The sequence below is a fragment of the Mustela putorius genome, unplaced genomic scaffold, assembly GCF_011764305.1.
Source record: "Mustela putorius furo isolate JIRA1106 unplaced genomic scaffold, ASM1176430v1.1 tig00000253_pilon_pilon_pilon, whole genome shotgun sequence".
NCBI lineage: Eukaryota > Metazoa > Chordata > Mammalia > Carnivora > Mustelidae > Mustela > Mustela putorius.
Genome location: NW_025421329.1, coordinates 8155513 through 8299691, shown reverse-complemented (window position 1 = coordinate 8299691; position 144179 = coordinate 8155513). Strand labels below are relative to the sequence as shown.

General features: G+C 38.0%; 2 protein-coding genes across 4 annotated transcripts; one reads left to right on the top strand and one right to left on the bottom strand.

Moving 5' to 3' along the window:
- The first annotated feature begins 39058 nt into the window (after positions 1-39058).
- On the top strand, positions 39059-41787 carry NKX2-4 (NK2 homeobox 4). 2 transcript variants are annotated; one of them, XM_045078466.1, is made up of 2 exons: positions 39059-39639; positions 40060-41787. In XM_045078466.1, the coding sequence occupies exons 1-2, from the start codon at positions 39189-39191 to the stop codon at positions 40674-40676; spliced, it is 1068 nt and encodes a 355-aa protein (XP_044934401.1). In that variant the 5' UTR covers positions 39059-39188; the 3' UTR covers positions 40677-41787. The 2 variants fall into 2 exon arrangements, with proteins under 2 accessions (XP_044934401.1, XP_044934402.1); XM_045078467.1 differs by having other exon boundaries at positions 39059-39604; positions 40060-40688.
- A 5164-nt stretch (positions 41788-46951) lies between these two features.
- XRN2 (5'-3' exoribonuclease 2) lies at positions 46952-138126 on the bottom strand. 2 transcript variants are annotated; one of them, XM_004754123.3, is made up of 30 exons: positions 137937-138126; positions 106998-107125; positions 106804-106915; positions 104765-104876; positions 102980-103038; positions 102814-102903; positions 101560-101632; positions 101368-101418; positions 100769-100926; positions 99669-99743; positions 99448-99581; positions 99291-99348; positions 99100-99207; positions 94960-95004; positions 93435-93566; positions 89782-89900; positions 87360-87495; positions 85973-86080; positions 85790-85879; positions 85053-85125; positions 79288-79371; positions 77651-77748; positions 76333-76412; positions 75076-75132; positions 66237-66305; positions 66008-66139; positions 64564-64691; positions 55477-55540; positions 49721-49859; positions 46952-47504 (listed from the first exon to the last, which is right to left on the bottom strand). In XM_004754123.3, the coding sequence occupies exons 1-30, from the start codon at positions 138009-138011 to the stop codon at positions 47439-47441; spliced, it is 2853 nt and encodes a 950-aa protein (XP_004754180.2). In that variant the 5' UTR covers positions 138012-138126; the 3' UTR covers positions 46952-47438. The 2 variants fall into 2 exon arrangements, with proteins under 2 accessions (XP_004754180.2, XP_012912501.2); XM_013057047.2 differs by lacking the exon at positions 99100-99207.
- Positions 138127-144179: the final 6053 nt, after the last annotated feature.

The window sequence follows — 144179 nt, the reverse complement described above, 5'->3', positions numbered from 1 at the left end:
TTCTGTTGAATAATGATGATGGGGAAGGCTATGAATATGTGGGGGCAGGAGGTATATGGTAAATCTCTGCAGGTATATGGTAAATCTATCTCTTTCTCAATATTATTATAAATCTAATAAAACTGGTCTTAAAGTTTAAAAAAAAATTTCAAATCACAAAGCTTACCTTCTCATCCACATCCAGAGATCATCTATAAAATTGATTAAATATTAGGTTACAGAAAACACAGAAGTATATTAAAAACATATTCTTTGATGATGTTACACTAAAAGAAATAATCACAAAAGTTATAAAATAAGATAATAATCAGTAAAAAAAAAAAAATTTAGGGACACCTGGGTGGCTCAGTCAGTTGAGCTGCTGCCTTCAGCTTGGGTCATGATCCCAGGGTCCTGGGATTGAGTCCTGTATCAGGCTCCTTGCTCAGTAGGGAGCCTGCTTCTCTCTCCCTCTGCCTGCCACTCTGCTTGTTGTGCTCCCTCTCTCTCTCTGACAAATAAATAAATAAATAAAATCATTTAAAAAATAACTAAAATTTTAAAGCAAAATCCAAAGTAATAAAACTAAAATCAAATGACAAAAAAAATTGACTATTCTGAAAAAAAGTTACTATTAATAACAAACAAAAGTCACTTAAAGATCAAAAATGGAAAAAAAAATAGACAAATACCTTAACAGAAAAGTGGAAAAAGACATGAACATGAACAGATAACTCAGGGAAAAAAAGACTCTTTATGACAAATAAATTTGTAAAAGATGTTTGGCTTCGTGTAAAATTTTATTTATTTATTTATTTTAAGATTTATTTATTTATTTAATAGAGATCACAAGTAGGCCGAGAGGCAGGCAGAGAGAGATGGAGGAAGCAGGGCTTGCGGGGTTTGATCCAAGGACCCTGGGATCATGACCTGAGCAGAAGGCAGAGGCTTTAACCCACTGAGCCACCCATGTGCCCCTTCATTTAAAATTTTAAATATGTAAATTAAAAAATCAAGATGTCATTTTTTATTTAGCAGTTTGACAAATATTAAAAACTCATTATTGCCCAAGAGTGATAATCAATCTCCTGCAGGGAGACTGGGGAACAAAGCACCTAAACTGGACCATCTAACTGGCAGGCAGTCTAGTATTGAATAAAAAATATGCATGCCGCATGACTCAGCAATTTTACTTTTATGAATTTATCCCATTGTAGAAGTTTATTTTTTCCTTAAGTATAATTTACTTGTAAAATTCACTTTTTTTCTTTTCTTTTCTTTTTTTATTTTATTTTATTTTATTTATTTGACAGATCACAAATAGGCAGAGAGAGAGGAAGAAGCAGGCTCCCTGCTGAGCAGAGAGCCCGATGTGGGGCCTGATCCCACAACCCCGGAATCATGACCTGAGTGAAGGCAGAGGCTTTAGCCCACTGAGCCAACCAGGTGCCCTAAAATTCACTCTTTTTAGTGTAGTTTTGACAAGTGCATGCAGTCATACAGAAGAGGTCCATTACTCCCCATCAAAAAATTCCCTTATTCTTCCTCTTTGTATTGAAACCATTTCCCCAATATCACTACCGATCTATTCTCTGTCACTTTAGGTTGCCTTTTCCAGAACATCGTATAATGGAATTATACAGGAGGTAGCCTTTTGAGTCCAGCTTCTTCCACCTAGTACAGTATACCTGAAATTCCTCCATAGTGCTGGCATGTGGTATGACGGTACTTGCCTTTTTCCATTGAATCACCCTTGTTCTTTCATTGAAAATTAATTGACAATATACATATGGGTTTATGTCTGGACTCTATTCTGTTCCATTGATCTACATGTTTGTGTTTTCACTAATGTCACACTATCATGATTACTTGTAGCTTTATAATAAGTCTTGAAAACAAGTAGTATCAGTTCTAAATTTATTCTTTTTCTTTTTTTCACAATCATCTTGACAATTCTAGGCCTTTTGCCTTTTCTTATAAAATTTTAGAATCAGCTTCAATTTCTATAAAAATTTCTGCTGGGATTTTGCTTGAAATTGTGTTGAATCAATTTGAGGATAAGTGACATCTCATTAGTAGAATCTTCCACTGCTACATGATTCAACTCTCTCTTTATTTAGATATTTGACTTCTTACATCAATGTTTTATAGTTTTAGGCATACAGATTCCGAACACATTTTGCTAGGTTTATATTTAATTATTTCTTTTCCAATACTATTGTAAATGGTACCTTTTAGAAACTTAAATTTCTGGGGCACCTGGGTGGCTCAGTGGGTTAAGCCTCTGCCTTCCACTCAGGTCCTGGGATCAAGTCCCGTACCAGGCTCTCTGCTCAGCCTGCCTCTCTGCCTACTTGTGATCTCTCTATCAAATACATAAATAAAATCTTTTTTAAAAACTTAAATTTCTAATTATTCATTGCTAATATATAGAAATATATTTAATATTTATATATTGGCCTATATCTTATGACCTTGTTACACTCTTATTCTTATAGCTTTTCTTAAATTGAGATATAATTAACATATCCGATTGTATTAGTTTTACGTGCACAACATAATATGTATAAATTGTAAAGTGGTTACCATAATAAAGTTAGCGAACATTCACGGTGACAATTTTTTTCCTTGTGATAAGAACTTTTACGATCTACTCTCAGCATCCTTCTAGTATGCAATATAGTATAAATTAATTATAGTCATTATGTTGTATGTTATATATCCAGTACTTATTTATTGTATAATTGGAAGTTTGTACTTTTAGGCCACCTTCACCATTTCACCCACTCCCACACTCTGCTTCTGGCACCACCAATATGTTCTCTATGAGTTCTTTTTTTAGATTCCACATATAAGTGAGATTATACAGTATTTGTCTTTGTCTGACTTATTTCACTTAGCATAATGCCTTCCATCTATATTGTCTTAAATGGCAAGATTTCCTATTTATATAACTAAATTACACACACACACTCACACACATCCTACATATTACATTTTCTTTATCCATTCATCCAAATGATGGACACTTTGGTTTCTTCCATGTCTTAGCTATTATAAATAGTGTTGCAGTGAACATGGGGGCCCAGATGTTTTTTTCAAGATAATGATTTTATTTCATTTAGATGAATATCCAGAAGAATTGCCAGATCATATAATAATTCTATTTTTAATTTTTTGAAGACTATTTTCCATAATGACTACACCAATGTACTTTCCCACCACTAGTGCATAAATGTTCTCTTTTCTCCATGTTCTTGCCAACATTTGTTGTTTTTTTTAATTTTTTATAAAAATAACATTTTTATTTATTTTGTATTAACATATAATATATTATTATCCCCAGGGGTAAAGGTCTAAGAATTGTCAAGCTTACACACTTCACAGCACTCACCATAGCATATACCCTCCCCAATGTCCATAACCCAACACCCTCTCCCTACCACCACCCCCGACCCCTGAAGCCTTCAGTTTGTTTTGTGAGATTAAGAGTCTCTTATGGGTTCTCTCCCTTTCAATCCCATCTTGTTTCATTTTTTCCTTCCCTACCCCTCAAGCCCCCCATGGTGCTTCTCAAATTCTTCATATCAGGGAGATCATATGATAATTGTCTTTCTCTGATTGACTTATTTTGCTCAGCATAGTACTCTCTAGTTCCATCCATGTCATTGCAAATAGCAAGAGTTTATTTTTTGATGGTTGCATAATATTCCATTATGTATATATACCACATCTTCTTATCCATTCATCTGTTGATGGACATCTAGGTTCTTTCCATAGTTTGGTTATTGTGGACATTGCTGCTATAAACATTCGGGTGCATGTGCCCCTGCGATTCACTACATTTGTATCTTTAGAGTAAAGACCCAGTAGAGTGATTGCTGGGTCATAGGGTAGAGTTGTCTTGTCTTTTTGATAATAGCCATTCTGACAGGTGTGAGGTAACATCTCGTGGTTTGGATTTGCATTTCTCTGATGATTCATGATGTTGAGCACCTTGTCATGCACCAGTAGGCTATCTGTATGTCTTCTTTGGAAAAATGTTTACTCTGCTCATTTAAAAAATCAGATTATTTGGGATTCTTTTTCTATTGAGTTGTATGAGTTCTATTCTTAATTTTCTGAGAATTTTCATCTTTCATTTGTCACTGTGGTGCATTAATTACACTGAAGATTTTTACATTTTGAACTAGACTGCACTGTCATGAGGTAATTTAAGTATGGAAAAAAGAAGATTTAAAACCATCTTTATTCATAGACAATAGGATTGTGTGTGCAGAGAGTTCAAAATGATCTACAAATACATTATTAGAAGTGGTGCATTTAGCAAATATGCTGGAATTAAAGTATTTATAGGGCACCTGGGTGGCTCAGTCTGTTAAGGATCCATCATCATCCTGGAGGTCTGGAATGGAGCCACACACTGGGCTCTCTGTTCAGCAGGGAGTCTACTTCTGCCCCTCCCCCTGCTCCTTCTCTCTCTCACTCATTTTCTCTCTTTCAAATAAAACTTTTTAAAAAAATAAAAATAAAGTATTTCTATACAACTCTACTTCTATATACAAGCAATAATCAGAAAATGAAAAATTTTATTCAGTATACAATATATTTAAAATCATTTTACTAGAAATAAATTTTGTTAAAATATGCATAAGATCTTTACACAGTAAGCTATAAAACATTGAGAAACCAAAACAAATGGAGAGACATAGCATATTTATGGATGGAAAACCAACATGATAAATAAGTCCATTCTTCCAAATTGATCCATTCCAAACATCCTAAAACTTTTTTTAATAAGAGGTGATAAAGTGATTCTAATGTAACTATGTATGGTGAGGGACGGTAACTAGACTTACTGTGATTATCATTTCACAATGTATACAAATATCACACCATTATGTGATAACAAATATAATGTTATATGTCAATTGTACCTTAAAAAAAGGACCTCAACACCAATATGTAGCAATACCTTTACATTGGCTTTCCTCTAAACTCTGCTCAGCCTTTTATTTTAATCTAAAGAATATTTTTGAATTGTTTTTACCTTTAATTCTGTTTCTTCCTGAACAATTATTTCTGTGTTCTGGGACCTATCAGGTATTGTGTTCACACTGAAGTTGATAGATGGCTTATGGGTGTGTGGTGATAAACCATAGAGAGAATGATGGTATTAATTTCCTGCCTGAAAAGATAGACTTGACTCCAGTGTAGGCCTTCCCAAATACTTTGCAACACCTTGTTTCATATGTCTCTTGATAAACTATAAAATGAATGTTTCCATTAGGCTAGGGCTGAGATGCAGAGCAAATAACACTCTTTATGCCCTCTTTCCTTGTACTTCCACTCCAACATTTCTTTCTGAAGGTGGAATCAGATTAACCTAGAAGGGGAAAGAAGTGACAGAAGGTTTGTGTCATCTGAAGTTTGTGTGTGGAAGTGAGAAGAGGCAGCTGTATTCTCCTTGGTGGTAAAAGTGGTGGTGGTGTCACAGGTCAAATAGGGTCAGAAAGCACCAGCCGGGAGAGGAGTCAAGATGGCGGAGAAGTAGCAGGTTGAGACTACTTCAGCTAGCAGGAGATCAGCTAAATAGCTTATCTAAAGACTGCAAACACCTGCAAATCCATCGGCAGATCGAAGAGAAGAAGAACAGCAATTCTAGAAACAGAAAAACACCACTTTCTGAAATGTAGGACTGGCGGAGAAGTGAATCCAAAGCGACTAGAAGATAGACCCCGGAGGGAGGGGCCGGCTCCCGGCAAGCGGCGGAGCAACAGAGCACAAAATCAGGACTTTTAAAAGTCTGTTCCGCTGAGGGACATCGCTCCAGAGGCTAAACCGGGGCGAAGCCCACGCAGGGTCAGCGTGGCCTCAGGTCCCACAGGGTCACAGAAGGATTGGGGGTGTCTGAGTGTCACAGAGTTTGCGGGTATTGGAATGGGGAAGCAGGCTACAGAGACAGAGTCGACAGTAAGATCACAGCTCAGGGCTACCTTGAACTGGTCGCAGGCTCGGTGAGCTCGGAGCGCAGCCAGAGATCAAGCAGACGGGAGTCACTGGATGCTGTTCTCTGAGGGCGCACTGAGGAGTGGGGCCCCGGGCTCTCGGCTCCTCTGGGCCGGAGATGAGGAGGCCACCATTTGTATTCCTGTCCTCCGGAACTCTACGGAAAGAGCTCAGGGAACAAAAGCTCCTGAAAGCAAACCCTAGCAGATTACTCAGCCCGGCCCCTGGTAAGGGCGGTGCAATTGCGCCTGGGGAAAAGACACTTGAGAATCAATACAACAGCCCCCTCCCCCAGAAGATCAACAAGAAATCCAGCCACGACCAAGTTCACCTACCAAGGAGTGAGTTTCATTACCAAGGAGAGCAGCAGAATTCCAGAGGAGGAGAAAGCAACGCACGGAACCCATGGCTTTCTCCCTATGATTCTTTAGTCTTGTAGTTAATTTAATTTTTTTTCTTTTTCATTTCTTTCTCTTCTTCTGCTAAAATTTTTTTTAACTTTTACCCTTTTCTTTTTTAACGTTTTTAACTAGTTTATCTAATATATATATTTCTCTTTTTTTATACTTTTCTTAATTCGTTTTCTTTTTTTAATTCTTTTCTTTCTTTCCTTTTTTTTTCTTTCTTTCTCTCTGAACCTCTTTTTATCCCCTTTCTCCCCCCTCACGATTTGGGATCTCTTTTAATTTGGTTAAAGCATATTTTCTGGGGTTGTTGCCACCCTTTTAGTATTTTACTTGCTCCTTCATATACTCTTATCTGGAAAAAATGATAAGGCAGGAAAATTCACCACAAAAAAAAGAACAAGAGGCAGTACTGAAGGATAGGGACCTAATCAATACAGACATTGGTAATATGTCAGATCTAGAGTTCAGAATGACAATTCTCAAGGTTCTAGCCGGGCTCGAAAAGGCATGGAAGATATTAGAGAAACCCTCTCGAGAGATATAAAAGCCTTTTCTGGAAAAATAAAAGAACTAAAATCTAACCAAGTTGAAATAAAAAAAGCTATTAATGAGGTGCAATAAAAAATGGAGGCTCTCACTGCTAGGATAAATGAGGCAGAAGAAAGAATTAGTGATATAGAAGACCAAATGACAGAGAATAAAGAAGCTGAGCAAAAGAGGGACAAACAGCTACTGGACCACGAGGGGAGAATTCGAGAGATAAGGGACACCATAAGACGAAACAACATTAACATAATTGGGATTCCAGAAGAAGAAGAAAGAGAGAGGGGAGCAGAAGGTATACTGGAGAGAATTATTGGGGAGAATTTCCCCAATATGACAAAGGGAACGAGCATCTAAATTCAGGAGGTTCAGAGAACGCCCCTCAAAATCAATAAGAATAGGCCCACACCCCGTCACCTAATAGTAAAATTTACAAGTCTCAGTGACAAAGAGAAAATCCTGAAAGCAGCCCAGGAAAAGAAGTCTATAACATACAATGGTAAAAATATTAGATTGGCAGCCGACTTATCCACAGAGACCTGGCAGGCCAGAAAGAGCTGGCATGATATTTTCAGAGCACTAAACGAGAAAAACATGCAGCCAAGAATACTATATCCAGCTAGGCTATCATTGAAAATAGAAGGAGAGATTAAAAGCTTCCAGGACAAACAAAAACGGAAAGAATTTGCAAACACCACTCTACAGGAAATCTTGAAAGGGGTCCTCTAAGCATATGAGAGAGCCTAAAGTGGTAGATCAGAAAGGAACAGAGACCATATACAGTAACAGTCACCTTACAGGCAATACAATGGCACTAAATACCTCTCAATAGTTACCCTGAATGTTAATGGACTAAATGCCCCAATCAAAGGACACAGGGTATCAGAATGGATTAAAAAAAAAAAACCATCTATATGTTGCCTCCAAGAAACTCATTTTAAGCCCGAAGACACCTTCAGATTTAAAGTGAGGGGGTGGAAAAGAATTTACCATGCTAATGGACATCAGAAGAAAGCAGGAGTGGCAATCCTTATATCAGATCAATTAGATTTTAAGCCAAAGACTATAATAAGAGATGAGGAAGGACACTATATCATACTCAAAGGGTCTGTCCAACAAGAAGATCTAACAATTTTATTTATCTATGCCCCCAACATGGGAGCAGCCAACTATATAAACCAATTAATAACAAAGAAACACATCAACAATAATACAATAATAGTAGGGGACTTTAACACTCCCCTCACTGAAATGGAAGGATCATCCAAGCAAAAGAACAACAAGGAAATAAAGGCCTTAAACAACACACTGGACCAGATGGACATCACAGATATATTCAGAACATTTCATCCCAAAGCAACAGAATACACGATCTTCTCTAGTGCACATGGAATATTCTCCAGAACAGATCACATCCTCAGTCCTAAATCAGGACTCAACCAGTATCAAAAGATTGGGATCATTCCCTGCATATTTTCAGACCACAATGCTCTGAAGCTAGAACTCAACCACAAGAGGAAATTTGGAAAGAACCCAAATACATGGAGACTAAACAGCATCCTTCTAAAGAATGAATGGGTCGGGGACGCCTGGGTGGCTCAGTGGGTTAAGCCGCTGCCTTCGGCTCAGGTCATGATCTCAGGGTCCTGGGATCGAGTCCCGCATCGGGCTCTCTGCTCAGCAGGGAGCCTGCTTCCTCCTCTCTCTCTGCCTGCCTCTCTGCCTACTTGTGATCTCTCTCTGTCAAATAAATAAATAAATCTTTAAAAAAAAAAAAAAAAAGAATGAATGGGTCAACTGGGAAATTAAAGAAGAATGAAAAAAAATCATGGAAACAAATGATAATGAAAATACAATGGTTCAAAATCTGTGGGACACAACAAAGGCAGTCCTAAGATGAAAATATATAGCGGTACAAGCCTTTCTCAAGAAACAAGAAAGGTCTCAGGTACACAACCTAACCCTAAACCTAAAGGAGCTAGAGAAAGAACAAGAAAGAAACCCTAAGCCCAGCAGGAGAAGAGAAATCATAGAGATCAGAGCAGAAATCAGTGAAATAGAAAACAAAAAAACAATAGAACAAATCAACGAAACTAGGAGCTGGTTCTTTGAAAGAATTAATAAAATTGATAAACCCCTGGCCTGACTTATCAAAAAGAAAAGAGAAAGGACCCAAATAAATAAAGTCATGAATGAAAGAGGAGAGATCACAACTAACACCAAAGAAATACAAACTATTATAAGAACATACTATGAACAACTCTATGCCAACAAATTTGACAATCTGGAAGAAATGGATGCATTCCTAGAAACATATAAACTACCACAACTGAACCAGGAAGAAATAGAAAGCCTGAACAGACCCATAACCAGTAAGGAGATTGAAACAGTCATTAAAATCTCCAAACAAACAAAAGCCCAGGGCCAGACGGCTTCCCAGGGGAATTCTACCAAACATTTAAAGAAGAACTAAGTCCTATTTTCCTGAAACTGTTCCAAAAATACAAATGGAAGGAAAACTTCCAAACTCTTTTTATGAGGCCAGCATCACCTTGATCCCCAAACCAGACAAGGATCCCATCAAAAAAGAGAGCTATAGACCAATATCCTTGATGAACACAGATGCGAAAATTCTCACCAAAATACTAGCCAATAGGATTCAACAGTACATTAAAAAGATTATTGACCACAACCAAGTGGGATTTATTCCAGGGCTGCGAGTTTGGTTCAACATCCGCAAATCAGTGACTGTGATACAACACATCAATAAAAGAAAGAACAAGAACCATATGATACTCTCAATAGATGCTTAAAAAGCATTTGACAAAGTACAGCATCCCTTCCTGATCAAAACTCTTCAAAGTGTAGGGATAGAGGGCACACACCACAATATTATCAAAGCCATTTATGAAAAACCCACCGCAAATATCATTCTCAATGGAGAAAAACTGAAAGCTTTTCCACTAAGGTCAGGAACATGGCAGGGATGTCCATTATCACCACTGCTATTCAACACAGTACTAGAAGTCCTAGCCTCAGCAATCAAACAACAAAAGGAAATTAAAGGCATCCAAATTGGCAAAGAAGAAGTCAAACTATCACTCTTCGCAGATGATATGATACTATATATGGAAAACCTAAAAGACTCCACTCCAAAACTGCTAGAACTTGTACAGGAATTCAGTAAAGTGTCAGGATATAATATCAATGCACAGAAATCAGTTGCATTTCTCTACACCAACAACAAGATAGAAGAAAGAGTAAATTAAGGAGTCAATCCCATTTACAATTGCACCCAAAACCATAAGATACCTAGGAATAAACATAACCAAAGAGGCACAGAATCTATACTCAGAAAACTATAAAGTACTCATGAAAGAAATTGAGGAAGACACAAAGAAATGGAAAAATGTTCCATGCTCCTGGATTGGAAGAATAAATATTATGAAAATGTCCAAGCTACCTAAAGCAATCTTTAATGCAATTCCTATCAAAGTACCATCCATCTTTTTCAAAGAAATGGAACAAATAATGCTAAAATTTATATGGAACCAGAAAAGACCTCGAATAGCCAAAGGAATATTGAAAAAGAAAGCCAACGTTGGTGGCATCACAATTCCGGACTTCAAGCTCTATTACAAAGCTGTCATCATCAAGACAGCATGGTACTGGCACAAAAACAGACACATAGATCAATGGAACAGAATAGAGAGCCCAGAAATAGACCCTCAACTCTACAGTCAACTAATCTTCGACAAAGCAGGAAAGAATGTCCAATAGAAAAAAGACAGCCTCTTCAATAAATGGTGTTGGGAAAATTGGACAGCCACATGGAGAAAAATGAAATTGGACCATTTCCTTACACCACAGACGAAAATAGACTCAAAATGGATGAAGGACCTCAACATGAGAAAGGACTCCATCAAAATCCTTGAGGAGAACACAGGCAGCAACCTCTTCGACCTCAACCACAGCAACATCTTCCTAGGAACATCGCCAAAGGCAAGGGAAGCAAGGGCAAAAATGAACAATTGGGATTTTATCAAGATCAAAAGCTTTTGCACAGCAAAGGAAACAGTTAACAAAATCAAAAGACAACTGACAGAATGGGAGAAGATATTTGCAAACAACATATCAGATAAAGGGCTAGTGTCCAAAATCCATAAAGAACTTAGCAAACTCAACACCCAAAGAACAAATAATCCAATCAAGAAATGGGCAGAGGACATGAACAGACATTTCTGCAAAGAAGACATCCAGATGGCCAACAGACACATGAGAAAGTGTTCCATTTCACTCGGCATTAGGGAAATACAAATCAAAACCACAATGAGATATCACCTCACACCAGTCTGAATGGCTAAAATTAGCAAGTCAGGAAATGACAGATGCTGGCGAGAATGCGGAGAAAGGGGAACCCTCCTACACTGTTGGTGGGAATGCAAGCTGGTGCAACCTCTCTGGAAAAGAACTTGGAGGTTCCTCAAAATGTTGAAAATTGAACTACCCTATGACCCAGCAATAGCACTACTGGGTATTAAAGCTTAACCTTTTCTTGGAAGCAATGCTGATAACATCATGATTATACTATATAACATTATTTCATCATCATATTAGTAGTATGTTTATTTTCATAGGGAACAATTTACAGTCATCTTTCAATAATTAATGTGTAGGCATGTTGAATGTAATTTGTTAGATTATAATGATTACGTTGGTCATATTATAGTATAGGTTATATCAAGATTGTACAGTACTTGCTGAAATTTTTCTGAGTTCAGAGCTTAGTGATTTAATTCCATTTGATTTAAGAAACAAATCTAATCCATGTTAATGCTGATAGCACAATCCCTTTGCATTTTACTAATGAGGTTCTGATTTGAAGAACAGGGAACCAAATTACTCTTTTGATTGGAAAACTATTGTCCCTATTTTAAGTAAAATGTGTTCATTATTTTCCAAGAAAGTTGGATCAAAGACTATTAGTTTCTTATTTTTAATTTTTGAGATTTCTATTTTAACAGTTTTTATATTTGCCAAATATGTCTAGTAAAGGAATCCCTCAACTCCATGACTTTGATCTCGTGAAATTCCTGTTGATCTCAGAAATCTCTGGTTTGTAATTCCAACAAGTAGGATAATAGAAAAAAAAGGATTCATGCAGTGAAAGTTGCTTGAGTAATACTTTGAAAAAGAGAGCAAATTTTTGTACCTACAATAAAAATCTACATAGGAAGCATGGAACAAAGAATTCAAAAATAGTAGTATAAACATAAAAAGATAGAATACTAACTCTTTGAAAACAACTAACTACAAATGGAATTTTTGACTCAAGAGCCTGGTGTATGACAAGCTTTTACACTAGGCAAAACTTAATTATATAGCTTAGCATTAAGTGGTGAAAAAATAAGTAATATTTGATTCCTCAGTTTTCCCAACCAATCATTCAGGCCCTGAAAATTAGTATTGAACATGAAACCAAACTTATCTCAGAACTAAAGAGATTCACAAAGATACATGCAAGTAATCTAAGTCAAAGAACCCACTGAAATCAAATAGCCACTTACACTCTCAACAAAAGCAGGAATATCTAAGAAGTAAATGCTCTGCTATATATATTTGTACTTTTGAAAGTGGTTTCCAAGAAAGAAAGAAAATCTGAAAAGCAAGCAGTCAAGGGCAGTAACTGCTGCCTAAAGAGAGAGAATAAAATTACTGATAATGATGGAATGATTTCAGGAGGAAATGAGAAAATCATATATCAATGAATAGAATTTTTACAAAGAAAAATAGCCATAGTGTCTCGATACTCAGTATTGTAGGAATAATATATTGCTGACATCTGATTCATAGGACATTAGTAACTAACTCACCAAATAATGGAAAAACCTAGGACTGAGGCATTATCGTTAGAGGAGTATAATACCATGTATATCCATGTGGCTGAGGAAATCATTTAAAATTTGTTTCAACATAAATGTCAGGGCTATCAAGAAGTGTTAGGTTAGGTGAGATGAACATCCACATCACACTTATCTGCAGTTCCTGACACAAATACTCTTTTTTTAAAGGTGTTTGTTTGGCTAGTTTGTAGTTTCTGGTTATTAGCAAGTACATAAATACCTTTCCACATAAACCAGCATTTTAGGGGGAGCGTAAATTCTTCAATATACTGGTGCTCCCACCTTTCAGAATATGCACTGCTTGGTGCTTAGTGGTTATAATAAGGAATCTGACCACTATAAGCCTGTAAGTCACACCCCTGCCTGTAACCTGCCCCTCTGCCCCACATTAGGGAAAGCTGATAAGAAATCCTGGGTGCTCCCTCCTTTGACCCCAAAAGATTCAAACCAAGCAAGTTCCTGCCCACACACAGGAACCCTTTCCCCATCTCCTTCCCCAACCACAAAAGTCATGCCAGTCTCCTTTCCTTATGCTCTCAAGCCATTTTGGATCTCTTCAGATGCCTGCCCTGCTCTGCTCTCCCTAAAGACCTGTATCTTCATACCCTCTTGATGTGTGTGTGTGTGTGTGTGTGTGTGTGTGTGTGGTGTGGTGTCATCAGTCTCAACATCTGAAACTAATTTCAGAGTGTCCATTCTGTTTCTCAGAGTGGTTACAACAGAAATTAATAATATATTGCTTACCCAAGTCTCTTTCCCCTTATACAGAAAAATCTAAGCCAATTGGTTTGTTGGTCTAAAAACTATAAAGCTGGTCAAGGCTGGAAACAAAAGATTTGTTCAACTTAATAAAAGAGAAACATAAGTTCTATTTTTCATTTAAATTATGAAACATTTGGGGCAATTGTTTAAACAACTGTTGACATACCCAATGTCATCGAACTAGGTTCTTGACTGCACTCAATTTCTGTGGTGCTGATAAGTTTCTATTTCACCATACCTGTGAAGAAGTGACTTCATATTACCCTTCATTCACCATGGGAAGTCATCCTAATAACCCTTCCCTTAACAAAACAAATTTCTCATGCTAAGAATATTTTAAAAAATCATTAGGAGCAATAAATACATTAAGATATTTTAAAAATCTTTAAGTGGGAAAAGAGTGAAAAACCAGAAGTCACAAAGGAAAATACCAACACATTTGACTGCATAAAAATTCTAAGTGTCATCCAGCAAAAGACACTAGAATCAAAATTAATAGATAAACTGCAATATACACAAGACAAAGTTAATATATTTACTACATAATGAACTCTTACAAATCAATACAGAAAAGATTATCACTGTAGTAGAAAAAATTATGAACCGACAATTCACAGAAAAAAGTCCAAATGACTATGCTGTATACGAAATGATTCTCAACCCCCCCCTGAAAATCAAAGAGATGCAAATGAAAATATTAAAATATTGTTTCCCATGGCATGGGTATAATGTGAGACAGATGAAGAAAATAATAAAGTCCAAAGCTGGTGAAAGTGTAGGGAAAAGGTGACAACATAAATGGTGTTGCTTTCCCAAAGGGCAATGTGTATCAAAATATAAACTCAGTTTTACTTCTAAGTATGCATCCTAAAAAAATTATTGTTCAGGTACACAAACATGTACATACATGGATGTTCAGGAACTGCTACTTGCCGTATCTGATAATTAGAGCAACATGAATATTTGTCAGTAAAGATCTGGTGAAGTAATTAATGTCGTAACTATACAATACCTTTTCATGAACATGGAAAATGCCATAGGAGTAAAGATTACTGTGTAGTATCACCCCATGTATGTTTTTCAAAAATGCATAAAGGAATGTAGAAGATGAAATATCAAGTCTTTAAATGGTTCACCCTGAAATAGAGGGCAGGGGAAGGCATGACTAAAAGCCCTGGGATCATTTGCACAGGTGCCTCCCTAGAAGACTGACATTTGGAAAGCAAAACAGAGTAATGAAGCCTACAAGTAAAATCAGCTTCTCCTCTGGCCCCAGCTGGTTGCTGTCCCAGCTGTTTGCTGTCCCAGCTGGTTGCTGCTCCAAGTGTCCTTAAGGGTACAGGGAGATGTCTTCCAATTATAGCAGTCCCTTCAAATAAGGTACCATGAACACAATGAGTTTGGGTTTCTGAATCAGGAGGCTTAGAATGTTTCTCATTTAGCACCACTGAACTAGCTATTCCTGGCTGTAATGCCCTCAAAAAAGGGAGGTGAAAAGGCCGGTTGTAACACTGGAGTGGGGTGGAAGTGTGTGTTGGTGGGGGGTGTTGCAAAGTGCTGAGGAACTCTGCAAACCCCCAAGACTGACTTAATGAGTTGTACTCTGGCCTATGCAGAAGGGATGGTAAAAACAACTCACTTTATCAGGGAGGGAGGGGAATAGCATTAAGTAAATGACAATGGCTTGCCTTTGGGGAATAGTCAAAATGTGTTAGGCAGAGTCCCTTCAGAGGCACACTCTGAAAGGTGTCAAATAAAAGAGAGAGAGCCAAGGTCTGGTAAGCAGGAAACACCATAGTATATTGGAGGCAACCTAGCGTGACCCTAAGTAGGTGCAGTAAAGAATTGTCCTATCTGTAAGCCGAGCTGTGGCTTTCCGGAATTTTGTCCTCAGCCATGTGCATGGTACAGACTTGGAGATAACTATGGTCTGGGAGTACCGTGCTCAACCAGTGTCATGGCAGAGGCGAACATTTTAAAGACTATAGAAAGCTGACCCAATCAATGGTAGATAATAGGAGTCACTGGGGAAGAGAACTGGACATATCAGGGTTGTCTGGGTCAAGGTAACAAACAAGAACAATTACAAAAACTCTTCTCATTCCTCTCACTTCCACAGCCACACCCTGGAATGAGGGACTGATTTAGAGCCCCAGATCTGGAGGTGTAGGGAGAGAGATTCTAGCAGTTGGTACTCCGTCCCTTGCTTCCCGTACCCCATCACCTCCAACAATAGAGACAAAATCTACCTACAGCTAAATATGGGCTTGAAGAAGAACCTGGAATACCTGAGAAACAAAATATCTGGTGGAACAACTCTCATCAGAAGAACCAAAGAAGTCTTGCTTTGAATGTAGGCAAGGGAGAATCTGGGAGTCCCACCAATTTTGATACACACTCTGCAACTCAAACTCAGGTCAGACAAGATGAAGTTAGACATAACAGAGAGACCTATTACTAAGGGTTCAAAGAAAGAAATATCTCTAATTTCTTAGTAATGTTTTGCTCTTGAATACATTTAATATTGAAACAGATTTTTCTTGAAACTAAAAAGTAATTATGGAACCACAGACAACCAGGATGGCAAAATGGTTTTACTATGATATCTGAAATAGTTTCACATGACAGATTTAAACATGTTAACTTTTTCATTTCATTATACTGGCAACATAATTAGTTTCAGGGTATAAGTACCAAAGGTGCTGATCCAAACATAATCTCAGTATTTTAGATTGGAAATATAAATGTCAATGAGTTACAGTAAGACATTTTTAAAAGTCAAATGTATATGTGTGTGTGTGTATATATATATATATATATATATATATATATATATATATATATATCTTTGCTTTCTACTTTTTTGGCATGTCACAACTCAATTAGTGGGATAACGATGGCCATGTTAGGTTTTACCCACACTAATAAATTTAAAATCCATGAGACGTATCCACATATAGATTAATGAAATAAAATTGAGAGCTCAGAAATTTTATACATGCACCTATAAGATGAATTGATCTTCGACAAAAACAAAAAAGTAATTCAACAAATGGTCCTCGAATAATTGGATTTCCACTTTCGAAAGTGAAAAAGAAAAAAGAGAGAGATGGAAGGACAGACAGAGATAGAAGAAATGACGGAAGGAAGAAAAAAGTAAATAACTACATCCATACTTCCTCACGTCCTCACAAAAATGGATTAAAACTGGATTATAGACCTGAAAGTAAAATCTAAAACTTTGAAAGGACACAACTGAATGTTTTTGGCTAATGGAAATATTCTATATTTTAATGGTGGCGGTGGTTACATGACTCTACACCTTTGTCAAAGCTCACAGAACTAAACACTAAAAAGAGTGAACTTTAATGTTTATAAATTATAATTTAATTTGAATTTTTAAAAGATTATGAGTGTTAGGAAAGAATTGCTTTATATAAACTTATCAACTCTGCTACAATGTCAAACGTGACTTGGGCAAAACCTAAATTTTCTGTGCTCAGTTTTTTAATGAGTATATTGAAGTCAACATAAGTGGTTCCTGGAAAATAAAATGAGAAAATGTATTCATAAATATACCTTAGGTTCATTAATGGGCGAAAAACCAATGAATTGTATAGAGTTCAGAAACCATGAATTATATATAATTCAAAAACATTATTATTTCAAAATGATATTTCTTAGCCCTTGAAAACAACTTTTTAAAGACCTGGTTTATTTTTTAACCTTTGGAAACATGAATGTTTCTTCAAAATAAAACACTAAGATGTAAAACAACCAACCAAGGTCTTTCCTTCTTTTTCATTAACAATAAAGCTTTTAGTGCAAAAGCAATACAAAATCGCCTTGCTACACATAAGCTTTGTATTTGCAGCCAGCATGCCACATATAGCAGCTTCCCAGCAATGGAGATAAATCTCTAAGACATGTTGAGCCTATCTCTTCCCTGAACCTAAGTTCCTAAATAAGGGAAAGTCACTTCACAGGAGCTTGTGCGAAGGCATTTTCTTTCTCTTCTGCTTCACAGGCACTCTTGTGAGCAATGTCAAGACAGCTAAGCATTACACATACATGCAAGTTTGCCCACTGGGGTCTCCTTTGAAGGCATTGCTACTGCTGGGCATCCTGCTGCAACATCCTGCTGCAGAGGGGTTTCAAGCCTAGCCCTTAGCTGCAAGCCTGGAATGGCCTTCCTCAAAGGCCATTGCCATTACAAGTGTGTAAATGGATTTAAACCGTATTTAGACAAAAATTTGAAAAAGGAGTAGACTTTTTCTCCTTTGGGAGGCTTAAAAGATACACTGAGAATCAAAAAATCTCCTCATCAGAAGCTATGTAGGGTCACCTCTCATCAAAGACAGTTTTTCTTTTACTGCAAGTGCCTGAGGATTTGTTACTTAGCATCTGTTTCCACATACTCACTGATAGGAGTAGGAAAAACTTACTGGCATTCCCAAATCAATTCACAATTAGAAATGGATGTTCAAATCATAAACCTATATGTCCAACATTGTTGAATAATTTTCCTAAAAGTTCCTTATATTAAGTTCTGTCTATATACAGGGTGCCTGGGTGACTCAGTTGGTTAAGCGACAGCCTTCAGCTCAGGTCATGATCCTGGAGTACCAGGATCAAGTCCTGCATTGGGCTCCCTATTCAGTGGGGAGTTTGTTTCTCCCTCTGACCCTCCCCTGTCTCGTGCTCTCTCTCTCTCTCATTCTCTCTCAAATAAATAAATAAAATCTTTAAAAAAAAATCTTTCATATAACTCTCTAAATATTTGAAGATGGCTTTAGTTTTACATTTAAAAACTTTTATATAGGGGCACCTGGGTGGCTCCTTCATTAGGCATCTACCTTGGATTCAGGTATTGATCTTGAGATCGAGCTCCACATCAGGCTCCCTGCTCAGTGGGAAGCCAGCTTCTCCCTTTCCCACTTCCCCTGCCTGTGCTCCCTCTCTTGCTGTGTCTCTCTCTGTCAAATGAAATAAAATCTCAACAAAGTAAAAAAATTAAAAAATAAAAATAAAAACTTTTATGTAACCTAGCAATTTGCAAAACAAAAAATAAGCTATTAAATATTCTACAAAATTCTACAGTCCAATATAGTTTATTTTGTGGCTTCTAAGTGTTTAGTTCATTTCACCTCAAACATGCAAAAAATTTGGAAGTCATCACTCTCCATCCTATGACAAGCAAAAAACTGAACAAATCGAAAAGTAATGGTTTGTACCCATTAGAAAACTGAGGGTGCAAGGCTGTCTGCCACCTTGAAATCTATCAAGACGGAAAACCTAGAGTGTCACAGCTATCAGCTTACCTGGAGCAGAAATGCTAGAGTCATAAACTGGTAGGGACCCTTAAATGGTAAATTTGATTAACTTCTGGAGGCTGAGGGTAGACTAACATTACAGTGATAATCTCTTGGGGGCTTAGGCTTAGTGGGGTCTACACTTCTTGTGGTGGGGAGGGGGGTCCCCACCAACTTCTTATGATAAAAAGCCAAAAAGATTCCCTCAAGACTGTGGCAGGGAAGGGGAAAAATGACATTGTAAAATACACACAGGGAATTCCCCTACAAATGCCCACTCTCCAGGGGAAGGACTTTACCAGGGATCTAGCCAATCTGAAGGAAGAAAATTTCTCCAACTCCAGCCCTCTCTAGGTTTCCCGCCTCACCAAAAATTGTGGGGAGCTAAGAGACACTTCTGAAGTTCACACTGAGGGACATGGGCCCACTAGAAGACTGAGATTTATTTATTTTTTTAAAAAGATTTTATTTATTTATTTGACAGAGAGAGATTACAAGTAGGCAGAGAGGCAGGCAGAGAGAGAGGAGGAAGCAGGCTCCCTGCCGGGCAGAGAGCCCGATGCAGGACTCGATCCCAGGACCCTGAGATCATGACCTGAGCCAAAGGCAGCAGCTTAACCCACTGAGCCACCCAGGCGCCCAAGACTGAGATTTATTAATAAGACTATAGAACACTTCCCTCCCCCTACACTTTATCACCACACCATCAGGGCTTCATTATAAGAACAGTGGGATAGCTAAAAGAGATTCAAGACACAGATTCTATTCAAGAAAGAGTCCTTAGGTAAACCCTCTAACAACAGGAGAGCCAAAAGAAAGAACACTAGAGGGACGCCTGGGTGGCTCAGTTGGTTGGACAACTGCCTTCGGCTCAGGTCATGATCCCGGAGTCCCGGGATCCAGTCCTGCATCGGGCTCCCAGCTCCACGGGGAGTCTGCTTCTCTCTCTGACCTTCTCCTCGCTCATGTTCTCTCTCACTGTCTCTCTCTCAAATAAATAAATAAAATCTTTAAAAAAAAAAAAAAGAACACTAGAGAAATTTGAAGCCTCCAGCACCTACAGTTACAAATTAAACACAGCCCAAATCCTAGCCAGATTAACATTACAATCTTACACTAAAAGCCTATATAATAATTATTACCTGGCACATAGTGTTTGGCTATTAAAAAAATAAATAAAAGCCATGTAAAAGACAAGAAAAAGTACAGTCTGAAGAGATGAAGAAAGCATCAGAACTACAACTCGGGCATGGCACAGATTTTTTTTTTTTAATCAGACAGGGATTTTAAAATAATTGTGATTAATATGTTATGAGATCTAATGGGGAAAAATAAGCAAATATACAGAGGTAAGATAATAAGCAAATATACAGAGGTAAGATAAGATAGAGATGGAAACTCTAAGAATTAAAAGGAAAAACTAGAAATCAAAATGACTCAGTGGGGGCACCTGTGTGGCTCAGTCAGTTAAGTGTCTGCCTTCAACTAAAGTCATGATGCTAAAGTCCTGGGATTGAGCCCTGCATAGGGCTCCCTTCTCAGCGGGTAGTCTGCTTCTCTCTCTCCTTCTGCCCCTCTCCTCCTGCTTGTGCATGCTCTCTTGCTCTCACTCTATCTCAAATAAATTAAATCTTCCAAAAAAAAAAACCCCACAAAACTACTCAATGGGCTTCAAGAGATGTCAACAGAAACTTCCCAAACTGAAAGGCAAAAAGAAAAAAAAAAAAGAATGAAAAACACAAGACCACAAGACAATCTAAGAACTGTGGGACAATTTCAAAATATATAACATACACATAATTGGAATACAAGAGGCAGAAGAAATAGAGAATGGAGCAGAAAAAACATTTGAAATAATGATGGTCAAGAATGTTCCCAAATTAATGGCTGACAGCAAACTAAAAATTCAGGAAGCTGAAAGAACACCAAGTAAGAAAAATACTTAAAAATTTACACCGAGGCATGTAAAATTCAAACTGTAGAAAACCAAAGATAAAAAGCCAGAAGAAGATAGAGGCTAACATTATATTATAGAGGAATAAGGATAAAAATTACAGCAGATTTACTAATCAAAAAACATGTAACCAAGTAGAAAGTGGAGTCAAGTATTTAAATGAACAGCACTATAGTAAGTGCTACCAGGAGGAGATGACGTTATCTGGAGCCTGGGTTAAATAACTGGAGAGACAAGATTAACATATTAAAAACAGATAATCCTAAGAATTGCAGCCATATCTAAAAGGTGAAAATTCCTCACTTTATTTCTCTTAATTCTGCTCCCTGGGTAATTCTTTGAAACTGGTGTGATTCCTTCCAAATAATTTTCCAGGCATATAAACAGATTGATGAAGTTTTAACTATATGTATAAATACATACTTCTCTTTTCCTTCCTTCTTTCTTTCACAAAATGGGATTATTTTGTACGATTTTGCAACCTGCAAAATCTATTCATGGCTGTGAATGCAGCTGAATTTTGCCCTCCCCCACTCTTTTCAGCAACTACCTGGCATTTTCCTATTGATGGGAATTCATATTATTTACAATACTACAAATTACGCTACCATCAGGACAATGTGTTTGTGTGTGAGTGTGTGTGTATCCTTGTACAACATTTTCAGACCAAAAAAGCTGTATCACTTTATACCATCATCAACAATGTGCCTTTGTAGTCCTTTATTTTCCAATTCTAGATAGAATGTAAATCTTTCTGGGAGAGAGGAATGGCTCCTAAGGGCTGTTTTCATTAGCAAATCCCTAATACTTCTGGGGAATGAACACTTTTTCAGGTGGTTATTACCTACTTGCATTATTTCTTTTGTAAACAGTCCATTCTCTATTGGCTTATTTGTTAGAAGGCACTTTTTTAAAATTTTTTATTTTTTATAAACATATATTTTTATCCCCAGGGGTACAGGTCTGTGAATCACCAGGTTTACACACTTCACAGCACTCACCAAAGCACATACCCTCCCCAATGTCCATAATCCCACCCCCTTCTCCTAAACCCCCTCCCCCCAGCAACCCTCAGTTTGTTTTGTGAGATTAAGAGTCACTTATGGTTTGTCTCCCTCCCAATCCCATCTTGTTTCATTTATTCTTCTCCTACCCACTTAAGCCCCCATGTTGCATCACCACTTCCTCATATCAGGGAGATCATATGATAGTTGTCTTTCTCCGCTTGACTTATTTCGCTAAGCATGATACGCTCTAGTTCCATCCACGTTGTCGCAAATGGCAAGATTTCATTTCTTTTGATGGCTGCATAGTATTCCATTGTGTATATATACCACATCTTCTTGATCCATTCATCTGTTGATGGACATCTAGGTTCTTTCCATAGTTTGGCTATTGTGGACATTGCTTCTATAAACATTCGGGTGCACGTGCCCCTTTGGATCACTACATTTGTATCTTTAGGGTAAATACCCAATAGTGCAATTGCTGGGTCATAGGGCAGTTCTATTTTCAACATTTTGAGGAACCTCCATGCTGTTTTCCAGAGAGGTTGCACCAGCTTGCATTCCCACCAACAGTGTAGGAGGGTTCCCCTTTCTCCGCAACCTCGCCAGCATTAGAAGGCACTTTTATAGTAGCAATATTAATCTTTTGCACATGTTACATAAAAAGGGCTCAACATCACTAAGGAAATACAAATCAAAACCACACTGAGATATCATACTTGTTAGAATGGCTATTATCAAAAGACAAGAAATAACAAGTATTGGCAAGGATGTGGAGAACAGGGAACTCTTGTGCACTGTTGGTGGAAATGTAAATTGGTGCAGTCACTATGGAAAACAGTATGGGGTTCTTCAGAAAATTAAAAATAGAACTATTATATGATCTAGCAATTCTACTTTTGAGCATTTATCCAAAGGAATCAAAATCACTATCTTAAAAAGATACCTATACTCCCATGTTCACTGCCACATTATTTACAATAGTCAACACAAGCAAACAATCTAAGTGTCCATTAGCTGATGAATGGATAAAGAAAATTACACACACACACACACACTCAAGAAAATTTTATTCAGCCCTAACAAGAAGAAAATCCTGCCATTTGCAACCACATGGATGGACTCTGAAGGCACTATGCTAAGTGAAATAAGTTAGAAAGACCAATACCGAATGACCTCACTTATAAAATGAAATCTTAAACAAACAAACAAAGCCCCAATTCACAGATACAGAGAACAGATTGATGGTTGCCAAGGATTGGGAGCAAAGGGGAATAAACACAGTTGGCCAAAAGCTACAAACTTGCAGTTATAAGATATGTAAGTCCTGGGGATGTAATTTATAGCACAGTGACTATAGTTAACAATACATGTGAAAGATGTAAAGAGATTAGATCTTAAAAGTTCTTATCAAAAGAAAAAATGCAGTGGTGAAAGTTAACTAAATTTATTGTAACCATTTCACAAGATACACGTCTATTAAATCGCTATGTGGTACACCTAAAACTAATACAACGTATGTCAAACGTATCTAATTTTTTAAAAAAGATTTTATTTATTTATTTGACAGACAGAGATCACAAGTGGGCAGAGAGGCAGGCAGAGAGAGAGGAGGATGCAGGCTTCCCGCTGAGCAGAGAGCCCGATGCAGGGCTCGATCCTAGGACTCAGGGATCATGACCTGAGCTGAAGGCAGAGGCTTTAACCCACTGAGCCACCCATGCGCCCAAACATATCTAATTTTTTTAAAAAAAGAATCCAGCTCTCTCCACATCATGTCTCCAACAATGACAAAATAACAACAAATGATAAATCTAATTGATAAATCTAATTGTGTACTAGAAACTTTAAGTTGAAGTAGGCCATCAGTAAAAAAGAGAGATCAAGAGGGCTGGGGTAGCCATGAAGTCTTTATGGAAGAGAGAGTTTAAACTGGGCCTTGCCTTGATGTGTGAATGATATGTGTATTGTTGGGAGGAAAAGAACAAAGACAGGGAGGTAGGACCATGCCTGGAATATCCACTTGATAGTAAGACTGACTAGATCACAAGTATCCTGGAAGTAGGATGGGTCATTCACAGAGAGATGTTGCTAATGCTATAAGAACAATGGATTTTCTAAATGTAAAGCAGAGGAGTCCAGTCCTTCTTTAAAAGATTTGCTCTCATTTTAAATGAAAATGACTCAGGGTGGGGTACCTGGGTGGCTCAGTCATTAGCTGCCTTTGGCTCAAGTCATGATCCCAGGGTCCTGGGCTGGAACCCTGCATAGGACTCCCTGCTCGCAGAGGAATCTGCTTCTCCCTTTCCCTCTGCCTGTTGCTTCCCCTACTTGTGTTCTCTCTGTCAAATAAATAAAATCTAAAAAAAAAAAAAAATTTGCTCTTTACTTCCTTTAACCCATGAGATCAAGAGATAGGAGCTGGTGGTCTCTGGTAAATTGGAAGAGAAGTGGCACAGCCAGCTATGCTCTTCCTCTTCCTGATGGATATTCAGAAAAAGTGAAGATAAGGTTATCAGGTGGCAGCTTGAGATCCACCAATCAAAAGTTTGAGATCTGCTGATCAGAATATCAAGGACTGAGTTTTGAACACAATTTTTTAACTGTGAGGGGCATGAAGCAGAATGACCATGAAGTCAAAGGGGGAAGAGTAACAGAAACTAAGGAAGTTTTCCAGAAAGTGATGATCAATACCATCAGTTGTAGCACAGATGTCAAAGAAAAGGTACTAGATAAAAATCTATTGGATTTGACAAAGTTCTGGTAGCTCTGTTCTGTTTTGCTTATAATGTCCCTCCCTCCAGTTGGGAGCTGTTCTCTATCCTCCTCTCAAACATACACATATCTTGAACCCAATTGTTCTATTGGTAGCTGCCTGTCATAGAATTGCAGCCAAAGTGGACATGCTAAGCCAATGATAGGATTAAAGTAGAAATGACTCTGAGAAGGGACCCACAGAATAGGAGGACCAGAACTATTACTGGTGGTTTCTTTCCACATTTAGAAAACTGATCTGTATAGGAGAAACACCACTAACATACAGAAAGCTATCAGGAAATGAGCATGCTGGTGACATTAAAATTTCTGGTTCCATTTGTTTCTGACATCCAGCTGCATGCCTATCCTTCTCTGGTCTATAAAACCAACGCCAGTATCATTGAAAACCCCCTCTTCATATAAGCTACTTCAAGGCAGGTTCCTGTAATCTGCAGCCCAAAATAGTTACGAATAATATGAGTTTAAATGGAAATTAATGGGGGCACCTGGGTGGCTGGCTCAGTGGGTTGGGGCCTCTGCTTTCAGCTCTGGTCATGATCCCAGGGTCCTGGGATCGAGCTCCACATCGGGCTTTCTGCTCAGTGGGGAGCCTGCTTCCTCCTCTCTCTGACTGCCTCTCTGCCTGCTTATAATCTCTGTCAGGTAAATAAATAAAATCTTAAAAAAAAAAAACAAAAACGTTTCTGCTTGGTTGATTCTAGGATTATTTGGATAATTTTCTTCCAAAAGGAAAGAAAAAGGTATTTCCTTTGTGCCTGGTAGTTCGTGTTTCCCCAAAAGGGAAGAATAACATGATTCAACACTTTGGCTGTATAATGTCATGAGGCAAGAGGAGATAAGTGAAGGGGAGGTGCCAGAGGACGGTGAGAAAGACTCAGTACTCAAAGGAAAGTACTCCTTTCCACAAGTCCAGATCAATTACTATACTAACATTACTTCTCAGTAACCTCCTTTGACATATTGTGGGTTTCCAACCATTGTAATAAAACATAGTATTTTAGAAAATACGTCCTTTTGTTGCTCTCAGAAAGAAAGCAGTGAGAGCAAAACAAAGCAATAAAATAAAGCAAACATTTTATGGAACTGATATGTGATTTCATTTTTAAAACATATTTAAGTTAACCTTCACATTTTTACAGATGAGAACTTTGAGTTCAGAATGGTTAAATAAAATTTACAGCCAAATTTTACAGTTTCGTAGAGTAGGATTCAACTGAAGCCTAATTCTAAAGCATAATCACTTTGTTTTATGCCATATTCCTCTCAAAGAAAAGTAACAAGAAGAGAAATGCAAATATATTAGAGTTTAAGCTAAAATTTGTAGCCTGAATACTTATTTAAGAGTGGTTATCTCTCGGGGTTTCTGGGTAGCTCAGTAGGTTAAGTGTCTGACTCTTGGTATTGGCTCAGGTCATGATCTCAGTTTTGAGATGGCCTAGGCATGGAGCCTGCTTAGGATTTTCTCTCTCCCTCTCCCCCTGGCCTTCTTCCTGCAGTCTCTAATAAATAAATTAAATAAATTTTTAAAATAGTGGTTATCTCTGGATGTATTTTGCAGATGTATTTTGCGGATTTTTTCCCCCTCGTGCTTTACATATTTCTTGGCTAATTTTCCTTTTGTTTCCTTTTTGTTATTTAAATGAATGTACTTCAGCAAAAAGAACATTAAAGAGATACTAAATTATGTATGTAAAACTGAACTAGACTAGTAAAAAGGAACTTAATGATTATCTAGTGTTGGTGAGAGATGCAGGGAGAAGAGAGTGTACCATACACTGTTGATGTGTAAACTGAGATGAACTTTTTGGATGGTAATTTCTTTCTTTTTTTTTTTTTAAGATTTTATTTATCTATTTGACAGAGAGAGAGATCACAAGTAGGCAGAGAGGTGGCAGGTGGGTGGGCAGCAGGCTCAGTGCCAAGCAGAGAGCCCGATGCGGGGCTTGATTCCAGGACCTTGGGATCATGACCTGAACTGAAGGCAGAGGCTTAACCCACTGAGCCACTCAGGTGCTGTGGAGGCTAATTTCTACCAAAATGCATAATGAACTTACTTCTGACCCAATTTTACTTCTAGAAATCTTGCACAAATATTTGTACCAGTGCACAAGGATCCACATGTATGTTCACTACACCACTGTTTATAACCCAAGGAAGTGGGGGGGGGGAGAGAAGGGGAAGGTTGGGGATGGGAGGAGAGGAAAGGAGAAAAGCCTAAACTCATTAACAAGGGACTGATAAAATAACATATAGTAAAACCATATCATAGACTATAACATGATCATTAGAAAGAATAATGAACATCTATGTGCAATGCCATAAGGGTATGTATTTGTACTGACTAGGAATATATATATACACACTGATGTGGAAATTAATATAAAATATAAGTGAAGAAAGGAGGTCAGACTATGTATGTGATACCATTATCTTTTTAATGTATAAATATAAGGTTTAGATACATAAAGATATATATATATATATATATGAGCAGTAATGTAAAATTACAAGGATTATAGTGACCAAAAAGACTTCTTAATAATTTTAATGTTTGTTGTATTTTGAAATAATATTTGCATATAATGGGTTCAGTGAGATAGATTTTTGTTGAATCTCACCTGTTTCTTTTCATTTGTTTAATACGGCAGTTAGAAAATTTAAAATCAGAGATGTCTAGGTGGCTGGGTCGGTTGGGCATCTGACTCTTGGTTTTGGCTCAGGTCCTGATCTCAGGGTTGGGAGATCAGCACTGTGGCAGGGTCCATGCTCAATATGGAGTCAGCTTAAGACGCTCTCCCCCACAGTGTGGAGATTCCTTAAGAAATTAAAAACAGAGCTTCTCTACGACCCTGCAATTGCACTCCTGGGTATTTACCCCAAAGATACAGATGTAGTGAAAAGAAGGGCCATCTGTAACCCAATGTTTATAGCAGCAATGGCCATGGTCGCCAAACTGTGGAAAGACCAAGATGCCCTTCAACGGATGAATGGATAAGAAAGATGTGGTCCATATATACTATGGAGTATTATGCCTCCATCAGAAAGGATGAATACGCAACTTTTGTATCAACATGGACGGGACTGGAAGAGATTATGCTGAGTGAAATAAGTCAAGCAGAGAAAATAAATTATCATATGGTTTCACTTATTTGTGGAGCATAACAAATAGCATGGTGGACATGGGGAGATGGAGAGGAGAAGGGAGTTGTGGGAAATTGGAAGGGGAGATGAACCATGAGAGACTATGGACTCTGAAAAACAACCTGAGTGTTTGAAGGGGTGGGGGGTGGGAGGCTGGGGGAGCCAGGTGGTGGGTATTATGGAGGGCACGCATTGCATGGAGTACTGGGTGTGGTGCAAAAAACAATGAATTCTGTTATGCTGAAAAGAAATTAAAAAAAAAAAAGACTCACTCTCTCTAGTAAATAAATAAGTAAATCTTTTAAAAAAAGAAAATTTAAAATCATACATATGGCTCACATTGTATCACTCTTGGACAGAATTGCTCTATATACTTAGATATTATTTTTAGCTTGTTTTGCAGTAAGTTTCTATTACTTTGATAATTTTAGTAATACTAAGCTGACATCAATAATTATTGCCTGTAATCTACAAATCAAGTATTTATAATTCACTATAACTTGAGAAATTATATTGTTACTTTTTCTAAGGAAATAATTTTAGCAAGTATAGGAAAGAAACACCTTTATCACTGCTCTCTTAACTCTACTTACAGTCACGTAAAACTTCCAAACTCTCTGCTGTCCTTATAAAGAAAATGTATACAAAACAAACATCAAGTTGAATAGTAAGTTTATAAACTTTCTCTAGATAGCCATCAAAATAGTGTGACTGTGTAATAATAGTCTCATTAACAATAGCTACTCAAACACTGCATAAATTCTGATCCATGATCAACCTTGCAAAGAGGCAGGAAAGCATTATAAAGAATTTTTTTGAGATCTCTTTCCCCACTCCTTTTCAAAATATTTTTCACTTGAATTCACTGCAATGTCAATCATACTTTAAGTTCTCTTCTATTATAACTATTAAATGAAATAAACACTGAAAGTTCATGAACTTGCCTCACACATTAGCAACATTAATAAATGTTCATAATTTAGGATATTAGCCTTATTCTTCACCTTACAAATGGGCTATACACTAAAAAGCTCATTAGTAAATCAACTGTTTAGAACTTGGCCTGTATTCTCATACATACATATATACATACATATATTCATACACATACACAAACATAAAAACATAAACATAATTTAAAATAATAAAGTGATGCATATATACATATAAAAGTAACTGTTTCAAGATCAAGAAATGTACGCCAAGTTTCTGCTCTGGTATAAGGGAGGTTCTCTTGAGAGGCAGGGCGGGGAGTCATGGGGAGAAGGAAGGGGAAAAATGAAACAAGATGAGATCTGGGAGGGAGACAAACCATAAGAGACTCTTAATCTCAGAAAATAAACTGAGGATTGCTGGAGCGGAGGAGGGTGGGAGGGATGGGGTGGAGGGGTGATGGACACTGGGGAGGGCGTGTGCTGTGAATTAAGACTGATGATTTACAGACCTGGACCTCTGAAGCAAATAATAGATTATATGTTAATTTAAAAAAAAAGAGGGGCTCTCTTTCCAATTTTCTATAGCATTCAGGACATTTTTAAGCATTTAGTAATCACTTAACAAATTATTGGTTAATATAATTGTCCATGTTCATTTCAGATTTTTTTGTTTGTTTGTTCTGGGGGCTTTTGTATGAAAAGGAGAAAACATAAGAAAATATGGTAATAATATATCTTCTTATATTTAGAGGGCTTTATAGAAAATTATAGAAAAAGGCTAGACTTACAATTTAGCATGAAAGGACTGAATTAGATACAATTCTTATAAATCACAGTAACTTAGTTAGCCTCAGTATAAGAACGTTCTAATATCAAACAGTTGAACACTATTGTGGTTTTTAGGAAGTCTTTGAAAAGTATGGAATTCATTCCTGGAATATTAGAAGGCTACAAACCCGGATCATATTATTTTGCTCCCATCTTTCATTCAGTTACCTTAATTAAATTGATTTGCAGCTGGGGTCTCAAATTTTTGAGGAATGGCCACTACAGTGAGCCAACCTTAAGGAATAACTCCATCTGCTATAGAACTATTAAGTATTTTATAATCAGTGTTCCTCATGTGAAGTCCTCCATGAGGAATTTCTAAGTGAGGTGTTAGGTAATGCCTCTTTCCCTGAGGAATCAGGTTTTTTCTTCCTAAAAATAAAAAAGGTGGAAACTGGCTTTTTCAATTGATCACTGGAAAGCTTCGTGTGAGTTTCAACTACACGAGGTTCAGATTCTCACTAAATGCTAAAAGCACAAAAATATATTTATAAATTGCCTCATGTCCTTTATGAATCAATGTAGAGGAAGAATAAATACATAATTAAGCTTTTCTCTATTGCATCACATAATTAATTCATCCTGAGTCTCTATGTTAAAATATCTATGTAAGAGAGGGGCACCTGGGTGGCTCAGTTGGTTAAGCATTTGCCTTCAACTCAGGTCATGGTCCCAGATTCCTAGGATGGAACCTTGTGTTCCCTGCTCAGTGGGGAGCCTGCTCTATTTTAAATAAATAAAATCTTTTTAAAAAATATCTATGTAAGAGAGATACAACTTACTGCTTGAACACATAGAAATATAGCAATCTATGTGTAGAAAAAAGCTAAGGACTCTTCATGATTAGACGTACTTGGTATGAAAAGTGTTTGATTTTTGTATTTACATTTGTTAACTTACTACCAAGAAGTTAAAGGCAACCCCATTTGGAATACTGAATATACAGAACATTCTCCATTACTCTTTTTCAAACAGGTATAGTATAGATACTCCAGTTTGTTCATTCAAGATCCATGACTAGGTATTCATCATTTCTGTTGGAGGGGACTGGAGGAGATTATGTTGAGTGAAATAAGTCAAGCAGAGAGAGTCAATTATCATATGGTTTCACTTACATGTAGAGCATAAGGAGGACACTGGGAGATGGAGAGGAGAAGTGAGTTGGGGGAAATCAGAGAAGGAGATGAACCATGAGAGACTGTGGACTCTGAGAAACAGACTGAGGGTTTTGGAGGGGCTGGGGGGTTGAGTGAGCCTGATGGTGGGTATTAAGGAGGGCATGTATTGCATGGAGCACTGGGTGTGGTGCATAAACAGTGAATTCTGGAACACTGAAAAGAAATAAAATCACACACACACACACACACACACACACACACAAATCCATGACTGGGGCATCTGGGTGGCTCAGTCAGTTAAGTGTCTTGCCTTTGGCTCAGGTCATGATCCCAGGGTCCTGGGATAGAGCCCCACATGGGGCTCCCTGCCCAGCAGGGAGTCGGCTTCCCCTTCTCTCTGCCCTTACACTCTGCTTGCGCTCTCTCAAATAAATTCTTTTAAAAAATATAATAAGATCCATGAACAAATAATCTTTTTGCCACATAAATATTTTTCATGAGCAGAGCACATACACAACACTTGGACTTACTAAACCAGGGATTTATGTGAATGATCTCAGAGGATACCAGAAACCCCAGGCTTCTTTTCCATCCTCCAGTGTCTTTAGAAGGCAATTTCTAAACTACCATTTCTACCAACGCCCTTTGAATCTCAGCAAATTGTTCATAAGAGCTGCATCAAGGCAGTCTGCCATCAATTATGTTCACAATAGTGGCTCAATCATATATGCACTATCACTGGTTATTCTAAGGAAATACTACATTTCAGAGAATTAAGTCCAGATGAAATCATCACACATACCAGACTATTTATAGAAAAATACAATTTCATATATGAAAGTTTTCATTCAGATCTTTCAGAATATTTTATGTCTTCAATGTAAGGAAATAAAGCACAAATTAAAACAATAATAAAGTATTTCATTATGTAATTCCTAGAATGACAACTATGTACAACATTCAGACTTAAAATACCCTTCACAGTTCATATTTATTTATCCCATTAAGAAGTGAACTTTAAACAACTGCAAGTTCAATTTTAAACTTTTTTTTACTGTATAATTTTATTTTTTTTAAGATTTATTTGAGAAAGAGAGAGAGAACAAGCAGGGGGAACAGGAGAAGCAGACTCCCTGCCAAGCAGAGAGCCTGTCACAGGTCTGAGGGCCTGATCCCAGGACACTGGATTCATGACCGGAGGCAAAGGCAGAGGCTTAACTTACTGAGCCACCCAGACACCCCATTTACTGTGTAACTTTAAAGTATTTTGCCCATTGAAGTTTGCCATTTATTCTTATGGCTAAGTTAGTTGTTCCCCTTTTTAAAAAAATTTTATTTTATATATACACTTTTTATTTTGGAAGAGATTATTGCAAATGTTTTACATTTCTTCTACTAGATAATTCTATATTACCCTGTATGCCAATGATAAGTTCCTTTCATTCAAACTGGTACTTATTTTCTTAAGCAATTCTTTTTTTTTTTTTAAAGATTTTTATTTATTTATTTGACAGACAGAGATCACAAGTAGGCAGAGAGGCAGGCAGAGAGAGAGATAGAGAGAGAGGGAAGCAGGCTTCCTGCAGAGCAGAGAGCCCGATGCGGGGCTCGATCCCAGGACCCTGAGATCATGACCCGAGCCGAAGGCAGCAGCCCAAACCACTGAGCCACCCAGGCGCCCCCTTAAGCAATTCTTATTTGGCATTTTTGGCCAAATTTCAATAGCTTTGTAGCTTATAGCATTTTTCTAAAATTTTCATTATTTCTAGTTCAATTTAAAACCAGCCTGAATCACTTTTTCAGTATCAACCTGTTGACATTCCCTGCATGGAAATCAAACTACCTTCTAAAATTTAGTGTTGTTTTCCGTTTTCAAAAACTTAATAAATATTAGGTTTACTGAAGAGTCAGATGCCATTAGTAGATTACTTCACAAACAGATTATTCAGTTCTTCTCAGACTTTTATCTGTTCTGTTCTCTTTATGGCATTTAATATCTTTATGTCATTTAAAGTAGATTAATAAAATTATGTATATATTTTAAAGCAAATCACTGAACCAATAACTAAGTTGTTTAAAATCTACCAAAACTGGGTTGCCTGGGTGGCTCAGTAGGTTAAGCGTCTGCCTTTGGCTCAGGTCATGATCCAGGAGTGCTGGGATCGAGTCCTCATCAAGCTCCCTGCTTTGCAAGGAGTCTGCTTCTCCTTCTGCCCTTCTTCCCATTTGTTCTCTCAATCTCTCCCTAATAAGTGGGTAAAGTCTTTAAAAAATAAAAATAAGTTAAAAAATAAAATCTACCAAAACTCCTACTGATTTGAGGTGAACACTAGCCTATTGCTTCAAACACAGTTCTCAACCTAGAATGCAGAGAGATATATACAAGTATCTGCAAATATATCATCAACATTACTGGTACACAGGACAAAAAAGGATAAAGTTGGGCAAATTATTCTAAAATTATATTATCATCATAGTTACTTCTTCCAAAATGTATATAGTAAAACTCTAATAATAATAAATGTAACACATAATTTATTAAAATGTCAAAAATGAGAATTTCTCCTTCAAGCGATGGCAACAAATAACCCAATTATACCCAAGTTAGGTGTAAAGACTCTTACCTTCCTTGATAATTACAATTCAATTTGTAAATGTAAGGTGATACACATCTTTAATGGGACTTGCTGAGAGAAAGAGATTTTACATTAAATTCACTGAGCCTCTTATGGAAAAATTGAGGGTATATGAGAAAAAAGTTACAAAAATCTGTATTTTTTAAAAAGCTATACGTATGCCCTCTAGTCAGGTATAAGGCAGAGATATGGTTAAACCTTTAGAATGACTAGCTCTTTCCACAAAATAATAGAAATATGTTTTGCCTAAAATTCAAAGAATCATTTTTCCTTATAAAAAAGCTATTTAATGACCTTCCAAAATATGTAAAAATATGTCAAAGATACTGTTCAATGGAAATGTTATATTCTAAAAAGTCTTTTTTTTTTTTAAATTTATTTGTTAGAGAGAGAGAGACAGAGAGCGAGCACAGGCAGATTTAGAGTGGCAAGCTAGAGGCAGAGGGAGAAGCAGACTCCCTGCGGAGCAAGGAGCCTGAGGTGGGATTCAATCCCAGGACACTGGGATCATGTCCTGAGCTGAAGGCAGCCACTTAACCAACTGAGCCACCCAGGTGTCCCTATTCTAAAATGTCTTAAATTTTCTAGGTAAGCAAGGCACAGAAGTAAACTTGTTATTCAGAAATAAAAAATGGGGGTGCCTAGGTGGCTCAGTTGGTTAAGCAGCTGCCTTTGCTCAAGCTTCCGGCTCCCTGCTCAGGGGAAGCCTGTTTCTCCCTTCTGTTTACCCTGCTTGTGCTCTCTGTCAAATAAATAAAATCTTAAAAAAAAAAAAAAAAAAGGAAAGGAAAAATATATTTCAAAACTGCCGTTGTTTTCACTATCATGTATTTTATTGCTCTAAAAAAATGTTTTAAAACACACAAAAATTTGGGGCACCTGGGTGGCTCAGTGGGTTGAGCCTCTGCCTTCGGCTCAGGTCATGATCCCAGGGTCCTGGGATAGAGCCCCACATTGGGCTCTCTGCTCTGCAGGGAGCCTGCTTCCTCCTCTCTCTCTGCCTGCCTCTCTGCCTATGTGTGATCTCTGTCAGATAAATAAAGAAAAAATCTTTAAAAAAAAAAAACCACACACAAAAATTTAAATTTCTACCTCAAGCTCATAATCCCAGGGTGAGAGAATTATGACATACTGGTCAATTTTCATATATTTACATTCCTGATGTAGCCTAATGTTATACTCTATGGAGACTGTAAAAACTAGTTTTACAGCTTGACTCCAGAAAGATAGGCTTCTGGTTTTTGTTTTTCAGGAATCAACTGGACCTTATTATTATGATAATTTCAACAACAATATCATCTTTAATACCTACCATTTGTTCTCACATTGTATTTATAGCCATCAACTTAAAATGTGTTCATTGGTCAGAAAACTATTTTCAAAAGTACCTGAATCTTAGGAAACAGTAACTCAAGATTTTTTAATAGGAGATAAATTGCAAAAAGTTTGCATTTTGTGGAGAAAATATGAAAGGATGATTGCAGAGATGAGGTAAGGGTACCAAGTTCTCTAGCCTCTCCTTGTTCTCTCAAGAAGAGACCTTACATTTCTCCTCAGCCCTAGGCCCTAGCTGTACTTCAGTGTACCATGGAGAGATGGACTGAAGATTCAGAGAGGGAAGTAGGGCAGAGAGGGATGCAAGTACTGCAGAAATCTTACCTCTGTTGTACCCCATTGGAAGACGGAAAGAGAAATAACAAAGTCACATTAATCCAAGTGTAATATTATCATAAGAGATTCAAGATAATGAAATGAACATTTAAAACAAAAGGTCTTTATGACTAAAAAGAAATAAGAACCAAATTTCAGAAATTGATGGGAATCAGCAAAAAAATTTTTTTTAAGATTTTATTTTTAAGTAATCTGTACACCCAATATGAGGACTGAACTTCCAACCTTGAGATCAAGAGTCCCACACTCCACAGATTGAGCCAGGCAGGCATCCCAGCAAATTTTTTTAATTTTTTAAAACTTTTGTGTTTTATTTCTATAACATTTTGTTTCCTCTTTATAATCTCAAATTTTGCTTCAAAGTACTATTCTGACATGTTTCTTTATTCCTTCTCTACTGTATTTTAAAGTTACTTCCACAAAATGGGAATTTTACCAATCAAATAATATCACAAATATTTTAAACCAATCACAAATGTAGCAAGTGTCTCATTTCTAAAAGTCACTTACTATCTTGAATATCAAGCAGAGAGTTATATTTTCAAACATAGTATGTCTTTATTAGGAAATCTGGGACACATAAGAAATCTATTTGCTAGATAGAAAAGCGACGATTTAAAGAAACATTTCCCTTTAAGTACTGGCTGGATATGTCAGAAGGTTTTTCAACTTTTCTCGGGGCCCCTTTCTCTGAGCTTCTCACAACAGCAAATCCCAAATCTGGAAAAGGCTTCTACTTCCGAATTTTTTTTTTTTTTTTTGCAAAATATCTTTAGACTTAAAGTTAACTAACACATCAGATAATCTCAATAAATACCACATTTTTCACATTTTTGTCCAAAGCCAAGAGATCCCACTGAAACTTTTTGTCTAGGAAAATTTTCTATCTTTGCCAGAGCCCATTTATTTCTTAAGTTTCCAGTGCTAAATGCGATGTGTAAAATTACAAAAACCTAAACTATGAAAAGGGCAAGGTACCAAACCATATAAAACATGTTACACCTAGTGTGTAAAATGGTCATGTTTCAAATTGTACAGACTATCCCAGGGGGAAGGGGGAAGGAAAAAAACAAAACAGGGAAAAAGGGAAACTGAGAGGCTGGAGGAGAAGAGTAGGAGGGCCATCTCTTTTCACTGTATTCCCTTTAGTGGTATTTGCTTCTCTCCTCACCCCACCCCTCCCCAGCCTGCCAGCATTGTTTTTAAGGAAAGCAAACTCAACAAAAAACTTTCTTTAAAAATACATTTCCTATGAAATCCAATTTAGTCGATAATATTTAAGAAACTACGGAGTATAAATTTCCATACATAATTGGGACAGACAACAATCTGATGAAGTGAATTTGATGAAAAGCTTTAATGGAATATCAAGTGGACTGTTTTAATTTGTGTCTGTATATAAATGTACATATACATCCTCTAGACATCATCTGCACATATCCAAACAGTGTTTCCAGCATGAAAGTATGTCATTTCTAGAATGAGGCACAAATAATTGATAAAGAGAAATGTCAAAGATTGTGATTTTTTTTTTAACTACTGACCTCCAGTGAAAGAGTAACATTCAGGGTATCAGGCTCTCCAGCAGCCAGTAAGTGACTCTCTGCAGAGAGCCTCCAGATATGATAAAGTACTTTTTATTTAAAAACGGGATCCTTCCATATGTAAATGAACCTGTAGCAGGACTCAGTACAGCTGAAAAACAAAATAAGCAACAACTTGCAGTATAACCACTTCATGGGAAATGCTATCCTGTAGTTCTATAAAACAAATTATACTAGATGAAATGTATAACCTGAAAACAGACTAAATAATAACTGGGAAAATGTAATTATAAACATTCGTCAATTTGGGTAACTAATTAACATGAACATTATGACCAAAGGTTTCATTTCTGAGACATGTTTGAACTTGAAAAATAAAATATAATGGTTCACATGGACTTTTTTTTATCCATAGATGCCATCACACAATGATTTTTGCTTCCTTGTTGTCTCTGATAAAAGTTTGAAATGTATTTCTACTTTCTTTTGTTTCAAACTACAAGGAAACAATTTAATTTTTAATTAAAACAAAATTTAAAGCCAAACTGCAGTTTCAGGGTTCCAACAATCACCTAAGTACATATATAAATGCTTCTTTGTGTGCCACCAATTTTTTAAAAATTAATAGGCTCTTCCAGTTGCAGGTGAAGATGAAGACCTAGCCCAAGTGTTTCAAGTTCAGCACAGACCTGTAAAAGTAGTATCATGTTAAAATTGTAGCAATACTAACCTTGCTAAATCAATTAACTGACAACTACAAACAATTCATGTAACTTTGCCTTTTGTTCCTTTAGCATTTTAAAATACTCCTCTACACACTTGCCTGGTTGATACTTTGTTCTCACAGATGACCATACTGGTCCCTTCCCACCCCCTCACCCCCAGAGAGAACACATTCTTTGCAAAACTGGTTGAAATGAACAAAACAATGATTAAAACAGTAAGAGCAAAACTCTGGAAGACATTCCAACCAAAGGGTTAAAACCAAACAGGAAAAGGAATAGGTAACACTGTTCTTGTCTTCAAGACAGGTACTGCTAAGTTAACCTAGAACGTTTTTCACACATTCTTTTCTTCTTCTTTTTGAACAATAAAATTTCGCTTAAGAAAGCATACCCCTTGTTCTTTTTCCTGCCCCACCAGTATGCAGGAAAACTTAAAAACTGTATTCTCATTTCCCCATTTTCATTTTTTTAACTGCAAGATTGTTTTCAACATTTATTCACTGTGCTTTGCACACTTCTTTTGTTTTGTCATGTTCAGCATTTGGTGGAGAGTTCACAATGTCTAAGTTCTTTGCTCTGCAGGTAAATTTGAAAATTAAGAAATGACAGTTTTTAAAAAAAAAATCAGTTATCTATGGTTTTCTATTTTTCAAGACAAACTATCTTTTTTACATGGTTTCTGCATCCATTTCATATTCCTTAAACAAATTACATATTTTCTGACAACAACAAAAAGATCCATTTTAAACAGCTAGAAATACTTACGTTTTGGGTTTTTTTCTTTTCTTTCTCTCTCTCTCTGTCTCTCTCTCTCTCTTTTTTTTTTTATTTTTGATCATGGCAGTGATAGGAGAATAAATCCTAAATTGAATATTTACTTGAGACAGAGATATGAGGCGGGAAGAGAGAAAAAAACGGGGAAGGAGGGAGCGAAGAAGAGAGGAAAAGAGCAGCAGCAACGGAAAGAAAATTGTGGAGAACTTTACTAGTGTAAAGTGAACATGAAACCTTCTAACAAATAAAAATGTACCCTCTTTCCCTTATCCAACCTCCACCCCCACAGATTAAAAACAGAATACTTACAAGTTAGCATCAGTGTATTTGTGGGTATCTCTGTGTGCATGTTTTCTCTCTTCTTTGGATTTGGACACTTTGAACTAATTTGGAAGTGCCCGTTTGGCTGCGCACAAAATGATGCTTAAGGGTCTAAAGATGCATAAATTAGAAGTCCTGCAATGGCAGATGATGGTCATTGTACCTCATCTCTTTATGCGCTTTTACGGTGGGACCCAAGAGCCTTTTCTTTTTTCTGTCTTTCCTTCTCTTTCTTTCTTTCTTTCTTTTTTTTCAACTCTTCGGATGATGGAGCGAATGAGGCGCTGGTCGCTGTAGAGGACCAGGTGAGCCCTGCATAACCCCTGCAGCTCAGCACCCATTCCCGATGCCCAAATATAGTGGACTTTGCTACAAAGTCCCTTTAGGGAAACTCCGGTCTGGTAGGAAAGAAGCGTTGAGTTCTTGACGTCAAGCCCCGACGCCGACCTCGGAGTTTCTAATTTCTGGTGCTTGAGGGCTTGGGTAACTGCTGAGGATGGAGGCGGGAAGGATGGAGAAAGCAGAGGGGTGTGATCTTCTCAAGAAACACCCAACTGCCCCCTTTACCTTTTTTGCCTCCATTACGGGGGTGGGGGGGGGGTAGAGAAAAAGATGTCAATGACCATTGTTTGCTCGTTTGGGATGTTGCTCCGCCCCCCGAGTCTGTCGTAAACCTGGCGGCGGACTAAAATAAACCCCAGATCCCGCGGCTCGGGGGCTCGCCGCGCCGCCGACTCCTCGTCACAGGCGCTGCCGCCGCAGCCGGGGTGGCGGCGACGAGCGGCCGCCGCGTCCCGCCTGCGCCCGCCCCGGGCCCCCCTACCTGGCCGTTCGCCGAGCCATGTCGTTGAGCCCCAAGCACACGACGCCCTTCTCCGTGTCCGACATCCTGAGCCCCATCGAGGAGACCTACAAGAAGTTCGGCGGCGCCATGGACGGCGCGCCGCCCGGCCTGGGGGCGCCCCTGGGGGCCGCGGCCGCCTACCGTGCGCCGCCGCTCGGCCCCTCCTCGCAGGCGGCGGCGGTGGCGGGCATGCAGCCGCCCCACGCCATGGCGGGCCACAACGCGGCGGCGGCGGCGGCGGCGGCAGCCGCGGCGGCGGCGGCAGCCGCCACCTACCACATGCCGCCGGGCGTCTCGCAGTTCTCGCACGGCGCCATGGGCGGCTACTGCAACGGCGGCCTGGGCAACGTGGGCGAGCTGCCCGCCTACACGGACGGCATGCGGGGCGGTGCGGCCGCCGCGGCCACCGGCTGGTACGGCGCCAACCCGGATCCGCGCTACTCGTCAAGTGAGCGGGGCGGGCAGCGCGGGACTGAGGGCAGGCGGACAGCGCGGGCTTTGCCCATCGCAGCCCGGTGCGCGCGCGGAGCCGAGGGTCCCGGGCGGGACGGGCGCGCGAGAGGTCCTGGGACGCGGCTCGGGCGCGCGGGGCGTCCTGGGACCCAGCCGGGGGCGCGCGGTGGGTGCCGGGCTCCTGGGCGCGCGGAGGGTGCCGGGACCTGGCTGGGGGCTCGCGGAGGGTGTCCTGGGACCCGGCCCGGGGTGCCTGAGGGACGCTGGGCCCCGGGACGCGCGTAAGGTGCTGGGACCAGCGGGGGTCCCACCGGCGTCGCGGGCCGCGCGGTGTGAAGAGCTTGGGGCGGCGGCGGGAGCAGGATTCCAGCAGGCCTGGCGCTCACCCGGCTTCTCCCCTTGGGGCCCTCCCCAGTCTCCAGGTTCATGGGGCCATCAGCGGGCGTGAACGTAGCCGGCATGGGGTCGCTGACGGGCATCGCGGACGCCGCCAAGACGCTGGCGCCGCTGCATGCGGCTGCGGCGGCGCCGCGAAGGAAGCGCCGCGTGCTCTTCTCGCAGGCGCAGGTCTACGAGCTGGAGCGTCGCTTCAAGCAGCAGAAGTACCTATCGGCTCCCGAGCGCGAGCACCTGGCCAGCATGATCCACCTGACGCCCACGCAGGTCAAGATCTGGTTCCAGAATCACCGCTACAAGATGAAGCGGCAGGCCAAGGACAAGGCGGCGCAGCAGCTGCAGCAGGAGGGTGGCCTGGGACCGCCACCACCCCCGCCGCCGTCCCCGCGTCGCGTGGCGGTGCCCGTGCTAGTCAAGGACGGCAAGCCGTGCCAGAACGGTGCCAGCACCCCGACACCCGGCCAGGCCGGCCCGCAGCCGCCCGCCCCGACGCCGGCGCCTGAGCTCGAGGAGCTGTCACCCAGCCCGCCAGCGCTGCACGGGCCGGGGGGCGGTCTGGCGGCCCTGGACGCGACCGCGGGGGACTACGGCGGCGGCGTGCTCGGCGCCAACCTGCTCTATGGCAGAACGTGGTGACCGCGCGGGTGCCCCGGGGCGGGGTCCGGCCTGCGGCGCGCAGGCTGTGTAAGAAACTTCGAGAACGGATGGGGGAAACACACCGAAGCGGACTCTTACGTACACGGCGATCAGAAACTAATGAACGGGTCGTGGAGATGGGCAGCCTCGGCACCTCTTTGCTGGGGGTGGGGAACAGCGACAGTCCCGGGACTGAATAATACGACACCAGGAGGCTGTGAGGTGGTGATTTACTCCTTCAGAAGTTCCTAAATTATTCGGAAAGCTGGCTGAGTCCACATCCACCACGTCCTAACCAAAGCTCTCAAGAGTTTTAAAAGTTGGAAACTTTGTTGGTGTTTGTAGCTCAAAAAACCAACCCAGCTTTAATAATGAATTCTTTTTTGGAGTGGAACTTGAGAGATTAATTTTCAAAGGCCTCCCCATTAAGTGCAATTTCATTAATGTTTGATTGAAAGTACATTGTAGCTCAAGATGGATCATGCACATAGCAACATTATTGCAGGGGAATTATTGCCATTTAGGTAATAGAGAAATGGAATAAAAATAATCAAAATAACTGCTTATATGGATTGATAAAGCTTTTTAAGTTTAATGGCGATTTTAAAATGTTTTGATCGTTATTTGGCAAATGAGTGTTTCTACATTACTCTAAAAGAGGATATTTCCTACCGTAAGAAGCGGCTCATAAGAAGGAAGGATTGTAAACTACTTCTTATGTGGAATCTGGTCTCCCAAAATCAGCTGATAAAATAAATGCACGCTGTCTTTCCGTAGATCTGTTATTTGCTCTAAGTTATTTGCTTATCTGAATTTGAATACCTTGATAAAATACTAGAACAAGCAAGCAAATTTGCTAAAATTGACATCAATCTCTATATTTCAAAGCATGTCAAGAAGGAAGAGAAGGTGATTTGTTGAATTGTAATCAGAATGTAAAGAGTAAGAATTATTTATAATTTTCCCATCATATTTACAACTTAATAGGGGTTGCACACCGATTTTGTTGGTGTTTTATTGTACAAATAATGTATTTACTCTTTAATATGGCAATTTATATTTCTTATGTTTCAAATGAATATTTAAATATAACTTAAAAGAATCTTAAGTACTTTTTTGGTTAAAGTCAAGTGGTCATTTCTTTTTCACTAAGTTGTATAGGTTTTATTTTGGTTTGGCTTTTTTCTCCACCCCCACCTCCTGGCATGACATGACACCGCAGCTCAGTTTACTCATGATTTAAATAACTGGTATTGGAGTTAAAATACCAAAAGCAAGCTGAAGATTGTTAGCTTATAAAACGAATGAAAATTAAAGACCTAACATGGATGAATTGTGATTTATAGATGATCACAACTACTTAACAGAGACCCTAAAACTCTTACACATTTGAAGTTTTAGAATTAGTTTGAGACTGAAACATTTCATTTCACTTCATTGTTTGGGTGTTTTTCTGAATGTACAAAGTGAATCCTTCAGAAGGTGTTTTAGAAATTAAACCTGCACTTTCTCTAAACTGTATTTTACATAATAATAATAAAACTCCAGTCCCTTTCACAGAGGGAAAAAACAACCACTGAACAAGTAAGGGATCAGCTTTATCAACGGCATGTGAATGCATTTTTGGGAAAATGAGAACTAATTTTTTTAAAAAACTATTTACATAAAAGGAAATAATTTGAGCAAGAAAATAATATAAAAATGATGCAATACACCTACAGAAAATTCTCCCAATTTGGGTTTTTGCATATTGATAGAACTGACTTTCAAAATTTTTGCCAAGCTAGCGTAATTATTACTGATATGCCAAATTTCAAAATGCTTTTCTATATTGATTTGATTCCCTCACATCAGTACCAGAATTCTGAAATTTAACTTCTAGGAAATGTGTTCCGAAAGTCCACATGGTTTGCGATATATATACCTATTACAACCCAATACTTACCAATACTAGCTTATGGACTAAAGGCTCCAAGTAACATTTTTAAAGAAAACAATCTTCATGGACAATTTTTCCATTGATAATTTATTTCTGGAACAAAGAGTCCCTTAGATTAAGTGAACTCTGTATCCAAAAGATCATTAAGAAAAAACAGCCTTCTTTATACAGTATTTTCTAAAGTGTATTTGCTGTAGGCATGTTTTTTCCCTTCAGCATTCCTTTAAGTAGTAAAGGAACCACTGCCAGAAGTAATCGCTGCAGATGGCTTAACATCCTACACCCAGAAATTCACAGAGTTTATGTGTGCACATTCTGAAATTAGGATAAGGTTTGGTTCTTGAAACATTGGAATAGAAAATGTTTTTACTATAGAATTCTGCATTCTGATTAATGCAAAGCAAGAGCTTTTTTTCTTCTGTTGCAATTAGTGCTTTGCAGATCTTTTATAAAAACACAAACGGCCAGACTAGGTGAAACTCATTAACTGAAGAGGAGGATAAGTGTCTTCACAACCAAGAGGGAGGGCCGAGGCAGGGTCTGAGTGGAACAAAGCCCTCTCAAAGTTTAGCAGAGGCCAGAGCAAAACTGGGTTCCAGAAATGCTAACTGCAGATGTGATATTTTCCTAAATGTTTTGGGGTTTCACAACAAGCTTATCTTTTCCAGTTGAGGCACAGAAACAAAAACCCAGAAGCAAAGTTGCAGAGAGGAACAGCAGGGATTGCAGGTACTTTTCTGTAATCTTCATTGGGATATGAATTGAAGCTTTGAATGTGTGGCAGTGTGCAATGTTGAAGGCGCAGGAATGGTGTTTTGTATAGAAAGCATAGAGGGTGTAACCCAGTTTTCTATTTAAGGTTTTGCTTAGAATTAAAACCCGATGGTCAAAACAAGTAGCCAGACTTTTATCAACACAGATGTTGTGTCCAAACTCCATTCTGCTAGCAATTGTTTACTTTCAATTTAAAGCAAATCAGAACCTCTATCCTGGTCACTAAATGCAAGCACCTTCCAAAGAATGTCTTTGTTAGCTGCATTGAATACTGCTGATTTAAAAGACTTTCGGAGTAAATTTGGGAACCACAATCACAAAGACCCATGGACTGGGTTTTTAGATATGAATTTGTGCATAAATAATGCATTATGTAGTGGCAGTACGAGTTTCAGATGTTCAAAGCATGAATGATATTGCCCAATGATTTAACACAACAGTAGCTTGTGTGAAAACAACCCTTTATGTTGACAATTTCGGTCCAGTTTTTTAAAATGCTGCTACTTGTCATGCCCAAACCCAATGAGACAGGGAATTAGGATACAATTTACTAAAAAAAAAAAAAAAAAAAAAAAAAAATTTAGATAGTTTTTTTTTTTTTAAACTGCTAGTGAGAATGCTAGTGAGAACTGGTGAGCATCTGGAGAAGATTCAGAGAAAATGCCAGACAGGCTCTGCATTCACATTCCATCAGGAATTTGCTCTCCCTAGTAAGTACTTAGAAAACTTTGTGATTTCAGGATCACTTTTATTTTATCATTTTTCATTTTGGGGTAGTGGAAGCTTCTGGGAGAGTTTTTTGGTTTCATTGTTTTTGCTTTAGATGTATACACGCAACTCGATGAAATGTGTACCCAAAATTGAATGAAATGCCTTTTATTTTATTTTTAAATCCCGTGTAACCTCTATTTCAGTTATTGTTTAGGTAACTTCTAATAAAGGTTTAACCACGAACATTGCGTAACTCTAAGTTGTGCTATTTTGCAGTAGTGAATATAGCTCTATTCCCATTTCACATAAAAAAATCAAAGCATGTTTCCTTTTAGCCCTCCTCATTCCGTAAATACGAAATCCAGAAACAAGCAACACAAGAGATTAACTTTACCCTGAGTGGAGGAAAAATCTGTCGAGAACGGGCCATTTCTTATTTTATTGTTTGTTGACTTTTTTCCTAATTAGAAATTAGAAGAGTCTGGCGAGAACTCCGCTCCCTGACCCTCTGGAGCGATCAGAAAGAGGCGTCGGACTAGCGGGACGGAGCCTGGCAGCTCTCAGCAGTCCGGGAATGGGGAATCTTAGCTGACTCTTAAGAGAATGTCTGAACTTCAGATTTCTAAGCTTAGCTAGGTTTGGTTTACGCTCAGACTTAGAACTTAAAACTGCAGCCTTGGAAGGAAGAGCTCCGCTATCCCCTTACAGGCTCGGTGTTTGCATTTCGTGCAGGGAGTTGAGACGCTAAAACGAGCAGGTGAAAAAGCTGCAGCGCCACTTCCAGGAACCGAGGGCTGCGGCTGCAATAATTCACTTTGAGCTTGGCGGCGGCGGAAACCACACTTCCCAGACTGCGGGCCGGGGGTTTGAACTTTCCTGTGCCCACCATACTAGACACCGGCGGCTCGCGGGGCTCCCGAGCCGGCGAGCGGCTGGACGCGGGGTCGGAACGCGGGCGCGAGAGGCAGCGGGCGCCGAAAGGAGCGTGTGGATGGGGTGCGCTAACTCGCCCCGCCGGCGCGCCTGCCCGCGGGCCTGGGACCTTGCCTCAGAGCCCGTCTGTCCCCGCCGCGCCAGGCCAGTGGCTCCCGGACGCCGCCACTGTCCCGCCCGGCTGCGATGTCACCGCGCCCGGAGGCCCTCGACTCGGTCGGAGGTGCGCCCCGCGGAAAATGGAAGCTCACAACCCTCAGCTCCACCCCGGCCCGCCCAGACGTCCCTCGCCCTAGGACGAAAATTAACCATAGCTCATTACACTCAATTTGCCTTTGTAACGCCAAATGGCAATCTAATAGTTTGTGGATGGCTTTGTTATTTTAACGTGCATTACCTCATTTGATCCTTAAAGGGAAGACAACTGCTCATTAAGGGCCCTTAGAGCTACAATAGTATCACTGTTCCATGTTCTAAGATTTTTAAGCATCTTTAATAGAAGACCCTGAAAACCTGTCTCCTACTTAGATAGTATGAGTAGTTATTTAAATGGGGTTCATTAACTATTTTTATATCCGAATATGGAGGGAATGCTTATAGCTTTAAATATTCTATTTGAAGTTCTAAGAAGCCTTCATTTGTTGAAATAATGGGACATTTTTCTGGCAGATTCAGACTTGGGGGGACAAGTTGGAAGGAGAGGAAGGAGGAGTAAGGAGCAAAAGGAGGGAGCAAGGATGAAGGAATGGAGCAGGCCTGTCAATGAGGGTTTATCTAGGGGGAAGGTGTCCTCCAGGACACCTCACCAGGTAGAGGGAATCTAGCTGGCAAAGCTTTTCCACAGGCTTTTGGCTTAGACGCCTTCAAAATACTTTAAACATTCAAATTAAAACATTTTAACAGTTATATGTAACTGTGTATAGGCCAACCAAAAACAATTATTTTATACACATTTATAACAGCTAAAAATTAAAAAAAAAAAAAACCAAATCTGAGAAAATATAGGTTCTGTGGAAGTGTGGGTTTGAGGTATCTATGAAGCTATAGAGAGTAGGACATTTATATGGGCTCCTCTGGAATATGAAATACTTGATTTAGGTGGCTATCCATTTGTAGTTTTTGGAACATAGAGAAATTTAAAAGGTGTTATCACTTTAACATATTGTGAAGGTTATAATGGTTGTGTTGTTAATTCCCAGCAGAGAGGCTTTGTCTTAACAATGAAGGACGTCACCAGCAAAGAACTCAACAGCTTCAAAATACCTTCTTATTTAAGATTAAGGTGGCCTTTTCTCTGCATAGGCTAAGATTAACAAGTGTGCCTTAGTTGAAGTATTAAGCGAAAATGTCCTAAATCAGAAGGTCAAAGAAAAACCTTATTCTACAATCTTAGGCTAGAATAAGCAAATGGTAACAAAGCAGCAAGTCTTTACACATGTGTGTAAATTTGTTGTGGCAAACAAATGAAAGTGCATATGAAAATGCCATGTATGAACATCAAGAATAAATTTAAGGAGTAAGTGTGCTGACTAGCAAAAAAAAAAAAAAAAAAAAAAAAAATGAGTACAAACTGAAATTATTACAAAATAATGCAAAAAATACACTAAGGAGCACAGGCTAAGTAGCTACAAATTAAACTTTTCAGCTTTTCTTAAAGATGTAAAACAAGCCTTAAAACTGAAGGACAAGTCTATATGAAATTTATAAAACATAAGTAACTTATTCTTAGAGATTGTATAGTTAGCCAAGTCAGTAGCTCACATACTAACATAAGAGTTCGTTGGGTTGTCTTCCTTCTTCATTGGTGTTCTTTTGACATCTAATTATAGAAATGATTGTCTGAAAAAATGACTTAAAACAACACATGGCCAAGATTTTCAATGTTGAAATTCTATAATAAGGACACAAGACACCAGAGTTTTCAGTTTTTTGTCTTTTTTCTTTTTTACTAAAGTCCCGAAATTTCCATAAGACAAGTACATTAATGAAATGTTTCCAAAGAAATACTGAACAATATATACTCTAGTTAGTTGAGGGTTCCAGCTCAGGAGTTCATACCTAATTCTTGTGCATTAAAAATCAGCATGGATCTTAGATGATCTAGAATATACTGTGTTTTAAAATCCACAGCTGGTTTGATTTTAACCATAATGAAAAACCAGTATTCCTATTCCATCAAATGTGTTTTACAAGCAATAATAAATTCAGATCCACTGTATTATGCAACACACATCTTTGGAAAGCAACATAAACAGTGAGATCAGGTCAGTAGAAATATACACAGTTAAAAGAAATACACAAAGTACTGTAGTTTTATTAAAAACTACTACTTGAGAAAGAAATCTTTCCACAAATAGCATAGAATTGTAGAATGATGAAAGGATTTGGGAAAACTTTACAAAAGCCTAATTCCAACTGTATCTTCCTGAGGGTGGTGGCAAAGGGTATTTCCTTCCTTCTCTGGGATATCCCTGTAAATAAGCAAAAGCAAGAGTTTATCTTCTGGATTAACACCCCTTCAAAGAAATTAATTTTATATCTCTCTGGAAAAACACACCATAAAGAAGCTGAATAGGTCTTAAAAGTATTTAACATGGAAGGTCTTTCATAAATAGAAACCCCCAGTTTCATGCAAAGCTTGCTATAAATGGTACCACTGAAAACTACCCAAAGGAGCTATAACATGCACTTAAGAAACTCCTTAAAATGCACACAAATGAACTACAGTGAAGGGACCTGTGTAAAAGACTAGTGGTTCTCAATCTTCCCTGCCACCCCTAGCAGTAATTCAAGTCACATTGTGGTAAGATGTCCACATCAACTTTAGACATACGCTGGAAAAGTCATTTTGTTTAACTAAGACAAGAGCTTGATAAAGCAGCTGAGGCCTAATGAACTATTAATTTTAGGGATTTTTTTGGGGTATGTTTAGCTATAAATAGTAGAGTGTTAAGTAACACATTAGATTATTACATAATTACTAGTGACATTCACAACATATCCTAGTAAGTTTACAAATAAAATTTCTGTACAAAAAAACTCCCTCACAATTCCCTTTCTAGGCCTCTAGGATTCTGAAACAGACTCTCCACCCCACTCCCTGGCCCAGTGTTGTCATTCAGTGGTTTAAAAATTAGAATGAGTATGTGTAGACCATTAAGGCTTTATTTTTAGTCATATAAACATCACTAAATAGAGTGGTCATAATTACACTTTTTTAACAATGAACTTCTGCAATTTAATAGTACTTCAAAACCCGTGATTTAAGAAAAAGTATTTGTTAAAAAAAAAAAAAAAAAAAGAGTGAGAAAAAGAAATGTATTTGTAAAAGGTCCTAAAAGAATTATAATTTACCAATTGGTTTGTATCTTCTAAATGAATAACGATTTTACCTGCTGTAAAAACAGAGAGTTTCTTCCAGGGAAGACCTTCTCTGAAGGAGATGAGAAACCAGAGGAACTGGGCTCAGAAGAACCCGGCAGCCAGGCCACAGCTCTGCTGCCAACGCTGTTTCCCACTTGGAAAATGAGGTAATCGGACTAAAAATTCTCCAGGGTTTCTTCTAATTTATAAGTATGTCCCCATTTCAGTAATACTCATTTTGTAGACTGCCTACTATCATCCCATCAACTCTTCAGCATAAAATGGCAAACTACTGATATGATTTTTAGACCTCTGGGGCTGACAGTAATTCAAAATAAAATTCTATGAACAGATTTTAATAAATTTTAACAAAATTCTCTCAAAAGATAATTATGATGATTATTTTCTTATAAAGTGAATAGCCTTGTAAAAAGATAAACAAAAATGTGTAGAAGAAAAAAAAATCTTTCTAAGCTGTCAAAAGAGAGGTCTTACACAAAGGGACCACATGCCAAGAACCTGTGTAAAATTAATATTTGAAGCAATGCAAAAGGCCTGTAGGCAACACCAGGTAAGCAATTTTAAATCCACTTCAAATCACCACAGGTGCTAAACTCCATGAACATTGCACACACTAAATCGTAGCATTCTGACCCTGTTCTCTGGCAAGGATTTGATTGCAGAGCACGTAAATACTAGCCAGGCGTCAAATGGCTGGGGGGACAAATAGACTGAGGCAAACAGACCTCTGTCTTAAATTCTGCTTAAACTGGATACTTTACAGAGAAGGAAATGAAGCTCACACATGCTAAATAAATTTGTCTAGGAATTGTTATACTCGTTGTAAAGCTATTTAAATTTAGCTAAAAACATATGTGGGAAATAATGAAGGAGATATTTCTTTCCATGAAAAGGGGTATCCCAGATGAATCAAGACAGAGGAGACTTCTAAGATGAATAAAGGTAACAGCTAAAAGGGTAGACTGTTACTTTCAGTTTCTATAAAATTATCTACTATGAAATCTAGTTTCTACTACTACAAAGAACATCCTTAAAGGATAAAAAAATGTTTTGGCAACTGACTCTATTTGTGCTAAATATTACTGACCGCTATGATTAAAAGAGCTCTGGGGCTGGAAAACCTTTAGCATCTTCAGGGTGTAGCAGATATAGTAAGGTATAGACTCACTCTATATACATTTTAAATTGAGGGAACCAAGTTCAGCTGACCGACACTACCAGTATCTCATCCAGTGTCCTGAGAAGCAAGGCTAAGTACCAAGTGTACAGCATGCTTTTCATCCCACAGCCCACACTGTATCACCTGTCTCCCTCCACGATCATCGCGTCTGGGTGGATACCCGCCAGGTCCAGCTAGCATCTGGTACTGGTTTGGCTGGAAGGCTGCATTTTGGGTTTGGAGCATCCGGTTCCATGGCAGCAGAGGTTCAGCCCCAACGCCTCTGTGGAGAAGTATTATGTCTGCATTATAAGTCAAACCTGTTACATAGCTCAAAGTCTCAAACTGGCTAGCATCATCTCCAACTCTTAGGACAATCAAATTTGCCTGCATTTGTCAAATGGGACATACAACATCAGAGCGACCTTTACGCCCCTCATATTCAATGTAGTCTAACATGTTTAAGTATCAGCATTTAAAGAAGAGGGATCTAAACTCGAATGAATCAGGAACGTATGACTTAAAATATTTTGTTCATTTTCAACTATGAAATTTCCTTTTCGGTCACTTGAATATTTGGACCCAAGATCACCAAGTTGGTTACATTTAAGATGCTATCCAAAGAGTAAACATGTACAAGACAGGAAAATGGGCTTTATTTTTAAAAATGTCTAGACTCGTTCTTGGAGTCCATTCTTTCTATTAATTGCAGGTTGCAAATGAATTCTTACTGCTCAGTATTTTGAATCTAGGGTAGGGGACTTGGCTGTTTTTTCCCATCCATTATTCTGCTCAATGTCAGAAGGTCTGATCGGGAGGAAACCTTTTCAAGTTCTATTGATGCAGTTTTCAATTGACCATGGTGACCTAGCAACATGAGCACTAATTGGCATGGGCTGACTGGCATTTGGTGTACAGTTTACATGGGAACACAAATTCAACAGCTATTAGAACCCAGTTTGCCGGCCCGGATTACTAGTCAAAAGAAATGTTTTAATTGTCTTCAAGTGCCTATTTTAACTTTGCAGATACAAAGCAACAGGTATGAAGTATTAAGTAATAATATAAAACTGTCACATAAACAATGTAGCCAAGATACACCTTCTAAAGATAATCACCATGTAAGAAACAATTTTATCGAGGCATTTTCAACTTCCATTTTACAGAACAGTCACTATAAAGAATAGAAGCAAAATTCTCCAATATATTTTAACACCAGATGCTTTGAGGCCATTACAGATTTTAGGAAAAATCACAGAATTCTAAAATTGCTAAAGCATTAACTGCAATCATACCAGCATATGAATTTCACTTCCCAGGTGCTGGGGGTGGGGGGAACAGCTTGAAGTTGGGCTCACTGGGTAATGCTGGGTAATGCATTCTTCTCACAGCTATTCAAACCTGAATCCATCCTCTCTACCCTCCCATTTTCTTTGCCTTCACTTGGAGCTGTTTTTTTTTTTTTTTTTTTTTTTTTTAAATACCAAAGATAATTCTTTTTGTGTGATGACTCAAAGAACAACTCCTTGAAGAACTATAGAGAAGCCAATACTATTCTTCACAGTTAGTGGTGAAACCAGAGCTTTAACCAATAAAATCTGCTGTACTCAAAAAATATATTTCAGAGGGAATATCCATATATTCAGGGCTTTTATTATTTTTCAGGCTCATTACTAATACAAATATATTTTAGTAAGAGTGTCCCATCTCTTTGGAAAGAACAATTATGCAGAGAGATAGGAATGTTCTCTTCTGCTCTCTAAGGAGTGAGGGGTTAATGTTTTGTACTGTAACCAAGGAGGCTTATCAAAACTGGGCCATTAACATAAAGCCCACATAACATACCAAAGATGCAACTCACACATTGTGTTAACTGTAATCAATTTTTATTTTCAGTTCTGCAATGATCAAACTCACTCAACTGGGTTTCTGGAAAATCTGCTGGTATGGACGATATTATAAATGCAATTTTACATTATTTTATATTCTAAAAATAGGTTAGAAACAAAGCCACAATTTAAAAGCACAAAGTCCTCTTTTTGTTCAAAATAATTACTTAAAATGTTTTTGAAAGATAATTTTTATAAAAATATTTAAATTGAAATTAAATAAAAAGAACAGTAGGAGACACAGGTACCATCCTCTTTTGCTTTTTACTGGCAGTCCTTTCTTTTCCACAGGTCTACCATATTTCTATACTAATTGTATTAATTTGCAAGTAGTTACAAGTAAATTTACCTTCAAAAATACACTTTAAATCTGGGACCAAAGTACTGAGGTTGACACATTTTACCTTTTTTAAATTAGTAGCTATCTACTGAGACAACTTACCTGAGGCATTTGGCATCATGGATGGCAACTACATATATATATTTACATTACTGCCAACATTCGATTTTCTTTTTTTTTTTTAATGTTTTTTTAAAAAAATTAATTCCAGTATAATTAAAACACAGTGTTAGTTTTAGGTGTACACACAGTGATTCAAAAATTCCATACATCACCTGGTGCTTATCATGACAAGTGAGTGCCTTAATCCCCATCACCTATTTCACCCATCCCCCACCCACTTCCCCTCTGGTAACCAGCAGTTTGCCCTCTATGGTTAAGACTCTGTTTTTTGGTTTCTATCTATGACAACAATATTCTTAAGTTTTGGGATACCTGGGTGGCTCAGTCGGTTAAGAGTCTGCCTTCAGCTCAGGTCATGATGCCAGCGTCCTGAGATGGAGCCCCTCATCAGGCTCTCTGTTCAGCGGAGCCTGCTTCCCCCTCTCTCTGTGCCTGCCCCTCTGCCTACTTGTGATTTCTCTCTCTGTCAAATAAATAAATAAAATCTTAAAAAAAAATTCTTAAGTTTCTAAATTCCCATTTTGGAAAGTAGCTTACAATATGAAGTCACTATGACCAATCTGGATATTTGAAATTTACATATATGGCAGTTTTTAAAGATTTTCCATGACTGACTAAGCCTAATGCCCATAAGTTAAAAAGTAAATGGCCACCTTGGATATGGCCAGAAAAGAGAAGTCTTCCCTGGCAAGAATTACACACACAACAGGGCAGAACTCTAGTGAGGAAGAGAACTCAAATACTCTCTACCATTCACTCAGTTTGAGCTGGCTTGTCTCTGCATGAGAAGGCAAGGGTGAGGCAGTTCCTGTTGTATTTTTTTTTTTTAAAGATTTATTTATTTTTGAGAGAGACAGAGAAAGAGAGCATGAGTGAAGCAAGGGAGGGGCAGAGAGAAGGAGGGAGAAAGATATCTCAAGGAGACTCCCTGCTGAGCACGAGCCTGAGGTAGGGCTCCATCCCACAACCCTGAGATTATGACCTGAGGCAAAATCAAGAGTCGGGAGGCTTAACCCAATGAGCCACTCAGGTGCCCCCTGTTGTATTTTTAAATGCAATGAACATATGGAGTATAGATACTACTTCAAACTAGGAAAATTCAAGAAACAGTGTATTTTAGCAAAAAAAAAAAAAAAAGTACATTCAACATTTTCTTTTCTAGTAGGGTTCTCAACCAAATACCCAAAATAGTGAAATGGGCAAGTACTGAACTAATAAGAAGGATCAGGGCTGCCTGGGTGGCTCAGCAGGTTAAGTGTCTGCCTTTAGTTCAGGTCATGATCCTGGGGTCCTGGGCCCAAGCTCTGGGTCAGGCTCCCTGCTCAGTGAGGATCCTGCTTCTCCCTCTCCTTGCTGCTCCCCCTGCCTGTGCTCTCCCTGTGTCAAATAAATAAATAAAATATTTTTTAAAAAAACAGTAAAACTGGTTCCAGTAAGAATTCTACTACTTACCAGTTGTGTCACATCTCAGTAAAGTCAAAGTGACTACAAGTTTTTATTTTCACCTCTATGCTTTGTGAAGTCAGAATGGTTAGACACACTTGTCAGTCTGTATCTGCTAACAGGTTAATGGACAAATTTCACGTGGCTGAATTCAAACTTTGTTTTCTTTATGAATGTTACGTTTCTTAAATGACATGGTCTAAGAATTTTCTTATGCTCACATTTAACTTCTGCTTTAAGGTAGTATTTCAAGTTTCCAAATGAAACTAGACCAAAAATGAATGCTCCACAAAACTTGTCCCTAACCTGCTGGGTTCACAAAGACAGTCAGGATACAATACAAGTACTTGGCTAGGGCAGAAGAACAAAAACCTGATGGAAATCAGGACAATGGTGATGATCTTAGGACATCTTTCAGTGTCTAGAGGGAAGCAAAGCTACTGGAAAGGAAGAAAGAATGTCTCAAAAGTGGAAGGAGATCCTTTATTTCCTCTAAGTCCCTACAGCTTTACTATAACATTATGTTCACACAGGCATTCTAAAAAGTTCTGTTTGTTCAAGTCAAAGTTTCTTAGTAAAGAATGGTACAAAAGAGAAATGTATGGAAACTGCTCGACTGCTGTGTACCTAGGTTTCCTCATCTGTAAAAAAAACAGCTACTTCAGAGGCTTGCTAGGAGGAATAAATGAAGTCTTTTCTAAAGGCATGTTCGCTTACAGTGCTGACACTTCGTAGGCAGACTGTAAAAGTTCGTGATTATTAACAACACGGGAGAGAAGCAAGCAACAAAGTAGGGAAACTGAAAATCAAACTCAACAAACTTAAAGCAGAAAGACAGTTATTTAAAATGAGATCAGTTCCAATGTGGTAATTTGTAATTTAGGAAAAATTTACGCCTTACTCATTTTCTAATTTGTCTGAAAATGGTCGTATCCCAAAGATGTGGAAGTAGGGTATGCTTGGGGCACTTACATTGAAAACAATACATAAATTCAGGCATTGTATGAGTCATCTTAAATTTAAAAAGCAGCTTGCACTAAGTAGTTGCTACTATTAATACATAATTTAGTAACATGATTTCTTTTATCTTCTTGAAGAAAATCGTGAAATGAAGTTTGGGAATCTCCAAAGAAAGTTTTCTTAAAAGGGGAGCAACATTTATAATCCCGTTCATAACAACACTTTTATTCATTTCAGATGATCAGACTGCTAAAACAGTAAAAGAGAGGGGAACAAAACAGATTAGAATTGGGAAGGCAAAGAGGGAAACGTTACTATAGGTTTAATTGGTTTCAGCATTTACTGATGCTGGCAAACCAGCATAAAATGATAGGTTTGAAAGCTGCCTTGTAAAAAATTATTCTACAGATGTTAATATAATTATTCATAATATGCCTAGCTGTCTTGTCATGTAGAAACCACCTGACTTAGGAGCACACAACTTATCAATGAAAGAACGTAAGTCAAACATCCCTCGTTATTAAACCATGTCACACTCTTCCTAGTCCCCAGTACTTATTAGACTGCAGATCCCATAATCCTTTTCTGAGTCCCTTCTGCGTTTAATTCAGTTCAGTCTTAAGCAGTTAAAGAAACTGTTTTCAGTGGCAACTAATAACTACTGACCTACAGTGACACTGCCCTACAATAGGCTTGTCAGCCCTGAAAAAGTTGTACCAAAGAAGCTGATTAGGACTTCAAGAGGTCTGTAGCAAGAATCAATGGTTGGTCTGTACTAATGCGGTGTTGCCCGCACAGAAATGATAAAAGTGGAACACCATTAGTTATGCCTCATTAAGCTGCACAAGCCTTATAAAAAGAAATTTGTTTAGCCTGACCAAAACCTAATACAATTTTAAGCCCGCTGTGTTGCATTTTTCAGGCCACCTTAAAACATTCACTAAAATAAAGGCCAAGGACCAAGGGAAGTGGGAAAGTATATAAAGAGGAGTCTTTTAATTCAATGTGTTTGGCATCTATTTTCCTAAAAGAAGCACAACATAAACTGTTCAGAGGGAAGAAAGTACATTTCAAACACTGGAGAAAGCCCAAACCTCAAATGTTGATGTGGAAAAATATTTAAGTCATGTTTGCTTTAATATTACCTGTCAAATCTTTGCTGCTGGAAAAGAGGAGGAGGACCCCGCCAGGAATCTTGCGGCCTCATATCTGGAAAATAAACAGGGAAGGGTCAACAGAAGATTTTAAGTAATCACAACCATAAACATCCTAGAAGAGAGCACAGGCAGTAATTTCTCTGACACAGGACACAGCAACATTTTTCTAGATAGGTCTCCTGAGGCATGGGAAACAAAAGCATAAAATAAAACTAGTGGGACTACATCAAAATAAAAGGCTTCTGCAGACTGAAGCCAACAATCAAAACTAAAAGACAACATACAGAACCAAAGATATTTGCAAATGATATATCTGAAAAAGGGTTAGTATCCAAAATATATAAAGAACTGACACAACTCAACATCAAAGAAACTCCAGAATTCAATTAAGAAGAAATCACTATTCAGCTACCCATATTATAATCTTATAAATAAAATTTCTTGAAACAAAAAAAAAGAGACAAAATACAAACTAAATAAACTAGCATAATTATACAAACTACAAATGTAAAAAGACACAAAATCAACAGTAAATTTTTTATTATTTTTCCTTTGATAATGAAACATAGTTTCAGGAGTCTTAGTCATTAAACGCCCACATTTCTCTCTTACTACCTATGTATGTGTGTATGAGTATGTAAAGGTATGTTTTTCATATTTTTATTTTAAATGCTGTGCAAAAGAAAGGAATTTAGGTTCTTTTCCATAAATACAACTGAAAGAATAGTAACTTCAATAGAAATCCTGAGAATTTCCCCCTTAGCACGGAAACTGGAAGGGACTCTGGCTTACCTAGCTATCACAACAAAGTGGAGGGCACACATTTCTCCAACACAGGCCAGAAGATGCTAATAAAGGGACCACCCACTTTTCCATGGTTTTCTGAGACTCAAACTTCCTCCTCTAACACAAAGCTGAACTGGCAACATCTGACTCCAAGGAACAACTAAATGGCTGCTACTCCTGCACGTAGCTGAGCTGAAAGGAGCAGCCCCAAACACCGGTCAGGCCGGCACTCAGCAGCTCAGCAGGTCATGTTAACCAAGTGCTGTTCTGCTCCGGTTTCCAGTCTTGCAGTCACCTTGGCCACCCTTCAGCAGGGTCTGTGTGTGACCTAATTAAAACAGCTGGTTCCAGGAGTTGTCTAATGAGTTCACTGTGTGAGGACAGTAACCTCCTCCAGACTCCTGAGACCCAAGGACAACAAGGCTTACCATAATGTATTCAGACTCACATTTTAATGGAAACACAAACTAGAAACATGCTTTTCAAAATTACTTCCTTAAAGGAAAAAAGAAACGAAAGCTTATCTCTGGTTAGGAACCAAAAAAATGCAATCTGGGTTTACTTATAAAAGGGGGGAGGTGGAGAGAAAAATGGAATTATGCTTAAAAGCCCCACAAAGGAGAACATGGGACAAGCAGAGGATCTAGCTGTTCACATGATTATGGTGTGAACAACTACTACTACTGTTTTGGGCTCTCCCCACCTCAACAAGGCTGACATTGCCCCCTGAAGACAGTTTTCCTAGAGACAACCACCCTTGGCCAGAGCAGGGGGGCAGCCAAAGCGCACTGCGCCTCGGCCAGCATGAAGTGTCCAGCAGCCAAACCCACAACAGATGCTTTTCTTGGAAAGCAGCAGGAAGCCTTCACCACCATTATTTTCATGCAGAGACCCATTCTGAATTGAAAGGTGGCATCTCATTAAAAAAAAAAAAAGAAATCTTGCCATTTTCAACAATATGGATGGATTACTTTAAGGTAATTACTTAAGAGGGTATTACTTTAAGCGAAATAAGTCAATCAGATAAATACAATTATCATATGATCTCACTGATAGGTAGAATCTGAGAAATAAGACATAGGATCATAGGGGAAGGGAGGGAAAAATGAAACAAGATAAAACCAGAGGGGGAGACAAACCACAAGAGACTTAATCTTAGTAAACAAACTGAGGATTGCTGGAGGAGACGGGTGGGAAGGATAGGGTGGCTGGGTTATGGACACTGGGGAGGGTATGTGCTATGGTGGGCGCCATGAATTGTGTACCCCTGTAACAGACCTGTACCCCTGAAACAAATAATACATGTTATATGGCAATAAAAAATCAATAAATAAAAATAAAATCTAAAAAAACATAAAAAGGAAGGTGGCACCTCTAGTCGATTTCAGTTAAGACCCTTTCCATCTCTTAAAAGCCATTACTAGCAGAGGTCAAACTGAGGAACACTGCTGAGGAGTTTTCATGCAGTCATTAGATATTCCAAACCTGAATGGGGACACGGGGGTTATCACCACAGAACCCACAACCAACAGGGAAAGAAGGATCCCTACAGGCCCAGAATAATTTCTGAATCATTTCTACAGACCATATATAAATAGGAAATCATAATCATTAGAGGTAAAACCAGAAATTCCTACAAAAACAGCAATGATAATGTGTGGTTTATTACTATGGAAAAACGTGAAATACACTTACTTCAACACATATATGATTTTCAACACATTACCATTCATGAGAAAGCAATCTACTGAAAGTAAAATAAATGGTTGGGCCACTTTTTCTTTTTTTAAAGATTTATTTGAGAGAGAGTGCAAGAACGAGAGTGAAAGAGAGAGAAAACATGCACGGAAGGGAGGAGGAGCAGGAGCCCAATTTGGGGCTTGATCCCAGGACCCTGGAATCATGACCTGAGCCAAAGGCAGACACTTAATGAACTGAGGCAGACACTTAACCGACTGAGCCACCCAGGTGCCCTCTGATCATTACTTTGTTAAACATGGAAGTCCACTGGTCTATTCAGATGTTGTACACAAGTTAGTTTCATGAGAACTGGTTAAAATGTTTCCAGAAGTATATTTTATTTTAGTGTCTTACATATATAAAATTAGTTAATTTAACTAACCAAAATCAAAAGGAATACAGTGAATTTCATTTGGACCCCTGTCTAGCTCTGTATTTCTCATGTCCCGGAATCACTTATAGTCATCCTGGACACATGCCTCTTTTTACCATGAAGACTTAATTCCATGATTTTGGTTCCATGGGGTCTCTATATACATGGTATCATCACAGAATACATACTCTCCATGGTACTTGTAGAAGCTTCCAAACAGGATCCCTAATAAATTTTAAATCAAGCAAAAATAAGATACATCTAAATCAAGAAAAACCTCAAAAATGTTTCATGAAAAATAAAGGCAGAAAAAAATCTTGTATATTTTCTCCTAGAAACAGAACAAATAAATGGAGGGAAAGTCACCATCATCCAGAATACATATTCATTAGATTCATATATGCTTCATGTTAGATTAAGCACAACAATATTTCTAAGTGGAATTGGAATGTAAAGTTCATTAAGTACAAATACTGTCTGTAGAGAGAAGGAATCCTTCTTAATAGTCTACCTACGCACCTGCCTAGACAAATGGCAAAAGTCCTTATTTCCATTTTTAGTATGCCAGGTACTTCACACTCTATTTTGCTTTTACTATTTCTCACTTCCAGAATAACTGCTTTCACATAAACTTAGCACATGCAAAAACTATAGTTTTTGTTAAAACCTAAGCAAATTTCCTAGGATGTAAAAATTCTGTCACACACTTACTAAAACATCTCTTGCTTTCAACCAAGAAAAGAAAAATAAAAAGGATCAAAGAAAACCTTCAAGGCTACTTTTAAACAAATCTCTTCATGTGGCTCCGAGAAATATATATAACCCTTAAGTATTCATAAAGCAGAAATATTTCCTGGCTGGTAAGTAATGAAGTAGAAGGTAAAACAAACTTATTATCATTCATTTGTATGGCTCTAACAGAAGATCCATTGAGAGGAAGAAAAAAAAATTCTGAGGTAGTGAATTGCACTTCAGAAAGGTACCAGCGAGAGAGGGAAAATGACAGTTAATTTTTTCCTTTGGTCTTTAAAAACTTATCCCTTTTCTAAAGCTCTAAGGCCATATAAACCAAGGCTTCGCCAATAGCTCCTCAAGTGACAATTTACCTAATCAGCGCGGCAATCACAGGAAAGATTCCATGTTTACTGATTGCACTAATCAAAAATCACTTTCCAAATGCAGCTAATTGACAAGTTTACCAACTGAAATGAAGAGAAGTGACATACTGGGTTCTCTGGGTTACAGAAATGAAATGCTTTATTCACATGGAGCACTCAAGGCTGCACTTGACTCCAGCAAGTTATCAGTACCCAGACAATTACTCATCAGCCAAAAACTGACATATCAAAGACAAATCAAAAACCAACAGTGAAAAACACCTATAGCAGACACAGAGTTTGACCAAATGGCCTGCCTTGGGTGTTATTTTGTACCACATAAAGAAAATAGCTATGATACTACAAACATTAAAAAAAATTAAATGGCTTAGATCTCAATTTTACTGTAACTACTTCTGACCAAATTTCACAGTTCACGATTTTATAAAAAGGAAAGCTGATCTTTTAATATTTAATGCCCTCATAGCACTTACTGTGTGCTAGGCACCATTTCCAGTACTTAATAACAAACTCCTTTATTATGGATATTCTGTGAGAGGGGTATTCTCAGTACCATTTTAGAAATGAGGAGGGGGGTGGCGGGGATGTCACAGGGCTCCTAAGTGGCATGGTAAAAGCAGGGGCTATGTTCTCTTAACCACTCTACATGCTACACTATGCTACTCCACAGTTCAGATGAACTTGTGCTGTTGGTATAGGTGACTCTCCAGGTTACTTCAGGAAGATCAGATGAGAGCCACTACCTTAACCAGGAGGCTCACAAGCTTAGGGTTTGTGAAGGCAGGATCAGGGATTTAAAACTACTTTCAACATTTCAGAAGTTTTGAATTAACATTATTCCACACATCTAATTAAGACAGGAAGGAAAAATAAATGTACTTAACACATGCACTTTGGTTACCATCTTGACTGATTTATGGGGAGAAAATCAGAAAAAAATTTTGGCTAAAACATCTGAAAATGTTAATTAAATATCAGCAGAAGACCACTACCCATCCAACAGAATGGCTACAGGTGTAAAGACTGACAATACCAAGGGCTGGTAAGAATGTGGAGCAACTGGACCTTCCTTGCACCGCTAAAGGAAGGTAAAATGGTATAAACTGAATTTAACTTGGGAAATGTGTCTGGCATTTTTATTCACAAGAGCTGAACATGCATGTGACCTGAACGTGCACGTAGCCTTGCGATTCCACTACTTGTACATACCTACCCATCAGAGATGTTTACTTATGTGTGCTCAAAGACACAGGAATTTCATAGCAGTACTACTCCAGAAGCCCCAAACTGGGAACCAACCCAAACACTATCCCGAAGAGAGAGAAATGACGACATAGTCACTGATGGAGCAGGGGAAGCATGAGAATGAACGAACTGCTGCAGAAACAATGCAGATAAATCTCAGAAACAAAATATGGAACAAAAGAGGGCAAATTTTCAAAAAGGTCAATCGTGTTAAGAGTCCATTAAACAAACAGATGAAACAAATCTATGACATTGAAGTCAGGAAAATAATTACTTTAATGGGCTGGAGTGGCACCTGGGCCTTCTGGAGACTGGTCACTTTCTACTTTTTGCTCAAAGTAGTGGTTACATGAATGTATTCATTTCATAGAAATTAATCAAACTTCACACCTGTGACTCAGAACTTTATATGTTACATTGTAGTAAAAAAGCATATGAAGATACATGTATAATAATCCAATTTTCAAAAACTGCATGTAAGAATATAATGAAAGAAACTACTGCTTTATTGCAGGACCGTGGGATTACGGGTGTTTATATTTTATTATCTGCCATGTTTCCTTTAATTAACATGTATTACGGTTAAAATCCATTTAAAATGTCACTAGAAGTATGGAGGGGAAAAAAATCAGCTTTCCCACCCTCATAATTGGTTCCCATTTATGCTCCCAGAATTTTGTACTAGTTATTCTAAGCTTTTCTTTTTTTAAAGATTTTATTTTTTTATTTGACAAGAGAGACAGCAAGAGACGGAATACAAGCAGTGGGAGAGGGAGAGCCCAATGAGGGGCTTGATCCCAGGACCCTGGGATCATGACCTGAGCCAAATGCAAACGCAGAATTGAACCACCCAGGCGCCCCCAGTTATTCTAAGCTTAATACCACCTGACTTTTTGCCATATACCTTAAACTCTTTTTCCCCCCCCATCAAGCCAGAGTAGCCCAAATTCCCCTCAGTAGGCTCAGTTTGAATAGCACATTCTTGCTGATTTTTTCCCATAAACTTTTTCATTCCTACCATTCGCATTCCCTTTGAAAGTCCCAGCATTACACAAGTCACCAAGCAGAGAGGGACACTCATTTCTTGCCCTAAATCAATCCCTACTTTACAAAACATATTCCCTATTTTTAATGATATAATTAAAATAGAGACTCTGAATGAAATAGATTCTAATTAAAGTCACTCATAAGACCGGTAACAATGGCAAATGAGAGACTCAAGGTAATAAAAAGGGAGAGGTGACCCTACTATTTGAAATAAAATGCACAGATGCTAATCTGGTAAGAGCTGACTGTTGATGAAGATGACAAACTTAAGAACTATAAAAAATTACAGGCCGTGAAAGACATGAATTCTTTACCTCTGATGTGACCTTGATAAATAAAAGACCTTCCTGACTTTCTTCTTACTCTTACTGTTGGAGATGGATCCTGCAGGATGAAAGGGGGCCTGAGAATGAAGCACTTGGATTTACATGAACACCATACTGAGTGAGTGACTTATTTTCTGTGAAGGCAGTCCATGGTTTTTAGAGATTCCCATATGGGTCTATGATTCCCTAGAAGATCTAGGGAATATTTCCCAAAGTGTGGTATGCATACCACAGGTGGTATATAAGATCAGTTTCTGGGGAATGTGAACAAACATTTTATCTTCATAATTACATACTTATTTTTATGTATATCTGAAAAAATACAATGTCATATCCTTTGATATAATCTTATATTTAAAGTCAATCAATTTAAGTGGAAAAAAAGGATTCTAAAAGGCTTTAAGTAGTTGTCTGGGTGATAATCTGGATTATGATGACAGCAGGTCCAGCCTTAGGAAACATGAAATGAAAGGAAGCTACATAATGGAGAATACCTGCTTTCACCTTTGCTGATCAAACCTCTCTCCAAATTTCTCAAAGTTTACTAAATGGAACAACCTCAGAAATGCCTCCTAACCATCATTTTGAGAAATACCAGCTAACCTAAGCCATAGAGAGTATACTTGGTTCTAGCACTCTGCATCTCATTTTTTTCTTCCTATTTGGAAGCTATGATACCATTATGGATAGAAGTACATGGTGAAGAGTCATGAAAAAAAGGAACTAAAAAGGAATATGTCAAACAGCTGGCTTTATCAAAAGCTGGATATGCTTTCACCATTTACTAGTAAAATGTCAGGGCATAGGTGACTCTTCCAGAGTAATTAGACCTCTCTGTTGAATGTGGCATAGCTTGATATATATATGGAAATATTCAGAAATGTCATTTGCTAAATCTTAGGGGGAAAGCAGCTAAGTAAACTACTGCATAAGCAGATCCCCACAAGGCCCATTAAACTCTGTGCCCTTTCTGTGTTTCACTAAGTAGAATAAAACCTCTGAACTCCATAGTTGTCATGTAGTCTTTTTTTTTTTAAAAAGATTTTATTTATTTATTTGACAGACAGAGATCACAAGTAGGCAGAGAGGCAGGCAGAGAGAGAGGAGGAAGCAGGCTCCCTGCTGAGCAGAGAGCCCGATTCGGGACTCGATCCCAGGACTCTGAGATCATGACCTGAGCCGAAGGCAGCGGCTTAACCCACTGAGCCACCCAGGCGCCCCTGTCATGTAGTCTTAATGTTGTTCCATTCAATATCATAAAGCCACAGAGAGAGAGAGAGACAGAGATAGGCAGAGAGAATACACTGAAAAGAGAGAGCTCTAAGACAGAATGAGACCTTCAGAACCAATTTCTTCCTGGATACTGTACCAGGAAAATGTGGGTAGTATTAAAAAAAAAAAAAAAAAGTGGGCCTGTAACTTAATTAGCATGAAATCAGTGGTAGGCACATAGGATAAATACTTCCCAACAATCTTCACATTAATCTGGTATTTCTTTCACAACTACAACTTTGGTTTAAAAAAGATTTCTCAGAGCAGCCCCCTGTTTTTGTTAATTTAATTTGGATGAAATATTTCCAACAATCAGAAAGAAACTTAATAAAATAACACTTAGATTTAACAAAGGTTTAGCATCTTGCCACAGTCACATGTCCTGTCTCCCCCACCACCATGCTGTCCCAGTTTGGTTGGGCAGCAACCAGATAATCAGGAATGGAGAAGCAAAGGCTTTATGAAGAAGATGGTTTTTAGAACCTGGCACATGACTTGAACACAGCCACAAAACTCAAAAAATAACAAAATGGGGACACAATTTAAAATTAATACAAAATCTATAAAAAGCCTAACATTTAACTCCTTCTTCTCCTTTTCCAATATAATCCAAATGCCATGTAATTATTTTCAATGGGTAACATTTCTGAACCACTTCTATCCACAAAACAGGTTACAAGGGGTCAGGGAAAGGCCAAGATTTTCAGAGAACCACGAAATTAAAGGAGTATTCCTAAACCAATACCTGGCTTTATCTTAACATGCATCACAATATACAATGTGCATCATGAAAGGGAGATACTAGTGCCTTTCAGTTGATTAAGAGGTTGCAATTCCGTATCTACTGCACCAGATTTAACTGCCCCAGTACTTGTATTAATGGAATAAAAAGCAATTCACTCCACACACCTCCTTCTGCACAGGTTCACTGTGGCATATTTATAGATAAAAGTAAGAAATCCAATTCATATTATTCAATTAACTATATACAGCCAAAATAAAAGTATCTGAAAACTTTACATTCCCTTATAATTCTTCTAAATTATATGTTTTTATAGTCCACGATCTCTGCCCTGATAAAATACATCTTTCTAGCAATGAGATTAGAAACCAACCTTTGCTGTAATATTTCATTTAGCATGTCAAATATCAATTTGTAAAAACTTACTTGACATAAGTTTTGGAATCTGGGCTTGTCCTCTCAACAGCGGCCTGTATAAGTTCCCTTGATAAGTTGCAGGTGGTGGTGCAGCATTTCCATAAATGCCAGCCGCTGAGCCTCTTGGCATAACATGGCTGTAAAAGGATCCCACCAACCAGAAAAAAATTTATAGACAGATTCATTACATGACAGCTGATATAAATTAAATAAATGCTAGTAGTTGTCCCTTTACTACTAGATCTGATAAAGATAATACAAACTTAAAAGATTTATAATTATTGGGGAGGGTATGTGCTATGGTGAGTGCTGTGAAGTGTGTAAACCTGGCGATTCACAGACCTGTACCCCTGGGGATAAAAATATATATTTATAAAAAATAAAAAAATTTAAAAAAAGATTTATGGTCAACAAAGTTCAAAATAGTACCAATGGTAAGGGTGATAGCGTATGTTTGTTTGCCACACCAAGATTCTTAACTGATAATTAATTATTAATTAATTACTTCATGTAAAGAGGGAGTCTACTTTTCTTTTTTGTATCATATTTAAATCTTGCCCTCAGGGACCCATGCTATTGCTATCACTACATATACTTCTGTTCTATAACTTGCCATTTTCAATTCTATGAAACATTTCCCTATATTTTTCGTTGGCTTCATAATTATAGGATGTATACCTATTGAGTACTTCACTATGGTGATGTCTCATTTTATTAAATTATTCCTCTCATTTAGTACTACTATTATTAATAATGCACTATAGATTTGGGCATATAACTTTATGCCCCTCTAAAATTATTTTCTCAAGATAAATTCCAAAAAGTAGGAATATGGATCAAAGTTGAGTTATCTTCATGTACTGATCATATACTTTATTATGTACTTGTTATGTACTATGCATCATATATTGTAATGTATTAACACTTTATTTTTTTTAAAGATTTTATTTATTTATTTGACAGAGAAAGACAGAGAGGTAATACAAGCAAGGGGAGTGGGAGAGGAGAAGCAGGCTTCCTGCTGAGCAGGGAGCCTGATGGGGGGCTCAGTCCCCTGGGATCATGACCAGAGCTGAAGGCGGACGCTTAACTGACTGAGACACCCAGGCACCCCTTGATTAACACTTTAAACAGATTCTGCCATATATTAATTCAGCTAAAACTTTCTTGAAGGTAAAGAGAATGTTTTATTCCTTTGAAAGATCTGTCAGAAAGACAGGAGAACCTTTTAAGAAAAAATAACAGAATTCTCAAATGACACATAAAGCATAAACCAAAGAAACAAAAGTGAATTTTAAAAATGAAGAGCATGAGAGTATCAAAGTCATTAAAATATTTGCCAAGTAGTTTCAATTAATGGTCTCTTAAATATTTGTAGGATAAATACTAACTTAATCCTTGTGAATGATTCAAAAAAAGCAAAACATACAAAAGATAGCAACCTATTACTCACCCCAAAGTCCTAAATGCAGCCTGATCCAGGTGGACAGGCCGCCGGTCCCGATTAAAACCAAGCTGGGGCTTCCACTGCCGTCCATTGCTGGACTTTTCCCAGTCACTAGGTTTCAGTACTGGTGCTGGTTTTCTGACCATTTGAAAATACAATATTTAGTACTGGAATAAACACTGTTCATACAAAATAAAATGAGATAGTTCATATTTTATAACCGCATTATTGTTACCTTGCTCCTGGAAGCATTACAGCTTTAAAAATGTAGTCTTCAGCAAACTGTGGGTCTTTAAAATTAATACTAGGAGAGAGCAACATACAATTTAATGACTTCATTATATTCCCTTGGCTCAACTATTATGTAAACTGAGGTATTTTTCATGTTTAAAAAGAGTAACTAAAATTCAAAAGTCTTCTCTCCAAAAATTATTTTAATCAATAGTTTGACCAAAGAGCTAGGTATCTTTTTCACCAAACTGCTGCTAATCCCTAGTACATAGCCTACATGTAAATTTCTCTGTGGGAAAAACCATGCTCTAGCTAACTGTGGGTGATCAGAGAGAAGAAACAGACACTGCTTCAAATCTTGAGCAATTCCAACAGGATACTGGAGACAGGGGTAAGAGGTTTACAAACAACAAAAAGACAATAAAAGAAATACCTTTTTTTTTTTTTAAGATTTTATTTATTTACTTGACACAGAGAGAGACAGCACAAGTAAGCAGAGAGGCAGGCAGAGAGAGAAGGGGAAGCAGGCTCCCTGCTGAGCAGAGAGCCCGATGTGGGGCTGGATCCCAGGACCCTGAGATCATGACCTGAGCTGAAGGCAGAGGCTCAACACACTGACCCACCCAGGCATCCCTAAAAGAAATACCTTTCATTTTGTTTAGTGTGGGGCAAAGACTTACCCTCCAGCACCTTAGGGAAAATTAGTTCTTATGGCAAGAAAGAAAAGATGCAAATGCCACTAGAAATACTCACAAAATCAGAAAGTGAACACAATCTATGGGGAAAAACGTTAAATTTCCCAGTTGGAGCCCTCTATCGTGCTCTCTTAATGCTTCCCTTGTATCAGGAACAGTCACAATTTGAAAACTATACAAAAGGCTTATTGTATTTTATAAATCTGTACACTCAGACTGTTGAGTATAAGCTGGATCAAGCTTCCTTTCTGGTGGGGTTTGCATGTCCCGAAAGCTGGTAAATATTTAAGTTTTCCTTTTGATATAGCAATGCCTCTTCTAGGATTTTGGATCTGTACTCAAAGGTTTATACCTAAGGATGCTCAAGATATTTGTATTCATGCTGAAAAACTAAAACCTAAGTGTGGGATTTAATAGTGTACTGGTTAAAGAAACTATGATTCTCCACAAAAATGGAATCCTCAATTGACATTTCAATATGTATACAACAGCCTAGGCATATATTCAAAAAAGTAATCAGTGATATGCTCTGTATAATTATCTCCTTTCCTTCTTTGTGCTTTTTATTTTCTAAAATTCCTCCATGATTACACTTGAAAATGGTTTTATTCGAGAGTCCAGATGGGGACCTGCAACTCTATGGTCAAATAATCTTCAACAAAGAAGGAAAAGATATCCAGTGGAAAAAAGACAGTCTCTTCAATAAATGGTGCTGGGAACTGGACAGCTATGTATAGAAGAATGAAACTCGACCATTCTCTTACACCATACACAAAGATAAACTTGAAATGGATAAAAGACCTCACTGTGAGGCAGGAAAACGTTTCTACTCAAGAAGGTTTTATTGAATTGGTTGACATTTTAGATAGCTAATTTTTTCTCTTCAAATATTGCCACTTTAAATTATTAGGACCTACTTTTGTAGCACTGGGATTTAACTACATTTTAAGTACACAAAAATAACTTCATTTATAATAAAAATGCTGATCTCAAGAGTAGCTAAACAATACTTCATTTACTGAATCAATTCCTCTTACAATTCACTCTTCACTGGCAACTGTCTTTATCTCAAATGTTCTCTACTGGGCAAAGTGGCTTAGGGCACTGTTACAGGTTTAAGAGGGTGACAAAGAAAATGGTAGTTAAATATAGAGGTTCGTTAGGGCCTTCCAGATACAAAGTAAAGAGAGAAAATCAGTAATAAAAAGCAAGATTTGCAACTAGAATGTCTCAAAGCAGTTATCTTTGTGTCAGGAGAGCTTTTCAGCAGTTTACCAAACAAACTTAAAGAGTTCCCACAGCATACACAGTCTCAGGGTGGGCGTGGGGATACAAATCCTGGCCAGGCATCAAGCTTGTCTCCCCTTCTGATAAAGGAAATAGGAAATATTTAATAACATTTTCATAAGAAAGTGGAAAAGGCAACAACAGACACAGAAAAGATGCTGAGTCAAAGGATGTGTGTACACATACCTTCCACTCATGTCTTTGTTAATATGGGATAAAAGCATGTGTGTAAGGGGGAGAGGGAAGAGGATTCTTTCACCTGGGACCAAGGAAAACATCATCCAAGAGGTCATGATATAAAGTGAGACAGGATTGGTTACAGAATGGGAGGAAATAAATGTAACCAAGACATGGAAAGGGCTTCCAAAGGAACTAAGGAATAGCTCAGTTTAATTGGAGCAGCCTTCTCAATAGGGATCTGGGAGAGAAGCCATCCCTATATAAATGATCTAAGTGATTACATCCTAAATTCTCCCAAGAAAGACATATAACTACTCCCATTCTAAAGGAATAAGACACAAACTGACTGGTTATATGAAATGAATGCTTTAAGTTTGAGAACTGGCCTGAGGGCCTTTTAGAAATCATTTATCTATTTATTTATGTAAAGATTTTATATGTTTGAGAGAGAGAGGGCACAAAGGAGGCAAGGTTAGAGGGAGAAGCAGACTCCCTGCTGAGCCGGCAGCCTGATACAGGACCCGATCCTGGGACTTCCAGGATTGTGAGCTGAGCAGAAGGCAGATGCTCAATTGACTGATCTGCCCAGGCATCCAGGACTTTTTTTCTTTTTAAATTTAAGTAGAGTTGGGCATGGAACAGGGCGTGGAGCAAAACACAGGAGACAAACACATGACCCTGAGATCAGGAGACGAACTCATGACCCTGAGATCCAGATCTAAGCTGAGATCAAGAGCTGGTCACTCAACTGAGCCACCCAGGCATCCCAACGTCTCAAGCCTTAACTCCCAAGTGAAACCTCAGCTGAGAAGAGCTAGATTGGAGCAAGCAAGTTTGTGAGCAGAGGTGAGCAGGAACATAGGCTGGCCAAACTGGGTTAATATCATTGACAGCCAGTTCTACCACAATGTGAAATCACTTCAGGTAGTCAGTCAGGGAGTAAACATGATCAGGAATGCAACTCAAAAAGAAATTCCTGGCAACAGTGTGTAAGAGAGAGCTAAAAGATCATCGACACAGTCTAGGTAAGGGCCTTCAATAGGCGCTGGAGGTGCAAATGCTGGGCAGGCAAAATAAATAGCAGGGCTGGAACTAGAATGAAGATCACATTCAGGTGAGGGCTTGAGATGAAGATCTGTAAGTGATGTACAGAAAAATGGAAACTAAATGAAAGAAACAGTCAAGGTAATGGGTTCCCAGGCAGAGTAGAGAACCCCAGGTTTACAGGGATAATCTCTCCTGAAGGATAATGGTTACAAGAAACATAGTAAGACAGCCGAAACCAGTGTTTGAGAAAACAAATCCATTTATTTATGAAATATGTGCAGTTTACTGTCAACTGTCCCTCAATAAAACTGCTTTAAAAATTCCATCATTCATGGTCATGTTCTAAAAGGGAAAAAATTTCCAAGATAATGGGAAAAAAAATCTCCAACATCTCCCCTACTTACCCTCAGAACCAAACTCAACAGAGTGATCTATATACTTCATAGGAAACAAACTATTAGGAGACAGAAAAGGAGCATCTAAAAATAAGATTGGAGGTCCCCACTGAAGAGATAAGTGATGCTATTTTTGATCTCAAAGATTAAAGCATTCTTTTCCCTTGGATCTTGGAGAACAATTTGAAGACTTATTCTCTCCTAAAATGAGTTAAGCTTTCATTGATTCAGGGTGGGTTTTTTTTTAGTAATTTATTCCCAAAAATATATACTAAGAACTATTATATTTTTAGAAAATAAAACAAAAAAAAAGTACAACTCAACTGTACTTTTCCAACGTGAAACACCAGCCACAACTTAAACAAACCTCTCCAAAAACAGAAAATACAGGGATGCCTGGGTGGCTGAGTGGGTTGGGCCTCTGCCTTTGGCTCAGGTCATGATCTCAGGCTCTCTGCTCGGTGGGGAGCCTGCTTCCCCCTTTCTCTGCCTGCCTTTCTGCCTAACTTATGATCTCTGTCAAATAAATAAATCAAAATCTTAAAAAGAAAGAAAAAAAAAAAGACAAAAAACAAAACCTGAAACACATAAACCAGGCAGGAGCCCATTAGTCAAAGTCCCAAAGGGGAACTTTATTGAGACCCAACCTTTCAAATTTCCTTCATTTTTTTCAGGTTTATGTAATTAAAATTCTTATAAATAGAAAAACTAAAATAACAAAAATGATGTTATTATAATAAAATACATAAATAAAAATAGAAATAATAAAGAAGAAAAACAAGATTAATCTTTGACAATTTCTACCACCAGAAACAAAAGAGCTTAACTGTGGAGCTAGTCAGGGGAGAGAAAGCAGTAACACTGAGATAACACAAAAGCACCTTCAGGGAGGAAATGAGTTAACAGAACAGCTTATAGATTCAACAGGTGGCCCTTCTGAGGTAAGAGAACTGTGTTTAGATGTGTACTGCTCATCTAACTCTGTAAACACAAGTGTTTTTCACTACTTCTTCCAGGTGGCACAGAGCTGACTTACAAAGCCTAGGCTTCTATCTACCAGACCATCATGTCCAGGAGTAGCATAATGGATCCTTCCATTGGTAGGGAACCTCCCTGTTATTTTAATCACCTAATTGTCATCACAAGCACATTAAGGACAGAATATAAAAACTATAAACCTAAGCATGGTTGAAAATAACAAAACTGAGCAGTGCTTTTATTTGTATTACAAGTAGTACTTTAGACACCATTAGTAAGAAGAAAATACTATAGCAAAGTCTCAACAGAAAAGGAATGGAATGTACAACACCCCTTTCCAACTCAATTCACTTTAAGAATTAGCCTTAGAAATGCTATTTTAAGTACTATTACTGCTTGAGTGCTAGCACACTTCACAAAGATAGCAGAAAACTCCAAATATCAAGTTACATATTTTTACTCTACCTTCCCGACATTCCTTAATTAATGCTAAATCAGCATACCAAGGCAAACTGCTCTTGTAAAAAAAAAAACTTCATGATTCATATACTTGACATTTTAAAGCACTTAAGTTTATAGGACTTAACATATCTTTTCTGACATTCTATCAGAGGAGGCTAACCAGGCAGTGGAAATTAAGCCCTCCCAAGAGCTTTCACCATCAAATCTGTGACTGACTGTATATATTCTCCTTCCTCTAGGCTTCTGATTTCAAGTTATCTTCTTGCCAACCATGAGTCTTACAAATACTGCAGTAATGGTTACATTAAAAATTCACATTTTTAGAAAACCTCCTTGAAGAGATAAAACATTCTACCCCTTGCCTGATTCATAGAAAGTCTGAGAAACCCTCCTCTGAAGGAATAAGCGTTGCTGGAAGATGATGGCAAACACTGGGCTTTGACACTATGAACACTATGAACACCTGGGCTTTTACACAAGTTTAGAACTATGCCAGGTGCTAGGAGGAAAAAAACCAAAACCAAAACCAAAACCACCAAAATCTTAACAGTGCTACGGATAAAAATAACATATAAGACTAAGTAAATTTCAGATTACATTTCAGAAGAGAAGAAAAGCTATGAAAGATAGGATATAAAGGAACGAACATTCCAAACAATGTAAGGAAGGCACAAAAGTCAATGGGATACTCATGGGAAGAGCCTGCATTGAAGGAGGAGGCAGGTGTCCTTGAGGAACTGTGGGGATTCAGGCACAGAGCTATAGCTCTGCCAAACCAGGACAGGCCTTCAAAAAGCAAAGAAGTATAATTCCAGTGACAATACAGAGCGAAGATTTCTGAGGAGCGGCAGTGTTTAACAAAGATAAGCCTCATAGCATATGCCAGTAGATTCAGTGGGAAGGTGGAATCAAATAAATTAGCTGGGAGATCATTACAGTAATTCAGAAGAAACTCAAAATAAAGGAAAACAAAACAAAACAAAACAACAAAACCCCCTAAAACACAGGCTCACTGGGAAGAGCCAGAAACAAACAACAACTGGGAAAAAGAAAATCCAGAGCAGTAGTATAGATATAGGAATTAAGGTAGAATGAGAAGCCAAAGCACATAATGTAAGAGAGCAGAGCAGCAGGACGGTCAGGGATAGAAAGGGGAGATCAGCTAGGAGAATTGATGGGGGGCACTGGACAAAGAAGGCCAGAACGCTGAGTCTGAGGTAAAACAAAGGGTGAGTGTGTGTGTGTGTGTGTGTGTCTGTCTGTCTCTCTACTCCAGATGAATAGAAAACTGTGCCACTGCAGTGGGAAGAAAATTTAATTTTAAGATCATATGAGGTTTTATATATATAAAGCCCCCCCCCCCAAGATTTTATTTATTTGAGGACAGGGAAGAGCACAAGTAGGGGAAGAGGCAGAGGGAGCAAGAGAAGCACATTCCCTGCTAAGCAGGGAGCCCGACATGGGATCATGACCTGAGCTGAAAGCTGACGCTTAACTGACTGAGCGACCAAAGCGCCCCTATATTTGAAGTTAACAAAGAATTAGTCTAAAAATATTACATCTAAGCAAATTAAAATGGTGAAGAATGGGATCAGGAAAAATAAGGGAGATAGCTCTATTCTATTCAAAGTTAAGCTACTAATATGTTGGCTGATTTATGGAATCAGAATTGGGGCAGAGGGAGATCTCCTAGGTCACAGCTGACTGTATTTTTCTAAGAGTCCTTCTAGGAACTTAAACACTTCAATAACCTCTTATCATATGCCTTTTTAACACTACAGGTAAGAGCTATGTGGTAGGAAAACCCACCTAAACTCAACTTGAAGAACTTCTCAAATATGGGATGGAATACTGGATGCATACAAACAGAGAAGGGAAAAAAAATTTGACAGGAGTCAAAATGGAAATAACCAGCAATTGGAACCAAAGCCTGCATTCTCAGATTTTCATTTATAAAACAAACACAAGACTGGGATGAAAAACAAGCCCCCAAACACACACACAAAAACTGCAATAAACTGGATCAACCTCATTACCCCTCATAGGAAACACTGAAAATTAGCTTAGAAGGTAAAAGTTAATGTGGTCTTTCATAAATCTCTAGGACATTAACTCAAATTGATTTTATTATAAAGTTTTCAACATATGTCTGAATTTCTACCTAGATCTGGTATTTGTCTTGTTAAGTTTAATAATCTTAGGAGAACACAAGGGATACCAAATAATACCAAAGGCCTTCTTCAGGCTCAGAACCAACCAGCCAACAATAACACCAAAATACACACAGAAGTTAGAGGATTTGCCAATTTTATAATTCTTCCCTTGGACAAGTCTTTCTGTCCTAATTGTAAAGTTAAGTAGAAAAAAAAAGTTAAGTACTTCTAAAGGGCTGGGCAGAAAGGCCCCTGAAAACATGCAGAACTGGGGAGCATAAGCAAGCATGTGACAATCCAAGGATGGAACTGGTAGGATTAACTGGCCTGAAGCACTGTTTCAAGGCAGAGAGATCCCATGGGTTAATAAAATGTCCACACTGGATCTACCTGAACCAGACTATTTGTGATGGGTGCAAGAGCATGGCCCACAATTCTAAACTCCACCCTTAACAGAAGAACCCAAAGACAGAGAGCCAGAACAAATTACATGTAAAGATAAATTAAAAATGTGTGTAAAGATAAAAGCAACTAATTTAGAAAGATTTTCCAAATTCATGACAGTTTTCTTTAAATAAAAGCTCCTCTAAAGTGGCAGTTGCTATCTATCTAAATCTATTAATAGGAAAATAAATATGCTCACACTTTAGAATGATAAATTTAAATAAAATCCAAAATACTTCTGAAGAGTAAGAGAAATAGTAACAATGACTTGGAGAGAAGGATTCAGTAACAGTCTTCGCAAGCAGGCTTTTACAAAATCCTTGAATTACTAGGATGTGTTTTCCTTAGTCTTGCCCAAAGACTGAAGAAAATGGTAACATAAATCCTGCAATCGAGATTTGTAATTACATATAAGAATTAAGCAAATGAGTAATAAGTGTGTTGGTTTTTATTCAAAACAGTCACATTATATTTTACACATACAGAATGCTGTATGGCTGGGTGTTGGACACTGGGGAGGGTGTGTGCTGTGTTGAGTGCTGTGTGTTGTGTGAAGACTGATGAATCATAGACCTGTACCCTGAAACAAATACATTATGTTAATTTAAAAAAATTTGAAAATAAAAAAGAAAGAAAGAAAGAAAGAAAGAAAGAAAGAAAGAAAAGAAAAGAAATGAAATACATTTTTCCAGGTAGCAGAAATGATCTAATTTTAGTTTATAATAATTATTGGTAAACATTTCTGCAAATTTATTCTATCTCAACCAAAATAAAGTATGTAATGTTTTGTTTTTAAACGCTGCAGGGCCACACCTGTAAATATAATTAAAATAATCTGTTATAACACAAGAGAAGCTGTGTGGGTCTCTGGGGTAAAGAGGTCTGTTTGCTCCTACATAGTAAACTACTCTTAGAAACTCCTACTTTCTACCTCCTACTTTCCTAATCCAGGAAGAATTAAGAGGTTGTCAGGGGAAACCAGTAAGCAGAGAAGCAAGCTTGTTAAATCAGTAACCTTAACAATATACATAATTTAAAGTCAAGAGGCTCTGTTCTGAGGTCTGCAACACAGGGACTCTCCAATCTCAAAACACTGGTGGAATAATAGCTGCCATTTCCTTGTGATTCAGGGATCTTCTTAAACTTATCTGGAAGTTCAGAGCTGTGTTTTGATCAAACGACATTAATTTTTGAAGACTTACCTGATTGCAGTGTTCTGTGTCAGATCCCTTAACATGGGGACAGGAGAACATACTATCCTAAAGAGAAAAAAGGGAGTAAGTTGTAACCTTTTGGACAAGTGGAATTAAAACGTTGCTTTAGGAAAGAGAAATCATTAAAATGTACCAACAAAAAAATGACACAACCAATTACATCTTTAAAAAAAGGACCCTGTCTTCCTTGCTTGTAATCTCAACAGAAAACTATTTTGGGCAAACGGTTCATATCAGAATTTGTAAAGGATACAAACAAACCAGAAAGGGGCACAGAAGAACAGAACAGGTACTTGGTAAATGAGGGAAACCTAATGGCTAATAAATATACCATATGGCATTCAATTTCATTAGTAATTAGAGAAATGCATCTATAAGACACAAGGTGCCAATAAGCATCCACTAAACTGACAGAAATTAAGGTCATGACAATCAATTCCAAGGGTTTGCAAGAATGTAGAGCAACAAGATCTCTCACAAACTGCCACTGAGATTACAAAATAGTATAATCACTTTGGAAAACCACCCATTATCTACAAAAGAGGAAGATATGACCGACCAGCAATTCCCAAACAACTGATCTCAGAATCCCTTTAAAACATTTCTAAAAATCAAGGACCTCAAAGAGCTTCTGGTTATGTTGGTTATGTGTATCAATATTTACCTATTAAAAATTAAAACTAAGAAATTTCTAAAATACTAATTTAAAGATAACAGTAATAAACCTATTACATGTTAACATAAATAACATTTTTAATGAAAAGCTATTTTACAAAGCAAAAAAAAAAAAAAGAAGGTCATTGTCTTACATTTTTGAAAATTTCTTTAATATCTGGCTTAATATCTATCTTAATAGCTGGATTCTCTTATCTGCTTCTGATTCAATCTCTTGAGATAGCTACCACACTACATTCAGCTTCTGGACAACTCCACTGTACACTCAAGAGACAAAGAGAATGAGAAAAGCAAATAATATCATAGCATCTTAGTATTATTATAAAAATAGCCGTGAACTCATGGATCTCCTGTAAGGGCTTTAGGGACCCCCAGGGGCTCCCTGCACACAGTGATACAGCTACTAGGCTGAAGAGGTGGGCTCTGACCCCAAGTATTTTTATAGTCCAGCAGGTTCTCTGTTGTTTTGTTTTCTTACTATTACTAGAAAATAAAACATTTGGGCAATAAGGAAAAAATGCTAGCTAAACTTCCTCCCAGTCACCCCAATGTGCACAAATGAATGCTTACTGATCTGGAAGAACAGCTTCTTCATCCAAAGAAAACTTTCCTTGAATCCCATGACATAGTTCAGGTGGTACATCCACTGGCTGTAGAAAAATACATTCCTGATCATAAACCCAAAAGAATGGAAAGCAGGGATTCACATATATACGTGTACACCAAAGTTCAGAGTAGCATTATTCTTAAAAGCCAGGAGGAGGAAACAACCCAAGTTTCCACCAACAGATAAATGGACAAAGAAAATGCAGTGTATACATACTATGGTCATAAAAGGAAGCCCTAATACGTGCTACAACATGGATGAACCTTGGAAACATTACACGAAGTAAAATAAGTCAGACACAAGAGGACAAATATTATAGGATTCCATTTATTCCACTTCCAAAAACAGGTAAATTCAGAGACAGAAAGTAGAAGACAGGTTATCAGAAATAAGGGGAGAGAATGGAGAGGTATTGTTAAGGGATAACAGTTTCTATTTGGGATGATAAGTTCTGAAAGTGGATAGTGGTGAATGGCTGCTCAACACTGTACATAGATTTAATGCCACAAAATTATATACTTTTAAAATGGTTTTTAAAGATTAAAATGGTACATTTTCTTATTTTCCTTTTTCTTTTTTTAAAAGATTTTATTTATTTGACAGACGGAGATCACAAGTAGCCAAAGAGGCAGGCAGAGAAGGAGAGAGGAGGAAGCCCGCTCCCTGCTGAGCAGAAAGCCCATTGTGGGGCTTGATCCCAGGACCCTGGGATCATGACCTAAGCCGAAGGCAGAGGCCTTAAACCACTGAGCCACCCAGGTGCCCTCTTTTTCTTTTTGTAAAAGATATTATTTATTTATTTTTGAGAGAGAGCAAGCATGTGTCCACGAGCTTTGGGAAGCGGTAGAGGGAGAAGCAGACTCTCTGCTGAGCAGGGAGCCCAATGTAGAACTTGATCCCAGGACCACAGGATCATGACTGAGCTGAAGGCAGAAGCTTAACTGACTGAGCCATCCAGGCACCCCACTTGTTTCTATTTTATCTAAATTTAACAAATGTGGGGCGCCTGGGTGGCTCAGAGGGTTAAGCCTCTGCCTTCGGCTCAGGTCATGATCCCAGGGTGCTGGGATCGAGCCCCGCATCGGTCTCTCTGCTCAGCGGGGAGCCTGCTTCCTCCTCTCTCTCTGCCTGCCTCTCTGCCTACTTGTGATCTCTCTGTCCAATCAATAAATAAAATCTTTAAAATAAATAAATAAATAAATAGATTTAACAGATATATTTCTGATGAATTAACCGATTATACTGTCTAAAAGCACTTCATGATGGAAAAAGAGACCATACCTCTGTGGAACCTGTCTGGTAGAGTTCTAAAATGAAGTCATGGAGTGGGTGATGTTTGCCCACAAATAAGATGTCACCTCCAAGACTGTTTCTTTTAGCTGGGGGGAAAATAAGGAAAGAAATAAGATCAAACAATTATATCTGCAAGAGCAACTTTTATGAGAATAAAATAAAAAGAAACATCTAAATTTTAAAAACTTTAGTATAAGGTCTACAATAAAATACACTTTTTATTTCTTAAAGATTTTTTTTTATATGACAGACAGAGACACACCGAGAGAGGGAACACAAGCAGGGGGAGTGGGAGAGAGAGAAGCAGGCTTCCCACTGAGCAGGGAACCCGATGCAGGGCTTGACCCCAGGACCCGAGATCATGACCCGAGCCAAAGGCAGACAGACACTTAAGAGCTGAGTGTCCCTACAAAAAATAATTTAAAAGTGACAGACCTAAATGTGTGAGGTCTCTGTAGAAGAAAAACAAGTTTGACATTAAGGTTTCAAAGATCAAAGACTGTCAGAAAATATTATCACTAAAACATATTTCAATATAGTACTGTAAGATAAGGGATAAACCTATATAGAACTCAATTTCTTACTGTAAGAAATACATAACCATTTCCTGAGCAAACCCAAACAAATTACACCATCTGATAACAAAGACTACTCTAAGGATGGCTGACAGAGAAATTATTTCTATAGGTTTATTATACTGGTATTAAATAAATTTTCCAATAGAGTCTAGCTTTGCAATTTTCCAACACTTTTAACTGTCAGTATTTTAAATGCAACTCCATACCAATAACATTTCAGGTTAGCATACTAAGTAAATGCCTTTATTTCAACATAGCTTTTCAAACAAAGTTAACTTATTGGAGGGGATGAAGGAAAGAAGGGACACAGAGGAAATTAATACACTCACAGCATGGAAAATTAGTTTTGTGTGTGCATGTCATGTAAGAATCAAAAAGTCAAGGGGCAGGCACTTAGGTGGCACAGCTGGTGAAGTGGCTGACTCTGCATTTCGGCTCAGGTCATGGTCTCAAGGTCCTGGGATTGAGCCCCACATTGGTCTCCACACTCAAGGCAGAGCCTGCTTGAGGATTCTCTCTCTTCCTCTCCCTCCTCCCCTACCCCTGCTCATGCATGCTTTCCCTCTCTAAAATAAATAAATAAATGTAAAAAGGAAAAAAAAAAAAAGGAATCAGAAAGTCAAAGGATATTCCTGAAACGCTGTTTTTGTGTGTGTGTGTGTGTGTTTTTTTTAAAGCAGGCTCGACAACTAGCATGGAGCCCACTGTGAACTTTGAACTCACAACACTGAGACCAAAAAGTGAGCTGAGATCAACAGTCAGATGCTTAACTGACTGAGCCACCCCAGTACCCCTCAAAGTATTGCTTTTTAATAAATCTAACACTTGTAAGTTAAAAAAAAACAACAACTGTATTTACTATTCAATTTGGATAATGCATTTTAAGAAGCAAAGTTGACTTTTCTTATGAAGAAGTAAAAATCAACAGTTTATGCCCCTTGTATGTGAAATTTGACAAATGGAAAAGAGAGTCTAATACTATACAGAAATGTAATGTCTGTAAGATACAGACTCAATGTTGAGACCAAGTGGAAGCAGAGTTCTTACTCTCTTCTGGAGTGAGGTCTGGGTAAACCTCTTCTAGAGCAGCTCGCAGCCTTCGCTCGTCCACAAAAGGCAACAGAGCAACACCTGGAGAAAGAAACGCACACCAACCACTGAGCTATTAGGATCACCCAAATTCAACTTATTACTCGTTCAAATAAACGATTCTAGTAGAATATCCCTGTTGGCGTAAAAACATTTTGGAATTGAACTCTATTCAAAACTCAGATGCAAATACTTTCCATGTGTTCAGAGAAGAAAGAAGTTTCATATATTTTCCATCCTTAAGATAGCTCATATAAAAAACCATGTTTGCAGAATCTTAACTCCATGATGATAAAACTTTTAAATTAAATGAACAAGTGGCCACCTGGACACCAGTCTATGTTCTCTTGCCTTACTTATGAGGATGTCCTTGAGCAAGCCAGTTAATCTGCAAAGAGTCTGAACTTGTCCTTTCATCTTTCTAGGACTTTGTTTTCAACTAAAATATTCAGAAGGTCTGTTCAATGTGAATAAATACATGGAATGTCTTCCAGCTCTAAAACTGCACAGCATTCTGTTTTTTACATTTCAAAACGTTATAACTAATTTAGATATAAAAAGTGTTTAAGGACTTCCTTAAGTAATCTTGGGGGCTGGGTAGGATCCAAGCTGTTCATATTCAGGCTGAAAACTGTCCTATGGAATGTGCTGGAATTAAAGTAATTGTTTTGTTTCAACCTACATTCATAATTTTCAAAGCAGCACACCAGTAATACAGTATCTATTTCTAGAAAGATATACAAAGTTATTGAACCACATGTATATGTTATACTGTATACAGTAGTCTTTTGACAAAATAAAAAGTGTAAAATAAACAGCAAAGAGAAATGCTAATTAGAGCTAATTTTGAAACTATTGCCAGTCCAAACTGCCACAATTGTGACTGTTCCCTTTAAAATGAGAGAAATGAAAGGTTCCCAAAGTTGTCATTAATTATTTAGCTACCATATTTTCAAAGTTTAGAAACAGGTTCAATTTCATTATCTAGAAGGGAAATATGCATTTTTTAAAGTTAAAAAGAAACTAAGTGAATTCTGAAGGGCCTAAAAAGTGATTTCAAGAATATTATCATCTATCACCAAAGTTAGGCTGTTTCATCTACTGGTGAACATATACATGGAAAAAATGCAGGGAGTTGTTCAAGTTTTGTTTAGTCATACACTTAAGACCTAAACAAATTATCAGAAAGACTGTCCTACAATATCAACTCTAAAAGCCAGCTCCAACTGGTAAGCAACTTGCAGTGCTAATGAAAGCAATAAGGTTACTAAGCAAAAAATCAGCCCTACTGTGCAAGACAGAAAGAAATGCCTTATACCCAGATGTGATAAATTTAGTTCTTGAGTGAGCTGATAGTAAAAATGACATTTACAGCTAATTTCTCCTGAGTACTTATTTATTACGTTAACATGCACTACCTCAACAACATAAGTAACCCAAGTAGTGACAGCACTTAGGTAAATACACAGTAGTCACACTCCCTGGGTCCAATCTTAGTTCAGCCACTGTGTGACTTTGATCAAAGGACTTAAAATACTCTGTTCATAAAATATGTAGCATTAGAAATGGGTATTCTATATTCCTCTTACATATATTAAGGAAATACTACAAAAACACAACATTGCAAGAGTTCAGTAAATGTCAAAAAACTACCCAGATATATTTTATCTTCTATCATTTTAAGATACATGCAACTTAGGTAAGAACTTAAGTATTACCATTACTTTTAACAAGTTTTAAAGACATGGGGAATAACTATAACTCCTCACAGTACTAAATTTGACCTCAAAAAAGTTATGTTCTTGCTGCAGTCTAATAACTGAAAATACTTACATAAAATATAAAAGTATTAAAGGTCTGAGTTTCAACTCATCCTAAAATTCATTTGGAATCTCAAGGGCCCCCAAAGAGCCAAAACAACTTTGAAGAAGAAAAATAAAGTTGGAGGACTCCCACCACTCGATGACAAAACTTACTAAAGCTACAGTAATTAAAACAGTTTGGTACTGGCGTAAGGATAGGCGTATTAGGCAGTGGAATAGAGAGCCCACAAGTAAGCCCTCAGATACACAGTCAAATGATTTCCAATAAGGGTGGCAAGATTGTTCAATGGGGAAAGAGCAGTTGTTTCAACAAATGGTGCTGGGGAAAATGGATATCCATAGCAAAAGAATGAAGATGGACTCTAACCTTACATCCTATACAAAAGTAAACTCAAAATGGATCAAAGACCTAAATGTTAACAGCTAAAACTATATAATTCCTAAAACGCGTGGGGTGGGGGGGAGTTTTATGACACTGGATTTGGCAATGACTTCTTGCATATAACACCAAAAACACAGGAACGACAAAATAGTCCAACAGAAACTGAATCTCCCTCATAATTAAAAACTTTGTGCATCAAAGGACACTGTCAAACAGAGTAAAAAGACAATCACAAAAGGGAAGAAAATAAATACAAAATCATATATAAGAGACTGGTGTTCAAAATATATAAAGTACTCCTACAATATAAAAACAAAAACCGGGGTGCCTGGGTGGCTCAGTGGGTTAATGCCTCTGCCTTCGGCTCAGGTCATGATCTCAGGGTCCTGGGATCGAGCCCCACATCAGGCTCTCTGCTCAGCAGGGAGCCTGCTTCCCCTCGGTCTCTGCCTGCTGCTCTGCCTACTTGTGATCTCTCTCTCTCTGTGTGTCAAATAAATAAATAAATAAATCTAATTTAAAAATGAGCAAAAGACTTGAAAAGACATTTCTCCAAAGATACGGAAATAGCTAAGAAGAACATGAAAAAAATGCTCAACATCACCAATAATTAGGAAAATACAAAAGCACAGTGAGATACTGCTTCATTAAAAAAAAAAAAAAGATACTGCTTCATACCCCTAGGATGGCCATTATTAAAAAAAAAAAAAACAGACACAAATAAATGGAAAAGATATTACATGCTGATGGGATTGGAAGAATACTGTTAAAATGTCCATACTATCCTAAGCAAACTATATATTAAATGCAATCCCTATCAGAATACCACTGGCATTTACCATAGAACTAGAACAAGGAATCCTAAAATTTGTATGGAACTACAAAGACACCAAAGAACCAAAGCAACCTCGAGAAAGAACAAAGCTGGAGGTCTCACACTCGCTGACTTCAAATCATACGACAAAGCTATAGCAATCAGAACAGTATGGTATGACATGAAAACAAACACATAGATCAGTGGAATAAAACAAAGAGCCCAGAAAAACCCCCAAATATATACAGTCAATTAATCTATGATAAAGGAGGCAAGAATATACAATGGGAAAAGACAGTCTTTCAAGAAATGGTGTGGGGAAAACCAGAAAGCTACATTCAGAAGAGTAAAACTAGACCATTTTCTTGCACCATGTGCACAAATAAATTCAAAATTAAAGACTTGGATGTCAGACCTAAAACTATAAACCACAGGCAGTAAGCTCTTTGACATCAGCCTCAGCAATATTTTTTTTGGACCAGTTTCTTCAGGAAAGGGCCACAAAAGCTAAAATAAACAAATGGGACTACATCAGACTAAAAAGCTTTTGTTTCAGCAAAGGAAACAATCAACAAAATGAAAAGGCGACCTACTGAATGGGAGAAGATATTTCCAAATCATACATCCAATAAGGGGTTGATACCCAAAACATACAGGAAACTTACACAACTTAATACCCAAAAATAAATAAATAAACCCAATTAAAAAATGGGCAGAGGATTTGAACATTTTTTTCCAAAGAAGACATCCAGATGGGCAACAGACACATGAAAAGGTGCTCAACATCACTAATTACCAGGTAAATGCAAATCAAAACCACAATGAAACATCACCTCACATCTTTAAGATTGGCTATCACCAAAAAGAAAAACAACAACAAAAAAGTGTTTGTGAGGATGTGGAGAAAAGGGAACTCTTACACGCAGCCACGATGGGAAGCAGTTTAGATGTTTCTCAGAAAGTTAAAAATAGAAACACCATTCAATCCAGCATTTCCACCCTTGGATATTTATCCAAAGAAAAGAAAAATAGCAATCTGAAGAGATAAATTCACCCCTATGTTCCCTGCAGCATTATTTACAATAGCCAAAATATGGAACTAACCCAAGTGTCCATCAACAGACAAATGGATAAAGATGCGGTGTGTGTTTGTGTATACACACATATATGTGCATATTGAAAATGAAATATTACTCAGCCATAAAAAAGAGAAAGCTTACCATTTCCAACATCAGTGAACCTACAGGGTACTATGCTAAGTGAAACAGGTCCTGACAGAGAAAGAAAAATACCATACAATTCACTTACATATGTAATCTAAAAAACAAAACAAAACAAATGAACAAACTCACAGATAAGGAAACAAACTGTTGGTTACCAGAGGGGAAAGAATGTGAGGAGATAGGCAAACTAGGTGAAGTGGATTGAGAGGTACAAACTTCTAGTTATAAAGTAAGTCAGTCATGGAGATATAATATACAGTATAGGGAATATAGTCAGTAATACTGTAGTAACTTTGTATGGTGATAAATGGTTATTAGACTTATCATGGGGATCACTTCATAACCTATAAAAATACCAAATCACCATGATGTACATCTGAAACAGGATATTGTATGTCAATTATACTTCAACCAAAAACACTTAAATATATAAAAGCCATTTACTGAATAAAAAAAGAAAGTAACAAATGTTGGCAAGGATGTGAAGAAATTATAACCATTGTGCACTATCTCACTTTTCCTCTGGATGATTATATATAGAAAGCAAGACATCGGCATGTTTATATATTTACTTATTTATTCGACACTTACTTATGTACTTACATTTTTACTTTACTGCCTCTTAGCCCTTTCCTTCTATTAATCAAAATACCCTCCACAAAGCACCTTAAAAACAACCTAAGACTCCAACCAATTTACATACAATAAAATATGACCATAGAGCACAATACCTGCTAACCCCAATCAGTGGGCTGCATTTCCCATTATCAATCCACTAAAGTAGTATGAAATTTCCTTTACTACATAAACCCAAAATCAACCCTAAAATCTCATAAAATGATTTTCAATTTGTAAATTATTACTTATCCCTCCTCCCATCTCACAATTCTCTGAGTCATGTTACCAGTCATCTATACCACAGGAAATAACCAAGCAGGAAGTAAAAACATGGTTTTCCCAAATGAAATTATCTTAGAAAAATATACAGTGGAAGCAAAGTTTAAAGTGATTTGCTGAAAGGGCTTCTGGCATGAAATAATAGTGGACTTACTATGTGCGAGACTTCTTTATTGTGTTTTACATTGTCATCATCACACATGTGCTGAGTGGTAAATAACACATTAAATTTAGTAGTAATTTAAAAATGACATTCTTATAAAAACTGTAAACCTGTATTTCTCAGCAACCTTACAAGGTGTCAATGAGCTACTAAATGAAAGCAATTCCCAAGTCCCATTAATTAATCAGAGAAGACAAAAGAACGATCGGTCTACTTTAACTCTATTTACTGTTTATCAGAATGTTACTATTAATCATTGCCAATGCCAGGGTAGATAGAAAAAAAAAATCAAATTTTGACATCCAAGTCTTAAAATATTTATCTTTTACAGAAATTCTTTCATTACCTAAATCATGTTCATTTACAGTTTACCAAAAAGTGGAAACTGTTTTAACAAAAAGGAATAATGTCTAAATTTTACCTTGCCATGCATATTTCTTCCCATTCAAATCAATAGCAAAATCTTCTGGGTAGAAGTCAATTATACTAGAATCCTATGTCAAGGAGAAAAATAAAGATTCAAAACAAAAGTCACACATGTCTGAGTTTTAAAGAATCTGACATTTCTTTCATTCATGTTATCAGGCCTGATGAGAAAATACGGTTTCATTTCTTTAAAAAATGTTAATAAGATTTCAGGTCATTAATCCCAATAGTAAAACAAAATTAACAATTTTATTTTAAAAAAATGAAAAAAAAAAGGGCATTTTTAGAGAGGGATTTTATAACTGACAACTGTGAACCCAACACAGTCAATGAAGAGTTTACGGACTCTAACGATTCCTACTTCTTGCCTGGCTCTCCTTTCTATCTGGCACACAAAATAAGCTCAGAGATGTCTGAACAATGGTAGCCAACACACATGGCTGGAACAAAAGAAAAAAAAAAAAAAGACTTACAGGTAGGCTTAGAACAAAATAACAGTTTTAAGAATTGCTCCTAAACACAAATTAATTTTATTTATACCAGGTAGTGTTCTCACAGCCAAGGAAAGTAGGGGGGGGGGGAGGTGAAAAACATACAGAAAAACTCAATACTTTCACTTTGTTTTTGGACTTCACTGTTTTAACTATCAGATGCAAAAGCACTTGTGACTAATGTTCGTGAAACATGACAAAAATCCAGTTACTAACATACTAAAAATACTAAGACACTAACGGGATCACTCATGAGCTTCCGCCATGATGGAGGTAGAAAGTTACCACTTGCAGCTGGAAAAACTCCCATAAGTTGTTCCAATGGTTTAAACTGCAAGAAAGAAAAAAGGTTTAAGATAAGACACACAATTTTTATCTAAGCCAAAATTCTATGAATTTCATGACTCTAAATAATTAAGCTTACTGGTTTAGTGCCCTTCTCAAAATCAGATGGCATGTCTGCAATACCTTCAAAGTCTGAAGCAAATGGTGCATAATGGAATGGATAATACCACTTCCAGGAAGCACAGCCCTAGAATCATAACAAAAAAGAAAAACCAAAAACAAACAAAAAAAAAACCAAAAACAAAAATCTACGTTCAATACGGACACAGAAAAGCAAATAAAAATTAGAGTATTAGCCTATAAAATACATAACTTCCAGTGTACATTCCATATATTTTTTTCCCCATGAGTCCTAAGAGTTGTTTTGATTAACTGAACTTTTACTTTGTATCAATAGCTCCTTGATTTAAAAACTACTGCAAAGTGTCTTTAATAATCAGTAAGTTAATACCAAACTTTGTAAATACAATTTGTATAGTACAATTTGGTGAAGATTTTTACCCTTAAAATGTGCTTGGTTACATTTATTTCCAATTTTACAGCAGCCATTATCAAATAAAATGAAGAGCAGTGATAGCTGGCACTTACTTACTTAGCATATAGATGGGAAGGGACATCACACTGAACAGGGACTAAATAAAATTACCGAAAGTTTCATTTTATAATTCTTTATTGTATTTTATTGTGACAATTTTCTCTTTATTATAAAAATATTTAAGTAAACCCATCAAAAAGTAGTTTTTACTGATAGAAAAAACAACTCTTAATATGTATTTTGATTCTATGCCTAAATGAATTAAAATCCTGAGAACAAAAGTAAAACATGAATTTATTATTATACAGTTGACAATACATTAAATTATACTCTCTACTTAATAACAAACTTCATCTTTTCTTAGATCACACCAAACTTAACTTGCCTTGCTCTCAGAGAATGAAACCAGATATTAACAACTAGTGTTAAAATCCCCTATATATCTACCTAATCTCTCACCAATCTGACATCTCAATTATCAAAGGCTTTAAGTCAGATACGGATTACTCCAATTAGAATGCATTTCATGTAACATCACTACACTACACAGAGGAAATTTTATCATTCAAATGCCTTTCAAATTCTTACTAGTATTTTCTAGTCTTTGTCCTTTGTTCAGTCATTAGTGACTATTATTTTTTACTTCCAATTAAAAAACCACCATACTTAATTATATTAAGACAAAGTACACTCAACCCACACTACTTGATGCTGAAATCCTTAAGCACAGCAAAAATTATCTTTACTTATATATTAACACCTGAGAAGTGTAAAAGCCTTTATAAACAAATATTTAAGGTAATGAATTTCTGAACAGGAAGCTTTAAAAGAATGAGTCTGGATTTAATTTCATTAAAGCTCAATAATACACAGAAATTATGATCTTCCTAAAATGATTAGCTAGGTTTAGAGGAAAATATTCTCTCTGTACCTGGTAATAATATCGAAGAACCCAGCAGAGCCCCTCAACATAAGACTGTACAACTTTACGACGGAATTTCTCATCAGCTGCATCGACGTCAAATTTGTTCTTGTAGTACCGCTGCTTCCAACCAGCTTCCCATAGCCTAAAACCCAGGCAAAGCCGGTTCATGTTGAATTAATACTTTCCATAATTGTCCACTGGTTTATCACCCAAATCATTTTATACTTAATATCCAGGTGAAATGTGAATGAGTTAAACAGTAATGCTAACACAGCTTCATTTAATTATCTAAAAAAGCCCACTTTCACAGAATTTATTAAGACAATCAAACATCAAAAATCCAAACACTAATTCTAATGAGACCATTATAAAACTACATTTTGGAAAAAGAGAAAAATACTACTAAAGGAGATACTGAACACTTGTTTGCTCAAATTTTAATACTGTTTTACTTGTTTTTGATTGTAGACCAATTCTCAAACTATACCGTAAGATTCAAATATTGAAGATATTTTATGTAAGTTCCTCGGTTTGTTAAAATACATCTAAACTAAACAAAGCAGCCAACCAAATTACTTTAAAAAGAAAAAAAAAAAGTTTTGCGGGGTGCCTGGGTGGCTCAGTTGTTACATGTCTGCCGTTGGCTAAGGTCATGATCCCAGGGTCCTGGGATCAAGCCCTGAGTCTGGCTCCCTGATCAGGGGGAAGCCTGCTTCTCCTTCTCCCTCTGCCCTTGCTTGGGTTCCCTCTCTCACTGTGTCTCTCTCTGTCAAATAAAGAAATAAAATCTTAAAAAAAAAAAGAAGAAGAAGAAGAGATTTGTATGGGTAATTTTTTAAAAGATAAAAAGTGGTTTGTAAAATAACATTCCAGGAACCAGGCAGAAAATTATGTTTATACCAATTCTCCCATCCTTGGGCCTCATCCCTCTTTCAGCTAAGAGTTGTTGGCTTAAGTGAAGGAAACATACACACATGTTTGTATGTTCTGGTAGAACTCAGAAGCAGTCAATACACTAAATTATTATTAATCACTGAAAATACATGTAAAGAACCACTTTTTCAAAATGCTTTTTTAAGTACTCATTATTCATTCTCTAAAAGATTTAAACATAACACAAAGAAGCCAAAGAACACTAAAGAAACAAATTAGGACAGATCAAGAACATCAAGATGATTCTCATTAAGGACTATTTTCCACCATGTGCCACATCTTACTAATTAATTACAGTCATGTTCCAGAATACACCACACCAATTTTAATTCCCTCCCCTGCCCCAATGCATTCACAGAACATCAATTAGGAGAAATATCCTCTATGATGTGGATTATAACTGTTTTACAGAAAATAATGAAATACACGTCAAGTGTCTCGAGCACTTTTTGACAGAAGCATTTCTACCTTGACTATTCTCAGCACTGGGATTACACAATGAAGTACTAACAAATCAATTCAACTATTAAGCTGGTATTGATCAAGATGGCTACCCAATAAAACAGATAACATACTCCAAGAGGAAAATCCAGACTTGCAGAAACAGAGGATAAGGAAAATGTTCAATCACAAGCCATCAGAGATCTCAGAATCTAACTTCAAAGGACATTAGGAAAATACAGAACCATACACGACACCTGAGAAGTTTCTCATCATAAATGCAAACATACCATCCATGTCCTATAAAAGAAGCACGAGTTGTGGACCACCATTGTTTAATTTTGAAATATACCATTTTGCTAACTTCTTAATGAATTACAATTGTTAAGATTATTGGCCTTTTGCATGCGGAACCCAGGGTTCAAATCTGGATTTAATTATAAAAGAGATTATTAATCTTATATAATGATCTCAAATTTCTGGATAAAGAATCAAAGTTTCCTATTAGAAATTTTAAGTATATAGCTAAAGGGAAACTTCTTTGTCATGAAATGCAATTGTATACACGCACATTTGTGGTTTTAAAAAATATACATATTTATCTCTTAACTGAATGACTTTTGCATATTTCATTTGAGGAAGAACCTTTCCAATTGAGAAGATTAAAGTAAACTATGTTAAGTATCCAAGTGTAACTGAACTTCCTGTGTTAAGCAGCTTGAAAATTTAATCTCAAAACAGTAACATTCAGATCACATAGTCAGAGCTAAACACCGCATGTCTAGCTGATCTAGTGCCTGGTCTCAGAGGGAAAAGTGGCTTGGAGGACAAAAACCTGCACGCATACTAATCTAGATACTTAGATTTAACAGATATAGCTTACACATCTCACTGGAATTTACTGACTATTCTAACCCTCCACATTAATTACTGGTGGATAAAAAGATCACAGGCAAGCATCTGAAGGCACTGCTGCTCTAAGCTAAATAGCATTAATTAGACAGCATCTATTTCAGCAATTTCATAACAAAGTGTTACCAAAAAATGGTTTCACCTGACGTTATCCTCAGGCTCAGGTTCACTGTCACTGTCTTCTGCTTTTCGCTTAATTCCTCCTATTGGAGATGGGGAGCCATCAGAAGTGAAACTCGTATTAGGAGATACTGAAGGACTCTGCAAACAATTATGATATTACAGAGGAAGGATTTAATTATTCATTTCACATAAGAAGTTACATCCAACTGCTATTATAATCATGCTTCATAATACAACTCTTAAAGCTATTAAATAGATATGGTAAGTACATTTAGAAAATATGAAGACTGTTCTTGGCATACTCCTTCAGAAAAAGAATTATATAGTTCTAAGCTTCCTATGCTTAAATTCAAAAGAATCTGAACATTATTAGAATAAAAATTATTTCAGAAGAAAAAAGAATTTAATTTTATAGATTTTTAAAAATTAAAGGATGGGAATTATTTTTTTCTTCGGTGGTTCCCTCATGTTATGAGTTTGTGATCAGTTTCTACCAATCAAACAGCAAAGCTATAAGGAGGAAAATACAAATGTATTAATTATAATACACAAAATAGTGCTGGTGAGAATGAAGTTAAATGGTAAATGCTCAACCTCACACAACCATCTGGAAAGCAAAAGTTTGACAAAACTCTGTCAGATAACTGCTAAATTATTTTATAGATAATGTTTAAAATTCAAGGTCCAAGTAAAAATGTATTAGTAACTTAGAAAAATGCAAACATTATTTCAAAGACTTAGATACCACTTTAAATTCACTATTTTCTTCCATTTGTAGCCAATTCAATGAACACAGTTAACACCTGAAAATATTTTAACATTTAAGTAAAAAATTCAAATTCTCTGCAACTTTAGTTTTATGTTAAGAGACCAAAACCACAAGTGGCAAAAAAGGTTTTCATGATAAAGTTTCTCTTCTATTATTCACAGCATATTAGATATTGTGATTAAACTGAATTATTTTTAAACTGAGAGCTTACGAGGCTACTTTAATGATACTACAACTAAAAACTCAGTATGAATGTAGTTCACACTATATGCCAAATAAAAACTCAGTATGAATGTAGTTCACACTATATGCCAAAAAAAGTTACAACAAAGCAAAATTGTATTTCTCAGTGAGTTTATAACTTATTTTTTAAAAATGTGTAATTTCCATTTTATTCCTGACACTTTATGGTCAATACTGTTCAAAAAAACCCGAACTACAAAACATAAATTCAGGAAGCTGCTATTGTACTTGAAAATGAGATGAATATTTTTAGTCAAATCTGAGTTTGACATTCCAACTCTAATCTTTACTGGTGTGTGACCTTGGGCAATTTATTTAACCTCTGTCAGCCTCAACTTGAAATGGGGATTATGTCCTCTTTGTTGGTTACAGCAAGGATTAAATGAACCGATATGTATACAGGATCAACAGCAAGATGAAGGTGTGGCAATGGTGGCTCACCTTTCAGTAAGTTATCACTAATTTCTAAACCATCACTAAATCCATTTGGATTAAACGATGAAAGCAATATTCCTATCAATTGTCTAAGTACAGAGAAGCTGGGTAAAAAGCAAACTTTCCCAAACTGACAAAAATGATACAAACTATCTTTATCTGGTAACAAAAATAATATACTGGCAAAGGAAAACAGAAAGTGGTTTTTTAATATTAAATCTTTATTGCTCTTTTCTGCTCTCCACCAACCAAGTCTTTCCTGAACATACCACCCCAAATGATTCAAATTCCTTTTTATTTATTTATTTTATATTTATTAAAAGATTTTATTTATTTATTTGACAGATCACAAATAGAGAGGCAGGCAGAGAGAAAGGGAGAGGCAGGCTCCCTGCTGAGCAGAGAGCCCGATGTGGGGCTCGATCCCAGGACTCTGAGATCATGACCTGAGCCGACGGCAGAGGATTTAACCCACTGAGCCACCCAGGCACCCCTCAAATTCCTTTTTAAAAAGCTCTTTTTGCAATTACATTTTATGAAATGGTCACAGATATAGTCAAACTGTATTTCAGAATGCAAAATTTAAAAACACATTTATCAGGAAACAGAAGCCAGCTAGTAAAGCATTAACAGTATAGACCAACAGGCAGACACTACTCAGTACTAGATACTAATATGCCCAACAGCTCAAACAAACAAAACAACAATAAATCTATAACTTTAAAATCACCCTTGAAATGAAGTGGTAATTAGGCTTGTGATTTCCTTAAATTCATAATATTCTAGATGAAAATCCCTCTATGCAAAGACTGCAACAGAAATAATTATGTCAAGGGGAATTAAAACAGGATCAAATAAGCAACTTAATCATCAATCTCTCTATTCCTACTTCCATGGCAGACATTATTAATCAACAATGGGTCTAGTCCTGTGGAGCCTCAATATAATACTGGAATCCTTCTCAAAGCAAGCAGAGCTGGCAAAGTGTAAACCTCCCTGCCTTCCTGAGATTAAGAAAAAGCATCAGCCTTTTCTGTTCTATTCAAGTGTCTCACTGCAATCCCTTCACTGACCCTCCATATCCCACTGTTAATGGTGGAAGGAATAAGACAAGAACACAAAAATCAAACAGAACAAAAAACATAACAGAAACCCAGGCTGCTTCTCTCAGGAGATGCAAATTCTCATGAATTCTCAAATTCCATAGCTAAGGTCCTAAAATTTCAAGATGGGAATTTGCAGGAATATAAATCAGTCTCCTGATACGGCAAAAGTTCCATATACAGGATTGCCTTGTAATAAAAGATTTGGGGCATCAATAGGGTAACTGTTAGAATAATGAAATATCAAAACACACAATTTCCTTGAATATATCAAAACAAAAATTTACATTAGATATCAAACTTTACAAAATATATTTCCTCTCTTTATAACACATACTCTCTCTTATGCCTACCAGCCTGAAATAAGCAATAGCTTTGATTATTTGCTGTACATCAATTCATTGTCTGTTCCCTCACCCCTGTTGCTGCCCTGCCTTGTGCTCTGAGCTCATGGTGTGTTACCACTACAACAGGAAGCTACTGGACAGACTACAGCCTTGCTGGCTGAGATGATCTGCTTCTTCAGTCTGGTTCACTAAGTTCAAGCAAGGAGGGATACCAAGTGGCAGACCCATTCAATTCCTGAATTTCTAAGTACAGAGCAACCAGAATCTGCATAGTGAAAGCTACTTGAAAATATGTATTCAAATCTATTCCATGCCTGAGTTGGAAAGCAAGAATTTAGGCAGTGAGGAATACCTGTATTTGACAGACTGAGGAATATATATAATAAAATGCCCATAGCTGATCCCTGGAAAGAAAGGGGAAAACCCACCTTTCTCTCTTACCCCAGCTATGAGATACTCAGATGTCCCCATCATGCTTCTAGCACCCAGTACCTTTAGGGGAAGGGGGAAGCACTGTGGCCCATTCGCATTACAGAAACTCTGCTGCCACTTAGCTATATATATTTACATGCATTTTCTTTTCTTTCATAGCATTTAGATATTTACATATTGATAATCATGGATGCAACAAAGTTAAAAATATCTCAAGGAAAAAGAAATTGAGAAAAACTACAACACAAAACAACTCCAGACTTAGTAACAAAATTCACATACAACCACAAGAGACCTCTGATGGTCTCCCCTTTTCAGTGCCACGTAAAAGTCAGTCACTTACAGAGTTATTCTGCATCCTCATTTCATAGGCTGCTTGTCTCGGATTACTGGCTACTTGAGAACCTGGTGAATTTCTTGAACCCAAGGCATGAGGGGTTAATATTCCACCAGGAGAGAAAGCTGGTTGATCTCTCTAACGTAAGTGGAAACAAATGTAGAAATTAAAATTAAATCACAATACAGTCAGATGACAGGAAGAAAAGATGGTACGGGAATAGAGTCCTCACTGTAAGCACATAAAGGAGGAACCAGATTTCTGTTAGCATTTACAGGACTGTCCAAAATTTGATTTGATGGTAACTCACCCTGCAAACAATACTCTGTAGTATTTAATAATAACAGTTCTAAAAGTACATATAATAACAATGTTCTGATACACAGAATCTATTCAAGCCTCAGTAAGCTATTCCATTATGTTTACTGACAATTTCAGAATACATTCGACAAAGGATTTCAGGCACATAAAAATAATATAACAACGAAGGTTAAAAAACTAGTCAAGAGTTTGATTTATAGTTAAGAAAACCCACTTTTATTTACCCTTCACCTTGCTAGAATAAACTATTTCCAATTAATTAGAGCTATAATCATAGCTGGAATCGATGACCATTGTGGCTGACTGGTAAAACATACTTTTTATGCAGATATTGACTTAAAGAAAATAGTAATACATAAGGTAGAAAGCATATATTCCCCTCTCAACCTAACTGGTTTTGAAACTACGTGTAACAATAAATAACTCTACTTTTTTCCCTTCTAAGTTCCCCAACTTGCTTACTTCTAATAAAAGGAAATACTGTAAGTTTTAAATCCAGTTAGGACAAGAAAAATAAGAACTAAAGAAGGAACTATAGAACATTATGCAATGAGGTAAGAAAACAAATACCACAAGCAAGAAGCAGTGAAGTTCAAAGAAAAGGACTGCTCATCCTCGACTAGGGCCAAGGCCTCAAGGGAGGCCCCAGTGGAAAAGCTAAGATGTGAGGGAGTCATGAATTCCACGCGGAGCTGGCAAATATAGGTAACACTCTGAGTCGGGAGGGATGTGGTACATTTAGAGGACAGCACAGAAAAGCTCAGTGGCTAATATCGGACCATATCAGACTACACTCCACAAGCCAGCTTGAGAGAGAAGTGGCTCTAAGGGGACTACAAAGTCGCTTGTCATATCCAGACAAAGAAACAAGAGTTTCAGGAAGATTAATCTGACAAAGATGTAGACAGAATGCAGTAACTTAAAAGACTGTATAAAGGGTTGACAATTTTTATTGCAAAAATACCTGATTATCACAAAAAAAGTCAAATAGCTAAGCACCCCACACGCATCAAGTGCATCTTTTCAGACTCCAGAGTTTAGAAAAGACTTGACACCAGTATTCTTCCTCTGGGCAAGAAGGCAGCTGGGTAGACATTACACCCCTATCCAACTCCTACAGGATAAGGAATAAAGCTGCTGCAATAAACATCTTTCTCCCACACCGTAAACTTGTGCTATTGCCAATCTTATGAAATTAATTAAAACTCACCTTCATTCTCTTTCTTTTTTCTTTCTGTCGTCTTCTAAAACTGTCCTAAAAGTATAAAATCCACATATTCTGTCAAATATTACATACACAAAAAGTGCCAGAGATAAACATTACCAGGAATGATTTGGGAAACAATTCAGGTTTTAAAGGAAGACCCCAGAAACGTAGGTACATAGTTAAACTAGGCAAAGGACTATATGTTCAAAGTGTGTTTTATCAGAACTTCAGATGGATAGAGAGCATTCTAAACGAAGTTTAGATGTAATTTAACTGTTTCTCTTAATATTTTCAGATAGTTTTTGAAATCATTTCATGAAAGAATACAAGAGTCATGACAAAGACTCTTGGTTTTACCCTGGAGCGAACAGGCTGCCAACATGGAGAAGATACAAATAAAAGAAAACAATTCTTAAGTTTTAGCTGAATACAGTTAATAACCAAGATAGCCATTAAAAAAAAAAAATAACAAGACAATTTAATAATGAATTTGTTACCTAAAGAGGGCTCAATAGTTCCTAATTCTGTAGCACCCACAGCACCAAGTGGGTAAAGAGAGAAGTGGGGCTCTGTGCAAACATGACCCCTGCCCCCACCCAACTGCGGGGTCCAAAAAGTCAATCTCATGAAAGAAAGGAAAGAAATTCAGATGTTTATACTGCTCATTCTGAGCTACCTTAATTCACAGGAAAGGGTCCAGTTTGTATTGATTCTTCCCCTCCACTCATATTCAAAATGTAGTCATGGTTTCAATTAAACAGATTTGGGACTTATCTTGTTTCCCACTAACTGTTCGGCCATTCAAAGGCCTCCCTGGTCCCAGAAAGCACTCCTTCCATGCCCAAGATTCCTTGAGTATCAAGGCACGGAGCAACTAAGGTCCTACAATAGCCCAAAACAAGGGCCAGTAGGTACTATACTGGCTGCCACCTGACTAGCTGGACTTCTATCCCTTTCAGGTCAGTAATGCCAAATGCAAAATAACACCCTTACTTAAGGTCTGAAAGGTATACTTTCTTCCAGAAGAAAGGCTGAATGTTGGATATATGGTGAATGGCTACCCTAAAACCTACTAAGATATGAAATCCACCGATTTCTTTAATCAAGCTTTTCCCTCTATCTTTAATTGAAATATTCCTTATCTAGGGTACCAACAAGCTGCAGACAGTGAAAGCCATTAGTCAGTTTTCAGTCCTTATCTGACCATGACTCTTTGGTCTTGAATCCCGCTCTTTTCTTGGCTTCAAAACCACTACACTCACCTGGTTCTCTTTTTTCACTCTTGCTGTATGCCTTTGCTCCATGACTCCCCAGCCTCTCAATGTTAGTGTTCCTCTGTGCCTAATACTTAGACTTCTACTCTTATAAGAGTAATCATCTAGTCTCATAGCTTTAAACACCATCTATATCTATATAGTGATGAGTCTCTAACCGGGACCTCTCCTCATTCAACATCTCCAATTGGCTGTCTCAAACTTAATGTGCCCAAAATGGAATCCCCACCCCCAACTCAGCACCTCCCAGTCTTCTTCATCAGTTGCTCAGATCATTTTTCAACTGCTCAGACAAAATGCCGTGGAGTCATCAAACCAGCATTGAATCTATTAGCTAATCCAGTAGTTTAACCATCAAAACATATTTAAAATCTAACTACCTCTTATCATTTTCACTGCCACCATGCTGGCTCCCTTGAATGGCTGCTAAAGAGCTTCCTAACTGGGCTCTTGGCTTCCATCTTTGCCTCCATATAGTCAATATCCTGGGTACATGCCCTAGAGCCTCTGCACTGGCTATTCACTCTGCCTGAAATGCTCTTCTTGCAAACACCTACATGGTTTACTTCTTCATATTCTCCAGGTCTTTATTCAAAGTCATCTGTTGGTGAGGCCTTCGCTAATCACCTTTTCTAGAATCACAACATCTTCACCTTCCCAGATATTTCTTCACCTGCTTTAATTTTCTTCACAGCACTCATCACTCTAACACAGTACACAATTCACTCAGTTTTTGTGCTTATTGTCCATTTCAGGAAGAATGTAAGCTCCATGAGGTCAGGAATTTTTGTCTGCATTTTTGTTTTTCTTTTATATCAATGACACTCAGAATACTATCTGGCACACGAGAAACAATAAATGTTTACTGGATAAATGAAGGACATTTGCAAGACAAAGGGCAAACATCAAAGCTTATAATATAAAAAGCATCACTCAGTTTTAATAACAAATTCCTTTTCTACTATTTTGTGCTATGAACTCCTTTGGAAATTGGTCAAATGCCACAGACAGTTTCCAGGAAAACACATAAACCTAGATAATTTTACGTTGAATTTCTGAAGGTTCATATATTTCTATCAATGCCCAACCTTGCTGATAGACATCATTATGATGTCAGAACACCAAAAAAGATCCAAAGAGCTTTAAAATGCCCTCTCTGCTAGTCCAGTTGGAAACCATATTACTTAAGCCTGAAGCACTTTGGTACCTATCAAATCTCATACATCCTTCTCTAATGCCAAATATCACCAATATTTATTAGTACAGAGTCTGCTAAAGCCACATAAAAGGGCTGTTCTAAGGTTTTTATATCAAGTAGTACACAGTACATGCGTATAGTTTTTTTCTTAAGCATAAATGCAAGAACCAACTCCACTTGTTGAAGTCTCAGTTCAAAATGGCTACACTGATAGACATTTGATATCCCAGACAAAGTCAGTTATGTTATTGGAAAAAACATTAAAAAAAAAATTCTTGTAAAAAATTCTTGCTGCCATAGTGGATTACCAAGAACCAAAGGTTTTTGAAAGAATTACAGTCCACTCACTCTGTTACATAAAATGGTACTGAAAGTTCTAAGAAAGAGACCACTAGCAATAGTACACAAAGTTGAAGAAAATATAAAAAAATGATATGTTTTAATCTTAAGAAAATTATGAAGTAAAGTAGCAATATTTGCTCAAAATAGGCATATGAATTTTTTGTTAAGATCAGTTTAAGGATTTCCTTCACTCTCTAAGAAGCACTATCTGTTAATTCTACCCACTTCTTGCCTCCTTTGACCCTCTCCCACAATCAACCTCCACCCTGCTTTGGCTCCAGGCTACTGCCCCTCCACCCACTGACTCCCCAGAGCCTCCGAACCTCTGGCCATGTACTAGGGGCCTGTCCATCTTGCCCTGACAAGACAAGAGAGCACCAATGGCTTCTCTCTTCAGGGATTTCCTCCCATCTCTCTACAACCAGCTCCTCCTTTTCCGTAAATGTCCATGTTTCTCAACGTTTCTATTGGAGGCACTTTCACTACACACAGGGTCCCAGGGACTTCCAAGTTCACACTGACAGCTTGAAGTACCTACCCTCTACTAAGGGTTCTCAAATCTCCTTTCAAAAGACTTCTGCTTGAGCATTACACAAACCCATCTAACTGCTTCATGGACTTTCTTCTCTCCAATGTTGCCATATGGCATCTCAAACTTAGTATCTCCAAAATTAAACTCTAATTCTACCTTGTCCCCCACCTCAACCTGCTCTACCCTAAGCGCTTACTATCTCAGTGAATGGAACCAGCAATCTCCCAACTACCCAAGTCAGAAACCTGAACTTCTCACCAAGTACTCATCCTATTATATGTAATCATTTCCAAGTGCTTTGTTATTTTATTTCTTTCATGTATTAAATTTCCTACTCAGAGCTGCAACCTGCTGCCTTGGCTGATGCAATCCAACCCTGACCCCCTATACTCTACTACCAGAGTAGAGAACTGCTAAGTCTGAAACTATCTTCCAGGGCATAAATATTTCCTATAAAACATGGCAGCCACAAGTTCAATCCCAGGATTCACCTGGCCTTGGCACCCGCATCTCACAGCCTACTGATTAGACAGGTGTTTGGATTTTTATCTTTATTAAGATTATGAAGAGAGAAAAAAATTACAACCAACCACACAGTGTGCAATACATAGTTCCACACAGCAAGCATCACCACCTTTATAAAATAATCAAAGCACTGACCACTCATGATTACATTGGTGTTAGATACACTATAATGATATAACAACGCACTCAAAGAGGTTAAAAGTACAATCACAAGATCATCACAGCCTATTAGAGACAGGAGCAATTTAGCTACTGCAATAGAAACACTTTACCTCATCATCCTTTCTCTTTTTAAAAATGCTATCCTCAACTTCACCAACTGCTAACATGATCATCTGTACTCTTTGCAGATTGACATAACCACTTTCTGTAAGGTAACCCTGTAAGTGATAAAATACATGTAAAATGATCTTCTAATAAAAGCAAATACTTCTGTTTTGAAATTATTCAAGAGTTAACTTACCCCAGTTTTGTGTACCACATTTTTGTATATGTTAACCAAACGGTCAATTGCACCTTCCCTGCCACCAGGAAACAAATATTACGCATTAGGACCAGTGTGTACTATAAAGGCAAGAAGGCTAAAACACTAGTTTGAAAACCCATACAAACACACGTACCTAATTTCTAATGATGGCAAGTGAGGAAGGAAGTCATTTCCCACAAAGAAGCACATGAAGACCCAGTCATCAATACTCCTCTCAACATCAAATGTAAACGGCAGGCTGGCCATGGTGAGCTCTCTTTCCAAATACTACAACCAAGAAGGAACGTTGCCATTGTAAGTTATCAAAAGCCACCCTGCTTTAGAGAACTGATCCCCATGTTTATTACTACATACCTCACGAAGAACATTAAGACGAAGGAAGATAAATTCTCCTTCTGCACAAGGAAGACTATCTGCCAGTTCATCATGCTGCAGGAAAGGGGAGTCAAGATTAAACAAGTCTACTTTAAACCCTGTAACTTTTTCCAGTGAAGTAAATATTGTGAATTTCTCTAAAGCAAAATCCGTTTTAATATTACAAGAACTACCAAAAAAAAAAAAAAGAGAACTCCCCAAACCATTTTAAAAATAGAAAATTATCCATAATCCCAATCATACCTGACCAGGGATCAGCAAATATTTTTTGTAAAAGCTAGATAGTAAACATTTTAGCCTTTTTGGAGACACATATGGTCTCTGTTGCATATTCTTTCATGTTTTGTTTTGCTGTTACAACTCTTTCAAAACATAAATACCATTTTTAGCTCACTGGTCAAATCTGGGGGGCTGGGGCTGTAGTTTGCCAACCCCTGACTTACATCCAGCCAATATTAAATTTCAAGGTATATAATTCTAGACCCTTCTCTATGAATATACAGTGTATTTATTACCTTTTTTTCCCCACTCAGCATGTCTTTTAAAGAGGCACCATATTCTTAACCAGATGAAAACACACTCAAAGGGAGCTGGATATAATCAAGTGAACCCAAAATATATAGGAACTAGGAGTAACTTAAAAGTATCAAGCAAATTAATGTATTTTATTTATATTGTTTTAAAGAAAAATAATCATTTGAAACAAATACTTCTACAAACAAATCATGTGCAAGAGGCATTACTAACTAGGAGACCTAAGCTTCATGTAGACATAAGCTGTATCAGAAGTCAGAGGTGAAAGACAAGTGCATGCATGCTTTTGAATGTGTGTTCACTTTAAAGGGCTATGAAAGATACATTCCTATGAGGGCTAACAGAGCAAGTGGGTAATACAATACAGTCTTCTCTTTATCCATTCTAAAAATGAAACAATCTGAATGAATATACTTAAAAGCCACTAAACTGTAAACTTATAAATGGTTAAAACAGTATATTGTATGTTAAGTGTATTTTATCAAAACAAAAAATAAAACAGAAAAAATTTGAATGTGAGGCAATTACCATTTCAAAGTTCCTACCTTTCCTTTCTTTTCTCTTGGCAAACCTTCACAGTCTTTGACCTCATGCCCAAACTGATTACAAAGTCCACATGGTTTGGGTTTATTTGGTTTGAATTCTTCTCTAATGATGGTAAAGTTGGGTTCATGTGTAGCAAGGCCAAGCATAATGAGATCAGCTACCAACCAACAAGGATAAAACAATGAACAGTGAACACTCTGAGAAGACCCTACCACAACCAATATAAAGGACACCACTGTGACACAAGATACAACACAAAGTAAAGCCGAAACAAGCACATAAATAAAGGTGATAAGGCCAAAAAACCTAAAATTTTTTAGTTTTCAAGCAACAAGCTGTCCTCCAGACACATGGGCAACGAAAATCTTCCAACTTAAAGGTATGCAATATCAAAAGGTTGAAAAATATTTTTAAAATTTAAGATAAATGAACATGAATCACAGATTAACCTTAATACCAATTCCTTCTCAAACATAAAATGAGCAAGATATATTAGAATTTCCAAGAAACCAGGAATAATCCACTACTACACACGAAACCATCAATTAGCTATGGTTTAATCCAAGAGCATCAAATCAAATGCTAAGAAGAAACTTACCATCTGCTCCACATAAGCAATGATGAGTATTTGGGTCGTGGTTAGGTTGGGCTAAAGATGGGAGAAAGATACATTGTATTTATATAAATGTATTTTACAGCCCAGGAATATCACATTCTACCAAATATTTCCTATATAATGGCTTGACTTTTTAAATAGAAGATATAATAAATATTTGTAAGGGAATTTTACCTCTTTGTCTTCTAATATAATCCATGATTTTATGTTCTCCTTCACCAGGAGCACTAGCATCAGATAAAATAACCTATCAAAACAGTTTTTAACACTGTCAGTGCATCCCCAATTTTCTAGCACAAAAATCAAGAAAACTGAACAACTTAAAATAAATTAGGATAATTCCATTAAGACAGTGTTATTTATTAGAAATGTTTCATAAGGTACGTGTTAAACACCAAAATTAGTTTCACTGGTTAATTTACTACAGGAATAGAAAAAAAATGAAACGTTTCAGTCAAATTTAGCTAGTATACTCACTGCTACCCAAAGATATAGCCCCAAACTACATAAACCCTGGGAGTAATCAATAAAAAATACCCATTAAATATAATTTACATATCTAGTTTATAGCAAAATAGGCCTTGAATTTATTTATTTTTTATTTTTATTATTTATTTGAGTGAGAGAGTGAGCACACATGAGCAAGGGAAGGGGGAGAGGGAGAAGCAAAATCCCCGGGGCGCCTGGGTGGCTCAGTGGGTTAAGCCGCTGCCTTCGGCTCAGGTCATGATCTCAGGGTCCTGGGATCGAGTCCCGCATCGGGCTCTCTGCTCAGCAGGGAGCCTGCTTCCCTCTCTCTCTCTCTGCCTGCCTCTCTGTCTACTTGTGATTTCTCTCTGTCAAACAAAAAAATAAAATCTTAAAAAAAAAAAAAAAAAGCAGCAAATTCCCCACCTAGCACGGAACCCAATGAGGGGCGTGATCTCAGGACCCCAAGACCATGACCTGAGCAGAAGGCAGATGCTTAACTGACTGAGCCACCCAGGTGCCCCAACAAGCTTTGAATTTAAAATTACATGAAAGTACAATACAATTTTACTTAAACACGTAGAAGAACACAGCTATTCTTTAAAGACAGCCCCATGACTTTAATCTGGCTCTATTTCAATTTCTAACAGTAGAAATTTTCATTTAAAATTTACTTTCCTATATATACATATTTAAATGTAATATAAAATATTATATATATATTTTTAAATCATGGGTCCTGTTTTATAGCTTCAAAGTGATGGTAAGAAGACAAAATTGGCACTGAGAGAAAATTCAGCAGCCTAAAACTGGACCATGCAGGGCATCCCATCTCTAATAACCTGGAAGCTTCTCTTTCTTCTGACAGTCAACTAGCATTTTATGGGGTATCAGTCATATCAAAGTACAGCCTAAAATAATCACCCTTATCTTTCTGAAGTACCAAAATGTGAAACTTACTGTCAAGTTTTTCCACCCAGGGTCATTATTTAAACGATCAGCTATGTAATAGCGAAGGCATTTAGCAAGATTGTCCATGAACTCAGTTCCCTAAAATGATAGAAAGAAATAAATTAACCTACCATTTAGGAGTTAGCAATAGCTGGCAAAGTATGAGACTACTTACTGGTGTAATACAGTTGCTGTCAAATCTTTCTTTTATTTCTTCTGGAGGAAGAAAGCCACCTAAAGGAAAAAGAGGCAATGTTTTGTTCTCTCCATAAAAAGTCAGGTAAATTACTCAGTATTAAGCCAGAACAACAAAACAAGTCCAAATACAAAAGAAAGGGAAATACTGTCACCTGAGGAACAAATGCTCCCCCTCTGGGAAAGAAAATAAGAGTCATCCTCTCAAATTTAATATAAGCTTTAACATGACCATCAAACAATATATGGTATACAAAAGATACTATAGTTACACAGAAATATGGAAATTATGATATTCTTCATAATGCCCTCTGCAGCAGAACACACATACACATACACACACATACACAATTTAGGAGTTTTCTTTTGGATAGTAATTCCTGAGGTAAAGGTATCTTAGAAAAACAAAATTAAAGTGCTGAGTTTTTTGTTTTTTAAAGATTTTTATTTATTTGAGACAGAGAGAGGGCACGCATGTGTGTGCTCACGAACGAGTGGAAGGAAAGGAAGAAGACCAAGCAGACTTCCCCTCGACCAGGGAGGCCGACGCGGGGCTCAATCCCAGAACTCTAAGATCATGACCGGAGCCAAAGAAAGATACACCCACTGAGCCACCCAGGTGCCTGTAAACTGCCAAGTTTATTACAGCCTTATATGATAAGAAACAAAATCACCAGCTGTGATATAAAAGTCCTATTTGTTCTCTATATCACTGATTAGCTTTTTTAAAGACAAATATATTTCAAAATATCTTCAAGAAAGAAGACCTCTTTAAAATCAAAGATTATCTTTTGTAAGTACAAACAGGCCTTAAGCGCATTATGAGCTGCAGCTAAAGTAAATATATAGTCGCACGCTTCTGGCAAATTAAAACAGAAAATGTATCCTAATTGTAGGCCTGAGTTGACTACACTATGGTATCCTTTTACCTGCAAAGTACAATATCTTGAGCCAATAAATTGTTGCTTTTCTGGTCTATCGTACTGACCTTGTAACAAAACACCAAACAAATCACCCTGCCACTAAAACACCCCATCTCACAGACAGAAGCGTCTTAGGAGAGAACTGGTCCCATGGAGTATCTGGACTCCCTGACCTTCCGTCCCTCTGAGACTTGATCAAGGTCCACCTATTTATCCAACAGGAATTTCAAGCTCTGGGGAACTGCAAAGATGATCACACCCCACAATTCCCCCAAGTCAAGGGAACCCTGGGTACTTCACTGCCTTCGTGCCTGCTGCATACTCTTCTATTGAAGTGTGTCTGACTTTAGTGAAAGCCTGAAGATATGGATCACGTCATCCTGGGCCTCCTTTTACAGACCTTTGAGTTCTAAGGGAAAGTAATAAGCAAGCTACTCAGACTGATTTAAGGAAAATGTTTACGGAATTGTAGCTTTCTAACAGGCCCCATTGAAAAGAAAAGTAAGAGGCACTCTTAATATATTCCTCCTTTACAGATACATCAAAGTGAGCTGAAGAGCTGCACTTGCCTCTTTAAGGGGCTGCCAAACAGCTCTCCCTACCAGAATTCCCTCCTTTTATTCCTAGGTTTCCCTTCTACTACAGAGCTGGGAATAGAAAAGCTTGTTAGTGGGAACAAAGGATTCCATTAACTACTTTTGGACAGTGAACATAAATTTTCCTTAGATATTCTAGATCCCAATTAAATTAAAACCATACCTACTATGACAGAAAGCGGACACCTCTCCCTCTTTCTATATACATTTCTTAAGAAGTCCAAGTTCAAGATGCACATTATTTACCTTTTGCCAATATTTCTTCCCTGACTCGCTGCTTCTCCACTGCTGCTTCCATTCCTTCTTTTGATGCTCTAAACCTTCTGGAACGCTGCTGGTTCATTTTAGCACGTGGTGCCTGAAAACATTATTAGATAGTCATACCATACCATTCAAAATACATGTAATAAAATCTATCCATTATTTTCAATTAGTTGTTCTTTTAAAAATAATACACTAAAATGGAAAAGTAATATGCCTAATATCTAATATATCTAATAATCCTTTCATGACAATAAATCCTGAGAACTTAAATTTGGATGAAGACCTTAAAAGCTGGCCTCAGTCATGTACATGAGTGACAGGTAAAATGGACAAACATCCTAACAAGCCACTTAATACTATAGAGCCCACAATCCAAAGCCATTTCTACTGGGCTATGGTGCTTCAAGGCACCCAAGGACAGCTCACTTTACTCAAACACCCAGCCAGCATAAAATGAATAGATACTAGCACAGAACCAGGATCAAGAAGACCTTATGTCCATGCCTAAAAGGAAGAATGGTCTCCAAACGAGATTCACCATGTCCCATAAAAACTAAAGAAAACAACTTCTTAATCTGTAGGACTTCAAGGTACTTCTATATTGTATGTCCCACAATAACCACTCTGTCTCTACAAGAAAGCAAAGCAACTAGAAAGGGAACAAGGTTTTAACTGAAAATACTTTTGAATTACTCTGACCAAATATAATTTAAAATCACTAGATAAGCTTGAATGAAATGAACTGGACTCTAAGATTTTGAAATTCCTGAACTGAGTTTTGGAACTGGAAGGGATTCAAGCATCCTGTCTACATAAAATAAGTTATTTTAAATTCTCTTTTAAATAGTTCCTTTTCCTATAAAATAAGACCACCTAACCTAACTCTTTCAAGTACCATGTTCTTTGATCCACACATCTATTTCAACAAAAACATGCTACGCACCTGAGCATACAGACAGACAGACATACAGACGCTCATACAGGTATGCATACAGTTTATACTTGATCTAGCAGTAAGGGAACACTGGATGTAAAGTGACAGATTTTCTCCAAGACCTTTCACTAATATGAATGGAAATAAGCACCAAATAAAATATTCCTGTTCCCTCTATTCTTCACTGCACTTCAACTGCAACTTACCAAGTTATCAAGTAACTATGATTTTTCATTGTATAAAGAGAACCTCACAGAAAAATTAATCTTCTAGATTTTTAAAATCATTCTATTAGCCACTAGGATTACTAAATCTAAAAGAAAGATAATCTGTTTGTGTATAGCTAAATAAATTTAAGGGTTATGATTTACCTTAATTTTCCTTGAATGCTGATATATAGTTTGCTGGTTATTTACAAGCTAAGCTAGTTGATATGGGACATATCACCCTAGGTCAGTAAATTATTGCCCTCTTAAAGTATTCTGAGGACTAGTCACTGCCCATAGGAGAAAATACAAACTCTTAAGCATGGCAATAAAGCCTTCTCAAGACATTGCTCTACTTCCCCTTCCAATCTAAAACAACTGTAATTGCTCAAATGTGTTAGTGTGGTCAAAGGCATGGGAAGTATATTTACTGGGCCCATTTGAGAAATCCAGAAGCTCTTCACTCTTCCTATCTATCTGATCCCCCTCCACTGCCCACCAATCTCCCATTATTCTTTATGCTTCAAGAAATGGGACAAAAGTCACCTCCTATCTCTTAGCTCCCTTAGTAGCACTGATTTCCTCTTCCCTCAGTACTGTGCACGTGTTATCTAATACCTATAAAGCCCACGAGTAACTACCTTGCTCATTTTAAGCCCTTCAAAAGAAAGGGCAGTCACCATTATCCCCAGTATCTCACAATATTTGGCACAAAACAGGTACAAGAAATGTCTGAATGCATGACTGAAGAATCAGGCTGCCTTTCTCAATTTCACCACAGTCAACATTTTCGTTATTTAGTTGACTTTAACTCTAGACACTCGGGAACACAGCAAAAACAAAAACAGAGGATTATAAGCTAACTTTTTCTTAGCACTTACCACTCCATCTATTGCCATGTATAGAAGTCGTCTTGGTCTTACAATATTGAAAAGTCTGTCAATGTACTCAAAAATTGCAACCATCATTTCGTCTTCATTTTTTGGTGCTGGTCTATAAGGACAAACAAACAACATAACAGAATACAATACTCCCCTGTAACTTCTGCTATCAGTGACAAAAATGGATTACGTACTTGTCTTCAGGATGAGTACAGGGATGGATGATTCCATTCATATCCAAATACAGATTATCAAACTCCACATCATTTGGATTTGGTTTACTGGCATCAACAGGGATCTTTACACCATTGCATTCTTTTGGCTACGAGAAAAGTGACAATAATAGTTTGATTGTTCATGTCTAAAATATCCTAGGCTCAGTATAAACCCATTTCACTTCTGAACTGGAAGTAAAACAGTTTAAGCCATCTTTAAACTATAAGGTAAGAAAAGATTTTCCTCCTTAAAGCAAACTAATGCAGATATCTGAACTGTGGAAAGTGGATAGTTTTCAACACAAGTTAATCTCAACTATGTGAAGGATATTTATCAAAATCTCAAATTGTTCAGTTGTCCAAGTGAGAAACCATGGGAATCATCTTAGAATTCTTCTCTGCCCCCAACCCATTATCAGTAAGTCCATCAATCTAACCTGAAAAAAAGGCCTCTCCACTTCATTTCCTCAGTCCCACTGCTATGACCATCACTGCATCATCACTTGCCTCAAAGACTGACCCTTACTAGCCTTCTGGCCCACCACAGTATCATTCAGGCCAACCCTATCTCTTCTAAGTTCCTAGAAAACCCTCTTCCATCTCCTGCCTCTGTGTAGTTTCTCCTTCCTGCCCACATCCACCTTCTGAAACCTTGCTGATTTTCCACAGTCTAGACTGAAATCAAATGTCACTCATTTTATAACTCTTCATACACATCCCTCAGAAAACTAACTGCTTCTCCTTCTGCATTTATTTACTTGAGAGAGAGAGAGAGAGAGAAGGCACGCGCGCAAGTAGGAGGAGGGGCAGGAGAGGGAGAAACAGACTGCCCACTAGCAGGGAGCAATCCCAGGACCCTGGGATCATGACCTGAGCTGAAAGCAGGAACTTCATTGACTGAGCCACCCAGACACTCCTCAATTTTATTTTTGTAATGAATATTACCTTTGTTTTTTCTTCCAGAGCTTCAGTGAATAATAAGAATATGAGACTAAATTTTTACTGTCAGTAAGTCATTAAAAAAAAAGTTCCCATAAAGCATATAAAAGCATCATTTGTTTTTTTTTTTTAAGATTTTATTTATTTATTTGACAGAGAGAAATCACAAGTAGGCAGAGAGAGAGAGAGGAGGAAGCAGGCTCCCCGCTGAGCAGAGAGCCCGATGCGGGACTCGATCCCAGGACTCTGAGATCATGACCTGAGCCGAAGGCAGCGGCTTAACCCACTGAGCCACCCAGGCGCCCTAAAAGCATCATTTGTAACAGCAAAACATTGTGAACTTAAAAGCCATCACGTACATCATGGATGAGCCTCAAAAACATTTTAAATGAAAGCCAGTCACCAAAGACCACAGAAGATTCCATTTATATGAAAAATCCAGGATAGATAAATCTATAGAGATAGAAACAGATGAGTTTCAATCTGGGGGTGGGGGAGGAGAAAAGTAATAGGAAATGAATGCAAATGGGTGCAACATTTCTTTGGGAGTGATAAAATGTTCTAAAATTAGGTAGTGGTAACAACTCTGTATACAAGCCACTGAATTGTACATTTTAAACAGGCGAATTTTACGGCATATAAACTACATTTCAGTAAGACTATTAAAAAAAAATTGAAAGGTCAACTTAATTAGTGGGAAAAAGAGCCCACAGAATGGATTAATGTTAAACTGTGGATGTCATATACCAGAATGTCAGACACAAGGGAGAGTCAAAGAAATAAAGGACAGTCACAAATATATTTATACTGAGCCAAAAACAGATAAACAAAAAACAAAACCAAAATCCACCAAGCTTCAGAAGAATAGAAACAGTACCATTTATAGAAAGTTCTAAAACAAAAAAAAAATAATAACAGGTATTGTTCAGGGCTGAGTACAACATACACAGTGAATGCATAAGAAGAAAAGCAAGGGAACAATTTTGAGACCCTGGTTGTTATCTCTGAGAGAGGGAAAGAAATGAGACTGCATTTTAATGTACATTTATAATTGCGAGACAAGACAATCACAAAAGGGATTTAAGGAAGGAACAGAGAGAGCAGCAGCTTTCAGATACTGCTCTGTACACATATACTTGTGTATCAGGAAAAAGGGCCTGATCAGAATGAATACGATAAAAATGGTAAGGAAAGTAAGAGGTCAATTTTGGTGGCGTCTATTTCAATAGAGGACCACCTGATAAACTCTCCCCTCAAAAAACAAATACAAACTCTACAAAGGCAGTCAGCTATAACCTCTCCATCTAGCCTCTACACTCCAAAGTCCACACATTTCTTTCTCTGCATGAAGCCAGATACCACTCTCAGGTGAATCAAGACTCACCATTTTTACATTCCCCAGGAAGTCAGGTTAAAAATATTTTAGACTTGGCCATATGATATCAGTTGCAATAACTCATATCTGCTTTTACAGAGTGAAAGCAGCCATAAACAATATGGCTTCATAGCCAATGTGTTCCAATTTAACTGTGTGTACAAAAACAGGAGGCCACTGGCTTGCAATAGCCTCTGCCCTTTGTCCGTAGTACACCACTAGGCATATTGCAGCTCCTCAATGAATGCTGAGTATATAGCTGCATGAGAATTTCTATTTATACTACCTAGAAAATGAAGCATGTTTCGGGGAAGCGGGGGAGGAGGGGCAGGTGGGAGGGTGGCATTAATTTTGGGGAAATAAAGAGGGCATTCCAGGAATTTCCAGTAAGAAGACTGTGAATATATTTTCCTCTCAGAATTACTGCAGATATATTCAACATGCTAATTACACAAATTTAGAGTTTCTTCAAGAGAAGACTTTGATGCTCAACAAAGGAATTCACTCCTTAAAAGCCTTGCCAAATACAATGCCAACGTGTCTCTTGCTGGTTAAAGAGAGATCTTAATCAAAGGGCAGATAAAAGGAGCCACTCTGAACCCCAAAATCAATTAATGAAAATTATCTTTTGGGTTTTCCAAATGATAGACGGAGCATACACTGCAGGCTTCCCTTTCTAACCCAAGACCATGAGACTAACAACAAACAAACATCCACAACTCAGAATCTGTGACAGAAAACCAGAGTTCTCTGTGGCTGAAAACTTGTGAGGGATATCTGAAATGTGGAAAACTAGAACATCTGACAACTAAAACATGCAGACAGGAGCTTTCCTGCCAAGAAGTGGGTAAACACAAAAGGTCTCCAGACCCAGAGAGGGACTCAAGGGTCAGCTTCTGGAAAGCCCATCAGCACCAGCAGCACTAACAGCCAGGAGAGTCAGTACCCTGCATTCTCCCCCTTCCTTACCACTCAGGCCCCACAGGGACCAAGGAAGATGGGTGCTTGAGGAGGAAAGGCAGTGCAGTACCCAGGCTGACTCACTTGTCCCAGAGAAACAAGTACACCTACCCAGAAGGCTGGCAGTCAAGGCAGTTCTTGCCTAGCAAGAAGCCTTCTCCTTTTCATGGAAAAAAGGGTATATATATCCCAAATAGGCAGTTTGAGAAATCATCCTATTTGTTTGATAAAGATTCCAAGCAATCAAGGTAAAGAAAATATTTTATTTTTTTTTTTAAATAGAAATTCTTTTTTTTTTTTTTTAAGATTTTATTTATTTATCAGAGAGAGAGAGGGGGAGAGAGAGAGCACAGGCAGACAGAATGGCAGGCAGAGGCAGAGGGAGAAGCAGGCTCCCTGCTGAGCAAGGAGCCCGATGTGGGACTCGATCCCAGGATGCTGGGATCATGACCTGAGCCGAAGGCAGCTGCTTAACCAACTGAGCCACCCAGGCGTCCCTAAAGAAAATATTTTAAAAAGTAAAGATAGTACAAAGACACAAATAGTGAGTATGTATAAAAAAATATTCCACAGGAGCACCTGGATGGCTCAGTCCTTAAGTGTCTGCCTTCATTCCGCTCAGGTCATGATCCCATGGCCCTGGAATCCAGCCCTGCATCAGGCTCCCTGCTATGCGGAAGGCCCACTTCTCTCTCTCCCACTTCTCCTGCTTGTGTTCCCTCTCTCACTGTGTCTCTGCCAAAAAATAATAAAACCTCAAAAAAAAAAAAAAAAGATACTCCACAGGTTTTAACATAAACCACTCAAAATTAATTTCACACCAACTTACTGTTCTACTTAACCTTACAAGGCTTTCTGGCTCCTCAAACGTGAGGCAGAAACCACTACTTTTAGTAATAGCTAAGTAGATGCAGTTCTGCTTAAGCCTGCCTAATATTTAACAGCAGCATTAGAAAAATCATGAATCCTAGCTGAGGTTCCACTGTAAATAAAGTTCCCGCTATTGAAGTCAGATACCAAACTACAGAACTCAGTTTTAGATTCCCTTAGTTAGATTCCCCAGCCAGCTAGTTTGAGAAGAGAACCAGGGTATAAGATAGCTGGGAGGAACCTTCGTTTGGTTGGAACAAATACCCCATATTAACCTCAGAAAGTAATCCCTGGAAAGAACCTGTTTGACTGGATTGTCTATAGAGAAACTTATGTCCCAGGGCAATAATGAAAACAAAAGAGCAAAGCGCCAAAATTAGCGGAGTTGAACGGCTGGGTGTGATCAGAGAAAGTGGGAGAGAGCCCCCTACCTGTACCACAGGTCATCCCAGGATGGCTATGGGCAGGCCCAAAACTATACCTCCCTAAGGAGGCATCTGATCTTTTAGAGCCATGTAACACAGTGAGAAAGAAAGGTAGTTCACTACACTAATCTAACCAGTAAGTAAACTAGGAACACATAACAAGCCCTGGAGTGGGGCAGGGAGGGGGCACCAGTACCCAGAAGTGCTACAGTATATTATCTAAAATATCCTGTTTGCATCAAAAATCTACTAGATATGTAGAAAAACAGAAAAGAATAAACCACAGACCAGAAAAAGACAAGCAACAAAAACCATATATACATATCCAGATTTCATAATGAACAGAAAAGATTTTAAAGTAGTTATTATAAAAGTATGCCTAAGGGGAAAAAGGTAGGATTACAATCTGTTTCAAATAGAGAATGTAAACAAAAATAAAAATTAGGGGGCGCCTGGGTGGCTCAGTGGGTTGAAGCCTCTGCCTTCGGCTCAGGTCATGATCTCAGGGTCCTGGGATCGAGCCCCGCATCAGGCTCTCTGCTCGGTAGAGAGCCTGCTTCCTCCTCTCTCTCTGCCTGCCTCCTTGCATACTTGTGATCTCTGTCTGTCAAACAAATACATAAAAATAAAAAATATCTTTAAGAAAATTAAATTAAAATTAAAATTAAAAATAAAAACACTGTAATTCTGGAGTTGCAAAGAACAATAACTTTAAAACCTCACCTGAGACACCCAACAGATTTGAACAAGCAAAAGAATTAGAAAACTCAGATAGATGAATAGACATTACACAAACCAAAGAGCAGAAGAAGAAAAAAAAGAAAAAGAAAAAGGAAAGAAAACCTGAGAGAATATGGGACACAATGAAATCATGAACACACATGTAAATGGAGTACCTACTAAGAGAGAGGAGAGAGGAACAGAAAAAATATTCAAGAAAATGATAACCCAAAAGATTCCCAAATGTATTGAAAAACAATAGCCTGAACATGCAAGAAGCTCCAAGAGCACCACGTAAAATAAAGAGAACCACAGATGGACACATAAGAGTAAAAATGCTAAAGATGAAAGATAATGAGAAACCTTTAAAAGAATCCACAAAATGAGTCACTTACAAGGGAACTGCAATGAGATCAGCAGCTGGCTCCTAGCAGAAATAACAGAATCAAGAGAGGGCAATGGGATAACATAAGTCTAGAATGCAAAACCTGTTAGCCAAAAGTCTTAAACCAAGGAAAGTTACTGCTCAGAAATGAAAGTGAAGAGACTGGCTGGCTCAGTCCTTAGAGCATTCGACTCTCAATCTCAGGTTAAGAGTTCAATCCCCATGCTGGGTGCAGAGCCTACTTAGAATTAAAAAAAAACAAAACAACAACAACAAAAACGGAGACTGCCAGATAAACAAAAACTGGGAGAATCTGTTGATAGCAAAACCAACTTAAGAAAATAGGCTGAAGTAAACACAATAAAGGTAAATACGCATATCTTTAATCCTTTCTTTTCTTAACTGATTTAAAAAGCAATTGGATTAAATGTACATTAATGTACATTATTATATAATGTACTGAGGCTTCTAACACAATGTAATGTAAGTGCAATGTATTTCCCAGTAACAGCACAAATGGAGATGGAGTGGGAGCAAAGATGCCACGGGCTAAGAAAGTTCCTGTAAATAGTATAGTCATAATTATAATAATGCACTGTTGGGTTTGTAACATTAATAAGTCTAATATGTATCACGGCAATACCACAGAAAAGGGAAAGTGGGAATCAAGCTATGTAGCGGTAAAGGTGCTATAAATTAAACTACTGTAAGTCTAAAGGTGATAAGATGTACAACTGACCCTTGAACAACATGGGTTTGACTGCGCAGGTCCACTTATACAAGGACCTTTAAGAGTGGAGAGCAAAAGCTGTAAAACATTTATTTACAAATGCCCACCGCAGTCTTCATGGGACCAAACTGAAGGTGACCTGCTGCCCTCTGAGTAGCGGAAGAGGCCAGCTAAGCCTGTCAGGAGAGTCCCAGGAGAGCCCTCAGAGAACCCCAGGACCAGGTAGGGCTGCAGGTCACCACATGTGCTGATGGGGTGGTTGGACTGAGTGCCCTGGGCTGGCAGGCATGAGGTCAGACCCAAGCTGAGGAATCCACCCAAAGGGCAGGCACGATATTGCACAGGGAGCAGTCTTGTACCTCAGGCCCCTCTTGCATCAGGCATAAACTCCTCCCCACAGCTGTTGCCCCACTCCTGTGGCCTCCCAGAAGTTAGTACACTTACATATGGCCACAGCTATGGCCACAGGCTGGTGGTACACCCCCAAGCAGATGAGGCAGCTTTTCTGGGCTTCCAGATCATTGTTGCTGCTCGTAGGCCTGCTTGGTGGTTGCTGCTCCTGAGCCCAGGCCACCAGGCCGCAGAACATCAGCATCTGTGGGCCAGGCCCACTTATATGCAGGTTTTTTTCAGTAAATATAGGTATGCTACTATAAATGTATTTTTTCCTTCTTTATGATTTTTCTATTAACATTTTTTAAAAGATTTTATTTATTTATTTATTTGACAGAGAGAAAGAGAGAGAGAGAGAGAGAGATCGATCACAAGTAGGCAGAGAGGCAGGAAGAGGGGTGCGGGGGAAGCAGGCTCCCTGCAGAGCAGAGAGCCCTTCCTATGTGGGGCTCAATCCCAGGACCTTAGGATCATGAACTGAGCTGAAGGCAGAGGCTTTAACCCACTAAGCCACCCAGGAACCCCTCTATTAACATTTCTTTCCTCTGGCTTACTTTACTGGAAGAATACAGTATATAATACAGACACAAACTATGCGTTTATTGACTATTTGTTATCAGTAAAGCTTCCGGTCAAGAGTAGGCTATTAGTAGTTAAGTTTTGGGGAATCAGAAGTTTATAGGCAGATTTTCAACTATGTGGGGGGCCAGTAACCCTAACCCTCAAGTTGCTCAAGAGTTGAGCAACCCTCAACTCTTGAGTTGGCAAACCCTAGAGCAACCACTTAAAAAAACACTCAAAAAAATATAGTGAAAAAAAGTCAGTAATGAAAGTTAAGTTTTACATTATAAAATAAATATGGAAAACAGAAAGTAAAACAATAGATATAAATCCAACTACATCAATAACATTAAATGTAAATGGATTAAAGAATCCAATCAAAAGTGAGAAACTGTCAGACCGGATTTTAAAATAAAATCCAATTATGTTATATATAGGTACAAGTTCTTACAGGAGACACACTTGTAATTCACAAATAGAAAATGAAAGTAAATGGATAGGAACACCATGCAACAGCAACCACAAGAAAGCTAGAATTGTCATATCAGTATCAGACAAAATACACTTAAAAAAAAAAAAGTTACCAGAAATGGTATTTCATAATGATAAGAGGATCAATCCATCAATAATTAAAACAATTAAAAACATACATGCTCGTAGTAACAGAGCATCAAAATACATGAAGCCTTCCAAAGCCAGTGCAAGAAAGGAAACAATAGAACAGAATAAATCTAGGAGCTGGTTCTTTGAAAAGATAAACAAAAGAGATAAACTGTTAGCCAGACTCACCAAGAAAAAAAGAGAGAACTCAAAATCTGAAATGAAAAAAGAAAACTAACCAACATCACACAAAGGATTATAAGAGAATAGTGAAAAATTATATCCTGACAAACTGCAGAGCCTAGAAATTGGTAAATTCCTAGAAAAATATAAACTACCCAAGCTGAATCAGAAAGAAATAGAAAATTTGAACAGACTGGTTACTGGCAATGAAACTGTATCACTAGCGATGCCTGAGTGGCTCAGCAGGATTAGTGTCTGATCCCTACTTGCTGGCTCAGGGTTGTGAGATTGAGGCCAGAGAGGCTCTAGGATGGGTCTGGAGTCTGCTTAAGATTCTCTCTCTCCCCCTCTGCAGTCCCTTCCTATCCCCATACTTAAAGAAGAGTTAATACCCATTCCTCTCAAACTATTCCAAAAATAACAGAAGAGGAAGGAAAGCTCCCAAATTTATTCCAGGATGCCAGCATTACCCTGATAACAAAAGCAAATAAAAACTCTACCAAAAAATAAAACTACAGGCCAATATCTCTGGGGAACATAGAAGCAAATATGCCCCAACAAAATATTAGCACACCAAACGAACAATATAAAAAAAAAAATCATTCACCATAATCAAACAGGATTTATTCCAGAGATTCAAGGATTCAAATGTGATTCGATATTCATAAATGAATCAATATTATACATCACATTAATAAGAAAAAAGAAGATATAAACCATACAATCATTTCAATAGATGCAGAAAAAGCACTTGATAAAGTATAACATCTACTGGTGACTTAAAAAAAACCCAAAAAACTCAATAAAGCAGATTTAGAGCACAACTCCACGTAATAAAGACGATATGGGGGTGTCTGGGTCACTCAGTGGGCTGAGCATCTGACTCTTGATTTCAGTACAGGTTATCTCAGGTCTTGAGATCAAGTCTTGCATTGGGCTCCGTACTCAGTATGGAGCCTGCTTGGGATTCTCTCTCTCCCCGCCACTGGCCCTCCCCTCTTCAAATAAATAAATTTAAAAAAATAAAAATAAAAAATAAAAACCATATATGAAAAACCCACAGTCAACATCATACTCATGGATGAAAACCTGAAAGCTTTTCTTCTAAGATCAGGAAAGAGGAGGATGTCTACTCTCACCGCTTTTATTCAACATGATACTGGAAGTCCTAGCCACAACAATCACACAAGAAAAAGAAATGAAAGGCACCCACACTGGTAAAGAAGTAAATCTATTACTGTTTGCAGATCATATATTATACACAGAAAACCCTAAGGTCTCCACCAAAAAACTATTAGAACTGATAAATAAAATCAGTAAAGTCACAGGATACAGGACACAAAACTAATATATAAAAATCCACTGTATTTTATGCATGAATAATGAAGTAGCAGAAAGAGAAATTTAAAAACTCATTTATAGTTGCACCCCAAATAATAAAATCCCTAAGAATAAACATAACCAAGAAGGTTTAAGGCCTGTGCTCTAAAAACTACAAAGTATTGATGAAAGAAACTGAAAATGACAGATATTCCATTCTCAGGGACTGAGAAAACCAATACTGTTAAAATGTCCACACTATCCAAAGCAATCTACAGATTTAATGCAATCCCTATCCAAATACCAGTAACACTGGTCACAGAACTAGAACAAATAATACTAAAGTATGTAGTAGATCACAAAAGACCCCAAATAGTCAAAGCAATTTTGAAATAAAGGTGCAAAACTTCGGGTATCATGATCCCAGATTACAAGATGTACTACACCAAGCTGCAGTAATCAAAACAGTATGGTACTAGCACAAAGAAAAAGAGGCACAGATCAATGGAACAGAATAGAGAGCCCTGAAATAAACCAATGCATACATGGTCAATTAATCTATGACAAAGAAGGCAAGAATATACAATGGGGAAAAGACAGTCTCTTCAATAAATGGTGTTGGAAAAACTGAACATCTGCATGCAAAAACTGAAACTAGACCATTTTCTTACACGACGCACAAAAATAAACTCAAAATGGATTAACAAAGGACCTAAAGGTGAGATCTGAAACCATGAAACTGCTAGGGGAAAACACTTCCAATAATTCTCTGACACTGGCCATAGAAATAGTTTTCTAGATACATCCCCTCAGGCCAGGAAAACAAAAACAAAATTAAACTGCTGGGACTATACAAAAATGAATGCACAGTGAAGGAAACCATCAACAACAAAAAAAAGACAACCTAGCAAAACAGAAGACATCTGTAAATGAGATGTCCTATAAGGGGTTATTATCCAAAACATATAAAGAACTTATACACCACCAACAACCACCCCCCAAAATAATCCAATTTAAAAATAGGCAAAGGCCGGGGGCACCAGGGTGGCTCAGTGGGTTGAGCCTCTGCCTTCGACTCAGGTTGTGGTCTCGGAGTCCTGGGATCAAGCCCCGCATCAGGCTCTCTGCTCAGCTGGGGGGGGCGGGTCTGCTTCCCCCTCTTTCTCTGCCTACTTGTGATGTCTGCCTGTCAAATGAATAAATAAAGTCTTTAAAAATATATATATAGGCAAAGGCCCTGCAAAGACATTTTTCCAAAGAAGACATACAAATGGCCAACACAGGAAAAGATGCTCAACACCACTAATTTTCAGAAAACTGCAAATCAAAATCACAACAAGATATTCCATATCTGTCAGAATGGCTAAAATCAACACAAGAAATAACAAGTGCTGGCGAGGATTTGGAATAAAAGAAACTCTTCTGTACTGCTGGTAAGAATGCAAATTGGTGCAGCCACTCTGGAAAGCAAGCTGGAAGTTCTTCGAAAAATTAAAAACAGAATTACCATATTATCCAGTTAATTCCACTACTGGGTATTTACCAGAAGAAAACAGAAATGCTAATTTTAAAAGACACATGCACCCCTATGTTTACTGCATTATTTACCACAGCTAACACATGGAAATGACCCAAGCGTCCATCCACAAATGAATGGATAAAGAAACTGTGATACATACACACACACACACACACACACACACACACACACACACACAATGGGATATCACTCAGTCATTAAAAATGAGATCTTGTGGGTAGAAGAAGAATAAATGAAACAAGATGGGATTGGGAGGGAGACAAACCATAAGTGACTCTTAATCTCACAAAACAAACTGAGGGTTGCCGGGGGGAGGGGGTTTGGGAGAAGGGGGTGGGATTATGGACATTGGGGAGGGTATGTGCTTTGGTGAGTGCTGTGAAGTGTGTAAACCTGGTGATTCACAGACCTGTACCCCTGGGGATAAAAATATATGTTTATAAAAAAAAAAAAAAAAAAATGAGATCTTGCCATTTGCAACAACATGATAGACCAGCAGGATATAATGCAAAGTGAAATCAGTTAAATAGTGAAAGACAAGTACCATATTTCACTTGTACGTGGAGTACTAGGAGCAAAACAAAAAACAAACACAAAAAGACCATCAAAAAACAGACTCATCTAAGAATACAAACTCATGGTGGCCAGAGGGGAGATGGGTGAAGGGATGGGTGAAACATAAATGGGATTTATAATGCATTTTTCCTGACGAGCACTGAGTAATGTACAGAATTCTTGAATCATACTGTACATGCAAAACTAACAATGAGTACATCTGAATACCACTGTGTTCTAATTACACTTAAACAAGAGCTATTATAAAAAAAAACTTTTTAAAACACAAATCTTTTAATAAATGACAAAAGTGAAAAAATAGACAATTCAACAGTAATAGCCTGCTTCCCCTGCCCCTCCTGCCTCTGCCTACTTGTGATCTCTGTCAAATAAATAATTAAAATCTTAAAAAAGAAAATAAGGATACAGATGACGTGAACAACACTCTTCCTTTTCATTTCTTTAACTAACATGTAACATTTTATTTGCTTCAAGGGTACAGGTCTGTAAATCATCATTCTTACACAACTCTACTTACACAACGTACTCTCCCCTGTGTCTATAACCCAACCACCATATCCCTCCCTCCCCACCCCCCAGCAACCCTCAGTTTGTTTCCTGAGATTAAGAGTGTCTTTAAAGTTTGTCACCCTCCCTGGTCCCATCTTCTTTCATTTTTTCCCTCCCTTTCACCATGACCCCCCGCCCTGCCTCTCAAATTCTTCATATCAGCGAGACCATATAATAATTGTCTTTGACTGACTTATTTTGCTTAGCATAATACCCTCTAGTTCCAACCACGTCGTTGCAAATGGCAAGATTACATTTTTTGATGGCTGCATAGTATTCCTGTGTCTGTGTGTGTGTACACATACAAACATACATACACCCCACACTTCTTTATCTGTTCATCTGTTGATGGACATCTAGGTTCTTTCCATAGTTTGGCTATTGTGTACATTGTTCCTGTAAACACTGGGGTGCACATGCCCCTTCAAATCACTACATTTGTATCTTTAGGGTAAATACCTAGTAGTGCGATTGCTGGGTCATAGGGTAGCTCTATCTTTGACTTTTTGAGGAACCCCCATACTGTTTTCCTGAGTGGCTGCACCAGCTTGCATTCCCACCAATGGTGGAGGAGGGTTCCCCTTTCTCTGAATCCTCGCCAACACTTGTCATTTGCTGACTGGTTAATTTTTGCCATTCCAACTGACGTGAGGTTGTATCTCACTGTGATTTTGATTTGTATTTCCATGATGCCGAGTGATGTGGAGCACTTTTTCATGTGTCTGTTAGCCATCTGGATGTCTTCTTTGCAGAAATGTCTGTTCATATCTTCTGCCCATTTCTTAATTAGATTCTTTGTTCTTTGGGTGTTGAGCTTGGTAAGTTCTTTACAGATTTTGGATACTAGCCCTTTATCTGATATGTCATTTGTAAATATCTTCTCCCATTCTCTCTGTTGTCTTTGGTTTTGTTGACTGTTTCCTTTAATTTGCAAAAGCTTTTTATCTAGATGAAGTCCCAACAGGTCATTTTTGCCCTTGCTTCCATTGTCTTTGGTGATGTTCCTAGGAAGACTTTGCTGTGGCTGTCAAAGAGGTTGCTGCCTGTGTTCTCCTCAAGGATTTTGATGGATTCCTGTCTCACATTGAGGTTCTTCATCCATTTTGAGTCTATTTTTGTGTGTGGTCTAAGGAAATGGTCCAATTTCATTCTTCTGCACCTGGCTGTCCAATTTTCCCAATACCATTTGTTGAAGAGACTTGTCTTTTTTTCCATTGGACATTCTTTCCTGCTTTGTCAAAAATTAGCTGACCGTAGAGTTGAGGGTCCATTTCTGGGCTCTCTATTCTGTCCATTGATCTATGTGTCCGTTTTTGTGCTAGTACCATACTGTTTTGATGATAACAGCTTTGTAACAGAGCTTGAAGTCTGGAATTGTGATGCTGCCAATTTTGGTTTTCTTTTCCAACATTCCTCTGCCTATTCAGGATCTTTTCTGATTCCATATAAATTTTAGGATTATTTGTTCCATTTCTTTGAAAACACTGATGGTATTTTGATAGAGATTCCATTAAATGTGTAGATTGCTCGAGATAACATAGACATTGGACCATTTCTCCATTTTTTTTGTGTGTGTGTCTTCCTCAATTTCTTTCATGAGTACTTCATAGTTTTCTGAGTACAGATTCTTTGCCTCTTTGGTTAGGTAGGTTTATTCCCAGGTTATCTTATGGTTTTGTTTTTTTTTAATAAAACTTTTTTTTAATGATTTTATTTATTTGTCAGAGAGAGAGAGAGAGAGAGCAAGCGCACAAGCACAGGCAGAGAGAGTGGCAGGCAGAGTCAGAGGGAGAAGCAGGCTCCCTGCGGAGCAAGGAGCCCGATGTGGGACTCGATCCCAGGACGCTGCGATCATGACCTGAGCCGAAGGCAGCTGCTTAACCAACTGAGCCACCCAGGCGTCCCTATCTTATGGTTTTGAGTACAATTATAAATGGGATCAACTCCTTAATTTCTCTTTCTTCTGTTTTGTTGTTGTGTATAGAAATGCAACTGATTTCTGTGCATTGATTTTTTATATCCTGACACTTCACTGAGTTCCTGTATGAGATCTCGCAGTTTTGGAGTGGAGTCTTTTGGGTTTTCCACATAAAGTATCCTATCATCTGCAAAGAGTGAGCGTTTGACTTCTTCTTTGCCGATTCGGTGCCTTTTATTTCTTTTTGTAATCTGACTGCTGAGACTAGGACTCCTAGTACTATGTTGAATAGCAGTGGTGACAGTGGACATCTCTGCCATGTTCCTGACCTTAGGGGAAAAGCTCTCAGTTTTTTCCCAATGAGAATGATATTTGCTGTGGGTTTTTACAGATGGCTCCTAAGATACTGAGGTATGCATGCTCTAACCCTACACTGTGAAGAGTTTTGATCAAGAAAGTGTGCTGTATCTTGTCAAGTGCTATTTCAGCATTTTTTTAAAGCGTATCATATGGTTCTTGTTCTTTCTTTTATTAATATACTGTATCACACTGATTAATCTGCAGATGTTGAACCAACCTTGCAGCCCAGGAACAAATCCCACTTGGTCATGGTGAATCATCCTTTTAATGTATTGTTGGACCATACTGGCTAGTATTTTGGTGAGAATTTTAAAAACTGTGTTCATCAAGGCTACTGGTCTGTAATCCTCCTTTTTTTGGGGGGGGGGGTCTTTGTCTGGTTTGGGGATCAAGGTAATGCTGGCCTCATAAAATGAATTTGGAAGTTTTCCTTTCATTTCTATTTTTTGGAATGATTTCAGAAGAATAGATATTAATTTTTCTTTAAATGTATGATAGAATTCCCTTGGGAAGAGGTCTGGTCCTGGGCTCTTGTTTGTTGGGAGATTTCTGATGACTGCTTCAGTCTCCTTACTGGTTATGGGTCTGTTCACGTTTTCTATTTCTTCCTGGTTCAGTTTCGGTAGTTTGTATGTCTCTAGGAATGCATCTATTTCTTCAGATTGTCAAATCTGCTGGTGTATAGTTGCACATAATATGTTCTTATCATTGTATTTCTTTGGTGTTGGTTGTGATCTCTCCTCTTTCAGGATTTTATTCACTTGGGTCCTTTCTCTTTTCCTTTTGGGAAGTCTGGCCAGGGCTTTATCAATCTTATTAATTCTTTCAAAGAACTAGCTCCTAGTTTCATTAATTTGTTCTACTGTTTGGTTGGTTGGTTGGTTAGTTTCTATTTCATTGATTTCTACTCTGATCTTCATTATTTCTCTTCTCCAGCTGAGGTTAGGCTTTCTTTGCTGTTCTTTCTCCAGCTCCTTTAGGCGTAGGGTTAGGTTATGTACTTGAGACTTGTTTCTTGAGAAAGGGTTGTATCGCTATATACTTTCCTCTCAGGACTGCCTTTGCTGTGTCCTAAAGATTTTGAACAGCTGTGTTTTCATTTTCATTTGTTTCCATGAATTTTTTAAAATCTTTAATTTCCTGGTTGACCCATTCATTCTTTAGTAGGATGCTCCTTAGCCTCCATGTATTTGAGTTCTTTCCAATTTTCCTCTTGTGATTGAGTTCTAGTTTGAAAGCATTTTGGTCCAAAATATGCAGGGAATGATCCCAATCTTTTGGTACCAGCTGAGACCTGATTGGTGACCCAGGATGTGATCTATTCTGGAAAATGTTCCATGTGCACTAGAGAAGAATGAGTATTCTTTTGCTTTGGGATGGAATGTTCTGAATACATCCTTGATGTCCATTTGGTCCAGTGTGTCATTTAAGGCCTTTATTTCCTTGTTGATTTTTGCTTGGATGATCTGTCCTATTCATTTAGGAGGGTGTTAAGGTCCCCTACTATTATTGTGTTACTGTCAATGTGTATTCATTGGTTTATATAACTGGGTGATCCCATGCTAGGGGCATAGACATTTAAAATTATTTGATCTTGCTAGACAGACCCTTTAAGTATGCTATAGTGTCCTTCCTTATCTCTTATTATAGTCTTTGGCTTAAAGTCTAATTTATCTGATATAAGGATTGCCACCCCAGCTTTCTTTTGATGTCTATTAGCATGGTAAATTGTTTTCCACCCCTTCGCCTTAAATCTGGAGCTGTCTTTGGGTCTAAAATGAGTTTCTTGTAGACATTATATCAATGGGTCTTGTTTTTTAATCCATTCTGACACCCTGTGTTTTTTGATTGGGGGCATTTAGCCCATTTACATTCAGGGTAACTACTGAAAGATATGAATTTAGTGTATTGCCTGTAAGGTGACTGTTACTGTATACTGTCTCTATTCCTTTCTGGTCTATTACTTTTAGGCTCTCCCTTTGCTTAGAGGACCCCTTTCAATATCTCCTGTAGGGCTGGTCCAGTGTTTGCAAATTCTTTTAATTTTTGTTTGTCCTGGAAGTTTTTTTTAATCTCTCCTTCTATTTTCAATGACAGCCTAGCTGGATATAGTATTCTTGGCTACATATTTTTCTCTTTTAGTGCTCTGAATATATCATGTTAGTCCTTTCTGGCCTGCCAGGTCTCTCTGGACAGGTCTGCGGCTAATCTACTATTTCTACCATTGCATGTTACAAAATTTCTTATCCCAAGCTGCTTTCAGGATTTTCTCTTTATCGCTGAGACTTACTATCAGATGATGGGGTGTGAACCTATTTTTATTAATTTTGAGGGGGGTTCACTGTGCCTCCTGGATTTTGATACTTGCTCTCTTCGCCTAACTAGGGAAATTCTCTGCTATAATTTGCTCCAATATACCTTCTGCCCCCTCTCTTTCTTCTTCTTCTGGGATCCCAATTATCCTAATATTGTTTGTCTTATGGTATCACTTATCTCTCGAATTCTCCCCTCGTGGTCCAGCAGTTTATCTTTCTCAGCTTCTTTATTCTCCATCACTTGGTCTTCTATATTACTAATTCTCTCTTCTGCCACATTTATCCTAGCAATAAAAGCCTCCATTTTGATTGCACCTCATTAATAGCTTTTTAAATTTCATCTTGATTAGATTTTAGTTCTTTTATTTCTCCAGAAAGGGATTCTCTTCTATGCTTTTTTTGAGCCCAGCTAGCACCTTCATAATCAACATTCTGAACTCTAGATCTGACATCTTACTAATGTCTGTATTGATTAGGTTCCCAGCTGTCGGTAATGCCTCGTTCTTTTTTTTTTTTTTTTTTTGAGGTAAATTTTTCTGCCTTGTCATTTTATCCAGGTAAGAACAGATGGCTGAGAGAACAAAATACTAAAAGGGTAGCAATGACACCAAAAAATATACACTAGCCAAATTGGAAAAGACCCAAAACCAGGGAGTGGGGGAAGAATTTTTGGGTGTGTTTTGGTCTGTTAGAAGAAAATACTCCCAAAATTTTAAAGAAAGAAAAACTTACATATACACAAAAGTAACAGTAAGCACAATTAAGGGATGAAAAATGATTGTAAAGATGAAAACATAAAAAGATTCTAAACAAGAAAATAGTAAGAAAAAAAAGTTGAAAAAAGAAGAGGAAAAGAGGAAAGAATGTGATCAGGCTGGAGACTAGAACAAAGCCATGTGCTAGATTTAGGGTATATTTTGATCTGTTAGAAGAAACTGTATTCCAAAATTTTAAAGAAAGAAAAACCTCTATGTATACAAAAAATAAGGCTAAATACAATGAAGGGATAGAATAAAATTATAACAATGACCATTCAAAAAGATTTTTAAAAAGGTATTGATAATATAGAATAGTTAAAAATGTTAAAACAGGAAAGAGGTAAATTTTTTTAAAAGATTTATTTATTTATTTATTTGACAGAGAGAGAGAGAGAGAGATATCACAAGTAGGCAGAGAGGCAGGCAGAGAGAGAAAGGAAGGGAAGCAGGCTCCCCACTGAGCAGAGAGCCCAATACGGGACTCGGATCCCAGGACCCTGAGATCATGACCTGAGCCGAAGGCAGCGGCTTAAACCACTGAGCCACCCAGGTGCCCCGAAAGAGGTAAAATTTTAAAAAATAGAATAAGAAAAGAATAAAATTTTAAAAATTTAACTTTGAAAGACTAAAGAATCATGGGGGAAAAGCCATGAATTAATTCTATGTGCTGTATTCCTGTAGCTCTGAAGTTTTGCAGTTCTCATTGATTGGTGAACTTGGTCTTGGCTGGATGTTCTTGTTGACATTCTGGTGGAGGGGCCTGCTGCATTGATTCTCAAATGTCTTTGCCAGAGGAGGAACTGCACCACCCTTGTTAAGGGCCAGGCTAAGTAATCTGCTCAGTTTTGTCCTTTGTGGTTTTTATTCCCTGAATGCTTTCTGTACAGCTTTGGAGGACGGGAATGAAGATGGCAGCATCCCAATCTCCAGCCCTGTAGGAGGTGAGAGCTTGGGGCCCCACTCCTCAGAGAAAAAGCAGTCAATCACTCCCATGTCCCCAGTCTCCAGCCGCACTCTGTGCTCACCTAGCCTGTGACCTATTGTTTTTATTTCTGGCACAGGGCCGTGTTTAGAGTCTCCAAACCCAGCAGATTCCTGCAGCGCACTCCTGTGCCACTTCTCCCAGAGAAGGAAGGAGGAGGTCTCCCCCAATCTACCACACGTGTGGTCCTTGCTCGAAGAGAAACGGCCAGACTGTGCCTTGGGTCATGATTTAAGGTAATCCTGAGCTGAGAGCCCACTCCTTGTCTCTGTCTCTGCAGCCAGCTTCCCCACTCCAATACCTGGGAGCTCTTCCACATTCAGGCACCCCTGGTCTTTTTGTGACCCCACAGGTCCTGAGACCACACTGTCTCAGCAAGGGCTCCATCTCCCACTTAGCCTCTAGAGTGACGTCTCTCAGGGGAGCAGACTTCTTTAAAAGTTCCAATTTTGTGCTCCGCTGCTCTACCGCTTGCTGGAAGCCAACCCCTCCCCCTGCAATGTGTCTTCCCATATATCGCATGGGATTCACTTCTCCACATGTCCTACCTTCCAGAAAGTGGTCGCTTTTCTATTCCTAGAATCGCTGCTCTTCTTCTCTTCAGTCTTCTGTTGAGTTTGTAGGTGTTCAAAATGGTTTCATAACTATCTAACTGAACTTCTGGGACCCGATGATATTTAGGTCTATTCCTATGCCATCTTACTCCTCCTCTCATGAACAACACTATTAACAAACCAGATCTGACAGACTTCTATAGAATACCCCATCCAACAACAGAACATACATTCTCAACTGCATATGGAACATTTTCCAGTGGACCAAACGCTGGGCCATAGAACAAATCTCAAAAAATTTAGAAGCATAAAAATAATTTAAAATATGTTCTCCAGCCACAATGAAATGAAATTAGAAATAACAGGAGGAAATCTGGGAAATTCATAAATATGTGGAAATTAAACAACACACTCATGAATAAATAACCAATGAAATGAGAAAATCAATAGAGAAATCAGAAAATACCTTGAGATAGATGAAAATGAAGATAAAACATACCAAAACTTATGGTATAGAATCGAAGCAGTGTTCAGAGGAAAATCTACAAGTGTAAATGTCTATATTAAGAAAGACTTCAAATCCACAACCTAACCTTATAGGTTATGTACCTTAAGACACTACAAAATAGGGGTATCTGGGTGGCTTAGTCGTTAAGCATCTGCCTTTGGCTCAGGTCATGATCCCAGGGTTCTAGGATTGAGCCCCTCATCAGGCTCTTCTCAGCAGGAAGCCTAATCTCCCTCTCCCACTCCCCCTGCTTGTGTTCCCTGTGTCTCTATAAAATAAATAAAATCTTTTTAAAAATACTAGAAAATATATGTACTTTAAGACACTAGAAAAATGATAGCAAATTAAACCCAAAGCCAACAAAAGAAATGATATTAAAGGAAAAATAACAAAACTGAAAATGAAAAGATTAAAAGAAAAAAAAACCTTTGAACCAGAACTTGTTCTTTCAAAAGATCAACAAACATTTAGTCAGTCTGACCTAGAAAAAGAGAAGATTCAAATTATCAGAATCAGTAATAGAAGACAGGATGTTACACCACCTTTATAGAAACAAACTAAAAAGGTCATGAATAGTACACCAAAAAATTAGATAGCTTAGATGAAGCATACAATTAATAAAAAGACAAACTATAAAAATGACAAAAGAAATAATCTGAATAAACCTATATGAGGCAAAACCAATTAAAAAAAAATTAGAAAACAAAACTACCCACAAAGAAAAGCCCAAGCTTAGGGATTCCTGGGTGATCCAGTCAGTTAATCATCTACCTTCAGGTCAGGTCATGATCCCAGGGTCCTGGGATTGAGTCCTACATTGGGCTCCCTGCTCAACAGGGAGTCGGCTTCCTCTTCTTCTGCCTGCCACTCCCCTTGCTTGTGTGTACCCATTCGCTCACTCTCACAAATAAAATCTTAAAAAAAAAAAAAGTAAAGCCTGAGCCTAAATGGTTTCTCCACTCAACTCTACCAAACACCCAAAGAAGAATAAAAATTCTTGGGCTCCTGTGTGGCTCAGTTGGTTAAGCGACTGCCTTCAGCTCAGGTCACGATCCTGGAGTCCCCGGATCTAGTCTCACATAAGGCTCTGAGCTCTTGGCAGGGAGTCTGCTTCTCCTGCTGACCTTTCTCCACTCATGTTCTCTCTCTCTCAAATAAATACATAAAATCTTTAAAAAAAAAAAAAATACCAATTCTTCACAAATTCTTCCAAAAACAAGAAAAGGAAGAAACATTTTCCAACACATTTTACAAGGCCAGTATTATCCTGATAACCAAAACTACACAAAGATGTCACAGGAAAACAAAACCACAGACTCTCTAATGAACAGGGATATAAAAGCCCTCAACAAAATACTAGCAAACTGAATCTGACAATACATGAAAAGAATTATATAGCACTACCAAGTAGGATTTATCCTAGCAATGCAAGGCTTAACATCAAAAAATCAATTAATAAAATGTAGCACATGAATAGAATGAAAGACAAGAATTACACGACCATCTCAATAGATGTAGAAAAAACATCTGAGGATATCTAACACCTTTTCATGGTAAAAACAGAAACCAAACAACCACTCAATAAATTAGGAATGGAAGATAAGTTCCTTACATAAAGGGCATCTACAAAAAAAAAAAGTTAATATCATACTCAATGGTGACGAAGTAGGTGGTCTCCCTTTAAGGTTAGAATTGTCATGGAGGTTCTACCCAGGGCAATTAAGTAAGAAAAAGAAATAAAAAGCATCTATATTGTAAAGGAGGAAGTAGAACTTTGCATGATGTGATCCTGTATATAAAAAATCCTAAATTAACTACCAAAAACTATTAGGATGTATGAGTTCAGCAAGATTGCAAGATACAAGATCAAAATAAAAAAAATTTAATTTCTATACACTTGCCATGAACAATTGAAAAAATAAAACAATTCCAATCATAGTAGTATCCTAAAACTAAAGTTAATCAAAGAAATGTAAAATCTATACTATGAAGTGGATTATAAAATTCATATGCAATTGCAAGGAAGTCGAATATACAAAGTAATCCTCAAAAAAGAATAAAATAAAGGACTTAGACTTCCAGATTTCAAAATTCACTACAAAGCAATGGTAATCAAGACACTATGGTAGTGGTACAAGGATAAACATATAAATCAAAAGAACAGAAATTAAACACAAGAAATAAACTCATACCTCTATAGTCAACTGATTTTTAACAAGGTGTCAAGACCATTCAGTTAGCAAAGAACACTTTTCAATAAATGGTGTTGTAACAACTGAATAGCCACACACCAAAGAATGAAGTTGGACCTTAACCTCATACCATATGCAAAAGTTTACTCAGAATGGATCATACATGCACATTTAAGAGTTGGAAGTATAAAGCTCTCAGGGGAAAATACAGGCATAAATCTTCATGACTTTGGATTTGGCAATGGATTCTTTGATGTGACAAACAAAAAGTCCAAGCAAACAAAAAGTAATTTAGATTTCATCATCAAAAGTAAGAACTTCATGCTTCAAAGGACACTGTCAAGAAAGTGGAAAGACAACATAAAACAGGAAAAAAAAATTTGCAAGTCATATATCTTTTAAGAGGCTTGTATTCAGAATATGTACATTTTTAAAACTCTTCCAACTCAATCAAAGGATGACACAATTTGAAAAACAGGCAAAAAATATGAATAGACATTTCTCCAAGAAAGATCCACAAAGGGCCAATAAGCTCATGAAAAAAGATGCTCAGTATAATTTAGTCCTAAGGTAAATATAAATTAAAACTACAGTGAGATATCAACTTCATACCCATTAGGATGGCAAAAATAAAGTCAGATAACAGGTATTAGTGAAATGTGGATAAATTAAAACCCTGAAACACTGCTGGTGGGAATTAAAATGTTGCAGCCATTTTGGAAAACAGTCTGGTAGTTCTTCAAATAATCAAACACAGAGTTATCCTATATCAGAGTTTCCAATTCTAGGTATATACCCAGTAAATGAAAACATGTCCATACAGAAACCTGTATGTGAATGTAATACCATTACTTATACCAGTCAGAAGGTGGAAACAACCCAAAAGTCCATTAACACACAAATGGAAAAACAAAATGTGGTATATCCACACCACACAATGAAGCATTATTTAGCCATAAAAAAGAATGAAGTACTGATACATGCTATAACATGGATGTACTTTAAAAACATAATGTTAAGTGAAGGAAGCCAGCCAGGTAAAAAAACATAGACTACATGATTCCATTTACATGGAAGTCACAATAGAGACTCTACAGAGAGACAGAAAGTAAACTAGTGGTTGCCTATGGATAGGAGTAGCAGGGGCAGGGGATAGTGGGTTGATAGCCACAGGGTATAGGTTTCTTTCTGAGGTGATGAAAATGTCCCGAAACTGACTGTGGCGATGGTTACTCACATCCATGAATATACAAGAAACCCTTTAATTATAAACTTCAAGTGGGTGAATTAAGCTACCTAAAAATGTAGTAGCCATCTCCCCCAAAAGTATACTGATCAAAACTGCATGCAGAATCAGGGACCAACAGCCATCCTGTTCATTATTGTCCCTCCTGCCCTTAAACTAGAGCCAGTCATAAAAAAGTACTCAATCAAATGGAAGAGAAAAAAAAAAAAAAAAAAGGAAGGGTAGAGTACTATCTTACACTACACAATATTACCAAAAGTTAGACACAAATATATCCCCAATTTTGCTTGGACATAGAACTCTTGAAACTTAATTTAGCAGTAAGATTCTGAAATACCAAGTGTCTATACAAAGCAATGTTTGAAACAACTTAACTTGTATTAACTGATTTAATTCACACAACTACCTGTGTGGCATATATACCACTGATCTTCATTATTCATGAATTCCATATTTGCTAATTCACCTACTTACTAAAAATCTTTTGGTAACTCCTAAATCAGTATTTGCAGCACTCTTAGTCATTCACAAACATGAGCAGAGCAGTGAAAAATTTGAGTTCACCAACATGCACACTACCAGCTGAAGTCAAACAAGGCAACACCAACACTACCTTGTTTCAGCTCTCACAGAAATAACCAGAAAATAGAGACCGGAGGGAGCCGCGGAGTATAATGCAGAAATCACTAGTTCTTTAGAGTTTAGGAGAGTTTAAAGAATTTTTCTTTCTTTCTTTTCTTTTCTTTTCTTTTTTTTTTTAAGGTTTTTATTTACTTAATGACCCGGGGTGGGGGGGGACGGAGAGGACAAGCAGGTGGAGCAGCAGGCAGAAGGAAAGAGAGAAGCAGGCTCCCCACTGAACAGAGAACCAGATATGGGGCTCAATCCTAGGACCCTGGGATCATGACCTGAGTCAAAGGCAGAAAGATGCTTAACTGACTGAACCACCCAGGTGCCCAAAGGCATTTTTCTTAAGAGTGTAAAGCTAATGGAGCCCTATATAAGCCAAGGACACAAAGTGAAAAACTGATGGTTGAATGAATAAATAGTTAAACCAAAGGAAAGATAAAATGAAATGAAAAAAATACACTCAATCCAAAAGAATTGGAAAATGAAAACAAAAACTGGGTATGACAGAAAACAGCTGACAAATTTAAATCTAACCATACCAATACTCACGTGAAATGTAAAAATCCTTAATACCCTGCTTACAATGCAGACTAGGAAAACAGTTTGACAGTTCCTCAGAAAGGTAAACAGAATTACCACAAGATCCAGCAATTCCACTCATAGTTATATACCCTAAGCATTGACATGAATACAGATAATTATACACCAATGTTGATAGCACCATTATCCACAGTAGTCAAAAGGTAAAAATAACCCAAATGTCCAAACAAAATGTGATCTAAACATACAATGGGATATTATTAGCCTTAAAAAGGAATGAATTTCTGGTACATGCAAACATGCGTAAGTCTTGAAAACATTATGCTAAGTGAAAATCCAGACCCAAAATGACAAATATTATATGATTCTACTTTCATTAGGTACCTAAAACAGACAAATTCACAAGGCAGAAAGTAGGGGCTGAGGAAGCACAGAGAATTATTGTTTAATGGGTAGAGTTCGTTTGGGATGATGACGAAATAAATAATGGTAATAGTTTCACAATATTGTGGATGTACTTAATGCCACTGCATTCTACACTTTAAAAAGCTTAAAATGGCAAAATTTATGTTACGTGTATTTGCCACAATAAAAAAGGGAAGAGATCATCAAACAGCATATAAAGAAAAAAAAAAAAAAAAAAAAAAAAAAAAAAAAAAAACAGCGACACCTGGGTGGCTCAGTGGGTTAAAGCCTCTGCCTTCGGCTCAGGTCATGATCCCAGAGTCCTGGGATTGAGCCCCGTATTGGGGTTCTCTGCTCAGCAGGGAGCCTGCTTCCCTTCCTCTCTCTCTGCCTACTTGTGATCTCTGTCAAATAAATAAAATCTTTGAAAAAAAAAAACTGTATGTTGCCTATAAAAACAAACACTTTAAATATAAAGACAGAAAAAGAAATACACCTATCAGAAGACCTGGCTATCTCAATACTGAGCAAAACAAATTTCACACCAAAGGGGCAGGGATGCCAGGGATAAAAAAGATAATTTTTAAAAAGATTTTATTTATTTAATTGAAAGAAACCATGAATGGGGGAGGGGCAAAAGGAGAGGTAGGGAATAGCAAGCAGACTCCACGCTGAGTCACCCAGGAGAGCCAAAAAAGTTAATTTTGCAACAATAAAGAGCATATTTTTCAAGAGGACAAAATAATCCTACCCATTTATGCACAAGAAACAGATGTATCCAAATAATTATATGTAACAGATTTCCACACCCCAACAGTAATTGATAGTAGAAACAAAATCACTAAGTATTGTTCGAGTCTTCCATATCCTATAAACCAGCATGATAACATTTATAAAAACACTCCACCCAACAGAAGAACTTGTATCTCTTTTAAGGCAAAATGACATTTACCAACACACATATTCTAGGCCATAAATCAAATCAGGTAAACTTTAAAAAGATTCAAATAATGCAAAGTATGTTCAATGACAGTGAACAAAACTAGAAATCAAAAACCAAAAAATGCCTAAAACCACCAATACTTGAAAATTAAGTAACAGCTATAAATAAACAATGGGCCAAAGAAGTAAAAAAGTCTATTAGAAAGTATTTGTTACTGAATAAAGATAAAAACATAACATGTCAATATTTGTGGGATGTAACTAACACAGTAGTAGCAGGCACTCCAAACCTATGAGAAGAAACAATGTATCAAAGCAATGACCTCAACTGCCTCCTTTAGAAAGGAGGACAAAAAAAGCAGTTAAACCCAAAGTAAGCATAAGAAATAAATAATGAAAATAAGGATAAAACTCAATAAAAAGCAGAAGAAACAACAGGAAAAAAAGATTAATGAAATCAAAAGCTAGTCCTTTGAGATCACTCTAGCAATACAGATAATGAAACAAAAAAAAAAAATTAGTATAGGAATGAGAAAGATAACATCACTACCTTTTCCACTGGGAGCAAAAAGATAATAAGGAATCCTATGAACAACTTTATGTCAACAAATTTGACTACATAGATGAAATGGACAGAATTGATGAAACATACAAACTCATTTAAAAAAAAGATAATCTGAACAGCTTTATGTTCACTTAAAGAAACTGTATTTGTAGCTAAAAGAATCCTTCCCAAAAAACTTCAGGTTTAAATGGCTTCACTGGTGAATTCTACCAAATACATAAGGAAGAAATAATACCAACTCTGCAAAAACTTTTCTCAGAAAACTAAAGAGAGCATACATCGCAACTCAATCTGACATCAAGATTACTCTGATACTAAAAATGGACAAAGACCTAAGAATACCAGAACACAAATATTCTTTTTGAACATAAAGGTAAAAATTCTCAAGAAAACTTTGGTAAACTGAATCTAACGATTCATAAAAATAATACACCACGATCAGGATTTATCCAAGGAATGCAAAGTGGGTTTGACAATTAAAAAAAAAATCAACGTGGGGCACCTGATTGGCTCAATCAGTTAAGCAGCTGACTCTTGATTTTGGTTCATGTTTCATATCTCACGGTTGTGAGATCAAGCTGCATTGGGCCTGAAGCCTGCTTAGGATTCTTTCTCTCCCTCTCCTTCTGCCCCTGCCCCCCTTCTCCCTCTCTTAAAAAAAAGGGGGAGGAACAAAAGATCTGAATAGACATCTCACTCAAGAAGATATATGGAAGGCAAATAAGCACCCAAAAAGATGCTCCACATCATTTATCATTAGGGAAATATAAACTAAAACCAAGAGATAAAACTACATAAGAAGGACTAAGACTTAAAAAAAAAAAAAAAGGACTAAAACTGAACAAACTAACCATACCAGGTGTTGGCAAAGAAACAGAACAACTAGAACTCTCATAAACTACTAGTGGCAATACAAAATTGTACAATCACTTGGGAAAACAGTCTGGCAATTTTTCCTTTTGAAATAATCACACATCTACCATACAATTCAATCATTTCACTCCTAGGTAATTTCTCTAAAGAAATGAAAGCATACATTCACACAAAGGTTTGGACACCACTGTTCATTAGCTGTTCATCGTTTTTTTTTTTTTATGATGGCCCAAAGCAATCCAAATGCTCCTCAATCAGATGAATGAATAAACAAAATGTGATATATGCACAACACAGAATACTATAAAAAATAAAAAGAAACAAACTTCTGATACACATAACATGAATGAACTTCAAAATAAGTATTCTGAATGAAAGTAACTGAGCCAGCTCAAAAAAAAAAAAAAAGAGTGCCTACAATATAATTTCATTTATATTCAACTGTAAAAAATGAAAACTTATCTACAGATTCAGAAATACACCAGTGGTTGATTAAAGATGGTCAACAGGGAGGGACTTTAAGGAGAAATAATAAAGAGGCAGATGGAATATTTTAGAGTGATGTTTATTATCTCGATTGTGGTGAGGGTTGCATGGATGCACACATATGTCAATATCTATTAAATTGTACATATGAAATATGTACAGTTTGCTGTAGGTCAATTATATCTCAATAAAGCTACAAAAGAGGAGGGGGGAAGGGGAGAACAGAAAGAAAGAAAAATAAATCAGTCAGAGGTCCAGTATCCAGTATCCAAAATCTGTAAAGAACTTATCAAACCCAACACCCAAAGAACAAATAATCCAATCAAGAAATGGGCAGAGGACATAAACAGACATTTCTGCAGAGAAGACATCCAGATAGCCAACAGACACATGAAAAAGTGCTCCACATCACTCGGCATCAGGGAAATACAAATCAAAACCACAGTGAGATACCTCACATCAGTCAGAATGGCAAAAATTAACCAGTCAGGAAATGACAAGTGTTGGCGAGGATTCAGAGAAAGGGGAATCCTCCTACACTGTTGGAGGGAATGCAAGCTGGTGCAGCCACTATGGAAAACAGTATGGGGGTTCCTCAAAAAGTCAAAGATAGAGCTACCCCATGACCCAGCAATCGCACTACTAGGTATTTACCCTAAAGATACAAATGTAGTGATTCAAAGGGGCACGTGTACCCCAAGGTTTATAGCAGCAATGTCCACAATAGCCAAACTATGGAAAGAGCCTAGATGTCCATCAACAGATGAATAGATAAAGAAGATGTGGGTGTGTGTGTGTAGATATCTGTACACATGTGATTATGGTGAGTGCTATGAATTTTATAAGACGGATGAATCACAGACCTGTACCCCTGAAGCAAATAATACATTATAGGTTAAGAAAAAAAAAAGAAATCAGAGACCCAGTATCCAGAATTCAGAGGGCAGAGGAAAAAAGTCAGGGGAAAAAAAAAATCAAAGAACATTCTCTAGAACTGAAGAACACAAGTTTCCAGACTCAGAGAGTCAGCCAAGTTCTGATCCAAATGAATTTAAATTTTAAAAAACCCTATACCTAAGTACATAATCATAAAAGCTTATACTACCAAGGATACAAAGATCTTTAAAAAATTCAGAAATAAAAATAAATCAATTACAAAAGAGTGAAAGCAGAAGAACACATAAATTAAGAGCATGTTCTTCCTGGTTGACACTGGCTCTGACATTAACTGAGTGACCTTAAGTATATTACTTAACCCCTCCGTCCTTTAGTTTTCTCATCTGTAATAGTAATAATAATGAGTAATAATCATATGAGTGTGAAGATTTAATAAATTAATCTGTAAAGTGCCAGAACAACACTCAATACATGTTAAACGCTACTTAAGTAAAACCTGCTGGATCTCAGCAGTTATACTCATAAATGTAGCTGAAAAAAAAAAATGAATTAAATGCTAAGTCCCAGCTAGATACCATTTTTTAAGTAGAGTGAACTCGTTATGCAAACCAAACACCGTGAGGTCAAAATATTTAAAATTACTCCTTTTAATAGTTCAGGTACGTACAGTGTTACAAAACCAGGAGAAACCAGGAAGGAGAGTTGACGAGTGGGTTTAGATGCTCTGATTTTGTCAACTGAGAGGTGAGAAACAGGTGATCAAACCCATAAAGAGCACCCAAGGACCAGCTGAGCGCCCGGATTGCGCGACCCAGGGGAAGCTGCGGTGAAGGCACAGCCTGGGGGCCCACACAAAAAGCTGTCTCCAAGAAGAAAGAGGACTTGATAGAATATCTGAGACAAGAGGGAGATTGAATAGGGAATGATGTAAAGAGGAAAAGAGAAAAGCAACACCAAGGAAAAGACAAAAGTAGCACATAACCTGAGTCGGCACAGTGACAATACTATTTGATTTTTTTCAGCTTTTATTGTTTTTCAAAGTATGTATGTATGTATGTATTTATGAATGAATGAATGAATGAATGACAGATACAGAAGGAGGGGCACAGGGACAAGCAGACTCCAGGCTGAGGAGCAAGATCATGACCTGAGTAGAAATCAAATACCTAACGGACTGAGCAACCCAGGCACCCCTAACTTTTTTAGCTTTTGAAATAAATCAGTATTGCCAACGCCCTGACAATTTAATTTTGGATGCCAACAAGGGAAAAGTATAACTGACACGCTGCAGAAGGGCAGCCAGAGTAGAAAAGCTAATACCTAAGCTTTGACAGTGAAAAGTCAAGGGATACTTTATATAGGAAATACAATTTTTCAAAAGGCATAGTAAAATTATCAAGCTTACCATTAGAAGAAATGAAGACAGTGATGTACTATTATTTGGAGGGGGGAAGGAGATTGCAAGAGGGACTAAACCGTCTTCTATCATAGCTGCAATTCCACAGCTAGATCCAAAACCAGTAAATCAGGTATAAGCATGATACTCAGAAATAGAACCAAAAGAGTTAGAACTGGTTATCACTAAAGTAAAAATGGAATGAGATGTACATTATGTTTGAGAAAAGTCTTAAAAAAACAAAGGAAACAAGCATTAAGTTACAGTTTCCCTTTCAGGAAAAAAAAAAGAATACTGGGAATACCATCAAAACAAGGTTTTCGATTCCCCCTTTGGATAGCTAATAAGCAAAAATTAAGATCTCACGGTTCCAGGAGTAAACAAAAGTAAGTTTTCACAGTCACAGCTGGGTACTTCCTTCAAAAACGAAAGGGTGGAAGGCATGATGTGCCCCCCTCAACCTTCCCAACCCAAAAATTATAATTAAGAGTATAAAATCGAACTCGGACTGGTAACACGAAAACAATAACTACAAAACTGAAGAATGGACAAAAGTCAATGTACTAACAAACTAACAACAAAAAGTGTACTGTTCGAGTGCATCGAGAAATTCCGAAAATTTTAAGAAGTAAGCTGTCCGACAGGAGAGCATCTAGACAAGGGGCACTTATCAGACTTCTATCTTGTCCTACCATGTCCTGGATGGCTGCTTTCGCCGTGGAATCTAACAAATCTAGCAACGAATGGCCTCTGGCACTACGAAGCCTTTCAGGCACGGACAGTAAACAAGAGAAAAGCTCGCCGCCAGTTATTACTTTACAAGGTTGTTAAAGGCCAGGATCAGCATCTAGGCAGCCCTAACCAGCTAATTCTGTGGAACCGCCGGGAGCGGCTCAATAGACTTTAAGACTCTTCGGAAAACCAAACACACGGGGCCGGAAAGAAACAAAGCCGTGGGCGGGGCCTCCCGGTCCCGGAAAAAGCGGGCAAGGGAGGAACAGCCCTCAAGTGAGTTCGTACCCCTTTCGGCTCTTGCCCCGCCCTGCCCGCTTTCCCGGGCCCTGATTCCGGGTGCCGGTGCCCAAAAGCGTGTCGGGCCGCCCTGTCCGCGGGGCCGACAGGGTGGCGCGGGACCCAGCACCGTGCCCCGGGGGCAGGTGGCGGGCGCCGAGGGCCGCGGCCTAAACGCGTCTGAGCCCCTGGCGGCCGTCAGGCGCCTCCTCACCTTCTCTTCCACGCAGTTGACAATGATGGACGGGTACTTGCGGCTGAGCCAGCGAAAGAAAGCCGGGACTCCCATTGCGGCTGCCCAGCTGGAATAAGCGGCCCGGCCGGCGGACGAACGTAACCAGAGAGACAAGCAAGAGCGGCGGCCGCGGGCACCGGCACTTCCTCCCACGTGCGCGCCGGCGACAGGAAATGGCGTCACGACCGCGCCGCTAGGGACGTTGACCGGCCGGGGGGCGGGGCAGGGTTCTTTTGCAGGCGGAGTGGTGAGGGCTGGGGGAGCCCCCATCTTGGGTTGCTCTTTGTTGCTGGGGCCAGGCGTAGATTCCGCGCTCCTGCGCGTCTGAGTTGTGTGGGCCCCCAGGCTGTGCCTTCGCTGCAGCTTCCCCTGGGTCGCGCAATCCGGGCGCTCAGCAGGTCCTCGGGTGCTCTTTATGGGTTTGATCACCTGTTTCTCACCTCTCAGTTGACAAAATCAGAGCATCTAAACCCACTCGTCAACTCTCCTTCCTGGTTTCTCCTGGTTTTGTAACACTGTGCGTACCTGAACTATTAAAAGGATTAATTTTAAATATTTTGACCTCACGGTGTTTGGTTTGCATAACGAGTTCACTCTGAATACTTAAAAAATGGTATCTAGCTGGGATTTCGCATTTAATTCATTTTTTTTTCAGCTACATTTATGAGTATAACTGCTGAGATCTAGCAGGTTTTTTGAGCCTTTACGATGTGTGAAAGCATTGGCTTCGGCATTATCTCATTTAATCGTTACTTGAGCCTTAAGGTACCATTACCATCTTTATGGGGCGGATGAGAAAGTCAAGTTGGGGATTTAGTCACTTGTTTATTCACACAGCTTGTGTTTCAGTCCAACTAAAGATCATTTAATCCTCTAACTTTGCACTGAAAGGATACTTTTATCCTTTGTTTTATGGTGGCATCAAATACATTTTTGCAGAATATAAAAAGAGAGTTCTGGAAGAGGAGGTATTTATGTCCATTTGTTCAAGCTTGGAACTCTCTCTCTCCCTGGAATCCCCTCCTGGCTTGACAAATCACACTCAATCCTAAAGGCTCACCTCAAGAGGCCTCTCGGAAAGTATTTCTCATTGCTACCTGGCATGCAATATTTATTGCCCCCCCCCTCCCCGTGATCTGATGCCGTTTTGCTTAAAGTGTTGCAGAAATTAGCGAAAATGTTATCCAATATTTTACTTAAGGATTGCTGAAATTATTAATATGTGTGGTGAAATCCCTCATTTCTCCTGGAAACAGCCCCTCCTCCTCACCTATTTGGTTTCCTTGGGAGGTGCTGTGTTCTTATATGAACACACACACATCATATGGGGGGAAGGACAGCTGGGTAAGTCAGAACAGTGAGAGTCCTTGCCCAGCATTTTTGAGCTTTGAACGGTAAGGAAGCGAAGGCACCCCTCCCAGATGGTTGAAAGCTGAAAGATAAGAATGGGATTTGTGGCCCATCTGTGAGGAGAGAAGCAGATTTTAGTTCCTGGTTCCAGTGGTTTTTGAGTACAGCTAAATTCCTCTTCCTGCAGTTTGGTTGCTAAACCTGTCCCTTAGTTCCATGAACCAATAAATTCTCCTTTTGCTAAGCTGGTTTGGACTAAGTTCCTATCCCTTGCAAAGGAAACAATACAAACAAACCAGTAACAACATTTGAGGAGTACACAACTAATTCACTGGGTGCTAAATTTGCTTTGCCTGAAAGATGTACAAAAATTGAAATTTGGGGCAGAAAAGATGAGGGTAAAAAAGGTAGAGAGGGGAGGGAACCTGAAAGGTGGGAGGAGCATATGAGCTGTGTTCTGAAATATGTGCTTGAGTTGGTTTCTCCTAACATCACTGAACAAAGTTGGGGAAGAAAAAGATGAGCTCAGGGATTCAATTTCTCAACTCAAGCATCACATAAATGACCTAATAGTGTCTATATATGCCCAGAAAGAGACTTTTATCACCTACAGGAGGGCTGAAATTGCTGAGAGCCAAACTCAGAACCTCATTGTTTGAGTGACTGATCTACAACACACATTGAATTCCCAGCCTCACAGGGTGTCTCCTATTAAGGTAAAGGCACTGACTGGGAAAGAATGAGATCCTAGAAAGTGGGATGGGGACATGTGAGAAAACCGATGGAGTTGGGAGCTTTTTTTTTTTTTTAAGATTTTATTTATTTATCAGAGAGAGAGAGCACACACAAGTAGGCAGAGGAAGAGAAAGAAGCAGGCTCCCTGTGAGGAAGGAGCCTGAGGTGAGACTCGATCCCTGGACTCTGGGATCATGAACCTGAGCTGAAAGCAGCAGCCTAACCAACTGAGCCACCCAGGTGTCTTGGAGTTGGGAGCTTTAAGACCGTTAACTCTGATTTGTCTTTGCCTGTAGAAATAGTCTCTCTATTCCCACCTGAGAGGATTTACTCTGCTTTACCTGCAGAAACTGTAATGGCTTTCCCTCAGGCAGATGCCCTGAAAGACAATACTGATTCTCTTCAGGACCCACTCTCACCACTCCTCTTTGCTTCTAGGCAATGTCTTAGTCTGTTTGGGTCACCATAACAAAGTGCCATAGACCGGGTGGTTTATAAACACCAGAAATTGGTTTCTCACAGCTCTGGAGGTTGGGAAGTCCAAGATCAAGGAACTAGCGGGGTCGAGTGTCTGGTGAGGACCTGCTTCCTCATGGACAGTCCTCTCCTCACTGTAATGTCACGTTACAGAAGAAGAGGCAACGATCTCCTTAAGGTCTCTTTTATAAGGGCACTAATCCCATTCATGAGTAGCTATCTCCCAAACGCCCCATCTCCTAATGCCATCATCTTGGGGTTAGGATTTCAACATATGAATTTGTGGGGAGCACAAGTATTCATTCTAGCTATAGCAACCAATAATTAAACACAAGTCCCAGCAGGCCACTAAAAGTGAGGTGCAAAGTGTGACTCATGAGGTACACTACCTTCCAGAAGAACTGCTTGAGTTTTCTAATTTATCCAGACAGAAATCCAGAGAGTATGTGTGGGAAGGGATATTAACTGTATGAAATAAGGTAGAAGAAAGTTGGATCAGGCCACATTTAGTGAGATGGGCACACTGAGCAGGGATTCTGTATTGAATGTTGCATCTCGGGGGGTTAAAAAGGGCTCTGACAGTTTGGTTGGTTGGCTAAAACATGGATAAAAAGATGGCCCACTGTGAGAGAGTTAGAAATGCTAGACCTGGCGTAATGTAAAAGAAGAGAAAACTAAGGCCTGGTTCATAGATGGTTCTGCCTCATACGCAAGCTCACTTCATATCAATGAAGTGCAGCAGTAGCCTATGCTCATAAAATTCACTGGGCTTTCTGTGTTCTCTACCATCCTGAGGCATCTGGCTTGATAGAACAGTGGAATGACTTTCTGAAACTCTTTTAGAGTATCAGGTGGCAATCAGTACCTTACAGGACTGAGACAAGGTTCTCCAGGAGCCTGTATATGCCTTAAAACAGCATTCAGTATATGATGCTAGTTCTCCCATAGCCAAGACTTGGTAGTCCTGGAATGGAGGGGTGGAAATAGGAGTGGCATCCTCACTATTACCCACAGTGACCCACTAGCAAAAATTTTGCCTGCTGTTTTTGTGACCTTTTACCCTGCTGACCTATAGGTCTTAGTTTCAAAGCAAGGAATGCTTCCACCAGGATACACGGTAATGATTCCATTGAACCATAAGTTAAGACTGCTACCAGGTCATTTTAAACTGAGGCAAAGAAGGGACTTACTGTGATGGACCATGACTACCAGGGTAAATGGGGCTGCTACTCCATGGTGAGGGTAAAAAACAGTGTGCCCAGAATATAGGAGACCTCTTGAGCATTTCTTAGTATCACCATGCCTTATGAATTAAAGTCAATGGAAAACCACAACCCAATTCAGGCAGGACTGCTAAAGGCTGAGACTCTTCAGACGTGAAGGTTTTAGTTACCCCACCAAGTAAAGAACCAAGTAAAGAACAAAGTAAAGAACGAAGACCAACTGAGGTATTTGACGAAGGCAAAGGAAATACAGAGCAGATAGTGGAAGAGGGTAGTTCTGACTACCAACTACCAAGAAATGAGAACTGTAATTGTTGTATTTCCTCATTTTGTTATGAGTGTTTGTGTGTGTATAATATCTTTATATTCTCACTTCTTTTTATGTAACATAATATGCACTGACTATACAACACAGTATTTAAGTATTGTTAATTCTATATAGTAGTATTTAAGTTATGGAGTATCTAGAAGAGTAAACATGATCCAAGGAACTTGCATCCCCTTCTGCTTAAAGGGTTAGTAATGTTTGATAGTTGGATCATGTTAGGAGAACTATGAACTTACTATTGTGTTTTTTTGAAAATGCATATGCATGGACCCGCACATGTATAAACACTTGAAAAATGATGGAGTTTGCATTGGAGAGAAGTGGGGAAAGGATACTTTTAAAAATAATGATGATAGAAGGGCATCTGGATGTCTCAGTCAGTTAAGCCTCCAACTCTTATTTTTGGCTCAGGTCATGATTTCAGGGTTGTGAGACCGAACCCTGCATCAGGCTTTGTGTTCAACAGGAAGTCGGGTGGAGATTCTCTCTCTCCCTCTGCCCCCCCCTTCTTACTCTCTAAAATAAATAAGTAAATCTTTAAAAATAATTATTTTAGAGTAATTCTTTATATGAAAAACATGCAATTGGATAATCTACCCAAAACTAAAACAAAACAAAACTCTAGTCGGATTATAATCCTAAATATTAAAGGAAAAACTAGAAAACCTTTTTTTTTTATAAACATATATTTTTATCCCCAGGGGTATAGGTCTGTGAATCGCCAGGTTTACACACTTCACAGCACTCACCAAAGCACATACCCTCCCCAGTGTCCATAAACCCACTCCCCTTCTCCCAACCCCCCTCCCCCCCCAGCAACCCTCAGTTTGTTTTGTGAGATTAAGAGTCACTTATGGTTTGTCTCCCTCCCAATCCCATCTTGTTTCATTTATTCTTCTCCTACCCACTTAAGCCCCCATGTTGCATCACCACTTCCTCATATCAGGGAGATCATATGATAGTTGTCTTTCTCTGCTTGATTTATTTCGCTAAGCATGATATGCTCTAGTTCCATCCATGTTTTCGCAAATGGCAAGATTTCATTTCTTTTGATGGCTGCATAGTATTCCATTGTGTATATATACCACATCTTCTTGATCCGTTCATCTGTTGATGGACATCTAGGTTCTTTCCATAGTTTGGCTATTGTGGACATTGCTGCTATAAACATTCGGGTGCACGTGCCCCTTTGGATCACTACGTTTGTATATTTAGGGTAAATACCCAATAGTGCAATTGCTGGGTCATAGGGCAGTTCTATAGAAAACCTTTTTTAAAAAAAGATTTTATTTTTTTGACAGAGATCACAAGTAGGCAGAGAGGCAGGCAGAGAGAGAGGAGAGAGCAGGCTCCCTGCTGAGCAGAGAGCCTGGTGTCGGGCTCGATCCCAGCACCCTGAGATCATGACCTGAGCCGAAGGCAGAGGCCCAACCCACAGAGCCACCCAGGCACCCCCAATAGGTTCTGGGTGGTGGAGATATGAAAAACAGTAACTATTAAGGGAAAGACATAAAACTGACTACATTATAGTTAAGAACTCTGTTCTCCCAAAACATGATAAAGACAGTAAGAAGACAAGCCCACCACAAAATTAGGAAAGATCATTGCAACACTTACAACTGACAAAGCACTAACATGTAGAATATGTAAGGAACACTTACAAATCTATTAGAAGGAGGCATAAAACTCAACACAAAAATCAGATAAAGATTTGAACCAGCCTTTCCCAAAGAGCAACTCTAAATGGCCAAGATATGTGAAAAAGTGCTCCGTCTCAATCAGAGAACTGCAAATTAAAACCCCGTGAGATAACATTATACATCTAATAGATTGACAAAAATTAGAAAGTCTGGGGCACCTGGGTGGCTCAGTTGGTTGGGCAACTGCCTTCAGCTCAGGCCATGATCCTGGAGTCCCAGGATCAAGTCCTACATCAGGATCCTGGCTTCACGGGGAGTCTGCTTCTCCCTCTGACCTTCTCCTATCTCATACTCTTTCGCATTCTTTCTTTCTCTGTCTCTCTCTCTCTCTCTCAAATAAATAAACAAAATCTTTAAAGAAAAATTCGAAAGTCTGACTATACCAAGTATAGTAAGAATGTAAATTTGT

What these genes read in the sequence shown, in the direction of transcription:
- NKX2-4 (XM_045078466.1), top strand. Translation starts at nt 39,189, where the DNA reads ATGTCGTTGAGCCCCAAGCACACGACGCCCTTCTCCGTGTCCGACATC. An exon ending in GGATCCGCGCTACTCGTCAA is followed by an intron (nt 39,640 to 40,059) that starts GTGAGCGGGGCG and finishes GGCCCTCCCCAG; the next exon opens with TCTCCAGGTTCATGGGGCCA.
- XRN2 (XM_004754123.3), bottom strand. Translation starts at nt 138,011, where the DNA reads ATGGGAGTCCCGGCTTTCTTTCGCTGGCTCAGCCGCAAGTACCCGTCC. An exon ending in ATGTGGTACACAAAACTGGG is followed by an intron (nt 99,208 to 99,290) that starts GTAAGTTAACTC and finishes TATCACTTACAG; the next exon opens with GGTTACCTTACAGAAAGTGG. An exon ending in GAAGAAATATGCATGGCAAG is followed by an intron (nt 79,372 to 85,052) that starts GTAAAATTTAGA and finishes TTCTTTCTCCAG; the next exon opens with GTGTTGCTCTGTTGCCTTTT.